This window comes from Trachurus trachurus (genome assembly GCF_905171665.1).
Source record: "Trachurus trachurus genome assembly, chromosome: 13".
In the NCBI taxonomy this organism is placed as follows: Eukaryota; Metazoa; Chordata; class Actinopteri; order Carangiformes; family Carangidae; genus Trachurus; species Trachurus trachurus.
The window spans coordinates 37389808-37502019 of record NC_139892.1 but is presented as its reverse complement, the minus strand read 5'-3'; the positions used below and the strand labels follow the sequence as shown (position 1 = coordinate 37502019).

General features: G+C 42.2%; 3 protein-coding genes across 4 annotated transcripts in view; all 3 read left to right on the top strand.

Annotated features, from left to right (window-relative positions):
* Positions 1–15586: 15586 nt before the first annotated feature.
* Positions 15587–19036, top strand: LOC310996392 (coiled-coil domain-containing protein 174-like; the record flags this gene model as incomplete). The annotated part of the gene is made up of 5 exons (XM_083985767.1): positions 15587–15595; positions 16010–16154; positions 17196–17348; positions 18474–18667; positions 19019–19036. 5 exons carry the CDS (start codon positions 15587–15589, stop codon positions 19034–19036), a joined length of 519 nt encoding a protein of 172 aa, XP_083841893.1.
* A 3082-nt stretch (positions 19037–22118) lies between these two features.
* Positions 22119–94858, top strand: timm50 (translocase of inner mitochondrial membrane 50 homolog). The gene is made up of 11 exons (XM_083985144.1): positions 22119–22422; positions 27327–27483; positions 30795–30826; positions 45287–45308; positions 62284–62342; positions 65612–65731; positions 72436–72540; positions 74542–74640; positions 91163–91319; positions 92623–92729; positions 94726–94858. Exons 1-11 carry the CDS (start codon positions 22153–22155, stop codon positions 94822–94824), a joined length of 1227 nt encoding a protein of 408 aa, XP_083841270.1. The 5' UTR covers positions 22119–22152; the 3' UTR covers positions 94825–94858.
* A 14227-nt stretch (positions 94859–109085) lies between these two features.
* The window catches only part of dlc (deltaC), a 15893-nt gene continuing 12766 nt past the window's right edge, over positions 109086–112212 (top strand). For both annotated transcript variants that reach the window (XM_083985366.1, XM_083985365.1), the window contains exons 1-4: positions 109086–109421; positions 109858–110100; positions 110533–110593; positions 111054–111308. In XM_083985366.1, coding sequence (XP_083841492.1) covers positions 109371–109421; positions 109858–110100; positions 110533–110593; positions 111054–111308 — 610 coding nt within the window. In that variant the 5' untranslated portion in view covers positions 109086–109370. The remainder of the gene's footprint in view (positions 109422–109857; positions 110101–110532; positions 110594–111053; positions 111309–112212) is intronic.

The following is a 112212-nucleotide window of genomic DNA, read 5'->3' as shown; positions in this document are numbered from 1 at the left end:
TAATTAATTACAGTGTAATTACCTATGTAACCGTATGTAACAACATGTACTTACATTGTAAAGACATAGTGTATTTTGGTGTACTTACAGGTCCTTGTTACACTTGTAATAAGAAATGCCAAAGTGGCCTCTCTCTTTGCACAAGCATTTCTTATTACAAGTGTAACAAGGACCTGTAAGTACACCAAAATACACAATGTATTTACAATGTAAGTACATGTTATTACATACGGTTACATAGGTAATTACACTGTAATTAATTAGGTAGATACACAGGAACAAGGACCCCTTAAAATAAAGTGTTACCTTTATTTTATATTGTGCAATGTGCATTTGTTCGCCTTTTTTACATAGCCTACAGCAGTGGTTCTCAACTGGTGGGTCGGGACCCAAAAGTGGGTCTAGACCCGTTCTGGATGGGTCGCGGACAGCTGGTCAAAAAAGTAAATAATATTTAATGCACATCTGATGTTGGACATGTCTTTTATTTTGAAAAATAACTTAATATTGAAAGGCACGAGACACGTGAACACATGCAGTTGTAATGCTCCTCCTCAGTTTCTTATTAATGTGGCCTGAATGCAGTGAATCTTGTTTTGTTTTGTGGGTCTTTATTTTGTGCAATTTGATATTTATCCACTTTTGTGAATATGCTCTGAATGCAGAGATGCATTAGAAGTCAAATATATCGTTTTGTTGGTCTCCATTTTGTGCAGTTTGATATTTTTTTATTCACTTCCGTACATGCAGTTGTCATGGTCCTCCTCAGTTTCATTCATGTGCTCTGAAATGAAACTTGCTCAATAAAGAGCTAAATGAGTTTCTAAAGGCTTTAAAAAAATCTTAGTTTGAATTCTATAAAAGTGGGTCGCGACTTAATGACCATGGGAAGATGTGGAGCCCAGAGTGAGACGAGTTGAGAACCCCTGGCCTACAGAGAGTCCAGGTTTTGAAAAGAGAGTAAACATATACTGTATATTGCTGCTGAATAAATCTTAAAAACTGACTTGTGATGTGTATTTTTTGGGGAAATATGGTTCCTGGAATAGTCTGTAGACAATCATAATCATTCAACTGTTTCACTGGTGTTAGAAATGCAGACTAAAAATCCAGAAAATCGGCAATATCGTAGAATCGCAATTTAAATCGAATCGGGAGAAAAGCGTATATCGTCCCAGCCCTTATGTACAGTATAAAGTCATTTTTGTCCAGTTAATAGACCAAACCAACTTGGCTGTGAGTCGGACACACACACGACATATATAATAACTCAGCTTGTAAAACAAACACTCTGAACATCTGACTGTATGACTCGATGCCAACACTGAGGTATGCAAAGTGGATGCTGGACTGGTTAGTAAGAGAATGAAATGAAAATATTCACGTCTTACATAATGATGAGCTCTGTACAAATAAATAAACCTGTGGTGCAGGTTTCATTTTTTAATTCTGCTGCAATGATTTATTAATGTAACAACTGTAGGAACAACAATGCCATCAAAATGAATTCTAATTCTATGTTTTTATGAATATTTATTGTTATCTTTCCCTCACACTGTTAAATAATGCACTTTATGCACCGTGCTGCAGCTGAGAAAATGAATTTCTATCTATCTATCTATCTATCTATCTATCTATCTATCTATCTATCTATCTATCTATCTATCTATCTATCTATCTATCTATCTATCTATCTATCTACAGTATCTATCTATCTATCTATCTATCTATCTATCTATCTATCTATTTATCTACAGTATCTATCTATCTATCTATCTACAGTATCTATCTATCTATCTATCTATCTATCTATCTATCTATCTATCTATCTATCTATCTATCTATCTATCTATCTATCTATCTATCTATCTATCTCTATTTATGATGTAATGATGATTGGCATTAAAGGACAAGTAGGATACTCTTGAGTCATTAATACCTTGAGACCCCCCAAGGAAGAAGTAGTTATGTCACAGCTGGACTAGAGACTAATTGATCACTTAGTGTCGGAGCTCATTCATTCATTTGTCTGTAGCAGCAAACTGATCCAGTCTGAACCAGACCCGGTCCACACGAACCACCACCCTCCTCCTCCTCCTCCCTGCTGCCTCTGTTTCCTCCTGCTCTGTGGCACCAGACCGGCGCTGTGTTTACATCAGGAGTGTGTTAGTGTGTTTGCATCTGCGAGAGAAAACAGTGAGTTAATTGACCCGTGCTGCTGCTGCTATAACGGCAGTGGCTAAAAAGGCTAAAGCTAATGCTCCCTGTCCATCATTCCCTGTTGACAGGTCTGACTGGATTAAATCTACTCTCCACTTTAGCAAATGGACAAGATGCTGAAACCCATCCAGCAGCCACTCCCATTCCCTCCCTCCATCCATCCATCTTCTCCCTCTTCTCTACCAGAGAGGAAAATATGTCATGTCACGACACGCAGCAGCTGATAAATTCAAGAAAAGTCTAGACCTGATCTTGATGTTGCACCGTATTCAGTTTTCAGCTGAATGATTAACACATTTGCATATGACTCCCCAATTTCTCCAGCCAGGGAAGCAGCTCCATAATAATAATAATGAATTTTATTTGTAATGCACTTTATATTGAGCAAACAATCTCAAATTGCTACATTAATAAAAATAAAATAAACTAGATTAATGACCATTTAACAAATCTGGAATCGGGCTGGCAACACAAGTTCATGTATGTTGGTAAAATACAATATTGGGGTTGGGAGGGTGGGGGTATATCATTTTATGAAATTAAAGTCTGGATTTTGAGAATAAAATCATAATATTTTGAGGGGAAAAAAGTCATAATTTAAGAATAAATTTGCAATTTGGGGTTATGTGTTGTTTTAGAGGGGAAACATAAGAAGTTTTTAAATTAGAGACATGGAGCCTCCATGTAGCCACCAAAATACAATAAAAATCTCATAAGCTGATTTCCACCTGCGCACACAATACACACACACACACACACACACACACTCAAGCATAAGAAAGGAGAAACGTGAGCTGTCGCTATATATTCTGAGCTGTGCTGTTTAATCCACACAAACAGCAGCTGTGTTGTGTTTTTTTATTTATTTTTTTATCCGAGACAGCCATTCACTGTCTGCAGCAGCAGCAGCTTCACGCTCGGCTAACCCTTCAGTTGCTATCAGTTGCATCAGAAAAAGATTCTTATTGGAAGAAAACAGCCAATCAGGATCAAATCTGACTGAAAAAAATGAATCTCAAACGCAGCCTTAAAATTGTATCATTTGTTTGTAGTTGGAACATTTAACCTGAACGTCTGATACTGTAGCTTTTTCCTCCTGCAGCAGCTGAAGTCTGTGTTGATCTCAAAATGAAAAACTGTGTGGATCCATCATAGTACTGTACACTGCAAAAACTCAAAATCTTTCCAAGAATATTTGTCTTATTTCTTGTCAAAATGTCTCATTTCTAGTCAAAACTAATCTCTTTCCACTTAAAATGAGACTCATCACCTAAAATGAACTTGTTTTTAGATCATTTTCACTTGTTTCAAACAAATTTTCACTTGAAATAAGTAGAAAAATCTGCCAGTGAAAGCAAGTTTTTTGTGCTTGTAATAAGAAAGAAATACTTGCTCCACTGTCAGATTTTTCTTATTTAAAGTGGAAAATTTGCTTGAAAAAATTAAAAAGTGTCTAAAAACAAGCTACTTTTTAAATGTGATGAGTCTTATTTTAAGTATAATTAGATTTATTTTGACTAGAAATGACATTTTGACTAGAAATAAGACAAATATTCTTGGTAAGATTTTGAATTTTTGCAGTGTAGGCTACAGCATCGTCATGATAACAAACGTGACCTCTTCCACTGAGCTGGAAACTTCCTGCTGATTAGATTTTTTTTCCAGTTTAATGTAATTATGTGTGTCTGTGTTGGTGATGTGCTTTATGTTTATGTAATGTGTGGTCCCAGCTGGACAACTCCTCCTGTCTCTACACAACACTGATCAGTGTGTGAACGAGGCTAAAAACAGGACTCAGCTGCGGCCGTGACAAAGGTTACGCAACGCCACCGTGAGTCAGCGTGGAAGAAACACTGTGGGTCTGCACTCTGCACACACACAGGGAGGATGTAAACTTGACATCCCACCAACGTCACATAACAACATTGTCCCGTTTTTTGTTTCCTGAGGGTCGTCGTGGTCCTTTTTTCTCAGCTGCATCAGCATCTATATACGTAGCTACTGCTGCTCTGCAAAGGAAAACCTGACCACCTCATCTTCATCTTTACTGAGATGGAACGTCACATTTTCAACAAACAGCCACAAACTCCCATGTGTCTGTGAACGTTGCGTTGTGTTGCTGTGTTTGGTTCGGGGAGGTGACGGCCAATGAAAACTAATTCATGACAGAAAAATAACGACAGACGGCCAGAAGCACCATGTTATAGATAGATAGATAGATAGATAGATAGATAGATAGATAGATAGATAGATAGATAGATAGATAGATAGATAGATAGATAGATAGATAGATAGATAGATAGATAGAGCTCCAGCAGAAATACATAGGCCTGTATAGTTATCAATGATTATATTTTATCATTTCATTCATGATCTTAGGTTATAGATTATTGTTATGTGAATATGAATTATGTAAATCACTCAATTGAAATGACCATAGTGTGTTTCAATAATAATATAATCTTACAAACAGGCCTGTGTTGATTCTGACCTTGTATTGAATCAGTACAGTAGCCTATCACAGTGAGTCCCAGTGGGAATACTGGTCAGGATGAACTTCAACCAGTAAATACTATAATAATATACTAAACCATGACAACAGATGTGCATCAACTACATTATGTCCATGTTGTGGTGGCGTGCTGGCTGGCTGCAGGCCCTTCTATAGGTTTAGTAGGCTATGATAGACGACTGTAGGGAGAAACGCATGTGATGGCAGCAGGTTGTGAGAGGCGGAGGAGGCGGCCATGGCAGCATCCTCCTCCTCCTCCTCCATCCAGCCTCCATTTTACAACAAACCACATCGGGAACACTAAATACAAAATACAAAATGAAAAGAAAGAAAAAGAAGAAGAGTATTCTGCAGAGATGTTTACCATCCAGGATCAGTAAAAGAAACGAGCGGATGGAAGCAGCGACGGGCTCCGTTTGCGCTTTGTGCCAATGTGCGTAGTAAAGAGGCAGCGACGGAAAAACGCCCCACTGACTAAACAATGAAAACACGCACACGAAAACACAGCAAACACGACGCGACTGGACCGTGGAGCTGCCTGACACTCATCCTGACCGTACATAGCTACACATACATACACACAAGCACAGTAGGTCGTGGAGGAGCTGAGGCTGGATGTCAGGATGGAGAGCCGGGTTATTAGACGGGTTTGGCTCGAGAAGAGAACAGCGCCCCTCCGACACCTCACACACACCGCCCGCAGCATCTCCATCCTCACACCGACACACACACACACACACACAGACACACGGAGGGAGATGAGTTAGTCAGTGATCAGCTGCCATCAGAGAGGTTTTTACCTGAAAACAAGCCGCTGGTGTTCGGTGATGATCCTCTCTGCTCCTGATCACTGCAACCTGCTCAACGGCACAAACAACACTGATGCTCAGTCCCCTCCCTCTCCCTCCCTCCCTCTCTCTCAGTTCATCACTGAAACGTCACAGGCGTCACGACAAAAATATGACATTGAAGCATAAATAGAGCAATGTAGGCTATTATTTTGTTGGGAGAAAATTAGACAACGAATGTTTCTGTCTAATCTCATGCTGGCCAAGTTTAAAGCAGAAGTAAGCAGAATGTTTGTGTTAATATAAGTCTTAAATAGTTGTATCTTCCGACAGCAATCACTTCTATAGAGTGTTTGGTCTGAAACACGGGTCTGTCAGTCACTCTGCTCTGCTCTGAGCCGAGGAGAAAACTTTCCTTGTATCCTACAACCTTTATCCAATGAGGAGAGAGAACGGCATAAAGGGGCGGTCCTCTCTGTGTGTGCAGCCAAGGGATGCGCCTGAATGTGGTGACGTAGGGACGAGGGCGGGGACTGCTAACTCCATCTGCTGACAGGAAGTTAGACAAAACCACCGGATCGCTTACTTCTGCTTTAATATCCAAAGATGTTAAAAAATAGACTCTCTTTTCTAGGCTACCTTTAAAAAGGAGATGGAAAACAGTACAGTATCTACCTCTTTTTATGATCTTAATTGATCTTATATACGTATATAGTTTTGCACCATTCTGATTTAATTTGTGTTTTGTGATAATAACCCATTTGCACTACTAGGTTTGTTTGTGTTATTTTTCCATTTCTAATGTTATCTCAATACTTATAATATTCGTGTAAATGATGTGCAACAAATGAAGTAGCCAGAGAGTCCTTCCAAAAATAAAGGGATGCCACTATATAAAGAGGGGAATAAAACAAATAGAAAGAATATTAGGCTTTATTGGGGTTAAGCCTTTGTATCACAATAAAAGGGATATTTCAACAATTTGGCAAATTCGCCTATTGCCATAATCCCTATAGTTTTAGGAGTATGTTCATTACCTTTAATTCTCTGTCCACGGGAGTGTTTTGGAGTTTGCGGCTCTGCTCCGCAGTTCTAAAAAGAGCTTGCACCATGATGGACCTACTATAAGGATTATGGCAATAGGCGAACTTGGAAAAATTTTGAAATATCCCTTTAAAATGTTATTAAATATTAAATATTGAATATAATATTGATCTCACACAGCACATGTAGCTCCACTGTCCTGTACTGGTTTGGGGTCAATAGGTCACATGACCTGGAAGCTATTGAGCTAAAATGCTTATTTAACTTATGAAATGTACTGATTTTTTTATTTATTTATTTATTTTTAAGGAGTGGAGTGTTAAAATTCAATAAAAAAGAGGTGCATCTTGTACAGCAAGTTTGGCACTATGTGGTCACACGACCTGGATGCTATTGAGAAAATAATGCTATTTTTCCCATAAAAGTATTGGTATAAAATAGAGGGAGCTATAAAATACCATACAAAGTGGTGTGTCTAAAACATTTTCAACATTGCTCAGGTGCCAGCCCTTTCTTGAACTGTCCCCACCTTCCAAAAATGTCACCACTTTTCAAATGGTCCAGAATCAATCCAGACTCTCCACTTTAGTTCTTTATCCAAAACCATCCACACTTCACATTTCAAAATATATAATCAATTTCCAGGATATTCTTGTGTTCAGTTTCCTAAAATGTCCTCCCTCTGGCTCACGTAGAGTAGATGGAGGGTCAAAGGGTGTTTCAAAAGGTTTATTCCAAATAAAGCAGCGTGGAAACAGTTAATCCAAAAGATATGACGAAAACCTGGTCTGAAAAATTAGGGCATAGATCAAAAAAGACAAAAGAGGAATCCACAACCAGCAGCTGTACAGCGGTCCAATATCAAGACCAGTCAGGTCAAGAGGCTAAACAGCAACAACACTCAGAAGAGACAAAACCAGGAAACAAGTTCAAAACAGCCTCAATGGCGACATCTGGTGGCCAACATCAGTCCCAATGGTGACAGTCTGAGAAGTCTGATTATGCTGTGTTTCTACTATACAGACAGACACCACTACTGCCTGCTCTAACACCTTATTTAACTCAGCTCAGTGTTTTATCTTACTGGCATTTTATTTTATTTTATTTTACCAGTAGACCCCAAGGTCCAGTCGCTACAATAATTGTATGTGAAAGTGCCCGTCCCAGGGTGTAAAGAACAAAGATCTGTGAGTGAAACAGTGTTGACAGACCACTCATTTCATTTCATTTTGATTTATTTCATTAATGGTATGTACATTCTCACATAGTTGCACATATACATAGTGTACACATTTTCACCAGGAATGAAAAGGAGCAGGGTGAAGAAAACTTATAGTACCTGCCCCTCTCTGTTGTTATAATTACATTGGCTTACTTCAACACCAATACTGTTTCAAAAATATTAAAGATGATGAAACATAGTAATGACAAGAAAACAAACAAAATAACGGTAGACACCACTCGTCTATCTATCTTTTTCTTTTTTCCCTTCTTTTTCTCTTTCTCCTTCTTCTTTTTTGTAGATACTTATCTTTTCTTTTTTAAACATTTTCTTAAACTGAGACATACTTGTACAACTTTTCAATTCCTTGCTTTGTGAATGCCATACTCCTCCTCAGCTATATGACTCACTTCAAATAACTGGGTCTGTTTCATCATCACTGACAAGACAATCACGGTTTTATTGTTGTGATTGTATTTCAAAGACTTCAAGGCTTCTCTGTGCAGTCAGTGTCCGACTGGACTGGGTCAGCAGTGGTTCAAGTACTTGATCAACTTGATTACAAAGCTCTTTACAGTAGCAACATGTAGGCTACTGAATGCACTGCATGATTTCTATTTCCCTGTACATATGACTCTGCAGTTTTCAGTAAATTTAATTAGTTTAACATTTTTGGCAAATTGGCCCATTGCCATAATAACCCCTATAGTCATAGCAGTAGGTTCGTTACCTTTAATTGTCGGTGCAAGCTATTTTTAGAACGGCGGAGCAGAGCCGTGAGCTGCTCAGAGCTACACTACGGAGGCTCATGGGATTTCTTGGTTTCCCTTTTCCCAGAACTTTACTTTACTTTATTTGTTTATTTAGTCGGGACAATGCATATTAATGGACAGTGAGTGCAAGAGTACCCACAGTAAATATACTGGATTTAGCATATGTGCTAGATTACATCCGTAGTCCCCAAAACATACAACAATTAACATAAAAAGTCCATAAAGACAGAGGACCAGTAGATAACAGAAGAAGTACATTTACATAGTTACAGGAGGGTTGGACATGATTCTTTGAATTGTAAAAAGATACATAATCTATACAGTTGCAATTGACATGATTCAATTAAATATTTTAAAAAAAAACGTTACCAGTTGTTTTAGAGGGAAATTCATGCAAAACCGTTGATGCACGTTCCCGTCAGGGGCAGTTTTTCATCAACAGTCTCTGTATTTCCCTCTAAAACAACTCTGTGTGGTAACGTTGTGTTATTATCTCATAGCGTGGTGAATGTGCAGGTCACAACTTGTCCACCAGAGCGTTGTGGAGTTGTTGGATTGTGTATTTGATGAGTTTGATGAGGGAAACCAAGAAATCCCATAATGAGCCTCCGTAGCGTAGCTCTGAGCAGCTCACGGCTCTGCTCCGCCGTTCTAAAAACAGCTTGCACTGACAAATAAAGCTAACAAACCTACTGCTATGACTATAGGGATTATGGCAATGGGCCAATTTGCCAAAATGTTGAACTATCCCTTTAAAACTCCTGCAGTTATAAACAAACACAATCTCTTGTTCACTTTTAACCCTTTCATGTAAACATCTAAAAACAGCTGGAAACACGGAGACATGGGAAGAGGACACCGGTTACCCTGGTTACCTGCCTGGTTACCCTGGTTATACTCAGGATGTAATCTATTACATGGAGCTGTACCTTTGCCTCTGTCCCACTCTCTGACGTGAGGAACTCCTGGTCTGGTGTCTCTCCTCTCCTGGATCTCCACCTCCACCTTCTTCACCGCGCTGACCTCCGGGGGGTCGTTGGGAGGAGGCGGCGGTCCGATGACGTCACCGTCCTCTTCCTCTCCTGGGGGAGAGAAACAAGTCACATGATCCATCACTCATCATCAACTCATTATTAAAGGAGATAGTTCACCCAAAATTGAAATTTCCCTCATTATCTCCTCCCCCTCATGTGGACTAACGCCAGGTTCACACCGGACGCGGAAGCGCCGCGAAGCGGAGCGGCCGCGGAAATCGCGCGCGAGCCGCGTCCCTCCAGTTCACACCAGACGCTGATTTCTCCGCGGCGGTCGCGAGCGCCTCTGCTCCTCAGCTGTTGTTCACTCACATTCAGAGCTGTGTTTTTTACATCATGGATAAGTAAATAACCTCATATAATTATAACACCATGTGCTGTGGGTCACACAACTCCCTGTACTTCACTTCCAAGATTAATTTCACGTCCTCCTTCACTTTACAACAACTCGTCTCTGCCTCTCTCTCTCTCTCTCTTTCCCTGTTTGTTTGTGTGTTTTGACCCCCCCCCCCCCCTCCCCTCCTCCTCCCTGCAGCCAGCCCACTCCGTGTCTCCCTATCCTGTGTGTGTGTGTTTTCATCTCTCTCGCTCTCTGTTGAGAGTCTGACAAATATAAATACGGTCGCATTTGTCAATCGCTGTATTTTATTTTGAAAAGTGTTTTATTTTGAAAATTGACCGGATTCTCTCGTTGTTTCATGTGTGACTTCCTGCCAAGATTGACGCGATTGCTCGCGGCTCGCGCACAAAATAGAACAGACGCCGAAACGATAAATGCACGGCGCGAGCAATCGCGGCGCTTCGCGGCGCGTCGCCTCTGGTCTGAACTACAGAACCTGTTAACTTGGGCACCGAAGGGAAGCGGTCTCCGTTCCGCGGCTATTCGCGGCGCTTCGGCGTCCGGTGTGAACCCGGCGTAAGGGCTGGGAGAAGTTTCAGAGTCCTCCGTGGCTTCTCTGAGTTACAGGGGGTCTCGGCGTAGCAGTGCATGTCCACATAACGGTTGCAAATGGATACCAACTGTCTTTGTAACAAAAAGACACACCAAAAAACATCCAGATACCTCCATGCTGCTCGTATGTAATGTCCCTCTTGTATTGAAGCCCCGAAATGCAAAATTGTCCTGAAAGAAATTTAATAAGCTTCTCAAAGCTCCTCTTCCCGGTTCGTCCAAATTTGACGAACCACGAAGAGGAGCTTCCGCTACAAAACAAGCTTGAAATATAGACTTACATAGACGTATTTAATTTTTTTCGGGACAATTTAGCATTTCGGGGCTTCAATACAAGACGGACATTATATACGAGCAGCATGGAGGTATTTGGATGTTTTTTGGTGTGCCTATGTTCCCACAGCCCTATGTTCCCTCTGGACTCTCTCTACCTATCTGGACTCTACCTATCTGGCCTGTCTAGCCTCTACCTGGTCTTTTTACTAAACTTAACCAACTCCCTTCTTCATTGCCTAAACCCAACCAATGGTGGGACCAAAGGGCTGTGGGAACATAGGGCCTAATTTTCAGTGACAACAAAAGTTAGAAATGTGGGAACATAAGGCTGTGGGAACATAGGGCTGTGGGAATATAGGAATGACCCCTCCTTTTGTCACGACGACAGTTGGTGTCCATTTGCAACTGACATGACATGACACTGACATGCACTGCTACGCCGAGACCCCCTGTAACTCAGAGAAGCCACGGAGGACTCTGAAACTTCTCCCAGCCCTTAGTCACCATGAGGGGGAGTAAGTAGATAATGAGTGAAATTTCAATTTTGGATTAACTATCCCTTTAAAACACACTTTACAAACTGACTTCTACATTTCTACAGAGTGAACCCTGACCTTCTTTCTCCTCGTCGCTCTTCTCTCCTTCGCCGTCGTCCGGCTTGCCGCGCCTGCAGCATGGCCTGACGCTTCTCCTTCAGCCGCTCGCGTTTGCTGCGCTGCTCCGTCGTCTGGACAACAACAACGGCGACAGACACACAACGAGAGAAACAAAGACTGAGCAAAACTGAAAGGCAGGAACCAACTAAACTCTTCAGACTGGAAACAGCTGCTGATTAAACAGCACAGAGTGTGTGGTTTTCTATGTGGAACTGGTTGTGAGAAAAGTGAAAATAGGCAACCCTTTAATTTACAGGCCGCTAATTATGTGATAATGTCAAGAAATAGCCCAGAAATAACGGTCAGTTTCATAATAAGTATTGTCCATTTTTATTCTATCTATTGTATCTGTTTAGTGAGTGTGTATTTATTTGTTTATTGGTTGTCTATTGTCTTAAGTGTTCCTGTTTGAGCTCTGGCAAATCCTTTTCCAATGTGGTCTCCTTCCACAAATGGCAAATAAATAAACTCAGCAGTGTCGTGACCTCAACCATGGTTGATGAGAGAAGAAATGTTGTTGTAGTCGTTATACCCATTTGTTTTGGATAGAACCAGAAAATATGTTTAAATGTTTGACAGGCATCAAGATTAAACTAAAAAAGAAGAAGATATAATTCTCACTTAGGATGAAAAAAAACTAACTAAAAAAAATATAGTGTTGGTACCCCTTTCAATGTATATATATGTACATATTTTTTGTTTGTCTGTTCATTGTATGTTTTTTGTTTGAATATTTGTATGTTTGTATATATAAATGTTTAATAAAAAAAAAAAAATGTTGTAGTGAAAATGGGCGGGACATTCAAAACAAGCGACAAATCGCGTAACTCGCGTTTGGTCGCGCGTCAAAACTCGAGCGAGAAAAAAGCGTTCCTCGTGTTTGGTGGGCAAACTGAATAAATACTTGTCTAGGAAGACGTTTCACCTCTCATCCAAGAGGCTCACCGGCCCATTTGTCACTTACATTTCACGCGTTGCGTGAATCTCGCTCCCCGCGAGTGAAATGGCCACTTTGAAGTAGTATCTACTGTATATTGAACAAAGTTACTGTACAGTCTTTGTCACTGTACAGAGCGTTAATATAATACATCCATGGTACAGAGTAGACACTCTGTACTCACTAGCCGCTTGTTTTCAGTCACGTGGTTATGATGACGCGAAAGGGGCGGGGCGATGTCAGATGGAGGGCAGGAAGTGGAGAGCGGTGCCTGAAAATAAAGCGAGTACTCCGAAGCTTTTGGTCGAGCCTGCACGTAGCAGGTATCACCAAAAATTAGAGAAATATATCGGATACGATCCATACAACCTTAAATCGGGAGAAAGGAAGCAGTGAAACACACCGCCTCGACCAGAGCGATTGATATAACAGAGTGGCGACACTCCCATATAACTCCCATAGAAATAGCCTACCGAGTAATTTTAAGTCATAAAGTGGTAATAATCTTTGCCATGTACAGTAACCATGTCGATTTAACAAAATAAAATGTATTATACTGATCGGTTCATTGTAAAACATTTATTCATTTACGTAAATGTGGTGATTTCAGTCCGTAGCCCAGAAGCAGCCCTGCTCACTTTTCATTCAAACAAACTAATGCCACTGCCACAGTTAAATTGCATCAATGAGACCAGCATTAAATCTCCTAAAAATAATTTAACCAGCCAGCGGTAAACCTCTAAAAGCGTGCGGATACGTTACTTGGCTCGTTTCCTCCTCCGGGAGGACGGACGGTCGGCCCCGCCGGCAGATCAGCTCAGTAGAGCGGCTGCTGCTGCTGTGACAGCCGCTGCCCCTGGTCCCCGGTCGGGGCTCACACAGACTCTGCACTTCTCCCAAAACAGACATCGGAGCAAATTCCCCAGCGTTATAAACTGACCACAGACTCTGGATTAAACGGTGACGTGTTAACAGCGCTAAAGCCACAATTAAAACAGTTTTTAGCAGCTTTACTGGCTGTAAACTGCATGCTAATTTCTGTTAGCCCGTCTATGGTGTTTTACATATACGTTAGCATTAAGCTAGCGGGCTTTATACAGTTAAGGTCAAAATTATTAGCCCCCATGCAACTTTTTAACATTTCCCTAAAATAATGCCCAATGTTAGCAATATTCATAAAATTTTATTTAGTAAATCATTCATCAATGATATGACCCCATTTTGGTACACTTTGGAATGTGAAATAAATATTCAAGATTTATTTATGAACAATTTGGTAAAAATTGAGATGGTCAAAATTATTAGCCCTCTATGGGATTTTTTGCTTGCTTTTTCTGCTAACTCGGTTTGAAACCACACCTGAGCAGTCAAAAAACACAAGATTTCCAAAACTTTGGAGCGCAAAATAATCAGAGATGTCAACAAGAAACCCTGGAGCTCTGCAAAGACGATTGTTGCTGAACTGGCTTCATCTGGACATGATGTTTCATGCAAGACTGTTGTGAGGGCTCTTCATCGTGGTGCATGCCCAAACAGCTCATGTGTAGTTTCATCAGACCAAAGCACAGACTTCCAAAACTCACCCTAATGTTTCAAATTGTCTCTGGCAAAGTTCAGTCCGACTTTGATGTGCTGCCGTGAGAGCAAAGGGGTTTTTCTTGGACGATGACCATTAAGTCCACCACGATGAAGATCCCTCACAACAGTCTTGCATGAAACATCATGTCCAGATGAAGCCAGTTCAGCAGTATTACTGTAGGCTAGTAGGCTACAGACACTAGCAGACATAGAGGACCCCATCACCCACAGTCAAGACTGACACGGCTTCAAATAACAATAATAGTAGGCTATTCATAATGAAAATGAGAACTTATGAAGTTATGATGACTTCAGTGTAGCCTAGTTGATGTTTAGCCACAAGGTGGCCGCGCAGTTATTACATGAAGAGTAGATCTGAGGGCTTTACTACGATGGAGGCTCACAACATATCGTGTGTATTATTGAAAGCGAGGGGTGTGTCTATACTAGGCTATAGGCTAGTGAGTACAGAGTGTCTACTCTGTACAGTGACAAAGACTACAGTAACTTTGTTCAATATACAGTAGATAGCCTACTACTTCAAAGTGGCCATTTCACTCGCGGGGAGCGAGATTCACGCAACGCGTGAAATGTAAGTGACAAATGGGCCGGTGAGCCTCTTGGATGAAGGTGAAACGTCTTCCTAGACAAGTATTTATTCAGTTTGGGGAAATCACAGTGTCTAGAAAGCATCAGTGGCTGCAGCTGACGGACAGCTAACGGTAGCTAAGCTAACGGCGGTAGCTAAGCTAACAGCAGGACGTCAGCTGTTAAAAAAATATATACCGTAGTGAAACTCTCGTTCGAATGCTGGTTTTCTACCCGGAAGTAGTTGTAAACAACAAGGCGATTCGTACTATTATGTCTGCTGTATGGGACCGCGTGTGTGTGATGATCGCGATTAGCGTGTTTAGCATTTATTAGCTCCAGCGCGACCTGAGCAGCAGCAGGAGGTGGAGGAGGAGGTGGAGGTGGAGGTGGAGGTGGACTGACTGACTGACTGTGGCAGGACACCTCTGCCTGTTTCACTTTATGTTGCTGGTAAATAATGTGGTTAAAAGGCCGTAACGCAAAGACGCGGTTAGGCGCGCGCGCCGGGCGACGCGGTAAACGCGACTTTTTTTTTTTTTTTTTGCGACAATACACGCAATTATTTTATGGCGACGGGACCTTCGCGTCTTCGTCTATTTCATCACAAGGGGCTTCCCACCAAACACGAGGAACGCTTTTTTCTAGCTCGAGCATTGACGCGCGACTAAACGCGAGATACGCGATTTGTCGCTTGTTTTGACTCGCCCGCCCATTTTCACTACAACATTTTTTTTTTTTAAATTAAACATTTATATATACAAACATACAAATACAAAAAACATACAATGAACAGACAAACAAAAAATATGTACATATATATACATTGAAAGGGGTACCAACACTATATATTTTTTTAGTTAGTTTTTTTTCATCATAAGTGAGTATTATATCTTTTATTTTTTAGTTTAATCTTGATGCCTGTCAAACATTTAAACATATTTTCTGGTTCTATCCAAAACAAATGGGTATAAAGACTACAACAACATTTCTTCTCTCATCAACCATGGTTGAGGTCACGACACTGCTGAGTTTATTTATTTGCCATTTGTGGAAGGAGACCACATTGGAAAAGGATTTGCCAGAGCTCAAACAGGAACACTTAAGACAATAGACAACCAATAAACAAATAAATACACACTCAATAAACAGATACAATAGATAGAATAAAAATGGACAATACTTATTATGAAACTGACCGTTATTTCTGGGCTATTTCTTGACATTATCACATAATTAGCGGCCTGTAAATTAAAGGGTTGCCTATTTTCACTTTTCTCACAACCAGTTCCACATAGAAAACCACACACTCTGTGCTGTTTAATCAGCAGCTGTTTCCAGTCTGAAGAGTTTAGTTGGTTCCTGCCTTTCAGTTTTGCTCAGTCTTTGTTTCTCTCGTTGTGTGTCTGTCGCCGTTGTTGTTGTCCAGACGACGGAGCAGCGCAGCAAACGCGAGCGGCTGAAGGAGAAGCGTCAGGCCATGCTGCAGGCGCGGCTGGCCAAGGTGAGGCAGAGGAAGATGAAGAACAAGCCGGACGACGGCGAAGGAGAGAAGAGCGACGAGGAGAAAGAAGGTCAGGGTTCACTCTGTAGAAATGTAGAAGTCAGTTTGTAAAGTGTGTTTTAAAGGGATAGTTAATCCAAAATTGAAATTTCACTCATTATCTACTTACTCCCCCTCATGGTGACTAAGGGCTGGGAGAAGTTTCAGAGTCCTCCGTGGCTTCTCTGAGTTTTACAGGGGGTCTCGGCGTAGCAGTGCATGTCAGTGTCATGTCATGTCAGTTGCAAATGGACACCAACTGTCTTCGTAACAAAAAGAGGGGGCATTCCTATGTTCCCACAGCCCTATGTTCCCACAGCCTTATGTTCCCACATTTCTAACTTTTGTTGTCACTGAAAATTAGGCCCTATGTTCCCACAGCCCTTTGGTCCCACCATTGGTTGGGTTTAGGCAATGAAGAAGGGAGTTGGTTAAGTTTAGTAAAAAGACCAGGTAGAGGCTAGACAGGCCAGATAGGTAGAGAGAGTCCAGTGGGAACATAGGGCTGTGGGAACATAGGCACACCAAAAAACATCCAAATACCTCCATGCTGCTCGTATGTCCGTCTTGTATTGAAGCCCCGAAATGCTAAATTGTCCCGAAAAAAATTAAATACGTCTATATTTCAAGCTTGTTGGTAGCGGAAGCTTCTCGAAGCTCCTCTTCCCGGTTCGTCCAAATTTGACGAACCAGGAAGAGGAGCTTCCGCTACAAAACAAGCTTGAAATATAGACTTATTTAATTGTTTTCAGGACAATTTTGCATTTCGGGGCTTCAATACAAGATGGACATTACATACGAGCAGCATGGAGGTATTTGGATGTTTTTTGGTGTGTCTTTTTGTTACGAAGACAGTTGGTATCCATTTGCAACCGTCATATGGACATGCACTGCTACGCCGAGACCCCCTGTAACTCAGAGAAGCCACGGAGGACTCTGAAACTTCTCCCAGCCCTTAGTCCACATGAGGGGGAGGAGATAATGAGTGCAATTTAAATTTTGGGTGAACTATCTCCTTTAATAATGAGTTGATGATGAGTGATGGATCATGTGACTTGTTTCTCTCCCCCAGGAGAGGAAGAGGACGGTGACGTCATCGGACCGCCACCTCCTCCCAACGACCCTCCGGAGGTCAGCGCGGTGAAGAAGGTGGAGGTGGAGATCCAGGAGAGGAGAGACACCAGACCAGGAGTTCCTCATGTCAGAGAGTGGGACAGAGGCAAAGGTACAGCTCCATGTAATAGATTACATCCTGAGTATAACCAGGGTAACCAGGCAGGTAACCAGGGTAACCAGGGTAACCGGTGTCCTCTTCCCATGTCTCCGTGTTTCCAGCTGTTTTTAGATGTTTACATGAAAGGGTTAAAAGTGAACAAGAGATTGTGTTTGTTTATAACTGCAGGAGTTTTAAAGGGGTAGTTCAACATTTTGGCAAATTGTCCCATTGCCATAATCCCTATAGTCACAGCAGTAGGTTCGTTACCTTTATTTGTCAGTGCAAGCTGTTTTTAGAACGGCGGAGCAGAGCCGTGAGCTGCTCAGAGCTACGCTACGGAGGCTCATTATGGGATTTCTTGGTTTCCCTCATCAAACTCATCAAATACACAATCCAACAACTCCACAACGCTCTGGTGGACAAGTTGTGAGCTGCACATTCACCACGCTATGAGATAATAACACAACGTTACCACACAGAGTTGTTTTAGAGGGAAATACAGAGACTGTTGATGAAAAACTGTCCCTGACGGGAACGTGCATCAGCGGTTTTGCATGAATTTACCTCTAAAACAACTGGTAACGTTTTTTTTTTATATTTAATTGAATCATGTCAATTGCAACTGTATAGATTATATATCTTTTTACAATTCAAAGAATCATGTCCAACCCTCCTGTAACTATGTAAATGTACTTCTTCTGTTATCTACTGGTCCTCTGTCTTTATGGACTTTTTATGTTAATTGTTGTATGTTTTGGGGACTACGGATGTAATCTAGCACATATGCTAAATCCAGTATATTTACTGTGGGTACTCTTGCACTCACTGTCCATTAATATGCATTGTCCCGACTAAATAAACAAATAAAGTAAAGTTCTGGGAAAAGGGAAACCAAGAAATCCCATGAGCCTCCGTAGCGTAGCTCTGAGCAGCTCACGGCTCTGCTCCGTCGTTCTAAAAACAGCTTGCACCGACAATTAAAGGTAACCAACCTACTGCTATGACTATAGGGATTATTATGGCAATGGGCCAGTTTGACAAAATGTTGAACTATCCCTTTAAATACCACAGTTAATTGTGTAAACCAGATGTTTTTCCTTCCTCTCAACATCTCTGTTTGTCTCTGTTCTTCAGAGTCCATGTTCAGCGAGTGGAAGAGTCGGCGTCGTGACGAGCGGGAGAAGGAGTTCGCTCCTCCCTCGGCGTATTTCAGCGCCGAGCGACGACAGAGACCGGCGGCGAAGGAGAACAAACCCAAGATGTCCTTCAGCTGGACGACGACCAAGTCCTCCTTCTCCTCCGTCCCAGAGCCTGAGGACAGAGAGGGGGCGACTGCTCCTCCTCCTCCTCCTCCTTCTCCTGCAGCTGCTGCTCCTCCTCAGGTGGAGGTTCAGTCATCAGAGCCTCCTCCTTCTGTGTCTGCTCCTCCTTTTAATCCTCCTCCTCCTCCTTCGTTCTATCCTCCTTATCCTCCTCCTCCTCAGTTTGCAGCTCCTCCTCACTAGAGCACTGGAAAAGAGAGTAACGACACCACCATAGACTCCCGTGGTAACTTTATTCTCCCCCTAGTGGCAGGATGTGGGTATTGCAAATCCGCCCAAGAAACCCATTCACTCCAATGTATGTGTGTTGCCAACTTGCTTGTAAATTGATGAAAACTGCTGTATTTTTGCTTTTAGGTGCCTTGGTCATATTAAGTTATGCTTATAATTTATTTATTTCAAAATTTAAATTGTAACATTAATGTGAACAACTGTTTTTTTTTTCTATTGGCCCGGCTATATTGAATTTGATGTATAGGCTCTATGCACAGCTCCACTACTTCCTATTTCTAATCAAACCCAAAACGTATTATGTTAAGTTTTTCCTCCAATTTTGATTAAAAAAATGATAATTAATAAAAACACATGGAGCTGTTTACAGTACGTACCGGTCACACAGCGGACAAACAAAGAAGGGGACGAGCGAACGCTTTACCGTTGCTAAGCAACCACCAGCTGTCAAAATAAATAACATAAAAAGCCTTGCATGGAAATAAAATAAAAGCCAGCAGCACAATAACTTGCTTGACCAAAACAAACAAACTAAAGAAAACACAGGCTTAAGTGGCGAACAGTTAGCTAACACAGTTGAATTTAGCGCACAAACTTACAGTATGACACTTAAGTGGACTTATTTCTGTTGTACTTTGTAGTTTGGCCTTGGTGTCTCACTCTCTCTGTGTTTCCGCAGATCCACCGGAGCTCCATCTCTCTGCACCAGCCGCCGCCTGCATCGCCCCCCTCCCACCCCTTCCCCTGCTGTTAGACCGGCCTCCCCTCCCTTCCCATGGACCAGTCTGCCACCCAGTCCTCCCATCGAGCTGACCGGCTCTCCCTGCCCCCCCCCCCTCCCCTCACTAGAGACTGCCTTCATCAACCCCTGCTAACATTTCCATATTCCGCACATTCTGTGACAAACTGTAAACTGTTTTCTTGTCTGTAACAACATCTATTGCACGTCTGTCCGTCCTGGGTGAGGGATCCCTCCTCTGTTGCTCACCCTGAGGTTTCTCCTGTTTTTCCCTGTTAAAAGGGTTTCCATGGAGTTTTTCCTCAGTCGATGTGAGGGTCTAAGGACAGAGGATGTTGTTACGATGCCATGTAAAGCCCTTTGAGACAAACTGTTTGTAAAAACGGGCTATACAAATAAAATTGCCTTGCCTTGCCTTGCCTTATCTTTATCATTTAAAACAGCAAGCATTCGTGGCACAACAATTAATGGCCACTATATGTTAATGTTTATCTGTAAAAGGGTCCACGATGATGCTATTAACGTGGGTGATCTATAAATGTCCTTAAATTATTGAAAATACCACACTTACTCATTCACCAGCACTGCAGAGATGCCAGCTCTTGGGCGCATTTGCCTGTCAGCCCGGGGCTAACTGGTCCCTGTGTGGGAACGCCTCTATTTTTGGTGGCCAACCATGGAAAAGGATCTGAGGGAATTTGTCCGAGGTGTCTACTGGTACCTGGGAGACCCTGGTAACACATTGCACTGGACTTTATTTCAGTTATAGGGTTAGCAACACTTAATCTGTATTTCAAATCCCTACTGTTTTCATAATATTTTTGAGACATTTTTGCCTTTAATTGACAGGAAAGTAGGGAGAGAGACTGGGGGAATGACACGCAGTAGGCTACAGAATTGATTCGGCGATCGCTAGATTGGGCATAGCTAACATTGGAAGTGCTCTTAACCACGCATCAATAGGAAAGCGCATGGAGCGGTCACTCCTCATGGACACACAGCTGGGTTGAGATGACTCTGGTTCTTCCTCATGAATCCTGAGAGAAACACTGGATGGACAAAACAGTGGTGATGGTTTGAAAGACTCAGAATAAGGCAAAAGTAGTTCAGTGTTGCCAAAACGTCTACAGGAGGAGGGAAAGGTGTGTGGGAATTAGGCTGTGGCTTCTATAAAAAACTAAGCAGGACATCACGTTGTCTTTTATAGGTTCTTTTTACAGACGAAACGACTACCAGCAGTAAGTACAGTACATCAGCGTTCTCTTCTCCTTTCTCTATAACACCTTTTCCTCTTCTGTGGGTCTGAGCTTTGACCTTAGTTGACTCGACACACAACACCAATGCCACCTTGTGGTCTGAAGGTGAAACGTCGCAAAAATATAAATGAATTAATCATGTGCAGCAGTAACTTTGCTTTAAAGGGATAGTTCAGCAAGGGGGGTTGTATGAGGTACAAATGGTCATTAAAGGTCCAGTGTTATCCGTGATATCTAGCATTCAGATTCGCAGTGTCACTCACTCGCTTGGTCTTAGTTCATTGTCCAATTATTGTGTTTGTCATGGTGTTTTGTTCTCCTGCCTGTCGTGAGCAATACAAACTCTAGTTTTAGTTTAGTTTCCTGACAGAAACAACCTGCAAAACCAGTCTTGATAGAGTTTCAGTTATTCCACCTTTCAGCACATAGCATCTTATCTGTGTTCATCATCGCTTTTAAATCCTCACTTTACAATAGTGTATCTTTAAAATAGGATGACAGGTCACTCCTCATGGACACACAGCCAGAATCACTAAAAGATCTAAAACCTACCATGTTCTAGATATAGAATATACCCCGCCCCCTCATTTGAATATTGCAGGTTGAAATAAAAAGAGCAGTGAAATAAATGTGACATTAGGAAATGAAAGTCCCCGGAAATAAATAAATGTGACGTAAGGAAATAAAATCAGGATATAAATGAATGAGCCGTTAATAAAAGTAAAAATAGTATATATTAATCTATGTATTTTTACTTATTTGTATTATATTTTATACATATTTATCTATTTATCATCCGATTTAATTATTTTGGGACTCATTTCATGGCTATATTTATTTATGCATTTATTATTTATCAATTTGATAAAAATGGCATTCCATAGTTTTACACTCCCAGAGAGTTCTGCATGTTACCCGTGTTTCTTGCATTAGCAATTAAAGTTGTTATGATTATGTCTGAGGGTGTTTTTGTTTCAAAAGTTATTTTTATAACAGCAGGTGATATAATATAACAAACTTGGGGCATTTTGCCATCAACCATCATGGCAGTTTCTGTTGCAATCGAAGGTCAGACTCAACTGCGGCCTCTGATTGGACCGTCCACTCTAGAGCCCGCCCCCTTCCCGCTTACACGTGGCCTTCCTCTGCTCTGATTGGACCGCCCACCTGCCACTCAAACCACCAGCAGCCAATCCGGCGCCTTTGTCCTTTAGACACACACACGCTCGCCGGCAGTTTAGTTTAGAGAGCTCCTAGTATCCAAGATGTCGGCGACGTCTGTGTTCCCCATGTGTGTGCGGGCCAGCCGGGGCCTCCTGCGGCTGAGGAGCGGGGCAGCGGCGGCTACTGCTGCGACCCCCTCCCCGGCCTCCTCCTCCTCCTCCTCCCCGGGCCTGGTGGACACCGTACGGACGCTGTCGCAGGGAGTCACAGACAAACCACCACCGGCAGCGACGGGGACGGGGACGGGTGGACTGGCGCAGGCTATCCTCCAGGAGAGGCTCCAGCAGCAGCAGCAGCAGCAGCAGAGTCAGGTAAGGTGCGCTGGATTTACTTATCGACACACGGAGAGAGCGAAGAGAGTAACGAGTAACGTAATGTATGCATGTAACACTCTGCAGAATCATTGGAAACTTACCTCACTTTTATCAATGGGACAATTTAAAGCCATAATAACTACATCTTATTTATTTATTTATTTATTTTTACCTCTAACTGCTCGTGCTTTTAACTATGTTTCAATTTACCCTAGTCACCTTAAATTCTGGTATTCTGTTATGTTTTTGTGTGTTTCATCTCGGCTATATTGTAAATGAGGTTAACTTACTCCTCAATATATCTCCGAGTTTAAATAAAGGTTATGAAATGAAATGGTTATGAAATGAAATGAAATGTAGGTAACAACGTTGCAACCCCGCCCACCCGAGCTGCCCGTGTGAATGAAATCGACTGACTCCACTCTCGTATCTGACATTTCCAACCTGTGGTTATTAAACTGAGAAGGCTGTGTGTGTTTTGTAACATCTAAACATCCAGCTGACAGACAGACACCGAGCCATATTATATGTGAGCTGTGTGTTAGTATTACTCGGTATAATATCAGCTCGAGGAGTGTTTAATTTCTGCCCCACTGCCCCGTTTGTCCCCGCACTAGTCCCCCTCAATGAATGAATGAACCTCAGAGTAAGTTAGCTAGCATAGCAGGCTAGCAGGCTAAGGTTAGCATGCTGCTTCTCCTGGGACTGACAGCTTTCAGTCTTTTTAGTTTGACACGGGATGAGACAGGGACAGCAGCAGCTTGACTAGCGCTTTCCTCCACCCTAGTCGCTTTAATAATTTCCCACAAAACACTTCATTAATCTCTGTGTCTTCGTCCTCTGGCCGGTTATTGTGACAGTTAGCAGCCAGTTAGCATCAGCTCATGACTACAGGCTGTAAGGTGAAGCTTCAGACCTTCATGTAGCAGCTTTTTACACACACACATGCACATGCGCGCTCGGCTGACTGACAGCGTGTGTGGTGGTTTATCTGCAGCAGCCGTGGTTAGATAAATGGTGTTACCATGATCCAAGGTTTGTTTGGTTTGAAGGTCAGGAGTACAGACGTCCCCTCCCCTCCCCTCCCCTCTCCCCCCGCGTGCAGCTCAACCTTCCCCTGATACCCAAATCTGCAGCAGAGCAGACTACTACTACACACACGTGACTGACATGTCGCTGCTGTGAATTCTTACTGAATCCTTTATTAGGTGCTGAATCATTTCCTCCACCTTGAAGACGAAGTGACATTATGACTGACTTCATACTGCACCAGAATAATGAAGGGATTGCATAGATGTGCATAAATGTACTCCTGCTCTGGCTCTCCAAGGTGACATGGGCTGGGATTGGGGTCCCTGTTTGATTTAACAGAAAGGGGAAATGCTTATAGGCTTTGGAATCGCTTCTCTTCTATGCCAGAGGATAGAATAGCCAAAAAAAAGTCTTTAACTGGGATAAAACACATAACTATCCTTGTTATCGTGACATGAAAGCTATCCTCAGCGAGGCTGATCAACAACATATTTTCACTAATGGTTTGCGTTGTAATGTTAATTTTGTGAAACATAAGTTATTTCTTGAGTATAAAGAAAAATGGGCGAATGATATCTGGTCTAAACCAAAGCTCAGAACCTATTGCCAGTTGAAAAATGTACAGTATATTGTTCAGAACCTGATGTGACTTTGCCATTGGATAGATCCAAGAGATCTTTATGTGCCCAGTTGAGGGCTGGATTCTCCCTCTGGCAGTAGAAGTAGGTCGGTTTAACTCAGTACCTGAGGATGAAAGACTATGCACATTATGTAATTTAAATGTAATTGAGGATTTACTATAGCTACTTTCATAAAAAGTGCCTGGTCAAAAAGAAAAAGTGAATTATTTATGTGAATGCCATGTGGTTTTTGTTTTTGTTTGGTTTTGTCTGTGCTCTGATGATTTTGTTTGGTGTCTAATTAAATATGATGATAATGTGTCTTGTAGGCTGGGCGCCTTAATTGGTGCACGACACGTAAATAAATATAAATTAATTCAAATTCATACACTTTTTTTTTTTTTTAAACCAGAGGGGCTAGTTAGTTTGCTTTGCATATTTCCAGCAAGTCAGGTGGGTGAACTATCTTTCTAGACCTTCATAGTTGGAATATTCAAATAATAGTAATAACAATAATACATTTTCTCTCCTTACTAACCCAGCCCTATAGTAGTAAAATAAAACTGAAAGACAGTCCATCACATGGCCAAGGTCCTCTCCTCATCCCAGGTCTTGTCTTGGCTATAGGCCTATGCCTCCACATTTGGTCAGATTCCAGATGTTATTTCTAACAGCTGTGTGCATTCAATGTGTGGTCAAGATGTGGAAGAAAGTCACTGCTTTATGTTTGTTAAAAAGAAAAAAAAACTAGGGTTAGGGTTATCACAGATATGAAGCAGTGGAGGTAGGATCGGATGTTCAGCCTTTTGAAAACTGAGACTGGAAGAATTCAATCGACTTTGAGAAGGTTGTTGTGATGTTGACATGTTGTTTCCTCATGGATGTCACATCAGCAGCACATTTTGTACAGCCTCGTTTCCCAAACAGCTTGGATGTTGTGTAAAACATGAATGCCATCTGAACAGGATGGTTTGTAAAAGAGTTAAACCCCAAATTGACTTGAAAATAGCACATATTGAAGTGAAAACTGTCGTGTTGTTCTAAAGAGTCGAAATGTGAAAGTCTCATAGGAGGTCAGGTCATGGATGTCAGATCATCTGGCTTGTTATCAGTCAGCATCCGTGATGACATGACATGGCATAAGTAGCCTGTACATTTGTGAAGGCACCAGGCTGATCAACAGGATTCGTAGCAACATACTGTACATGCACCATCACTTTATTAGGGAAACCTGTTCAACTTGTAGTGAATGTAAATCTAATAGGTCAGTCATATACCAGCAACCTACTATACTTAGGCATGTAGACATGGTCAAGGTGATCAGCTAAGGTTTAAAGGGGTAGTTCCTTTTTTGAAGAGGATATTCGCACATCCATGTGTTTTCTGTTGCAGGTGCAGAGTTCAGTGTGGTTTGCAGTTTGTAAAAAAGGAGAAACTCGCACACTGCTTCTTGCTCAGCATCACCATTTAATGATAAACTGACGTTTTGGTGGTATGACCTTCCTCAGAGTGTAGGGATAGGTCAACATTTTGGCAAATTCACCCATTGCCATAATCCCTGTCATAGGTGTAGATTAAAGGGATACTTCACCCAAAATCGATAATTCACCAATCATCTACTCACCGTCATGCCACATGCCAAGGAAGGGTTTGGAGAACTTTTGGAGTCATCAAAACTCTTTAGGAGTTCCAGGGGGGGTCTGGCTGGCAACAGGTTTCATATAATGGAGGTGGACAGAGTTCACTTTTGTATCGTCTAAAACACACACTATGAAATACCTCCATACTGCTCGTCTGTACTGACCCAAGTGTCCTGAAGCCGCCACATGAAAAAGTTGTTTGGAAAAAATGAATGTGATCTCAGTTTTTATCCTTGTTGTAGCAGTAGTTCCCAGTGGCTGTTGATGTTTGTGCGTATGCGTGAGATTTGCTGCGAGATGTTGGTTCGTCGTTGTTAAACTATTGGATGTATGATGCAAGCACGGAATTATCTCATAGCGTGGTGAATGTGCAGGTCACAGCATTTTGGAGTTCATGGATTGTGAATTTAGGGAAAACTGAAAGGACCATGTGCCGCATCTCTGCACATCTCTCTCTCAAAACAACATGCACCAACAAATAAAGGTTATTACTCCTGTGACTATAGGGATTATGGCAATGGGCAAATTTGCCAAAATGTTAAACTATCCCTTTAAACTGTGCATCAGAATTAAATGGAGGAAAGGCTGATTTAAGAAACTCTGAACGTGGCCTGGTTGTTGTTGGTGGTGGTGGTGGTTCAGAAACCGCTGAGTCACTTCTCAACCATCTCAAGGATTTAAGAGAGGATGGTCCGAAAAAAAAAAGAAGAGAATAAACATATCCAGTGAGCAGCAGCAGCTCTCTGGGGGAAAATGCTAAATGGATTTAGAGGGAAATGTTTGGACTGGTTTCAAGTGTAGGTGACGAATAGAATAGACGACCTCTGTTTCAGGGAAGGCCTCGCTCATTTCAGCATGACAGCGTCAAGCAGTCATAACATTGTATTGTGTTTCTATTAGGGATGCACAGGAATTCTTCTTTTCCACCGATAGCGATAACTTCCTGCTTCTCAGAACTGATGCCGATAACCGATAAGGTTTTTAATAGTTTATATCCACACCTGAGGTTAAGAAAGCTGAGATGTAGCTAGTGAGTAAAGACGAATTCAACATTATAGCTCTGCCTCTGACTTATCTATTTATTTATTTTTTATTGGTGAAGTTAAGTGATAGACAAGGTGACATAAGGGACAAATACATTACAACACATGGACTAAACATACAAACAGTCGACTTAGGTACAGACAACAACAGGAAACGTGTCACGATGATACGATGATACACTGTATGTAGGCTATGTAATATGTGTGTGTGTGGATGAGAGGCAGGTGGAGTGGTATTACCAGTATACATTTATAATATGGTATATGATACAATTAAAAAAAAAAAGTAAATCAAAAAAATGTAGATAATTATTTACATTTATGTAGAATAATTGCTTTGTGACTCGCCGAGTGACACAATAATACAACCAACATGACTACTGTCCACACTCACTGAGCAGAGTTCAGACAAAAGCCTGTGATCATCAACAGTCCTGCAGCAGCAGCAGCAGCAGCAGCAGCAGCAGCAGCAGCAGCAGCAGCAGCAGCAGCAGCAGCAGCAGCAGCAGCATCCTCCTCCTCTGTTTCCATGGACATTCATGATGGACGTGTTTGTGTTTGTCCAGGGCCAGCCTCCTCCTGAAGGAAAGGAGGGCGAGAGAGAGGGAGAGCAGACGGAGGACAAGAAGCAGAAGGAGAACACAGCCTACGCTAAGAAGATGGTGCTACGGTTGGCGGGGCTGATGGGACTGGGCGGGGCAGTCGGCATGGTTTACATATTCGGTGAGTGTGTGTTGTGTTTCATGTTCCTCACTGTCTTCTCTGGGTTCATTACAATAAAGAGGCTTCTGGTTCTGTTGGAGACACCTGTTGGAGGCTCCTTTAAGATTTATAAAATGTCAAATCTAAAATTTTATATGTAATTTATTTATTTTAACTGGTAAGGGTTGCAAAGAGGCGGAGAATTTCCAGTAAATTTCCAGAAACTTTCCATGGGAAGTTAAGCTGGGGAATTTTGGAAATATTCCAAATTGGAGACTTTCCATTGGAATTAGGGGAATTTATGGGAATTACAGTATAGGGAATTTATGAGAATTGGAAGTAATTTAAACAAACTATATCATATCCAAACATAAATGTTAGGCTAATATTTAGTTTTATCATAAGCAGACATCCATAATACAATTTAAAAAACATGAAATTTCAACAGATTTATTTGCTATTATTATTATTATTATTTGCGTGGAACTTTATCAAGTTTTAATTCTTGTATTCAGTTCTTTTACTGAACAACAAACACATGAATGTTGAGTAAAATATTACTCACCCACCCTCCCCCACCCAATCAAAAAGTAAAATTTCTGATTTATTCCCGTTTATTCCGTTTATTAGTTCAGCCGCTCAGCTGTGTTCGATCATCTAGGGAGGGATGTCACGATTATACATTTTCTTGGTACGATTATTGTCAGATTATCACGATTAATATGCATTAATTAATTTCACAACACTATGAATGTGTAAAATCAAATATAGTCAAAATATAACTACATTATTATAATATTTCAAGTATCTATTAATATGTGACCAATTATTAATCCCCAGGGGAAGTGTTTGAAATATTCAGGTCTATACCAAATGTTTACGTTTATTCTAATCATTTTTTGTTTTGTTTTGCTTTTTTTTTTTAATTAAAAATGACATGCTAACATTTAAATTCCTACCTATTCAATGTTACATTAGGTAAATGGACCAGTATCTGTGCATTTACCTTTATTTTGGCGCACATCTGCCAATATGGTTCCAACATATCTTTTTTGGGAAGTGACGGTATTTAGGAATCTTTACGATTAAATAATTGTGGCGTTTAATACCGCGATTTAATTGTGAAAACAAGTAATTGTGACATCCCTAATTGGTAGATAATTGATCATCAGAGTTTTTCTTTAAGTATGTTTTTAGGCTTTTTGCCTTTTAATGGATAGTATATTTGAGACAGACAGGAAATGGGGAGGCAGAGAGAGGGAATGACACGCAGCAAAGGGCCGCCCGCCCGAGCCGGGATGTGACACGGGGCCGGCTGCACATGGGGTTCCTGCTCTACCAACTGAGCTAAAAAAGTTTTTATTAGTTAGTTAGTTAGTTTTATTAGGTATCCGCGGGGTCTTGAAAAGTATTAAAAGGTGATAAATCAATTTTGGGAAAATGAAGACCCTTAAAAAGTGTTAAAAAGTCTTTTCATGACTTTATAAAGTCTTAAATTTTTAAGGTATTTTTTTCTGAATTAGCTGTCCAAGAGTTTGAGTCCTAAAAAACATTGTGAAAGTGTGTGAATTTATTCATTTTATTAAAAAACAAAGATGAACCGGTACATAAAAAAGAAAAGAAGATTGTTGTTTTGGTTTTTTGAGAGTGGAGCAATGTTTTTTTTTTTAATTTTTTTATTATAAACTTTGCCTTTTATTTATTATCCTAGCCTATTTTGAATACTGTTGTATCATAGTGGGCTATAGTCTTTATCACAAACTAGAACTGTTAAGTTAAAAGTGTCACTGATGTAAATGGTTACAGCTTGAAGTGGCGGTGAGGTGTTGAAAAATATTGAGAAGGTTTTGAAAAAGTCTTAAAAAGGTATTAGAATTAACTTTAAGATTCCTGTATAAACCCTGAATAAGTTATAGCCAAACTTTCCAAAAGCAAAAAAAAAAGGGTTTAAATGTTTTCTGTGATGGAGAGGAGAACTACTGGATGCAGTTGCAGCTGCTGTGTTGCTTTGAGCTTCCTGTTGAGACGGGTGGAGCTACCAGCTGTCAGTTAGAGGTGATAACAATAACAGTGACACACAGACAGACAGAAGCCTATAGGAGGTTACATCATCAGTGTGTCAGGTAGAAGATAAGATACACATGCAGGCTGTGAGCCGGTGCAGTCCCAGGCAGTCGGCTCAGCCTTCGGTCACCAGCAGGAGAAACACAGAGAGACATGTGAGACTTTGAAGTGAAGACACAAGACAGCGTTATGGACTTTTCCACTTAGTGAAGTGAAGAGGGTGAGTTGTTTTCCAGCTGCAGTCAGTCAGAGTGGTGCTTCATCAGTGTCCTCACAGAGACACCACTGCTTTTTATATTTAGGCTTTAACTGTGGGACAGGGCTGTGTTTGGATTTTCTATTTGCTCTTTCTTAACATGATTTCTGAGGTTATTGGAGGAACATGCTGCTGCAATATCACCAGAGAACGATGACGCATTTGTACAACATCCTAATGTTTTATAGTGTCTAACTACTTTGGAAGAGAAGATGTCGGGGAATATTCCTGCTGCATGTGTGGAGTAGTGTCTTGGGAATTTATGCTTGATAACTTTGGCTTTGATTTTGTCTCCGCTATGTGGAGTAATCTCCTAGATACCCTGCTCCGTGAAAATATGCATGTCACTCACTGTCTTTGTCTGATATTGCTGCAGATGGTTTTGTGAAATACTGTTTATTTTAGTTTGGCTTTAACCAGACCTGAGTGACTCACTCATATTCTGTAGAGTTTTCAGGGAAAACAAAGAAAACGAGTTGCTTTTTGTTAAGTATGTCTCTTTTATCCTTCTTTATCGGCCATATTTGATCAATAGAGGTGGTGCTTTTTTAGGAAAGATAAAAAAATGTGAGTTACATCAGCTGTTCACACACTCGGTTATCATTTCTTTAGGAAAATCAAGACTATACATCATCATCATTGTTTATTGTCAGACTCAAGATTCATAAAAAAGCATGCAACATTCAATACATAAACACAAATCACTCAATCAATTAATCTGTCAATTTATCAATATCAACAACATATCCTAGACATAAGAGATTTTAGGAATAATACAAATATTCAGAAAGAAAAACAGTGCTAAGCAAGACAATCAAACAATTCAGTCCTTCATTTCAGCAGTGGTTGAAACTGTGAGACTCTAAAAACCATCCTCTAAAACGACCAAGCTCAAACCTGTTTAAAACTGTGGATGTTGTCTTCATATCATGTTGTAACGACGGACAGTGGCGAGATTCTTTCTCCACACACGTTATTAACTGTCTTTTTCCTGTTTTTTTTTCCTTTTCAGGCACCAATTCAGTGGACGAGCAAGGAAACACGGTGAGTTTTATTGTCACACACACACGATCTCCCACAGGTGTCGCCCTGCACACGTTTCCAGCAGAGAGCCGTCAGCACCCGTTCTCCTGGCTGACTGTGGCTGGACGCTTGTATCAACACAGTGAAGGCCCATAGAGTCGTCCATTCACGCGGGAAATGGGACAATGACACGTGTTAAAGGGATAGTAGCATTTTTTTTAAAAAGTGGGGTTGTATGATCTACAAATAGCCCCTAAGTACTTTAATTGCAGTAGAAGACTCTCTGCACTCCTCCTGTTAGCAACGCCAGCCCATAATAGCCCTGCCCAGAGATTTACAACATACAGTGTTGTGAAAAGACCCAAAGAAACGGCCTATTTTCACGGCCTAAAAGAGGTTTTACCTGAAAAAAAAAACACAGTTCCATTGTTTGCTATAATATAATTTTTTCCAGCCCTTCAAAGTGCAGGAAAAACGCAGTTTTTATTTGGACCGAACCAACTCACGTATCCCTCCGCCCAGGGTTAGCGCCCGCCGATCAGCAGTTGGTTAGGTCCAAATAAAAACTGTGTTTTTCCTGCACTTTGAAGGGCTGGAAAAAATTATATTATAGCGAACAATGGAACTGTGTATTTTTTTTCAGGTAAAACCTCTTTTAGGCCGTGAAAATAGGCCGTTTCTTTGGGTCTGTTCACAACACTGTATGTTGTAAATCTCTGGGCAGGGCTATTATGGGCTGGCGTTGCTAACGGGAGGAGTGCAGAGAGTCTTCTACTGCAATTAAAGTACTTAGGGGCTATTTGGAGATCATACAACCCCACTTTTAAAAAAATGATACTATCCCTTTAACCAGAGCTGGGCGGATGCGGCGGGCCGGCGTCGGCACACTTTAGCACGCCGCCGTTAGCTTCTCCTTTCGACACGGTGGAGATCCTCTTCCTGTTCGGTCGGACGCTAACGGGCACACTTCACAGGTGTGTGTGAGGTGTGTGTGTCTGACGGAGGCGTGGACGTGGACGTGAACAGACGACTGTAGGAGCTGTGGGAGGCGTCGGTGTGGGAAAGGAAGAGAGCACACTTATATCACCTCCAGCATCCGCCTTTTGTTCACCCTCGTTATGTAACCTCAGGGCGGCACACTCGACAGGTCGGTGTCTGAGTGGTCTGAGGAACATCAAAGACCCTCTTCATAGCCTGTCTCCATGCACAAGTCGGACCGCTTGTGATCCGATCAGAACCAGCAGTCTGGATCAAATTAGAGTTCTCAATGGGCCTGGAATAATAATAATACATTTTATTTGTAAAGCACTTTTCATAAAGTAATCTCAAAGTGCTACAGAAACCAGAAACAAAATAAACCAAACCAAAACCCGACCTGGCCCGACCCGCGGGTGGTGATATTTTTGTCCCAAACCAGTTTGTTTAGGTTTGATAGATCCCGTCATGTACGATAATGAATTTCTTTCTCTGAATTATCATCTAATTCGGTGGAACTGCATCAACTGCATATGTTTTTTATCAGTCCTGAGAACCCCCCCCCATTTCCCTCCATCACTCCCCAGGGGTGGGGTTGGGGCAAAAAGTCTCAAATCAATTTGACAGAAGGCAAATATGTGATTTCAGTGCTGTATTTTTCAAATACATGTAACGAACAGTACTCTCTTCAAGGCAAATAACACAATTTCAGCAAATGTGCTGTTGCTTCCATATAGATGTAACTAAAGTGAATGTATTGGGGGGGTCATAATTTGAAAAGAACACAGGAAATGTTGAGTTTGTAGCAACGGCATAATTCATTACATTTAAAAAGAAAAGACCAACGGAAGTGAATCAAAACCATCAAAATGTGGCTTCTTATTAAAATATGACCAGTTTCCCATTAAAACATATGGGATTCAGAAAGTTTAGGCAATAATGATGGCTCTGGTTACTGTTTTAGTAGTAAAATGATAAACGTCGGTAAAGGTCACTTGATAAATTGATATTTTATCATTTTATAGGTAGAGTCTGGTGTCTGATGTTATCTGCTGCCCCTAACACCCGCTAGCTCGACGCTAACCTCCGCTAACGTCCGCTAGCAGTGGTGGTTAGCATCCGCCGCTAGCACCCGCTTCCCAGCTCACCACGACGGCCCTCCTGCTCGTTACAGCATAATTCACAAAACTGATCCGACCAAATGCATCCAAATCAGCCAGAATGATGAGAGAATGAAGACTGACCTCAGCTGAACAGTTGGCTTCACTGATGAGCTTGTGTCTCTGTGTGATGCTCCTGTTGCACAGATCTAGAGTCCAGGTTGTTGGAAGTCGGTGATACTGGTGGTGGTGAAACAGCACAAGGAGATAATATAATAATGAAATGGATGCGCTGCCTGGTGGGTGTTGATGGGGCAGCTGAGGGAGCAGTCAGACAGGATCTGCTGCTGGAGGTGTCGCTGTGGGAAGACGGGACACTTCAAAGGGCACACTTCTCTCACTTCTCTCACTTCTCTCACTTCTCTCACTTCTCTCACATCAGGAGCCTTCTGTCGGGACAGAAAGCCCAACGTGTGGCGACGGCTTCCTGCTAAGTGGCCTTTGTCCCTGGGACTTTGAAGCTGTCTGGGTGGAAATGATGACAGCTATTGTCTTTATTCAAGGCCCTCGCCTCTGATTGGAGCTTCAGCTGTTTCATTTTTAATATCAAAAAATCCAGCAGTCTGTCTTGCTGCCTTTTATGGGCACAAGGTTCAGGAGTGAAATGCAGGAAACTATCATTTAGTTTGTGACATTCATGAACCTTAAAGGGATAGTAGCATTTTTTTTTAAAGTGTGGTTGTATGATCTACAAATAGCCCCTAAGTACTTTAATTTGCAGTAGAAGACTCTCTGCACTCCTCCCGTTAGCAACGCCAGCCCATAATAGCCCTGCCCAGAGATTTACAACATACAGTGTTGTGAACAGACCCAAAGAAACGGCCTATTTTCACGGCCTAAAAGAGGTTTTACCTGAAAAAAAAAAACACAGTTCCATTGTTCACTATAATATAATTTTTTCCAGCCCTTCAAACTGCAGGAAAAACACAGTTTTTATTTGGACCTAACCAACTGCTGATCGGCGGGCGCTAACCCTGGGCGGAGGGATACGTGAGTTGGTTAGCTCCAAATAAAAACTGTGTTTTTCCTGCACTTTGAAGGGCTGGAAAAAATTATATTATAGTGAACAATGGAACTGTGTATTTTTTTTTCAGGTAAAACCTCTTTTAGGCCGTGAAAATAGGCCGTTTCTTTGGGTCTGTTCACAACACTGTATGTTGTAAATCTCTGGGCAGGGCTATTATGGGCTGGCGTTGCTAACGGGAGGAGTGTAGAGAGTCTTCTACTGCAATTAAAGTACTTAGGGGCTATTTGTAGATCTTACAACCCCACTTTAAAAAAAATGATACTATCCCTTTAATTCCTACAAACACTAGAATAACTTTCTATTTAGTCTGAAACTGAAAGTGATTATTTAGGTCGGTTGTTGTGTCTTTGTGCTCAGCTGACTTCCTCCCAGCAGGACGGGGCTGCTCCTCCTTCAGAGGACACACTTATCTCACCTGCACATCCTGTCAGAGCCCTCGGCTCCATCACGACACACACTCCTCGTGTGTGTGTCATATCGTCTCCAGCCTTCAGAGGACACACTTATCTCACCTCCTCACCCCAAAGTGCACTCTCATCCTCAGAGAACATTCACCGGCGTGTGCCAGAGCAGCCTGGGAAATGTAGTTCAGTGTGTGTGTGTGGTCCCAGGCTTCTGGCTTCTGCTTTGGTATTTAAGTTACTACAACGATGAAAAGTCTTATTTGGCCACTTCTGTAAAGCTGAGGTGTTAACAATGAACAATGTGGGAAACCGGTCGATGGAACTAATGGTTTTCATGATCAGCTAACGAGCTGCTAATCGTTTCCTCGTTTTAGGCAAAAACGGAGCTTCACCCAAAACATCTTTCTTGTTCGTTTTGAAAAACAATCTCCGTAAACACGGCCTCGTTTCCAGAAATATCTGCGTACACATGGATCCACTGAAAACGACTCTGAACGCTGTCGTACGTATGCCAGGCCTGTGTAGAGTGTGTGTGGTGCTGTAACACTGCCACACATACACACCCTGCTGTAATTAAACTCCAAACATTATGAAATGTTGACAGGGAGTCGTGTCAGTGCAGATATAACAATCCATGATGATTTAACGGGTGCGATTAAGCCGAACCGTCTGTACACTGTAACGTCCAGCGGTGTGGCTCAGGTTACAGGTTAGAGCAGTGGAGGGTATGGCATCATCGTTTCACAAAAGATCAGGGGCCGTATTCACAAAGAATCTTAGGGTTAAAAGTAGCTCCTAAGGGCTGAATTTAGGAGCAACTCCTAAAAAAAGTGGGCGTGTCAGTCTTAAATTTAGGACTCCTAGTTTTTTAAAATAAGAGTAATTCACAAAGTATTTTAGGCCTAAAAGTAGCTCCTAAGTCTGGGAGAGCTTAAAAGTCCTCGTGAGGACTCCTAACTCAGTAAGACCTATTCACAAAGAATCACAAATGGCTGCAGCCAGGCAAATGTATGGAGGACTGCAAATTGCTGCAGAGGGGGGTGCTGGAGCACCTGCCCCTTTGCCCTTTGATGCCCAACGTGCCTTTTTGTCGGTGTTTTTTTTTTTTTTTTGTTATCTACAACATTTTCGCTATAAAACGGGAGTAGTGACGGTGACGAACTGTCTAATATAGGCGTCGCCGACACTCGACAACCAATCACGTGTTGTTTGTGCACGAGAATTGACGTAATCCATAGCAACGGGGCGTCACTCTTAGTTTGCTCTTAGTGATTTATCCTTAGTAAGAGTAGGTCTCAGCGGCTTTGTGAATAGCTTTTAAGAAAAAACTCCTACGTAAAAACTTTTAGCACGAGTTAGGAGCACTCCTAGCGGTAAGATAAAAGGCTTTGTGAATACGGCCCCTGGTCTGGTTTAAAAAGATAAATGAAATAAAAATAAAAACAGCGTTTCCATCTGGATGGAACGCTGAAATGATAAAACACTTATGCAGATTCAATAAATCTGTATTCATGTGGACGGGCTCGCATGAGAAGAATTGTTCTTCATGGGAAAACTAAACAACTTAGTTAGTTTGCAGCTCAGATTCCTGTGTAAGAGAGAACCCAGGCATGAAGTTATGATGCTACACTAATGACAGCCGTATGAGGTTCGCTTTGTAAACACTGTGTACTATGGTCCGTGAACGCACCGTCCCTCAGTAAGTGCAGTGAACGTGTGACAGAGTGAATATGAACCTCGGGGCTGAATCGTGACCTAGTGACGGATCGTTTGGCTGTTTATCAGTTCAGGGAGTTGGAGAACGATGCACTAATGCAGTTAGGGCTCCTGCTAAGCACTGAACGATTCAGTGAACACATTTTTTGAACGAATCATTTTAATGAACTGATGGTAGTGATTCAGTACATCACAAGTGACTCGCGTTGCAGAACAGCGCTGCACGGAGCCTCCTGTGCATTATTGATTTCTGAATGAATGGATATGTTGCTTAATTTTGCCATATTCATTTTTTTGGTACAGTTGTAGGGGAAACACTGGTTTAGTTTTAGTTAGTTCAACAAGTGATTCTTAGGAATTGACTAGTTTTTATTCTAGTTTTTCAGGTTTTAGGAGAAAGCCTCGGTGAGACGTCTGAAGATCAACTTCTAGATTTGTGGGGTTTTTCCCTTTTAGTTGCATCCCATAATGTTCCCATTAGGGGTGGGCGATATGGCAAAAATATCATATCACGATTTTTTTTAAAGTAAAATCACGATTTTGATTTTATCACAATCTTAAACCAAAAAAAGAAAAACAGACAGTTTAGGCCAAAGAACCTTTCTGAACAGATTTTAATCTAAATTGTTGCAGTTTTGCCAATATGTGCAAACAACGTAAACATAGTAAAAGGTAACAACACTCTGATAAAGCCACTCTTGCAACATAAAAGGTAGCTTTCAGTAAACATGAAAGTAAAATATCAATGAAGACATTACTGTTTGTTTTATTCAACACAGTCATTTTAACAGGATTTAAGTATATCAAACCACTAAATAGCTGATTGAAAAGGGTCAAATAAAAATGTCAACTAAAGTAATTGTGGTTGAATGTGCCCTAGATGATCCTACGATCTCCGCACTTTGGCAGATCGTCTAAACGCTCTAATCCTTCACAATCTAAAATCGTCATATCGCCCACCCCTAGTTCCCATCAGTCCTCCTGACTCTTATCTACCTGTGGGTCGTACTCCCAAGTCGTCCCATATTGAGCTGTGGCGTTTTCTTCCTGCAGCTTTAGACATCTCTAAGAAAACTACTAAGCTGATGTTATCTGACATTCACTTTAGTTTTAAATTGTACATTGTAGTTTTTATTTAGTTCTCATATTTATTTTTTTCCCTGCTAGTCTTAGTTGTAGTGAACTGTAACAACGCTGGTCTGCAGAGCGACGGTCAGGTCGACTCACGGGAACGAGGGTCCGTCCTCTCCTCCGTGCTGTATTGTAAAGGCCGGTCCCTTCCCGCTGTCACACGTTATAAACTGCCTGGCTGTATCCTGTCTAGGCAGACTGAATCACTTCAAAGCTCAGGCACACTTCTCCCCCCTCCCCCCTCCCCCCTCCCTCCTCCTCCCACAGAGGACACGACGGGCCTGCAGCTGTCAGAGGTGAAGCTCTGGGAAGAGATTCTTCAAAGGACGCTCCTGCTCCTCTCATCATCAACTTTACATCTTATTATGCTCAGACTTCTGTCTGGTTGGATGTGAGGGGGAAACTGCAGGAAACCAGAAAAATCAGCCGCTTCTTAAAGGGATAGTTCACCCAAAATTCAAATTGCACTCATTATCTACTCACCCTCATGTCAAGCTCCTCTTCCTGGTTCGTCCAAATTTGACAAACCGGGAAGAGGAGCTTCCGCTACAAACAAGCTTGAAATATAGACTTATTACATTTTTTTCAGAACAATTTCGCATTTCGGGGCTTCAATACAAGACGGACATATACGAGCACTATGGAGGTATTTGGATGTTTTTTGGTGTGTCTTTTTGTTACGAAGAAAACAAAGTGGTATCCATTTGCAACCGTCATATGGACATGCACTGCTACGCCGAGACCCCCTGTAACTCAGAGAAGCCACGGAGGACTCTGAAACTTCTCCCAGCCCTTAGTCACCATGAGGGGGAGGAGATAATGAGTGCAATTTGAATTTTGGGTGAACTATCCCTTTAAAAAACACCTCCTCTTGTTTGAAATATTGCCGTGGCTTCATCCGAACAATTTCAGATATCTGTAATTCAGTTTTGACTAGGCAGAAAGAAAGTTAAAGATATCTCAAGCATCATTATGACAAGTCTGAATTATTGGCTCGGGCCCTAATTTGTCCTTAATCTGCAACGTCATTTGGCCTTGTCAAAACTCTAATTCAAGATATCTGTAATTACATTCTGACTAGGCGGAATGAAAGTTACAGATGTCTCTAATCAAAATTCAGTTCAAGATATCTATAACTTGATAATAGATACCTACAATTTAATATATTAAATTATTGATATTAAAAAACTTAATATAAGATATCTTAAAAGGGACATGTAGATCTTTAATTGAGGTGAATTAAAGATATCTTGAACTGGAATTATGACTAGTCAGAATCAAATTGTAGATATCTCAAACAGGAATTCCTACTAGTCGGAATTTAGTTAGAGATACCCGTAATTCACATAGCGGATATCTGCAACTGAATTGTAGATACCTGTAATGACAAATCCCATATGTTTGAAAAGTTGAAGAGCAGAGTTTGTGTTTTTATGATGTGAGACAAACATCTGCAGGTGCTTTTCACTTTGCACTTTGTGCTTCTAATGTTGCATTATTGAATAGGGCCCACACACAGATGTTCTCCAGCTGTGGTAATCAGCTCTGATATTATTAGACAGGAAAAGAACTGAGGTGGTCTGTATCTGTTGATCAACTGATAACTTGTCTCTGGACCTCACAGATCTCACAGGATGTTTGTAGCCTATTGTTGATGTTTGAAAGCCTGTTTAGTTGTTATCAACTTGTTTGCCATGTGAGAAAAAAGAAATAGTGATGCATTATTTTATTTTGGCATTAGTGAAATCAAATCCAATCAAATCGAAATCACTTATTTATCCGTCTGGGAGATGGGCCTGGGTTTAAAAAAAGAGATTTTCCGATTCATATCTATCTTGATTTGAAAGGTTGGATATGGATTCATAAAAGCCTTTGTTTGATCTACTGTTGTGCCATTTCCTGTTAGTCTCAGGCTAACGCTGGGATTCCACGCTGCTGTTTACATTTTGTCGTGTCCTCTTCCTGTTGAAATGCAGCACTTACTATCAACCATGACTGTACGGTTTTTAATGTAAACATTAATATTTTCAGTAATGCACCAAGTTGGAGAGTTTCATCTTTGTACAATTTGCAGCAGTAGTTCTGTGAACATCTGTCACAGCCCAGGAAAACTTGTGTGAAATTGCAGCGAATGGGAAATCTGTTGGAATGGGACATGGAGTGGTACCCAGCCTTAGTGGTAGATGCTGAGTGAACCACCTCAAGCTGTCGATGGGTCTATTGAAGCATTTGTAGAACGCCACAAGAACTGATGATGAACCTGAGTTTGGTGAAGTTCACAGAGGAAACACAGGCGTCGTTGACATTTAGAGAAAAGCTGATAAATTATTCTACCAAGATATTCACATGAGTCAACCTCTTCTATTCTATTGCTGATGTGAAGCATCAGTATGTCAGTGGTTCTCAAAGTGGGGTCTGGGGACCCCCAAGGGGTCCATGAGAGGGTTAAAGGGGGTCCCCAATGTTTTCTTGAAATTTTACCACTTTTTTCTAGAATTTTTAAAAACCTTTTTTCAAGACTTTTCTCTAGAAATTATATGAATTTTTCCAAAAATATGAAAAACTTTGTCCATAAATTTCTATAAAATCTTTCAAAAAAAAACTTCACAGCATTGGCCCTAATTTAAATGTACATTGACTAAGGGTGTATTCACACCTGCAGTGTTAGTGCGCACTAAATTTAGATCGCACTAAATTTGGTCCAGTTTGGGTCGGTGTGAAAGCACATCGCACTCTAATGCACCAGAACTAGTGCGGCCTGAGGAGGTGGTCTCGGTCTCTGGTGCACTTTGATGTGTGAAAGCAACCGCACTCTGGTGCGACCCAACTGCCAGGCCAACTCAACAAGTTTGAGCTAAAAGGGCTCCCGTGTTTAACGTTTAACCGGGAACTAACGGGACCGAGCTGGGTGAACGCAACCGGGAACCAGCCGGAAGTACCAAACAGAGTTATACATGCAAACAATATAGAAATAAATGAGCAGAGCTACTAACAACCGGCCCTACTGGAGTCTCCATCATGAACGTTTTATCCATCAGCGCTTCCAGATTTCAGCCGGTAGTCATGGAGACATGACGCTCTCCAAGTTTGGTCCCGAGTGACAAAAAGCAGGTGTGAACGCAACCGCACTAACTGAAAAAATGAAACGTTGTATCATTTTAACATTTGGTGCTGCACTAAACATGTGTAAAAACACCCTAAGAAAGTAATGTTATTTAAGTAATGTTACACAGTCTCATGTGTTCCTGATGTTTGTCAAATGGGGGTCCGTGGTCTTGTTTGTATCGGTGTAGGGGTCTCTGGTGTAAAAAGGTGTGAGAAGCAGTGAAGCACCACAGTGTGTGATGTTGACCTCAGTGTCACTCCCTGCTGTGTCCTGTAGGTGGCACCGCTGAGGCTGTTAGGAAGCAGAAACAGAGCAGCAGCTGAGACGGCTACAGGGGCGATTCCTCCAAAAGAGTGCCATTTCTGTCCCCAGCATATTAAATGTATAAAAACATGTATTAATATAATATAAATTGCATTTAATTAATAAACAAAGCACCATACACATGAATCACTGTAGAAATTAAAGATATATCATTTTTAATTACTATAAAAAGGCTTTCAAAACACTGAAACAGCCTTTGTTGCATGTCCCCAGAGCCAAACGCTATAGTTTACCACAATGCATAATCAATAAAATCCCTCTAAAATCTCTTTTTTTTTTGCATATTAGTGTGACTTCATATTATATCTACACTTATATAACATTTTCTTAATTAAAACGTAATTATATTTTGGTTAAAATTCACATTTTAGTCCCGTCCCCAGGTTTTCACTCAGTGCTGTTTTAAGATAAGATAAGATAAGATAAGATAAAACTTTATTCATCCCGAAGGAAATTATTCGGCCAGGCCGCTCCAGAGAAAATAGAAAATAAATAGGATACAAGGAGGAAAATATTTTACAGTGAAATTGAATGATATTGTAGCTATGTCAGGGTCGGTCACTCTTAAAACTCATTCCTGTTACCTAAATTATCTCTAGACAGTGTTTGTTGATATCAAAAGTAAAATATTCAGTTAAATCCTCAGAATGTGCTCTGTGTGCTCAGGCTATTAGTATAGATGCTATTTGGCTGATTTCACACAATTGCTGATTTTATGCTAAAAACTCATTGCTGTTACCCTCATTGCTGTTACTCATTCTTCAAAAATGCAATGATAAAAGCAGCAATAAATTACATAAAGTAGCCTGAGATTGACCAGTACTCATTTTGAATGAGTAAATGTGTTCATTAAAAAATTCTATAGCCTACTGAAATGGAATGAAAAATGAAGTTTAATTTTTAAGAGTTACAATGAGCAAATGGCACTCTTTTGGCGGAATGACCCATAGGCCCAGTGATTGGTTATTGATCCATCCTAGTTACCATGCAGCATCCCTCTGTCTCTGTGTGCTGTTGTCTAGATGTTGTGTAGTAGAACAGAGTCTTGTGCTGTGTGTTGATGTGTGGGAACCTGCTCCTGTCCTGCTCTCCCAGGCTGCAGTCCTGCCGTCATACCCAGGCGTCGATGGGCTTTAACGGCCTGTTTCACACCTCAGGCCTCACTAACCTCCCCCACACACACACACACACACACACACACACACACACACACACACACCCCACCAAACAACACACACACACACACACAGCAGCTGAGCACCTTCCCAGTTCACTGCTGCATGTTAGCATCTGGTCTCCCCCAGACCTTAGACAGGTTCATCCTCCATAATAGAAAAAAGGTGAATCCAAGACACAGAAGCTTTAAGCAGCTGATTTGATCTGTTCTATTATGAACTAGCATTTGGATTGAAACGTTTTTGGTTTTTTTTGCCTTGGATTAAGGCTTCAACTAACGATTATTTTCATTATCGATTAATCTGTCCATTATTTAAATGATTAATTGATTAATTGTTTGACATTTTTCACATTTTTTAACATTTTATTGACCAATCAGTGTTTCTCAAACCACAAGATGACATCCTCAAATGTCTTGTTTTGTCCACAAACCAAAGAGAGACTCCGTTTATTGTCATAAAGGAACAAAGAAACCAGAAATATTCACAGTTAAAAAGCTGAAATCAGAGAATTTTGACTTGTTTTTCTTAAAAAAAACCACTTAAACTGATTATTCAATTATGAAAATAGCTGACAATTAGCCTAGTTTAATAATCAATTATTGTTTAATTAATCGATTAATTGTTGCAGCTCTACCTTGGATACACCTTTTCTTCTATTCTTGTGATTTCCATCTTTTTATCCAAAAAGCATCTGGAACTGGTTGAACTGAGCTGCTTGTGGTGGGAAGGAACCATTTCCCTCAGTAATATTGTGAGGCGTTGACCTTTAATCTGTAAATTCAGATGATGTACATAATGTTGTGACTTGATGCTGTATAAAGAGAGTTGAGTTGAACACCTTCAGACACATGCAGACACGTGGTGCTCAGGATGTCCTGGTTGTAGCCTGGGACACAAGTTGGACTAACTAACCCTCTGAATAGTCGATCAGGTGAAGTAAAGAACGGTTGAACTTGAAGCAAAGGTCGACTTGTGACCTCTTTGATTTAGAATTAAAGTCACTTTATAAAGTGAGTGAATGTAGATGAATGGAAAGTTGGAAACCCTGCAGCAGTGCTACAACATCACATCATTGTGATGGTTGTTTGCATCAGAAGTGTTGAGACAACTTGACTAGGAATCGTCAGCATGGTGTTTGTTACAGAAGCAGCGTGAATGAAGCAACAGCTGTTAGTTTTGTGTGGAGAGATATCTGTCAATGTCCACTTGGTTCCTCTGGACGTGACTTTGTAAACTGACGTGTGTGTGTGTGTGTGTGTGTGTGTGTGTGTGTATGAGACTTTTATATAGAAGGTTTCAGACCTTGAGTTTATTATACGAGCAGTGCAGAGGTGAAAGGTCAGAGGTCAGATGAGCCAGTGTGGATGATTGTGGTGTAGGTCTGTCCATGGTGCTGTAGGAGTAGCAGTGTGTGGTCATGAGGATGAAGAGTAGAGTTGTTACGAGGCTGAAGATGAAGACTCGACACCGCCCGACCCGAGTCGAGTCTATGCCTGAACCTGGCCTAAAGGAAAGGACATGGGTCTAATGCAGTCCTGGGCATTTTACGGTCCGGCCTGCAGGCCATCTCAATTCCGGGCCGCGACGTGCACAAAGAAAAAAGAAAAAAGAGAAAAGAAAAGATGCGTTTATTGATGCCGTTAATCAGCTGTTGAAACAGTGACTCCCCGCGGAGCAGTAGCCTACACATCGCAGACAGAAACCTCCTCCAGGTAGAAGATCTCCTGCAGGACAGAGATGAACGGCTGCTCAGTCTCTTTCTCTGTCAGACACCGGAGGTCCGGCGGAGGAGAGAGAGGAGCCGCTCTGGTGCAGGTTTTCTCCACAGCGGAGTTTCTGATCACCTCGACCTGTCAGAGGGAGACCGGGGACCGAGCCGGTGTTTCACAACCCTCCGTCAGCCGAATCACGTCATAACTGCTGACGGTTACTAAGCGCCATCACGACATAACTTCCCAAACACTGAAATTTAACAAACTGTGATTAAAAGAGCATTTTATGAGATCGCTGGCGATCTCATTCTGACGTGATCGGTGCAACCGTATGACTGATTGTAGCCACGTGCGTCTGAAGCCTCCATCCACCAATGGTAACGCTTGTAATCAAATCAGTTATTTTTCAGTTTGAATCATTTGGTGCTGTTAGTTACAGTAAAACAGCAGCGAAGGAGTTGTGTGTTTCTTCATAAATAAAACATATTAGCCTAATATTTTCTTCATTAATTAAGTGATGTAGGTCTGTTAAAGTTTGGGTTGTTTACAGAAATAGAACAGTCTCACTGAATCAGAACTGAAAAGGATTTGAGTTGATAAGGTGTCTGTGAATATTATTCATTGATGCAGTCATTTACTTAATGCTCAGTAAGTTTTGATGATAGTAAAACAATCTGCCTTGAGTCCATATTTATATCATAATAGAAAACCTATGTTTCTTCAGTCATCTGTGCTGGATATAGGTTGAAAATGCAGTTATATCGATTGTGGTCTGTCAAATAGCCTATTGTAAAGCGATATGCCCACCAAATATATGTAGTTTAATATAATTCAGCAATAAATATCTAATGTTTCAATTCGATTTCGAATTATGTGGCCCTTCGCTCACTTTATCGGAGTCAGTGTGGCCCTCTGGAAAAAATAATGGCCCACCCCTGGTCTAATGAGTAGTGAGAGACTGAGTGTAGTTCAGACTGTGGCCACCAGGGGGCGTCCTCCTCCACTGCTGCTGTGAGCTGTGATCCACCCTGCACAGCTCCACCTCCATCTCCTCTCCTTCTCCTCCTTCCATCACATGTCCATCCCCTCTATCTCTCCCACTTTCTCCTCCTCCTCCCTCTTTTTCCCGCCTCTTGTTGTTACTCAGACTAAACTCTTTATTTATTTATAATTTTATAACTAACTTTATTTATAAATGTATAAATCATTTTATATAGTTATAACTTTTTTTCCTTTAACAAAGCATTTCATAAAATAACACATGAGATTCAACTTTTTAATGTAGAAAAGACCTTGATGGTTTCATTTTCTAGATCTTTTATTGAGTTGTTTTGCCTAATCTCTTTATTCTGGCTGAACAAATAGGTGTAAATGCTTTTTTATCAGTGCAACCAGTTCACTCTACTCTTAATCTGCACTTTTCCTCACAAAACAGTTTTTATTGGGTCTTAATTCAGGCTTTATGTTCTTCTGTTCTGTCCTCATTCTACCTATCTTATATTGTTTTGATTGTCTCTGTGTTGTTTTCCCTGATCTGTGGTCAGTCATGTCAGCCTCTGCTTGATATGAGGGTTACCTAGGAAACTGGTTTACTGTTGGGTTGCTCATGATATGACACTTTCACTGTCGGCACCATGCCCCGATTGATTGATGGATGGATGTATTGATTTATTGATTGATGTGTGACTGATGTGTATAAAGATTTTAACCATTTGTCTCCTTTTCTTCTCTGCTTCTCTCTGTGACAGATTCCAGATGAGTTCGACAGAGGTGAGTGTCGCCACACTTTCATCTCTCTGTGTGTGTGTGTGTGTGTGTGTGTTGTTGTTTTCACCCTGCATTGTTGTGTGTCAGGGTTTGTTTGAATGATTGATCACTTCACAGACCCTCAGTGGCACTGCCAACTGCTTTCACTGTTTGCGGATGTGTGTGTGTGTGTACACCAACCATCCATATGCCACTGTCTCAGCCACATCCCCACCCCCCCAAATATCACTGCCCACAACACACACACATTTTTCTTTTTCCATGACAAGAGATGAAAGCGACTTGAACAGTTTTGTGTAAATGTCCATACTGCTGAGTCATTAGAGCAGCCTGGAACAGAGGTACAATAGAAAAACATTAGTTGAAAAGAGGAGGAAGAAAAAAAGTCAGTAACAACAGAAACAGAGATCAAGAAATTCACTTTGTTCCCATTCAGGGGCTAAATCGATCTAAATCGTTGTTGCATTCTTCTTTTGGTTTAGTTTGTGTTCACACGGTAACAGTCCCAAGTGGTCCAAAGATGTAAACAAATGCCACGAGCGAACCAGCTGTTCTCTCATTGGTCAGAAATCGTACCTGGAAGGAGGAGGAGGTTATTCAGGAAAAAACAAAAAAAACATGGAATAGAGGTCTAAACGGGCCTGAAAATTAAAATCCTACCAGGTTTGAACCGTGGTTGAAGACCACAACCGACCCGATCCAAGTTATTTGTGTATATTGTCAGTCAGCCCGAACCCGACCCCAGTCATCCTAGGTATAGGCTGTATATTTTGGGCCCAAACCATCCGGTCGTTGAGAACCATTGCACATCAGCAGTGTGTTGCGTGTTGTGTCGGTTGCTGAGTGGATTGATGTCTTGGTGATCTCGGCTCGCTTGTTTCATCCCACATCCCAGCCCGTTGTTGGTTTTCAACATAAGCCCAAACAAACTCATCTTGACATCACAAATTTATGCCGACCCACATGATCACGTGACTCGCGGTCGTCAATCAAGATGCCCCAGCTCAGATATTTAGGGCCACGGGGCAATCGCACCGACCACTATTGTTATACTGTGGATTTTTTTCCTACTTATTTTTCATCTTCCAGACCAATTTTGATTGGCTGCTTGTCCTACAGCTTTGAGAAGACCCAGACAAATTATATATCAAAACGTGCGTCTTGATCAGTGATCAGTGTGCTATTAATTTTCTCAACAGAATACGAATTTTTCGCGACGTAAGTGAGGTCAAGTACGGTGAGGTCGTGGGTTTGATTCCCCTGTTGACAGAGATGGTATGTCCGGCAGTAGCTCCCCGTGGTCCTATCAAAATTTCCCAGAGGAAATGTTCTAGTTTTATATGCTGCATTTTATTTGAACTCGATTTATATTCGAGAAAGTGAAAGTATAGAATACAGTTATTTCAGATTGTGTGTGTGGTGTTTTTTTTTTTTTTTTTTTGAACAAATGTCTTTATTGATATTTCAAGCTTTACATACTTAAACACATTTACAGAATTGTTCTTGTTAAAAGCTTTAAATTCTTTTGTTCCATATCTTAGTAAAAAAGTAGAAAAAGCCAAAAATAGGAACAGCATGAACAGAGAACCTATCGGCAAGCTGATTCCATATTCTTATGACAGTGTCAGAGGTCTGAAAGTTAAAATAAATGGTTGAATAGATAATAAAAATATAGATTATTATGTAAAAGTCAAATTGAGTAGAATTTCCATGGTGATTGATACTCATGAAATGAAATAATAAAAACAGAAATACACCCTGTGTGTGGTGTTTTTAATCATGCTTTAAAAAAGAATAATACATTTTAAAAATATGTTTATCATTTTTTTTTTTTACAACTACTAGACATTTCAGGCGACCCCATTTGGATTGCAGGCGACCGCAAGTGGGGTCCCGACCCCAAGGTTGAAAAACACTGGTCTAAGTGAAATTAAAGGCAGGTCTGTCCCTGAACCACACACTCAAGTTGACACACTCAGTTTTTGAATATGTGTTGGAAATAGGGACGTCACGGTTATAGATTTTCTTGGTGCGATTATTGTCAGAGAAATAATCACGGTATTATGATTATCACGATTATTATGTATTAATTAATTTCACAACACTATTAATGTGGAAAATCAAATATAGTTCAAATATACATTACTAATTATGAAATATTTTAAATATCTATTAAAATATGACAAATTATTAATCCGCCAGGGGAAGTGTCATCGAAACCAAATGTTTAAGTTCATTTTAATCTTTTTTTTTAAATTACAAATGACACTTTAGCATTTAAATTCATACCAATTCAATGCTATGTTAGGTAAATGGACCAGTATCTGTGCATTTACCTTTACTTTAGCGTCACATCTGCCGACACGCTTCACACATTATCTTTTTTTGGAAAGTGACGGTATTTAGGAATCTTTGCGATCAGTTAATTGTGGCGTTTAACTCATTGAGTGCCGCGCTCCTTTCCAAAGTTTTAGTCAAGTGTACCGGCAATTTAGACCATTTTTGACTTTTTATGTAGAGCCACAGTGTATTCTATATTATTGCCACCAACACATACTGTGGCTCAATTGAAAGGTTTACCTTAATGCTTCAAGTGACCACAAACCGTTTGTTTCTACGTGCCTCTGTTCCTGAGAAAAGTCAAGCTAAACATGGCTGGGTTTCACCAAAATCCCTCCTTTTTTTCTAGAAAAGGAGATAGAGCGTCTTTTATGAAAGGTGCTCTGTTTGTGTCTGTCGCTCTTCTGACACTCGCATTTCTGGATCAAAGGGCTCGTATAAGATAAATATATACAACAGTTGTTGTTCTATTCACAAAACCACCATCGGGGGCGGGGGGGGCGCCACTAAACAACAATAACACAGACGCACCGTGCCGTGTCACAGCTTCTCCCCGCGGAGCGTGAGGGTCAGTCGGCCACCGCGGCTCGGGAAGACCGGTCCCGCCGGTGGTCGCGGTCCTTCTGTGGTTCGGGTCGGTGATGCCGGTCTGCTTTGGCCCAGAGACCATCAGATTTTACCGCGGGAGGACTTTGGGGAGGACACGGTGTTGCTCCAGATGAAGACCGGGCGGGCTGTCGGCTGAGAGCTTCCTGGTTCAGCTCCGAGCAGCTCGAGCAGCTGGAGCAGCAGCGCGGGTGAGAGCAGAGCAGCTGCGCTGCATCTGCATGCAGAACTCGTTTGCAGAAGCCGAGTTATGATAAAAACTTCCAGATCATGAGCTGTCATGTGACTTTGATCGTCATCTATTTCAGTTCTCCTCGTCGTAGAGTCCCCAAATTTACATATAATGTGTATTAAAGGGTCTATTTTCATAATTTTAAAAAAAAGCAAAAAACGTAAAATTACGTTTTCGGCACTCAACGCATGGGAACGAAAAACGAGAAATTACGTGGTTGGCACTCAATGAGTTAATACCGCGATTAATTGTGAAAACAAGTAATTGTGACATCCCTAGTTGGAAACCACATTCATACCAGTAAGTGAAGTTGGAGTATTGAACAGAGTGAGAGTGGCTCAGATGGTGTTAATCTTCTGACACAAGTTAACTCTGATGGATCTATACATTGATCCTCTGTGATTGGACCCCCCCCCCCCCCCCCGCTCTGAACGGATTCTGATGGCCTGCTGCTAATAATCACCTCAACAATAACTCTCTGTCCCCCAGGTCACACATATCCCGCCTCCTGTTTCCATCCCAAAATAGTCCCCAGGGTCCACTTTGTCCTCATCTGACTATAGAGCTGCACTTCTTCATCCCTCCCTCCCTGTCTGTAACTTTATGAGCACCGTGTCTGTCTGTCCATCCTCCTCTCTGTCTCCATCTGTCCGTCCATCATGACTCAGCAGCTCACAGAGCTAAGAGAGAAGGCAGGCAGGCCGGAGGATGGGAATGGGAACGCGTGGTTGGTTGGTTGTGTTGTGTTGTGTAGGCGGGTCCATGGATGGATGGATGGATGGGTGGGATTGATTGATGAACAGAAGGAGGCAGGACTGGTCCTCTGGGACAAGAAGATATTGACAGAAGGATTACTAGAATCAGCAGGCCATCAGAATTCATTTAGCTGGACCACCACACACAGACACCCTGTAAAATTACCACAAAGTTCCTGCAGTGGAATCGGCCCTTCTCACCCAATGTGTGTTGTGTTTAGTTTAGTTTAGTTTAGTTTTCTTAGTGAAGTTGCACAAAGTGAAACGAGTGACTTTGTGTTTGTCAGACTGCTAATAAGCGATGAGTACCGAATTCAGTTCTTTTATTGGTACCGACCAAATTCCCACAGTAATCCCGAGTATGCACACTGAGGTTTAACAACAAGGAACAACTCTTTATGTTTATATTTAATTTTTTTTATTAATTTTTTTATTAACAGAATCATTTTAATTACCATACACACAGAAAAAGTACAGAAAACGTGTACCGTCATTTACCAGTTCCCATGTATCAGTACCGTATCAGTTCATATGTGAAAAGTACAGTCAGTAGCCATCCCCACTGCTAATGTTCATGGTTTTCTACAAGTGGTAAATTCATTGTGTGTGTGTTCAAAACATCTGCCTATAGCAGTGCTTCTCAACCTTGGGGTCGGGACCCCATGTGGGGTCGCCTGAAATGTCTAGTAATTGATTAAAAAAGAAAAAAAAAAAGAAATACTGATAAAAATATTTTTTGAACAAATTATTATTCTTTTTGGAATTATGATTAAAAACACCACGCACAATCTTAAAGGGATAGTTCACCCAAAATTCAAATTTCACTCATTATCTACTCACCCTCATGTCGTCCAAGGGCTGGGAGAAGTCGACATGAGGGTGAGTAGATAATAGGGCTGTCACTTTTTATTCGACATTCGAATATTCGTTCGAATGTGGGGGGAAAAGTTCGTATTCGAGCAGTAATGACCTGCTCGATATGCAGGCTGCAGCAAAGATACTCTATTTACCGTCTTTGGCTGCAGTGCCCGGTGCCTGCATAGCGCCGCGGAACGTCCACCGGACGCGGAAGCGCCGCGAACAGCCGAGAAACGGAGCCAGTTTACTTTCTGTGCCCATATTAACCGCTGGTGTGGTGTCGCGGCGTGCACCTCCGCGGCCGGCTCGCGCCGTGCAGCGTCCGGTCTATTTTGTGTGAGAGCCGCGAGCAATCGCGTCAAGCTGGGCAGGAAGTCAAACATGAAACAACGAGAGTATCCGGTCAATTTTCAAAATAAAACACCGCGACTGTGTGTGCTGCGGCGGCGGCGGCGGGGGGGGGGGGGGATGGGGGGTTAATATTCGAATATATCCGAACGAATTACGGGTCATTCAATAATCGTTCAAACCTAATTTTTCTAAAAACTGACAGCCCTAGTAGATAATGAGTGAAATTTGAATTTTGGGTGAACTATCCCTTTAAACAACTGTATTCTGTACTTTTACTTTCTTGAATAGAAATCGTGTTCAAATAAAATGCAGCGTATAAAAATGAGCCGGTGCATCTTGACTGACGGGGTCGCCAGAAATTTGTGATGTCAAAATGGGGTCACGAGCCAAAAAAAGTTGGGAACCACTGGCCTATATACCCAGGGGGCAAAATCCCAGTTTTTGGAAAAACGGACACGGAGCGTTGTAAAAGGTTTGACACCAGAAATGATATCTAGGTAGTAGGTACTTCAAGGATTAAAACCTGGGTGGACAACCCGGTCAACTAGCTGCTGGAAAGCTACAGGGGCCAAAACCCCTTTCTGGGGTCATTTTGCTGGCGAAATGATGTAAATGCAAATATTTAGGTACTACAATGGCATATAAATAGTCATACAACTATAAAATTTGGCAGAGAGTATCTTGACACATAGGGGGAGGCATGAAAAAAAGATTCTGGGGTTTGTTGCAACTCGATTTTAAGATATTACCCTCAACATCCCAAAAAAGACCAAAAAAAGTACTGTTCGCCTGACAAATTCTCATGAAAATTATTATTTTTCAGCACTTTATGGAGAATATCTATGCTTAACATGTATAGAAAATGTCCTTAATTCATAAGCTTCCATTTGAGTCCAAGATAGCCTTTCTACTAGCTACTGGAAAACTACAGGCTGTCTCCAAACAATGCAACACCTATTGTGAAAAACTAACTGACATGATCAGAAACCATTCTATTTCTGGTCTCCCCAAAGTGAACAGATAGATAGAGAAGACCGTTGGCCACAGCAAGTGGGGCTTTTGAGATAGAAAGGCTATCTTGGACTCAAATGGAAGCTTATGAATTAAGGAAATTTTCTATATACATGTTAGGTCTGTGTGATAATATTAGAACAGTCAATGTGTTGTAATTTGCAGCTGAGCTGAGAGCAGAGGTGATTGATGGTGTTGAGTTATGAGCCAATGACTTATACATGGTTTAGATCAGAGCCTAATGAGGGACAATCATGACCTCAGGGACCAGGGCCAGCTCACCCCCCCCCCCCCCCCCCCCCGATGAGCTTAGGGACCGGGGTAAAAGTTCACGACCCCTCAGGGAGCAGGCTCCTTCATCCTCTCCTCTGTTTCTGTCTGACCCTCCTCATCCTCATCCTCATCCTCACCCCCCCCCCCCCCCCCCCACCCAAACAGCAGAAGGTGAGTGGAGGGATAGGGATGGATGGATGGTGCCTGGACAGGGGGATGAATGGAGGTATAAATGGGTCCGGTGGGACGTGTTTGGCTACAGACTCTGTTTGTGTGCCAAGTGGCGGCATGCGTGCGTGTCATGCAGCAGAAGAGCGTCAGGTACCATGGCAACCAGGATACGCGACACCTCATGCAAGCACACACACAATACACAACCTCCCCCTCCGATGTCATGACACCATAGTAGCACTCACAAGTAGGAGATAGCACAAGTCATCACAGTAAGAGTTTTATTTTATTTATTTTTTTTACAATTTTGTTTGTTAGTTTGATTTGATTTGAAATACAGAAACAGAACATACCATTAAAAATAAATTAAAGGGGTAGTTCAACATTTTGGCAAATTGGCCAAAATGTTTGTTATTGAGGCAAATAGAGACTGCTTGCCGAAAAACTGCCCAAAATTTGTCCACCAGAGCGTTTTGGAGTTGTTGGATTGTGTATTTGATGAGTTTGATGAGGGAAACCAAGAAATCCCACGAGCCTCCGCAACATAGCTCAGTCTGAGCAGCTTGCGGCTCTGCTCTGCCGTTCTAAAAACAGCTTGCACCGACAATTAAAGGTAACAGGGCCAATTTGCCAAAATGTTGAACTATCCCTTTAACATCTCTTTTCCAGGCTTCAGCAGTTTCTTCACTTAATTCAGCATTGTTTTAACAATTTATTCAGCTCATTCGGCTTCCAGCTTTCAGCATTCACCCGTCTTTCCTTCAGGAAATGAATTCTCTAGTTGTTACGTGTCCTTCACTGAAGCAAGAATGAATTATGGTATGTTGTTTTGATCTTCACTGTTGGAAGTCATCATCTCCATCAGTACTGTAGCTGATCAGGTCACTTATTGCTGCATCATTTGTTCCAGCCAACACGTTGAGCGTCCTACTCCGTCACAGTGATCAATATATGCTTTTGTGCCGATTCGATTCTCTAACGATTTTTGATTAAACAAGTATTGCGATTCGATTTTACTAAGTATTGCGATTTTATATTTCAATTATTGTGATTTTCTTTCCTTAAGAGCAAGAGCAGGTTGAACCAAACACTTGACAATACATCATAAGTCATAAAAAACAATACACACATCAGTTTGTCTGTTGTGTTCGTTTGTTCACATAGATATCTGTGAACAAACTAACACAACAGGCCGGTATGACTTTGTCGAGTGTAATGGCACAGAATACATGATTGTACAATAAAGATTGGTCGTCCACCCCCCCAAAATCGAAAAAAAATCGCCAGAAAAAAATCGATTTTTTATTTGGCCCAGCCCTAGTGATCAACAGTGTGTCATTTAAAATACCTGAGGAGGTGGTGGTTGTTTCCAAACTCCTCCCAGCAGCCTGCTCACCTCTGCTGCTCCCACACACACACACACACACACACACACACACACACACACACACACACAGAGAGATTAAAGAGGCCGGGTCACGCTGCCGTTTGTCACCCGGAGAGAAAACAAATGATTGACGGAGGAGGGAGGTGGTGGTGGTGGTGTTGTTGTGCAGCAGATGCGGGGCCTGACCGTGGCTTTTGTTTGGGACGGAGGCCCCCTCCATCCATCCATCCATCTCTCCACTTCTCCCTCTATTATAGCCCTCTCTTCATCCCTCCTTCCTCTGATTTCATCACCACTCTCCTTCATGTTTGGCTTTGCTCTCTACCTTTCCTTCCATCCCTCATTTTTCTTTTATTCCCCCTCAGCTCTCCTTTCGTTTGCCTCTCTTCCCTCTGTCCTTGCTTTTTTGCCTCTTTCTAATTTTTTCATCCTTTTTTCCCACTTCCTTGTCTTCTTTCGTCCATCCCCCTTTCCCACAGCATCCACTGTTACACTTGTTTTCCTTTATCCTGGGCCTCTTTAATCCCCCTCCCTTTCCTTCTCCCCCCCTCCCACTTCCTAACTGACTATTTCTGTTTATCTCTCCACTTTCTTTCTTCTCTTTGCTTTTCATCTTTTCTCATTCTTTCTCTCCCTCTCCTCCTAGTCGGTTTTCGTCATATTGTTTCCTTTTCCTCCCCCTGTTTATTTCCACTGATTCCCTCAGTTACAGCCTATTACTGCTTCAGAGAGAAGATTTCATAATAACAAGAAACAAGCCAGGAATCACAAATTGTTAATTTTCCTAATATCTAGAATTATTTCAAGACTCATGTATGAGTGGATTTGAAAAGTCGAACATCAAAGTTTTTCTCCTCAGACCTGATTAAAACAATCCAAACACAATATCACAGTTTCATGTTATCAGTCACAGCTGCAGATGCTGTAATCCTGCAGACATGTGTAAGCGTGTTGCTGACTGATTGTTCACATTCAATATCATTGCACACTTAGTTAACATTAATGCTGGACCCATCGGCATAAATGTTCATATTTGCAGATGACAATAGAAGTCAATAGAGTTAGTAGGCGTGTCCCCAACTATGGATTTTCATAGTCGAATCTGATTGGTCAGATTCTTCCTTTAGTGAACTAATCGTCAAATCATGTTGTTTCTTTTCCCTCATGGATTCATGATCTCATTTGCGTCTTCTTCGTCTCCGGAGAAGAAGAGCTGAAACACCCAAATAATCTAATTCAGTTGACATGAGATAACAATAACAGGACATTCTCCATCCATCCTTTTCCTGATCTCACTCATCAGGCTCATGACTGACGGTGTCTGCCTCCTCAGCATAGGTGGGCGTATGCGTCATTTCAGCAGGTTAATACAGACCACTTTCCTGTTGCCTTTTCTGTCAACAAGTAAAAAATGGAAATAAATAACTTGGAGTTCTCATCTTCAGTTTCCGACCGGACACGCCGGTCCAGGCCGAAAAATGGGCCCCAGCCTGTACCACTGACTTGGGTCGGGTCGGTTCACGGGCTTCCCTTTTTTTTCTCATTAAAGGGACAACGAGGAGTTTTGGAAAAGCAAATTGTTTTCACACTACATTTATGAGCCTCCGCACCGTGAAATTCTTCGACCGGCGCAAGACAGACTCATGTTTTCATTCATCAAGAATTAAAGTCAGAGGTTGGAAGACGATCACATACCGTCGTAGTTCCCACCATAAACGGAGATTCAGCGGCATTATGAGCATCCGCAAAACCGAAAGTAAAGAAACGCTGGTCGGCTCGACCAGCATTTCCACCACCACTAATAATAACAAAATAACCATAGAGACAAAACCATATATTTATCTAAAATGGACCATTAACAAGTGGTAACGTAGATTCATCCACATTAACGTGAGACTTTTTTATAACCAAATAGAAACTCCTCGTTGTCCCTTTAAACACATCTTCTTGCTGGTTGAAATGCACTCAATCGCAGCTTTTAAAATTTTTTATTTTCAGTACTTGTATAGACGGTTCAGCGGTCGAGTGTAACAGCACCATGGACAGCGCTGTAGTGGGCGTGTGTGACAATCGATAGGCAGAGGCAAACGCGTAGCCGGAACTACACCCCAGACACGGCTGCTCGGCAGAGTGATTTTAAAAGCACAAGTCGTTCCGAGTATTTGCTTCATTTGCCGTAATGTTACATAAATGTTATTATCTCATAGCGTGGTGAATGTGCAGGACACAACTTGTCCACCAGAGCGTTCTGGAGTCGTTGGATTGTGTATTTGATGAGTTTGATGAGGGAAACGTGGAAAGGTCGTGCCCCTTACATTGCATTTGCTGAGCAGCTCACGTCTCTGCCCCGCCGATCTCAAAACAGCTTGCACCGACAATTAAAGGTAATGAACCTACTCCTAAAACTATAGGGATTATGGCAATAGGCGAATTTGCCAAAATGTTGAAATATCGCTTTAAAAAAAACATGATATATTTTCCTGTTTTAGACCATGGGGCCACCATAGTCGTTAATTAATGGGACAAACTGCACTGTACAAACCCATTCACCACAGGATTATCTCTTACTGTGGTCGGTGTACGCCATGTAGAGGAATGGTGGTAGGTAGGGATGGGCGTTTCAAATCATTTTCTAACCGAGTATCCTAACCTTGTCGTAACCGAATACTGTAATAAAAAATTAAATGACGTCATATCTGATGGACAGAGCGCAGCCGGGGCATAAATGCTCTCTGTCTGTCAGACAGTCACATCACTGACACACAGCGTCGTCAGACTAAATATCAGGTGGATAATAAGAGTAGAGATGGAGTTTAAGATGCACATGTGGGGCAGATGTGCATCTTTATGCCGCGGCTGCCTCGGAGGAGAAAACTTTTTTTTTCTTTTTTTTTAAAATCATTAGCTGTGCTTATTTATTAGTCCACGCTACATTTCGGTGCCTACGCTCCTCTCTGCCTCGCATCGTCTCAGGAAATAACTGGGAAGGTTTCAGAATGTTTGTAAACTGAAAGCAGATTTTCTACCAGACTTGATGACACCTGTCGTCTCCGAGGAAACCACCACAGATTCTTGTAAAAGGTTTGAAAGTCCGAGGCTCGATCCAAAAACGCTTGTACACAGCAGAAAATCACGTTGCTGCTTGATCCGAAACTGTTTAACACGACAAAAAGCCGAACCACGGCATGATGATGTAGTTTGATCCGACACTAGACTGTTGCTCTAACGTGCCGTTTTTTTAATCCTAGGTTAACCGGGTAATAAATTCATAATAACCGGATAGCAGATTGCCTACTCGGGTACCCAGGTACTCGGGTAACCGTGCAGATCCCTAGTGGTAGGACACATAACCCGTGTGGACATGGACAGAGACCTGAACCTGCTGCTGCTCCTCCTGTGCAGATGTAGCATCAGTGTTTTCGTTAGCAGCTGTTTCCATCTAACCAGCTCTATAAAGCCCCTGCAGCAGCCTGCTGAGGGTCTAATAGTAGCTCAGTGAACTGATCCAGGATGAATTCGGTGGTGATTTGCCTCGGCATCGCACCGGCAGACCGGCACCAGGAGGAGAAGTTGTTTGGCCCGCGTCGTCGGCCCACCCAGGCTGATTCACAGCGACGAGCAGCCCCCCGATCTGACAGCTCCACGGAGCGAGGCCTCTCACACAAAGAGCCAACGTTGACTATGAAATGAAGACCGTTGGAGATGAAAGGAGAGGGACAAGAGCAGAGGAGAAAGAGAAGGAGGAGACAAACGGGCTGCTACACGTGACAAACAGGAATTTGACTTATTTTACATCCCATCCAAACAAGCACATGGTCTCTTCAGACCTCCGTAGTGGTCTGGACTGTGCTGTGAACATCTGAACCAAGCAGTTGAGACACTTCCACCAGGATACAGCTCGACTTTATGAAAAAAGAAAATAGATTCATCTTTTTCATGTCTTTTGTCATCGCTTATTTTATTTAAAGCAGAAGTAAGCGATCCGGTGGTTTTGTCTAACTTCCTGTCAGCCGATGGAGTTAGCAGTCCCCGCCCTCGTCCCTACGTCACCACATTCACGCGCATCCCTTGGCTGCACACACAGAGAGGACCGCCCCTTTATGCCGTTCTCTCTCCTCATTGGATAAAGGTTGTAGGATACAAGGAAAGTTTTCTCCTCGGCTCAGAGCAGAGCAGAGTGACTGACAGACCCGTGTTTCAGACCAAACACTCTATAGAAGTGATTGAACTATGTAAGACTTATATTAACACAAACATTCCTCTTACTTCTGCTTTAATTGTTTAGTCTTTGGAACCGTTTTTCTTTTATTTTTATATTTAGATGATATTTATGGTGCTTTATTATGGCTCCCCACCTGGTATCCACATACACATACTGTCCACATCCAGTATAAACACACCCACATGTGTAAAAGCACGCTCGTCACAGCTGGGGGCCGTGGCAGATGGCTTCTGCTTCCTGCTTCAGCACGCTGCTATGAACTCTGGGGGATGGAGTCCCCCGGGACCAGGGCGCTCTAGCTTCGGCGGCGGTGTGTGTGTGTTTAAGAGACGAAGATGCAGGGATAGAGTCGGGCACGCGCGCCTGTGTAGCTTTGCTATTGTGCTCCTGTTTGCGGTATAATGAGCCCACGGCCCCATGGGGGGAAAAAAAGTCTTTATTATGATTAGTCATCAGCGTGTTGACAGCTGGAGGCGTCATTAGCAGGACTCATCTCGCCGGCTTATCGGCGGCGTCATCAGCAGGTCGTTCCTCAGACTCATTGATTGAACCTGCCACTCCTCTGATCAGCACACTGATAACAACCAATCAGTACGGCTGCCTTCCACCAATGACTGTCTTTGGCAACCAGTAGTCGTCGTTTAGGGCCATTACTCGACTGATCGTCTCAGATAATGAAAATGGTATAAATTTATATACTTATTTTTTATTTAAAGGTTTATTTGAAATGGGACCTCACATATTCATGAACATACAAAAAAACAACAATTAATTGTAGTAAATATGTCGGATTTAGCTCGGAGCTAGTTTCCATCCGTAGTCCCATGACACTTAAATAAATAGAATTACAATCAGACATTTAAAAACGATAAACATTTAAGACGACAGGCAATAACCTCCGTAGGGGGTATAGCAGCAGTTATAATTACAGTGTTGCAGATTACTCAGCAGGTGACAATGCTAGGCGACGCATTGCCACCTGCAGAGAGAGAGAGAGAAGAAAAATAACACAAAAAAATAAAAAAGGAATAATAATGAATGAACAAAATAAAATAAAATAAAAATGGATAGATAACAGTGCAGGTGATAATGCTAGGTAACGCATTACCACCTGCGGGGAAAGACAACAAATGAATAAATAATGAACAAGAAACAATGATAATAATAAAAAAAAAATAAAAAAAATAAAAATAAATAAATAAATACGGTACTGTTGCAATAAAAAGTATGTGAACCCTTTGGAATTTCTTAGTTTTCTGCATTATGGGCCATTTAATGTGATCCCATGTCTAGTCATACCACACAAACAATGATAATACTGCATGTCTTTATTGAACATGTCCAGTAAACATTCACAGTGCAGGTGGAAAAGTAAGTCAGGGTTCTTACGGATCCTTAAAAAGTCTTAAAAGGCATTGAATTCATTAATCTAAAAACAAGGCCTTAATTGGCATTAAAATGTCTTAAATCAATTTTTCAAAGTCTTAAAAATGTTAACACATGGTAAGTGGGATTTTATGATTATAATTAGTCTCAAATCTCAAAATAATTGGTAACATTCCGACAGAGAAGTTAGTGGCGGCCGTCAATGCTAAGTTTCTCACCGCCACCAGCTCCAGAGTCAGTGTTTGGTTTTTTTCCCGGACTTTTTATGCATTTATTTTGAAAGGACAGCTGGAAAGAGACACACTCCAATGTTCGTGTAGCAGTCACTTTACCTTGGAAGTGGGTAAAATTGTCCCTAACCCTATGTAATTAATAATAATAATTTTCTGCATTTGTGTTTATTGTGAAGTCGGTCTTAAATTTCATTTCAAGTGGCTTTAAAAAAGTCTTAAAAATCTTAACTCATTGAGTGCCAGCCCTTTTATAAAATGGTCAGTGCCATGTGCCAGCGTTCTGGGGCATTTTGAGTGATATGTCAAGACCCAGAGAATATTTTGTACTATGACTCTGAAAACACCAAACAGCTCAAAGGAAAGAGGAGACTCTCTATTTAACTAGGGAAAAAACCATTTGTTTGTACCTTGTTCCATTCTTGATATATCTTAAGTTGAATAGAGCCTGGTTGCACCAAAAAGACCACTTTTTTTCTAGAAAGCTGAGAAAAATGCATTTTTGTGAAAGAGAGTCTCTCAAGAAAAATAGTGATTTATCCGTTTTAATTTTGGCTTCAAAAACATGTAAGACATCTGAAAGTTTCATTTCACATGTTTTTTCATTGACCCCCCCCCCCCCCCCCCCCAAAAAAAAAAAAAAAAAAAAAAAAAAAAAAAAAAAAAAAAACAACAACTAAAATACAACAAGTACGAGCGGTTTCTGCCCCCTCAGCCTCTCCTACGCCCCCCTCCCCTCCCCTCCCCTCTCCTCTCCTCCTTCTCCTCCTGCTGCATCCCCTCGTCTCTGAAGTCGGGAGGGAGATGTCGTGGCGTCTTCAGCCTCTGTGCTGGACGCGGCCGCGGCAGCGACGCACCGCACTGATCTCTCGGTTCGTCGTCACGTCGGTCACTGACTCCGCGATCCGCCTCCGCTTTCGCTTCGGCATTTTGGTGCTGATCATCTAGATGAGTTTACCTTTCCTGCCTCCTCTGATCACTTCATGCTGGAGCTATGCTAATAGCACCGTGGCTAAGCTTTCCTCCAGCTCCACGTTACACTTGTTCCAGGCTCTGCTCGTCGTTTTCTCTAGAAATAGAAACTTTTTCCGACTTTGTTATCTCCGTACCGATCGCGCTCGTCTTCTCCTTCTTCTTCACTTCTTGCTCTGATCTACAGTCTCATTCGTTCTACACATCCCAGAAGCCCCAAAATTACTCAGAGTGTGCGCGAGAGCGTCCCCATTTACCAGCCGCAGAAAACTGCATTTGACGTCTATGGACGTCAATGGCACTCAAGCGTTGGATTTTGATTGACGTCCATAGACGTCAATGGCACTCAATGAGTTAAATTTAACTTGGCTTAAGCTGTAGGAACCCTGTAAGTGAACCCTTGGATTTGGTTGAAGCTCCTGGCAGTAACAACCTCAACCAAACGTTTCCCGTAGCTGCAGATCACGACCACACAACACTCAGGATGAATCCTGGACCATTGGTCCTGACAGAACTGCCTCAGCTCAGCCATGTTATTATGGGATGTCTGGTGTGAACGGCTCTCTGGGGGTCATTCCATAGCGTCCCTATTGGATTCAGGTCTGGGCTCTGACTGGGCCGCTCCCAAAGGTGGATTTTCTTTTCTTTTTTTTAAGGTTCTCTTGATTATCCAGATTATAGATTTACTTCAATGTTTAGGGTCATTGTCCTGGGTGCTTCACCCAACTTCTACTGAGTTTCAGCTGGTTGACAGCCACCCATCCTGTAGGAAGCCAGGATAAACTCTGGAGGTCATTTTGCCCTCGAGGCAGCAAAGCCCCAAACCATGATGCTCCCTCCACCGTACTTCACCTTTGACACGATGTTTAGTTTGTTTAGTGTTGTGGAGTGGCAAACTTCAGGCCTGCAATGGAAATTCCAAAGGATTCACATATTTTTTCTTTCAACTGTATATATACATAATATGTATATTGGGGAGCAACAAGACAGTTTGAATTCCAGGGCTGAGATAGAATGTGAAGTAATATTGTAAACAGTTTTCTACATTACAGAGAAATACAAAGCAGTAATACTGAGCCTTTAGAATAGAGGCTATTATTTTTTTTACAAGCTCACGCACAAAGCCAGCCGCCTGGTAATGACACCGGCAAATTATTTCAGATTCTAATCCTGAATGTGTCAGAAAAATCATCAAGGAGACTGACTGACTGACTGTCAGAACATTCAGATTATATAGCTCTGATTTTATTCCAACACGGCCTTTAAAACTACATGTCTCAGATGATACTGACGAATGATAGGCGATCCCAGATTTTAGACTTCTTGCCCGACGCCCGATGTTATATTAATGGTTAAATGTCTAACAACCACAATATCACAGGGAGCTGCTGTGTAGAAAAAAAAAAAGAAAAGACAGTGAGTGAGTGTCACGACTCCCTGTATCTGGCCCTTCAAATTAAAACCTCTAGCTTTTCATACACAGTTAAATCATATAGATTTTGACTTAATTTTAACAAGACATGGCTCCAAAGTTGTTGTTTTTGTTTCTGCGACCAATCAACCCATGAAATGTAGGTCGACTAATACGTTCTTGGTCAACTATTTTGGCCCTACTAATCAGCCAATCAGAGCTCATCCTGCTTTGCTCTGTTCTATCTAGGTGAAAGACACTGAAGAGGACTGTGTAAAATCAAATGCAGTCAAAATATAATTACATTACTAATTATTTACACTAAATATTTTAATTATCTATATTATATAACCAATTATTAATCCTCCAGTGGAAGTGTTTAAAATATTCAATTCATTAATTGTCATCTATACCAAATGTTAAGTTTATTCTAATTGTTTTTTATTCACAAATGACATGCTAACATTTAAATTCCTACCAGTTGTATGTTATGTTAGGTAAATGGACCAGTATTTCTTGCATGTACCTTTTTACTTTGGTGCACATCTGCCTCAATGTTTCCAACATGATCATTTTTGGAAAGTTTCAGTATTTAGGAATCTTTTCGATTAATTAATTGTGGTGTTTAATACCATGATTAATTCTGAAAACAAGTAATCCTGACATCCCTAAGATCAACTAATCTTCTCTCGTATTTTCTTTCTTCTATGAAACGTGCTTTACATCGTATTAACAGTTTTCTCTTTCTGTGTTTCTTGTGTTCTTCCACTCAGACCCTCCGGTCGTCCAACAGTTGAAAAGAACCTTCAAATACTTCCAGGACTACAGACAGGTGAGTGCAAGTCGGTCACAGCTTTAATGTTTCTTTCCCTGGAAATTTGCAGACGTGTCGTTTAGGGGTGTCACGATTTCGATTTTTTATCGAAATCGATCGAAATTACGTCACGATCTCGAGCATCGAAGTCAAAGAGAGGATCGACGATCCTCCCCAAGCTACAACTGCCCGTTGTCCCCATTGCGCACCAAGCGTCTTATCAGTCACTGGTCCGAGTTTTCCTTTACTTTTTATTTCGAGACAACACTCACTCATTCTCTCTCTCCCTCGCTCTCTCTCTCTTTTTTTTTTACCGGCGGTGTCAGCTGATGTGCATGTCTGCAGCAACCCAAACAAATGCACATGTTGACTGGCTCTATTCCAGCCACATGATTGGTTCGGCGCAGCGGAACTCTCAAAATCATTGGCTATTTGCCAAAACATGGATGAATGAAAACTATCGACCACGTCTCATATTTCTATCGAAGAAAAGTTATTTCATAATTTATAGCGTTTTATCACCCAGCCCTGGTGGGCTACTGTCCCCCTCCTACCTGGGAAACAGGAGGGAGACGCAGCTCTAACTACACAACACCGACAAGCACTGAGAGCCGCATGTTGCAGAGACGTTATAAGATTAAAAAAAAAAAAAAACCCCGCAAATAATAAGCCGACAAAAAGGTGCAACTTGCCACTTTTTGTCGATGTATTATTTGCGGGGGCTTCCAGGGGATCTGGTGACGGTGGAGGATCCGGGACTGATTGACTGTGGACCACCACCAGTCTGATCAGGACCTGATCATCAGGTCCATGGCAGCACAGCAGCTGCAGCTGCAGCTCTGCCCCGCTGTCTGTCACATGACTCACGCGTATCAGCGCAATCTCGTTTACATTACATTAAGCCGACATCAGGAGATGACGCGGCGGTAAATAAATGAAAATAAAATTATGATAATGTACAGATATACATATATTTGTTTCAAAACCTTGGGGGCAATTTTGGCCCCTGGATCATGATTTTTGGGGGCATGTTACCTTTATATTGTAAAGAAATTATTTAAATGTGACCATTAGTGCCTAATGTGATACATTATGGAAATTGCATCACTTATATGTATCCCATCTTTTGAAATAAGATTTACTGTACAAAATTTGATGAATAAAACCAATGATCATAGACTAGACTAGTCTGAAAATAGCATAGGCGTCTGTGCTGTAAGAAAAAGAAAAAAAATCGAGAATCGAATCGTGACCCTAAAATCGAAAATCAAATCGAATCGAGGATTTGGAGAATCGTGACACCCCTAGTGTCGTTGCATATTGTGGGTTTTCCGGGGGCAGATCACAAAACAAATGAGGTGCTGACACTTAGTGTAAAATTAACTTGAATAATGAGGAAATAATTTTCCTCAACATTATTTCTCATACAGCAAATAGGATTTCCTGTTTCCTATTGCAGTAGTTCCCCATCTTTTCCATCTTGAACATCTCGGCGTCCCCTCGTCAGACCGTGTAACAACATGGACTTTTTATTTGAATATTCAGGACTGATCTGAGAGCAGGGGAAGCTCATTATTTTCTCTCTCTGACAGTGGAGTCATCACATGTAGATTGACCATCTGTCTGTTGACTCGTTCCTTTGAACTGGTTTTGTTGCTAACCAGCTGCCTGTGTTCACCCCCCCCCCCCCCCCCCCCCCCATTTTGGCTTCGGGTGTGATGTTTTATTACACAATCAGACTTAGATAGGAAACTAGTCTGCTCACCTGGTGGAGAGCAATGAGCATCCCATTCAGGCTAAATCATAACCAATAATTTTCTGTCTCTCTCTTACGTTCACTGTCAGAATAAAAGATAATAACGGAATGTTACGAGACGGAGTTGTTTTAGAGGGAAATGCAAAGCCGGTGTTGTGCCGAAAAGAGTCTCATTGGCCAAAAACGACTTCCCCGATGGGAACGGGCATGGGCGGGTTTGCAAGGGCGAGTAGAGTGGAGTTGGTACCTAGCAGTGAAAACACAGCATTACCGTAAAATTCGGCGTATAAGTCGCACTTTTTCCCCCTTTTTTTTCATCTAAAAAGTTGGGTGCGGGTTATACACCGGTGCGACCTATATACCAACGTAAACTTCAACCCCGTTCACACCGCGTTTTCAGCGATCAGATTGCAATCAGATGGAGCTTGACCACATGAAAGTACAGTGATCCGATCGGCCAGACCACCTCCGGAGGTCGTCATGGACGCGTTGTGACCGGTGTAAACAGTGATTGTTCTGTATCCGCATACGACTACGCTCGGCGGGTGTTTTTTTTTCTTTTTCTGATTAATTAACGAGACTCGTTTGGGTCCGCCATAGTCTCTCACAGAAAATAATCTTATTGTTATGTTTTTTTTTTTTTCACCGTCTCTCATCTCTGTCAGTCAGCCCCTCCTCCTGCTGGACTCGGTCTCTCTCTAACATGCAGGCACGCGCACACGCACACACACACGTGCGCTATATTGCACTAAATGTACAGAAGCCAATTACCCCGCAATCTCTTTTTTCTTTTTTAAATTTAAAATAACAAGCGCTACAATGCAGCACAGAAACTTCACGTTGGAGACTTGTGGAATAACTTGTATAGCGTTTTTTATTTAAAATAGGCATAGAAAACCTTGCTTTCTCAGTTTGAGTCCCCCAAAAATAAACTGCGACTTATATTCCGAATTTTACGGTATATCGTACCCTCAAAAAAGCGAATTCACAAAAACTAATGTAAGCTAAGCTTTTCTCTTCTTTCTTCTCTGGTAGCAGAATTAACACAGTGACGACCACATTTTTATTTTCGCTGCACTTGGCAGTAGAGAGGAAATGTTTTTATTTTATTTTTTATACATCTCAATTTGATATCCAATTCCTGCAAGCAACAGTAGCTGTGGATTTCCCTCAGTGAGACTGGGGAGTCAGGGTTTTCAGTTCTGAATATATAAACTGTATGATCAGTGGTTTCACTATCCGTAAGCATATCTTAATATGGTTTCATCCTACGTTCCTTAGTTTTTTTTTTCTCCGTGGTAATATGAACTGATATAGCATTTATCAAGTGACTTTTAGAAGAACTGTTGTGTTTAAGTATAAAATGTGTACGTGCTGGATTTTCCCCCTTGAAGCCAGAACTTCCAGTATTTTCTCAGACTTGTCACTTCCTCCTGCAGACTCTTGGACGGTGTTGTGAAATATGTTGATGGGTAATATTCATTGATTTCTACAGACCAAGTGTGACCCGCCGTGTGTGTGTGTGTTTCAGATGATCATCGAGCCTACGAGCCCGAAGCTGCTCCCCGACCCTCTCAAAGAGCCGTACTACCAGCCGCCTTACACTCTGGTGCTGGAGCTGACCGACGTGCTGCTGCACCCGGAGTGGTCGGTACGTCCTCACACACTCTCTCTGCTCCTGTAAGAGCCACGTCAGCAGAGCTGTCACATGTAAATCAGAGAGCGAGAGAGTGAAAGTCCAAAGCCCTGACTCCTCTCTCACCTCTCAGTCACTGCGTTTACATGCACTTCAGTACCCCGGTTTTAATCGGGTTTTTTAAGTACCCCGTATTTTGATCAAATTCGGGGTATGGTGTTTACATGAACTTAGAGAAACCCGGTTATTCAGTATCCCTGTATACATGATAAATACAGTATCCCGGTTTCTGATTACTGCGTCTTACGTGCGTATGTGTGTTTCATTCATGTTTATTATTTACAACAGGAAGCGCAACTACTAGGAAATATGTAGGTCAGAAAATTTACAAATAAAAAATGCTGCCATGTTATATAACTTAATAAAAGAAAGGTAAATTCAATGCAGACTGATCGGTTTATTGTAAAACATGCTTTTATTGATGTAAAAGTGGTGATTTCTGTACACACGTTAGGCGACAGAGCCTCCAGGCAGCGCTGCTCCTCCAATACACACATGAAGCTTCACTTTTCATTCAAACAAACTAAGGCAACTGCCACTATTGTTAGATTTCATCAATGAGACCAACATTTATCTCCTAAAAAGAATATAACTAGCCGGCAGTAAACATCTAAAAACCTACGGGTAAGTTAATCAGCGATCGTTTTCTCTCCCGAGGTGACGGAGTAGTCTGGCCGGCGAGCACGTCAGGAGACGGGGTTGCTGTCTCTGTGATGTCCCGGTCACAGCTCACACACGGGGAGCTTCACTCCTCCGAAAAAACGTTGTAGCAAACTTGTAAACAGCCGTCATGTGGATAAACCGGCCGCACATTGGGGATCTAAACTGTTACTTTCTCGCATGAAAAAAACTAACAAAAAAACTTAATAGTCTCCTCGTCGCTCCAGAATGCGCTCTTGTTGTCGCCGCCATTTTGTTACGTAACGTATCTATGGTAACGGTTACGTCAGCTGGCTGAGTGGCTTTCAGATATCGGGGTACTGTGTTTACATGCTCCAGTATCCTGGTTTCTTTCGGAGTTCTCCAGGCAGCAAAATCGGGATATGAGCTTATCCCGATTTCTGGAATCGGGAAATGGTGTTTACATGCGCAAACACAAAAACGGGGTACTTAATAAACCCGATTAAAACCAGGGTACTGAAGTGCATGTAAACGTAGTCGGTGTGAATCTCAGATTGCTGGTCACAGACTATTCACTCCATGTCAAGAACTGTTTTCTTTTTTTCTCATGCGTCTGGATCAGGGCTGTAAACTAGCGGTCGCCACTCGCCAAATGGGACTAAAATATTCCCCTGGTGTCTTAAAGGAGAATTCCGGTCATTTTCTAAGTAACGCTCTACAGCTCTAGGTCCCCGAGTGCGACCATAGGAAAAGACCCAAGAGAAATCTGTGCAGACTGGACCTAGCTCTCCTCCTGCTAGCTGCGCTACACTGCGGTTAAACAGCAAAGTAATTGGGGCAGTTCTTCTTACCATGACTTTGGCCTCTATATAATGCTCAAATTATCACTACACATGCTTTGCACCATCCACCAGTTCCTTACCACACAACACGGACTGTGCATAACTCTGTTAATATGAGAGAGCAGTGTTACATGAGCTCAAAACGACAAAAAAAAAAGACAAAAACACAAGGAAAACATGGATTTAGGAGGAAAAAATCACTTATATTCATACTGATGCTTTCTTTCCCCATCCAAAATTATGTCAGGCCTGTATTTCTCTTGCATTCAGTATGCTATAGACATGACAAATAGGCCTATATAAACACACTCACATATCGTACCTACTTGTCAATCGCAGTGTTTTATTTTGAAAATTGTTTTCAAATTAAAACACCACGTCCGGTGTGCGTCTGGTGGGAATGGGAGGGCCTACCGGTACTTGGTGTTACTTTGTTAAAGTTTTGCAATGTTAAAGTTTCCCGATTTGTAATGTTTTGATCAATCAATCAATCAATTTGTTTATTTCGGGCATGTCAATTTAAATCATCATCATCACACTTCATCTTAGTTCAAGTAATACAATACACATGGCCGAAAGGGAAAGCGGGAGAAGCAAAAGCTTATCTAGTCCCGCCCCCATTACCCACAGAATAAAATCTTTTTTATAATCAGATCATATCATAATCTTTTTCTTTTGTTTTTGCTTTTTTACATTTTGATATAACATTCTTTTACTTATGACATTTGACATAACATGTTACAGCAGTAGGTAGTGTGCAGATCATATCATAATATTTTCGTTTGTTTTTTCTTTTTTACATTTTGATATAGCATTCTTTTACTTATGACATTTTGACATAACATGTTACAGCAGTAGGTAGCACATAGAGCTGCAGTCTAGCTCTAGACAGTACATATAGATTACGTGTGTGTTTGCACATGTGTCCATATTTGCCAATCATGAGTGAACAACAGTCTCTTCCTGTAGCCTGACATGTCACAAAGTCACAGAATGGTCCAATCGACAGCGAGCAAAGTCCAGTGTACTTATTATTTGTTGGGATGGTGTGAGAGCCCTCTTTTTTTTTTTTTTTTTTGCCTTTTTCTTTTATTCATCCATCTCCTCTGCAGCCTTTGCCACGTTTAACTTGGCCATATCCTCTAAATTGATTATTCAATTAATAAGATTAAAATGTATTTTAGATAATACTTTGGCCTCTTTTCTAAGCGTGCATTGCTATATAATACTGAAAAGTGCTGAAACAGATGTAAATGTAACAAAAAGAGGTAAAAAATTTACTTGGCCGGTAGATTTTTTTTTTAGATCTACCGGCCCGCCTTTAGCAGGTGAGCCAAAAAGCTAGTTTACGGCCCTGCTCTGGATTCCTCCACCACACCTCATTCCCCTCCTCTACTCCTCCATGATCCTTCTGTCTTCATTCCTACTCTTCTATTTGAAACTTCTCGTGGTTGAATGCTCTGTCCATCAACTTTCATTATGAGATGATAAATGAAGCTTTGTGTATAAAATCTGAGGCAGCTGAGGTCTGAACAAGAAGAACTGGAAACAGACAGTTGTAAAGGTGGATGGGGGGGGGGCGGGGGGGCATGGTTTTATGGGACAGGTGGAGGATACGCTGTGCTCATTTGTTGTGTATCCTACCACCTGTCGACTCGTCCCACTCTCCCATTATCTCACACACACACACAGTGGACTTACCTGACAGGTGTGCAGCAGCCGTAACATGACACCTGCTGCCTGTTAGATCAGACTAAACACACACACACACACACACACACACACACACACACACACACACACACACAAAACTTTCTTATGTCCACCACAAAGAGCTTTCTTCCTTCTTTCCTTCCTGTGCGCACACTGCATCGCTTCAACTGTCGCAACTTTTTATAGCTGTAATTGTGGCTGCAGAGTCGCAGAGCAACTGAAAGGAAATATTATCTGAAAACACTAATCTGTTCGTTGTTGACACACACACACACACACACACACACACACGCTCTAAAAGCCCTCAGGTTATTGTGTGTGTGTGTGTGTGTGTGTGTGTGTGTGTGTGTGTGTGTGTGTGTGTTTAACTCGAGCAGCAGCAAACAGAGGAGGCCACGACCTCTGAGCGTCTGACCATGAAGAAACCACGGCTGTTCCTCTACTACAGTTACACACACACACACACACACACACACACATACACACACACACACACACACACACACACACACACACACACACACACACACACACACACACACACACACCTTTATAACTCATTGTTGGCTCTGCTTTTACAAACTCCTTCCAGGTCAGATTCCCATCGCTTTGTTGTAGTTTTTCTGAATCTTGATCTCAAACCTGGACTCACAGCTGCCTTGTAACACATGTGTTTTAAAGACTTGATTTTTTTTTTTAAGTATATTTTTTTTGGCGTTTTTGCCTTTATTCAATAGTACACAGTGAGATAGACAGGAAAGGGGGAGGCAGAGAGAGGGGGAATGACATGCAGGAAAGGACCGCCATTTAAAGACTTGATTGATGTAATAAATTAAAGGTCTCATATATGCAGGTAGATGTTCAGGGTTCAGTTCTCTTTTAACACTGTGGAAGCACTGTTCCCTCTAAGGTGTTTTACTGCTCCACCTCTTTGCCCAGAAGACAAAAAAAGTTACATACTCAAATATCCCCGACTAGTTTACTGTTTATTTCTCCCTAATGTGGCTTTGAATTGTGAAATGTAGTGACCTTAACCGTGGTCTGTAGTGCAACTACGATTTAAGTTTTTGCTTGAGGATTATTATTACTGTTCATATCAAGAATGCTTCTGTGCCAAGAGTTGATGACACCAACTTGATGTTAGTTATTTTTTCCATATTGTTCATATGGCAATAAATGCTAAATCTATTTTGCCAAAACAATATAGTATTTTGTTCTCATTAACTGTAACTGACCCAGATATGGAGCAGCCTAGGTAATGTTGTCAAAATAATCTGTTATTAATCATAATAGTAATAGCCAATTGTATTGATATTTGGAGTTGGAGAGAGGCCAGAGCACCAGCATGTGGACATACTGTGTAGCCTTAAGCTGTCGCTCACAGTCGCTCCAGCAGCTCATCAGGGGAGTTGAATTTCTGCTCAGGAGTTTTGAAAATTAGAGGGAACATTGTGTGGAAGTATTTCAGCACACAGCCTGGATTCAGAAGCTGAGCTTTAAAACCAGCTGTCTGGACTTCCTGTGACTTTGTGATGTCACAACAAATTTAAAGAGCGGCTCAGATCCTCTCTTCTGATTGGCTCGTTGTACCTGTTGAAGCTTGAGAGTGTTAAATTACACCGATATGGATGTGGTTCTTAAACCACAAACATGATTTCAACCTTTCAAACAAAACACAAAAGGAGAGGAAAATATGGAGCTTTAAATGGAAAACTAAGAGATGGCCAACAAAATGAAATCAAACACGGATTATAGTAAATGAAACAAACTCCAGAAATGTCAAACTGTTAAATCAGAGTTTGGTCTCTAAGTAGACTAGGGTTCATGTACAGACTGAGCACTGGGTGTTGCACCAAGACACATTGTAATGTTGGATTTATGTTGTGAATGGAGTTAGGAGGTAGTTTGTGTTTCTCTTTAAATGTGACCTTTGAGGGTAACATTTATGCTTTTTGTAAATGTGTGTTTTTGTATTTTGTTATTATTTGTGTGAAACTTGGACGTCATGGGACGCAAGACAAATTTCAGAGTGATCTGACAATAAAGTATTATCTTATCTTAAATAAAAGACGTTTCCACATTGGCACGCATTTGCTCCTGTTGAGACTGGACTCTCTTTGAGATCCAACACTGATGTTGGGCAATAATCTGTGTGTTTCAGTTAGTGCTCCGCTTCTTCCCACAAGTGTTGGATATGGGGGGGGGGTACGGGTCAGGATTCTGTACAAGTCAGTCTGGTTCTGCCACATCAAACTTTCAAACAGTTTCCTCATGGAGCTGACTTGTTGAAACAGGACAGAGACAAACAACCTGTTGACAGGGAGGTGGAGGAACGCTCCTGTATAAATTAGCTGTTGATGGATTAAAAAAAAAAAAAAAGAGGCGGAAGTTTTGCACTCACACTCAGCCTCACACCTGTTACACCGGACGCACTGACGTTTCACTCTTAAAGAGGAACTATACAGGATTTTAACCTGTAATCTCTTGTTAATGACAGAGAAGACTACACAAATATACACATAGTAATGCATTATATGATAAATAGCGTTAACCACCACTCCAGGGAACACACATGGCCAGGAGGAGGGTTAGCAAAACAATGGAAAAGCGACTGGACTTACATAGTTCCCCTTTAATATCAATGGGTGACTAATGATTTCACAACAATGTGACATTATCTTGTGAGACGTGTAGAGTCATTGAGGAGAGCACGAGATGACGCATGAGAATCAGAGTTGATTTGTTTAAAGCCCCATAGTGTGTAACTTATTTGGCTTTTTATTAGCAAAAATCAAATACTGCTTTCATAAATCCGTATTTCACTGAAGGTGAATCACAGCTGCATACAAATGAAAGCTTTCTGGTTCCTTAGAATGAGTTGTTACAAGTCGTTACAAATACATAAGAGCTAGTGCCTGTAGAATACGTTCAGATATGCAACCGCACCGCTAGATGGGGGGAATTCCTACACATTATACCTTTAAATTGTTCAATTTTGACAGCTCGTATTATAAATCACTTTTTTCTTTTCCCCATTTTATTTATTTTTTTATTATTATTTCCTCACATCCACTTTTACATCAATAAACCCAGTAGGACAATTCATTTTACAAGTGGTCTTAGTAGACAAACAATCTACTCTTGGGTAATTTGTGTGCACATATGTGGGATCAAATGTTTTTTATTGTGGTTAATACTAGGAAAAAGTAAACAGTTTTTACTTAACACTTGAAATACTTCTGTTTTTTTTGTTTTTAGTTTGTTTTCAGCTGACTTCTTAGACCGTTATGGAACAGAAAGAGAAGAAATCAGCAAGAATAACAATCAAAACAACAACAACAACCTCAATTCTCAGAACTCACAGTCAAAATGCTCCTCAGAGAGAAGAACTGCTGTCTCCTACTCATGTGTGTAATAGTTCCTCTGTGTGTGTGTCCATCTGCTGACTTGTTTCTGTGTGTGTGTGTGTGTGTGTGTTTCCAGTTGTCGACTGGTTGGCGGTTTAAGAAACGTCCGGGCATCGACTACTTGTTCCAGCAGCTGGCACCGCTCTACGAGATCGTCATCTTCACTGCCGAGACCGGAATGGTGAGACACACACACACACACACACACACCTACACACACACACACACACACACACACACACACACACACACACACACACACACACACACACGGATCATTTAGTTGTGTTTATGTGTAAACGTGCCCTCAGAGCTGTCTGATTAGATCTGTTGTATGGTTTTGTTGTTGTCTCAGCAGCCTGAGGAAACACACACACATTGTGTCTTTTTACCAGTCCTTCCAGATGTTTTTAGGATGGTTTCAGGCAAAAATCGGGGTTTCCCCCCAAAAATGCGATGAAATATGCAATTTTTAAAAAAATTACGGGAATTTACAAAAACCGTGGGAGCTGGAAAGAACTGGGATTTGATGAAAAAGGAAAAAAAAAAAGATTCCTCTAATATAACACCCTGTTCTCACTTTGGTGTCTTTTGGGCTTATGTGTTCACACACACACCCCCTTCCGGTTTCCTTTATCCTCGATAACATTCCTCGTTGTGTGGTTACGTCACTTTATAACGTTCCCAAGGCAACAGGGGGAAATGGTAAACATTTTTCAACTTTCTGTGAAGATACAGTATGTGTCTTTTTATGAAATTCTGATTATGAAAATGAAAATTTAAATATGAAAATGATGAAATCCCACACATTTTAGTGCGTTTTACATAGAAATCTGCAATTTATGCAGCGGAAGTGCAGCGTCTTTGAGAAAATGCGAAGCCACACATTAATATGCAGACTGTGGCTGATTATTATCACATGATGGTGTTTTTGTGGAGGGACTGTTGTAGTGATGTGATGGGTGTTTCCAGACAGATCTCTGCTCTGTTTGTGTGTGAAGTGTGTCGACTTGTTTACAGTCGACTGAAGACTGAAAACACACAAACACACACGCTGACTTTGAAGTGGTCCCCTCTGATTTTAAATAACAATTGGACTATTTATTTTAATGTTTGTTGTTTGCTGTTGTAATGAAACAGAAACAGGCGTCTCTCCACAGAATGTCAGGTTTTTTTTTAAAGGATAATTTCCGTTTTTTACAACCTGGACCTTATTTCTAGCATAGAATAAGATCATTTTACTCCCCAGACAACTTTGGTGTCATTTGGAGTTGTTTTGACGAAATTAGCCCCAGTGGAGCGGCGCGTATATCCGTATAATGCGAGAACATGGGGCAGCGCAATGCAGCCTCTAAATAACACATTATCCGCCGCAAAACTCGTTCATTTCACCAATATTTAGTTATGATACACTAGTGCTATTCCCCTCCGAGCCCGTGGTGGCATGTTATCAACATCCGGGGTCTGTAGGTTGACCTACTGACCTCTGACCTGGATGATGTCATCTCCGACCGCTGCCCGGCGCGGCTAACTTGCTACCGCTAATGCTACGGTTCGTTTCTGCGTGTTTCTGACTTGTCAGAACAAAATGAGCAGCTGGATGAAGTTCAGCTTCCACAGGCTTCCTCTCCTCAACCTGGACTCACTAAAGCTCCGGCTAGTTGAGATAAAAATGGACCCGAATGCCGAAGCAGAATGATTATTATCAGAATGAGCCGGGCGGCGCTCAGAGATGACATCATCCAGATCAGAGGTCAGTAGGTCAACCTACAGACCCCGGATGTTGATAACATGCCACCACGGGCTCGGAGGGGAATAGCACTAGTGTATCATAACAAAATATTGGTGAAATGAACGAGTTTTGCGGCGGATAATGTGTTATTTAGAGGCTGCATTCTGCTGCCCTGTAGACTCCATTATACGGATATACGCGCCGCTCCACTGGGGCTAATTTCGTCAAAACAACTCCAAATGACACCAAAGTTTCTGGGTGAGTAAAATGATCTTATTTTATGCTAGAAATAAGGTCCAGGTTGTAAAAAACGGAAATGATCCTTTAAGGCCTGACGTTTATGTAACGTTCACAGAGCTGTTGATCTGATTCAGATGTAAGTGTATTGAGTGTTTTAGCTGCTGGTGCTGATTATTCTCTTTTTCTTTGTGTGTGTGTGTGTGAATTCAGACAGCGTATCCTCTGATTGACAGCATCGACCCTCAGGGCTTCGTCATGTATCGCCTCTTCAGGGATGCAACGCGCTACATGGAGGGACATCATGTAAAGGTATGGTGGTTTTTTTTAAATATTTCATTATTTTATTTCCTATTAGAATAACTGAAGGTGATGTTCAAACAGCTGAAGCTGTGAGCAGGGTGTGAGCTGAGCATCTCTGGTTAAAGAAGCTCTAAGATCTGCTCACAGTGCATGTTGCTAGAAAAGGAAAGGATGCAATTAGCATTCACACCGGGGTCAAAGTAGCCCACAGACTGACTCCGACTGGGTCAACCCGCTCATTTACAGCCCGTGTTCTGCTCTGACCTACACTGTAACATACAGAGTGACTACAACTTCAAATAAGTATTTAAATTAAAATACTTGGGTGTGTTAATTAGTCAGAAACTTGATAATATATACGGAATAAACTACAAATTAATAAATGACAAGATACAGGAAGACATTAAAAAATGGTCCACACTAGGGTTAGACTTTAGTTCAAGGATCGAGGCAGTGAAAATGAACCTGTTGCCAAGGTTACTGTACCTCTTTTTATCTTTACCTGTCAGAATCCCAGACTCACAGTTTTTAATGTGGGACAAACAGTTACCAAGGTTTATCTGGGCTGGAGCAAGACCAAGGGTAAGATTTAAAACACTTCAAATTGACAAAGAACATGGCGGCCTAAAGGAATACTATTATGCTGCCCAGATGAGATATTTTGTCTATTGGTGCTCTCCCGAGTACCAAGCTAGGTGGAAAACAACACACAGACCACAAGGGAGGAAATCTAATCTTGGAGAATGCTTTTAAAAACTGGTATGAGATAGTTAAAAGTATAAACTAGAACAGTGCTTCCCAAAGTGTGGTACGCGTACCCCTAGGGGTACGTGAGCACATTGCAGGGGGTACGTAGAAACATTCATTAATTTATTACCAAGATAATAAATTCAGGGTTCCTACACATTCAAAATTTCAAAATCCCATACTTTTTCCAGACCCTAATTTCCAGATTTATCGGTAAAAAAATTCAAATAAATTGTGACATTTGATTAATTAGATGTGTATCATGTAAATAAATTGTGAAATTTATTTTATTTTATTTTATTTATTAAATTTAATTATTCTGAATTTGTATGCCATTATGTCACCAAATAATTTCCAGGAGATTGTAGCTAGGTATAATAGCGCATACAAGATAATTAACCCAAATAGCTTAAGATAAGACCCAGATAAGAATTAAGATGGATATATTTCCATACAATAGTTTCCATTTTCCATACTTTTCCAGACCTGTAAATGTATCAAATCAAATTCCATACTTTTCCATACTTTCCATACTTGCGTAGGAACCCTGTAAATTGATATTCCGAGTCACTTCATAAGCCCAATACTGAAATGGTCCGTGCGCCACAACTAGTTCCCCCCAGAAGACAACAACCTGCAGCACAGCTTTGTATAGTTGTCAAAAGTATCGATGCAAAACGGCGCATCTGGATACATGACTGATTTCTAAAAGTAACGATATTAACAGCGCGCCCCCACAGCGCCCGACGCGCGCACTCGACAGGCAGAGCAGAGGAGAGGAGAGGAGAGGAGAGCAGAGCTGGCAGCGTCCAGAGCGTTTGGACCTGAGTGAGTAGTTACACAGAACTAGACGCACGTAGGGTGAACTTAGCCGTAAAAACGACGATATTAACGGCAACACTCCTCTCTCGTCTCCTCTCTTTTTCTCCGCTGTCTGCCTGCACGTGTGTGTGTGTGTGTTGTGAGAGAGGAGGGAGGGGGGAGCCCCGCCCGCTGGAATTGCACAACTCTTAGTTAGCTTTTCATTTAATAAAAAAAAACATCTGTTATAAGTCCTTTTGATTATAATAAAAAATAAAATAATGGAGCAATAATAAGCTGAGAGGCACTGCTGCTGTATTGAATATGATGTCATATTCAGTATTTTCCTGGGTTAGGTTTTAGTATTGTGACAATCCTACAAAATCCTGTCAAAACTCTGTGAAGACACATTTTACCACAACAAACAACAGCCAGAAACAACTAAAATGCAGGAGAATAGTGCAAAATGTCTTTGTACAAATTGAAGAGAGAAATTGAAATGATTTTCGTTTCTTCATCAGTTGTGTTACGTTATGACCACTTTTGGAGAATCATCAACACGTATGAGGGAGGGGGTACGTATGGCAAAACGGCTCAGGGGGTACGCAAGACAAAAAAGTTTGGGAACCACTGAACTAGAAGAAGACAGTAAACTTTTAATTTGGCCTTCACAAACATCTCTGTTTAGTCCCGCTGTAACTGACATCACATTTGCAAGGTGGAGAGATAACGGGATTTTAGCGATGTGTACACAGCTAAGACATTTCTATGAGACAGTAATCAAAAGAGGAGTTTCTACAGAAGAAAACAAAGTGATTGAAGTATTCACTAATGCATATAAATGTACGCCTGTTAAGATTGTTTCTAAGTTGTATAGAGGTCTACAAAAACAAAATGGAAGGAACTCACTATATGTGAAATCTAAATGGGAACGAGAATTGAACATTAAACTGTCTGACACTGATTGGCATTCTGTGTGCAGAACTCAACAAACCTCCACCAGCTCTAAAAGATGGAGGGAGTTTGGATGGAAGAATTTAATTTGCTTTTTCATCACACCACACATCAAAAATAAACAAATAGGTGGACAGCAGCAGTGTTGGAGGAAATGTGGGCAGTTGAGTGCCGATCACACGCATGTTTGTTTTTTTGGTCATGTGTAAAACTGCAGGGGTTCTTCTGGGACAGAGTGGTTCAGATTCTGGAAAAGATTTGTTCTTCCAGGATACCCAGAGACCCCCGCACTCTGTATCTGGGTTTGTCTCCAGAAGATACAATTCAAAAGAAGGACCTGTATCTTTTCAAAATATTGATCTTGGCATGTACAGTAAGAAGGCCATAACAAGAAACTGGTTGAAAAGTGACCCTCCAAGTCCAGGGCAGTGGCTGGATGTTGTTGAGGAGATTTTACTTGAATAAATTCATCGGTTATCAGTCATGAAAAAAATGTAATGTGCATCCCTAATCTCAGGCTTTATTTCTTTTAATTCTTATGATTATGGCTTATATTTAATGAAAACACAGAATTAGAAAAGTGAAAAAGTAAAGTAATAAATAATTATTGTAATAAATAATTATTGCACTTTCTCCTTTATATATTGCATCTTGCCTCAGTATTGCCACAGTCTCTGGGTCTAATTTGCACCTTTTGCATGTGTGGACTCCACCATCAGCATCAATTTAGAGGTGCCGAAGGATTAGTATACAGTATGTATCTATTAAAAAAAAAGAAAGAAATGTATATAACAATTAAAATGATGGATATAAAACAACAAAACCCTTCAACATCATTTACAGTACACAGATAATATACAGGTAATACTCAGAAAATTAGAATATCGTGAAAACGTTCATTCATTTAAGTAATTCAACTTAAAAGGTGAAATGAATATATTATTTAGACTCATAACAGGCATTGCAAGATATTTCAAGCTTTTATTTGTTAGAATTTTGATTATTATGGCTTACAGCTTATGAAAACCCCAAAATCAGAATCTCAAAAAATTTGAATATCGTGAAAAAGTTCAATGTTGTAGCTCAAATTGTCAGCCAATTAATCCAAAACACCTGCAAAGGGTTCCTGAGCCTTTAAAAGCTCTCTGTCTGGTTCAGTACAGTTCGCAATCATGGGGAAGTGAATGAACTTTTTCACGATATTCTAATTTTCTGAGTATTACCTGTAGTCTACTTGCCAACAATGAGTACCCGGAAATGTTGAGTACCCCAAAGTTTTATGTTAGAAATATATAGTATGGGTCCCCAGTATTCAGAAACTGCCGGATGCTAACTTATATATATTGGGCAATTAGCGTAACTGACATAATTAGCATAAATTAGCATAATTGCCTATATGGGCAATATTTCAACAAAATTGACTTGGCTGATCTGGGCAATATTGGAGTGGTTTTAGGGGTTATTGATGATGCTGAATCCATTTCTGACATTTTCAAAATTCAAAATGGCTGTCTAAACCGGTAGTGACCAGATTGAAATCCATCAAAATCGGCCCACTGGCGGTTAAAATCTGGTCACCTCTGGTTTAGACAGCCATTTTGAATTTTGAAAATGTCAGAAATGGATTCAGCATCATCAATAACCCCTAAAACCACTCCAATATTGCCCAGATCAGCCAAGTCAATTTTGTTGAAATATTGCCCATATAGGCAAAATATGCTAATGTATGCTAATTGTGTCAATTGTGCTAATTGCCCAATATATATAAGTTAGCATCCGGCAGTTTCTGAATACTGGGGACCCATACTATATATTTCTAACATAAAACTTTGGGGTACTCAACATTTCCGGGTTCACAATGGGGCCCTATGGGCTGGGAAGTAGACTAATAACCAAATACTTAATATAAAAAAAAAAATTAAAAAACCTCTCATTTATTGAAATGCACCTGTGAGTATGAATGGGTGAACGTAACCAGTAGTGTAAAATGGTTAAGACTGGAAAAAGCCTGTCTAAATCCAGGAGCTCCAACCTCATCACTAGTTGCGTTTCCATCCACCTTTTTTTATTCGCATTTTCAAAAATTGCGAATAAATACTTAAATGGAAACGCCAGAAATTCGAAAAAAGGCAGTAAATGCGCATAAAAGTTTATACGCTTGGAGGGGGTGGATTTGTCAGCGTATCGATTAAATGAAATGCGAGTTTTTGTGATGGAAACAGATTATGTGAATTGAGCCAGAGTTTGTGGGTGAAGTGCTGCTGGAGGACGACTTCCCAAAAGTCCTTCACCCGCCGACGTTCAAAGAAATGGAGAACGACGCCCCGGTCTCCCAGCTCTCGTCTCTGCGGCACCGCAACACGAACACACTCTGTAACCCATAATCTTTTGTTTATGACGGTTAAGACGACACAATCACACGCCGTAACATCGTTACGTAACGTTATCCACCGCTACATTTATTGATTTTTCACCGGCTTCGTATGTAAACAGATGCACATGGGCGAGAGGAGCGGAACCAGAACAGCAGAAAAGCGAGCGGACTTGCACAGTTCCCTACTGTCTTTCTGTGTAAATATCTCATGTTACAACATGAAAACCTGCAGCTTATATTCAAGTGCGGCCTATATATGTATTTTCTTTTAAAATTTAGCTGGTGCGGCTTATACAGGTGCGTCTATAGTCCGGAAAGTACGTAAATTGTCCATGATGTTGAGTGTCAGCTGTTGGATACATTCACGCTCTCTTATGACGTAATCTCACGGCGCACTCCTCCTAATCGCAAAACAATAATGAATGGAAACGGTCATAAATTCGCATTTGCTTTTTGCGCATTTTCACAAAATCCGCTTTTAAATTCGATACGACTTGGATGGAAACCCAACTAGTGTCTGTTCTCTGTGCATGTGATGACGTGGCTCCCCTCAGTTGTGTGTGTGTGTGTGTGTGTGTGTGTGTGTGTGTGTGTGTGTGTGTGTGTGTGTGTGTGTGTGTGATCAGTCCAAACAGACAAACTGGACCTACAGTGGAAAAAGCAGGTCAACCCGTTTTTATTAGCGGGTTTCCTCCTCACATTAAAAAACGCCCGCTAATTTTGGTGGAGAAGGAGCAGAGCTGTGTTCCCCCCCTGTGTCTTCCCTCCATGACGGCCTTCTGCTGCTGCTGCTGCTGCCATTGATTTCTCCACCTCCCCACCACAATAGACCCCCCCTCCTCCTCCAAACACACTTTCCCCCCTCCCTCCCTCCCTCCCTCCCTCCCTCCCTCCCTCCCTCCTTCTTCCTCTCAGGCCTCATTAACCTTCTGCCTCCTTCCCTCTCTCTCCTCTTCCTCTTATCTCGCCTCCCTTTCACCCTCCTTCACCCCGGCCTTCCTTCCTTCCTCCTTTTCCCTCCCATTTCTTCAGCTTCTTCCTTCCTTCATGTCCCTCTTTCCCTCCCTCTTGCACCCTCCCCCCTCCTCCTCCTCCTCCTCCTCCTCCTCCTCCTCTTCCTTCTGTCTCCCTCCAACTGTCATCTCTGCTGCTGCGTGTCCCATTGAGGAGCAGTCTGGAGGAGGTTGTAAGGAGCTGGTTAACCTACTTCCCAGAGAGAAGAGAAGACACACTTAGTATCATCTCATCTCCATAACGCCAAGACAGAGCGCGATGATGCAACAGATGCTAAGAGAGAGTTACTAATGCTCCATATGCCGAGGGAGAGTTGCAAACCACACAGATGTCAAGAGAAAGTTAGTAAATCGTCCCATGAAATTAAAACGGTTGTTTACATGCGTCTGTGTGTGTGTGGATGTGCATTTTCAGCCACCCAGGCCTGAGTCCACACACACACACACACACACACACACACACAGTGTACGAAGCCTGTCGCACAGTTGTCAGTCAGTGTGATGAAATTGCTGCTTTTCTGCCCAAATAATGCGTCAGCAGCAGCAGCTGGGAAATGAGGAAGTGATGTATCCCAATGAATTGACGTTTCGATGCATGGTGAAGTTCAGACTTGTGAAAGCTGCGAGTCTGTGGCACCGCTGACTGAGGATGTGGATGTGTTAGTGACATCACAATGTGCAAAATATATTTTTGTTATATTGCCTTTTCATTTGGGATTTTTTTTTTTTTTTTTCACTTTTTTTTTGAGGAAAAAACTTTTAAAAAATGTGTCTTTGTAGCACTAAAACACTGTGTACAACACTGTGCCAACAATACACAACATTGTGACACTTTGTTTCCTGGGTTTTGGATATTGCATGTGGCCATATTGTGATTTTGATCATATTGTAATGAATCCTGCACCTCTATGATGGTTTATGAGCTGTCCTCGGTCCAGTGCACTCTGTTTAAACCAGGTTATTTAGTGATGTGATGTGACATGTCCAGTGATCAACAGTACAGCCTCAGTCGAGCTTAGTGTTGGTGCTATTCAACCTTTAAGGTGAGACACTACAGGTGAATAGGGTAAAAATTTCAACTAACAGATATCACCATGAAACTTCCTAAGTTTATCACTTACATTAAGACAAATATTTTTTGTCCAATTTTATGTTTAAAAATGTAAATTAGGCAATATCGAATTAAATATCTGCTAATTTTCATACCTTTCCAGAACTGAAATCTGAAAGCCCCTATCAAAATTCTTGTTTTATTTTGTTGACATATTAGAGTCAGAAGTTTTTACAGAGGGGATTTTGGATATCTCTTTTATCACTTTGTAAGTAAGAAATTACTGTCACCAGCACAAAAAAATCTAATTCCTCCATGTTTTTAGGAATAAAATGTTGTATAAATCAGGCTTTGAATGATATATCAACAATCCCCTCTGTAAAAACCTTCAGAATATAGACAGGAATAAAAGTGGAAGGTTTGGTGTCTCTAAGTGCTGCTGAAGTAGGAAAAACTAATTTTGAGAAAACGGCCTTTACCGTAAAATTCCATAGATTGTTAATGTAAATCGTACCTTTACGATTGGTTGCAGATACAGAGAAAATGACAATTTTTGGAGCCTACATCATTGTTCAGGAGAGAGAGAGCTTGCATGATAACTTTTGGTGAATTTAGGAGAAATCTACTGACAAAACAGACAAAATGAAGTAAAATAGCCCAATATCTCAAAATTGATAAGTTCATGAAAAAACAGTGTTTTTGCCTGTAGTGTCTTGCTTTTAAAAGCAGCTGTCACACTTTAGTGGCTCTGCATAAGAAGTCCATCTCTAATCATCTGAGAAGTGGTTATTGAAGTGTTTATTTAGAACATGAAGAGAGATGATGCTGTTGTATCCATCAGATCAAATGTAAATGCTCATGTTGAGTTGAAGAGCTTTAATTCCTCATGGGCTCCTCGTGGACCCAGCTCCTCCAGCTCCTCCAGCTCCTCCAGCTCCTCCAGCTCTTCTAAACCCGGACCGACACCAGCCTATTGTTCGCTGCCCTGCATCTGAGCGTCATGAAATGGATCAGACGTCTTATTGTTTGTTGGCTGTTGCCGGGATAAGAAACACAACAACAGTTGGATTAACCGTCTTCTCTCAGAAGTAGTTGTGTTTATGTGGACCTGCTGTCTGGGCTGGGTTTTACCGTCAGGAGGGTAAAGGAGCTTCTGCTTCTCTTCTCTCCTCTGTCTGATTCCACTGCAGACACACTGACCTCAGGAAGGCCTTGATTCATTCAAACAAACAAACCTTTATCTGCACAGTGAAGGCCACTAACTTCTCTTTTTCAAGGGTGTGAAACAAATGACACAACAAGAGACAATCAGCAATAACTGTAAACAAAGATTTTAAGTGGATAAGCAGTTTACAGTGAAATAAATAAAAAACATAAAATCCATCGATAAAAGCAGTAGAACATCGAAAATATAACATAGTCCATAAAAGCTTTAAGACCTCTGAGTTGACTAACAGACTTTAACCCTCTATGGTACCATGTTGCCCTCAGGCAACATACCACTTTTTGTCCTGTCACATCTCCACAATTCATCCCATTTAATGCTGTAATACTTTAAAAAAGAGAAGAGACCTTAGAGAACCAATAACAATGCTTTAATTTATCACATGACTTTCAAGAAGCCACTGAAACCGACTTTTTCAAAGGAAACAGGTTTGCCATTTTGCTCCACTAAAACGGTCTGAAAACATACAGTAACTTCCTGGCCCTTTTTCATCTGGAAAAATAAATATTTACACTAATAAATTATTAAAGTTTAATTTTTAATAGTTCCATGCAATTTATTTACTTATTAAATAATGGAAACTTGTTAAAATGCACCTGTTGCCCGAAAGCAACAACGTACCATTATAGAAAATTGCAATGTTGCCTTGAGGCGACAGTGGACCATTATGGAATCAATATTGCATTATGAGACTATGGTAGTGTGTGTTTAGGTGTAAATATAATGTTCAAAAACATATAATTCATCATAATTTTGTTTTTTATCCTTAATAAATTAGATTTTGGATGCAGTAAAGTAAACATCAGGCTATTATGATGATGATGAGGAAGATGAGAATGAGAATTGGGATGAGGATGAGGCCAGTGAAGGTGAAAGTCTACAGAGACTGGTGTTTCTAATACAGTATATGACGAACCGTAATGGTACAATGTTGCCTACAGGCAAAAAATCCCCAAAACTTCCAAAAATAAATAACTTTTAAAAATTTCTTTAGATTATGTTTATTTAGTCTATTTTGAGACATAAAAACACTCCAAACATTTTTCACCCACTGGCATCATAATGCGTACCATAGAGGGTCAGCCCAAAGCGGTTCATAGTGTCTCTATTCTAATAACTGAAGTAGGTTCTTCTAGACAAGACGTACTAAACCTTGACATGTTTGGATGATTTACTTCCTCCGTCTTCAGAAGCGCCACCTGATGTTATGAAGGTGTGACCTGACCACCCTGTCACATTTGACATTTGGTTTCCCGTTGAAACATGTCATGGTGCTGCTAAACCTCTTCGACCTAGAAGAACCTTCTTCAGTTATAAAAATAGAGACTTGAAGGGTTCAACTAATAATAGATTATGAATCTAATTTGTTGCATCAAATAGTGTGAAGTCGAGCTAAATTAAAAAATTAATATTATATATACTTTATGTGATACAACCCAGATCTAAAGACAGATTCAAGGACGGTTCACTGTCTGACATCTGTGGGTCACAAAAACAAAACGACTTCTTCCATTTTCATGTTTGTGAAATAAAACTAAAATGTATTTACCGTGTTCATTTTTAACTATTAACTAGATTAATATTGAAAACTAGCGCTTGTATAATTGTACAGCAACACATGTTGGGGCAATGGCCAAATCTGCAATAGTTGGTAGTCATTGTACACAGTATGAAGAAATTAGTGAAAAAAGTGCTACAACTGAAAACAGTGACGCTCACAATCACACAACCAATATCAATAAATACCATTTCCAATGAAAATAAAGATCAATGACTAATAAATAATGCAAGTTACAACAAAACAAAAGTTAAAAGTTATGCTTAACTAAATTCTTTGGGTGCTTAGAGAGTAACAGGTGTTGATAGACTATAGACTATGATGGAAACATTCATTTATTTCAGTAGTTCAAGTCAAACAGTGCATATAGACTCATTACACACAGACTGAAATATTCCATATCTTTATTTCTTTTAAAGCAGTACTAAAGAACTTTCAGTTTTGGTTGAGTTTGGCGGCGCCTGTGGACCAAAGCGGTAGTGTTTTGCCTGAAGGAAGACTCCATTTCCCATGAACACTAGCATGAAGCCCTGTAAATATCCTGCATTAAAATTAACAAAAGACATCAAAACTAAGTTTCTGTTTCCAGTGGATCATTTCAAAGTGAAAACACAAACATAATCCATTGCTAAAGTGCCGTTTTGCCTGCTCCCTCCTTGTTGTGACTCGCAAAAGTGAAAGTGAAGGAAGACTCCATTTCCCATGAACACTAGCGTGAGAGCAGGGTTCCTACCATGCTCCTCAAAGCTGCTTAGTGCCAGAGAAAGAGATACAGACCATAATGATACAGACCCCCTCAGGCCATGACAGAGGTGTCATTCAACTTGTTGTAAGTCGATGTATCATCACAAAAGTTATGAAAATATTTTATGAAGGTTGAAAAGTTCCTTAGTGCTGCTTTAATTCTAATGATCATGGTTTAATATTTAATGAAAAAAAAACAAATTTAGTATCTAAAAAAATTAGAATCTAGTGAAAAAGTTCCCTATTGTAACCTAATGGTGTCTCACTCTGATCAGCTGATGAACTCCAAACACCTGCAAATGTTTCCTGAGTCTTTAAAGGGATAGTTCAACATTTTGGCAAATGGGCCCATTGCCATAATCCCTATAGTCATAGCAGTAGGTTTGTTACCTTTAATTGTCGGTGCAAGCTATTTTTAGAACGGCGGAGCAGAGCCGTGAGCTGCTCAGAGCTACGCTACGGAGGCTAATGGAATTTCTTGGTTTCCTTCATCAAACTCATCAAATACACAATCCAACAACTCCACAACGCTCTGGTGGACAAGTTGTGACCTGCACATTCACCACGCTATGAGATAATAACACAACGTTACCACACAGAGTTGTTTTAGAGGGAAATACAGAGACTGCTTGCTGAAAAACTGTCCCTGAAGGCAACGTGCATCAGTGGTTTTGTATGAATTTCCCTCTAAAACAACTCTGTGTGGTAACGTTGTGTTATTATCTCATAGCGTGGTGAATGTGCAGCTCACAACTTGTCCACCAGAGCGTTGTGGAGTTGTTGGATTGTGTATTTGATGAGTTTGATGAGGGAAACCAAGAAATTCCATTAGCCGATGCCGATGCTCGTGTACATTTGCCTACATACAGTACTGGTCAGATGTGAGCAGCACAGGGAGGAGGGAGGCAGCTCTGTGCCAGCGTCTGCTCCCTCACAGCGGTGGACGTTCCTCACAGCAGTAGATGTCAGCTCCGCTCTCCTCTCCGCACACAGAGGCGGCAGCCGCAGATGGGCTCCTGTCAATAACATCGCACCGCAGCTTTGACGGCCGGCGGCGTTTCCACACAAAAGACGCACAGAGGAGAGCCGAGGTGTGGAGCTCCCGGTGGCGCGACCTTTCATTGACGTGACTGCGCGTGTGTGTGTGCGTTTCAGCCGTTTAATGATAAATAGTTTGAACACCATCCACATCATGACAGTATTCAGCATCACAGGCTTTGTTCTTTACTGCTGCACATGCGTCAGACACGGACTGAACACACACACACACACACACACACACACACAGACAGGAGGAGTCGGTGTACGGCAGCCTGGATGGCAGGGCCGGTTCTAGGCAGCATATATGATGGGGCAGTCAGAAATGTGAAGGGGGCATCATGTGAACACATCATGCTCCAGCACTTTCTTTTCTCTGTGCTTATAGTAACTTTATTGAATTGGGTTGTTGACTGTCAACCCAATTGACTGACTGTTGTTGTCCAACCCCAACCTGGAGAAGCGGATTGCACTTTGTCAGGCCTCTGCCTTCAGACCTGTCCAACTAGGGGCCGGGGGGCCAACCAGGGTCTTAGAGCCCAAATTTGTTACTGTCGTAATGCAAAGAGCCACATTATATGGGGGGTTGGGGGTGCATATACCTGAAGATGCATTGCAAACCCAGAGGGGGTGAAAAGGTGAGAAGCTAAACCCCTGAAAAACCCCCCAGAAATGTTTTTGTGATTTTAAAATGTGAGTGAAGCATTCTGGTGTACTCTGAGAAGGGGGGGGGGGGTCTACTATGGTCAAGATTTACAAAACTGAAACGTAGTCTTAAGAATACTAAAAAAAGAACAGAACATTTTAGAAAAGAACACTGTCCCTTTTTTGGCCGATTTTTGTGCTACTGCAGATAATTTTGTCAACTTGTAATATACACATTTTTTGATTATATTAAAATGTGCTTTCTAAACTTCTAAAATTTGGATTTGAGTGGGCAAGACATTTATTTGAGGGGGTGCTGCCCCCTCTTGCCCCTGCGTAGAGCCGGCCCTGCTGGATGGTCCAGTGTGTGGGAGTGGATGTGAGAGCTGCACCTCAGTGCTGGTGTATCCTGACTGCCGACTCACACTCCACACAGCTGCACGTCCGTGTTAAAACACTCTCTTCTGCTATGTTTAAAGGGATAGTTCAACATTTTGGCAAATTGGCCCATTGACCTACTCTCTATAGTTTTAGGAGTAGGTTCATTACCTCCTATTTGTCGGTGCAAGCTATTTCTAGAACGGCGGAGCAGAGCCGTGAGCTGCTCAGAGCTACGCTACGGAGGCTAATGGGATTTCTTGGTTTCCCTCATCAAACTCATCAAATACACAGAGTTGTTTTCGGGGGAAAATTCATGCAAAACCACTGATGTGCTTTCCCATTTGGGGCAGTTTTTCGGCAAACAGTCTCTGCATTTGCCTCGAAACAACTCCGTCTCGGGGCGGTGTTTAGCACAGTGTCGCCTCGCTGCAGGCGGTTCGAATCCCGCATCGAGCGGCCCTATCCTGCGTGTATCTCATCCTCCCAAACTGAACACATTCTCTGGTTTCTTCAGGATTCAGTCAGGATGCTCCTTGAACTTGTAGCATCAGGAAAAAGTACATATTGAATCAAAATATCAAGAATCGATCAATATGGAAAAATATAACGTGATAAAGTTTTTTGCCGTATCGCCCAGCCCTAGCACTGACTGTGTGTTTGAACGGTTAACACTGAGCTGGAAAAGGTCTTGACTCATCATAACGCCATGGCTCAGAATGATGGAGGAAACAAACACAAATGTGAACGCACATTTAAATCACATCAGAGAGGTGCATTTCAAATCATGTTTTACCAGTAGCTTTTACGACGCTGATTATCCACCTACCTGTAACCTACAGCAGTGGTTCTCAACTGGTGGGTCGGGACCCAAAAGTGGGTCACGGACCCGTTCTGGATGGGCCGCGGACAGCTGGTCAAAAAAGTAAATAATATTTTATGCACATCTGATGTTGGACATGTCTTTTATTTTGAAAAATAACTTATTTTGAAAGGCACGAGACTCGTGAACACATGCAGTTGTAATGCTCCTCCTCAGTTTCTTATTATTTGCTCCATTTGCTCTGAATGCAAAGATATCAGTTTCTTATTAATGTGGCCTGAATGCAGTGAATCTTGTTTTGTTTTGTGGGTCTTTATTTTGTGCAATTTGATATTTATTCACTTTTGTGAATATGCTCTGAATGCAGAGATGCATTAGAAGTCAAATATATCATTTTGTTGGTCTCCATTTTGTGCAGTTTGATATTTTTTTATTCACTTCCGTACATGCAGTTGTCATAGTAACTCCTCAGTTTCATTCATGTGCTCTGAAATGCACTTTGCTCAATAAAGAGCTAAATGAGTTTTTAATGGTTTAAAAAAAAAATCTTGGTTTGAATTCTATAAAAGTGGTTCGCGACTTAATGACCATTGGAAAATGTGGAGCCCAGAGTGAGACTAGTTGAGAACCCCTGACCTACAGGATTTGATTTACATTGTTGTCTTTTTGTCTTTTTTCTCCCATACATCAGCTCTAAAATGTGTCTGTAGTCTTTCCCCCCTACCTTTAGCTGCAGCTGCTGCTTCTGCAGCTCAGACTAATACCCCTTTCCCACTGGCCAAAAAACCCGTTTAAACCCGCTAACAATCGGCTTTTGGTGGCAGTGGGAAAGGCGCACCGAGCCGCGTCGACGCGGGTCAAACGACTCGGCAAGCGACGCGGGTTAAAATCGCCTTTAATCGGCTCGGCTCCGAACGGCTTGCAGTGGGAACGCCAGACCCGCGTCAACCCGCTAATTTACGTGATGACACTGAACGTTACGTGACGCCACGTCATCGCGCCGGTCGCGTCTCATATCATGTACCAAAACAAAGCTCTGCTCTCATCCGAGACTGGGATCAAAAGATCAGAGAACACTGACCAAAAACGATAGAAAAAAAGAAAAGAAAAGAAGCGACAGTCTGTTTAACTGACGTGTTGTGCCGCGGACGTCCGTCATCCGGCCGCAGCAGACTCTCTGTCCTCCGCGGTCCTGGTGCTCCGCGGTCAGTCAGCCAGAGAGTCTGCCTCGGCGGACGGACACTCCGCGGCGGGCGGCTGTGGCATGACTGTGTGTGTCTCTTGCACTGCGGATGAGAGCGGGGCGACTGGTTTATGCTCTGTCTGATCCCTCAGCGGGGGGTCAGACTCGGCTCATTTTGGTCAATGGGAAAGGGGCCAAATGCCGATTGCTAGCGGGTCGACCCGCGTTTAAAAAACCCGCGTCGACCCGCTAATTTTAGTGGGAAAACGGCTTAACTCTACAGTAGGCTACATGCTGACGACAGTAGGCGGAGTATCAGACGGCAGAGTGACCGGCTGCTGTCGCACTTTTTACTGCCATGTGATATCGAGGAAATATGACCATAGCCGATTATCGAAATCAATCCAAAATGTGTTGGTATCCCGAATCGAGATTGTTTTATCGCCCAACGCTAGTCACTGCGCTGTGAATCGATTAAGGATTATTCTTGAATGGTTCTAATCAGCTGATGACTCGGCTGGGCCCTACAGAACATTTAAAAAAAACAAAATCTAACTTAATTTAGGATCAAAGTGTGGTTCAGACTGCTATGATGACCCGTACAGTCTGAGCCACACAGGGCTGAATGTACTTCAATATCATTATAGGATGGATGTGTGTGTAGACGCTTCAGTGTGGGTTGCAGCGTTTCACAACACACACACATGCACTCTGAAGGAAGACAGATGCCTTTTATTCATTGGCTTGGAAGAGGATAGACAAATGTGTCCACTGGGGTTTACACACACACACACACACACACACACACACATACAGAGCGTGTGTGCATGCACGGCAGCAGTTTTTGGGGGGCTGGGCACCAGATGAGCTTGGTGATAGAGACAACAAGGAGCGTCCCCCTCCATCTGTCTCACACATACATACAAACATACACACACACAAACTCTAATAGTCACCAGCTGGGGCTAACAGAGAAAGTGTGTGTGTGTGTGTGTTTGTGGGTTTTAATCTGAGTGAATATTAAGGATAATTAAGATAATAAAGTTGCTTATTTGATGAGGTCTTAGGAAGGTCAACAGAGTCCCCCAGCCTCTGTGGAGCAGGGGGGGGGGGGGGGGGGGGGGGGGGGGGGGGGGGTGATTAATACAAACCTGAAGGGCCTTTATTTTTATTGAGTGTGATTTTCTATAGTTTATCTGTAGAAGAGTAAAAAGCGATTGCGTTAAAGCTAAACACGTCACTTTTTTAAAGTTTTAATATTTTTTCATGCAAGAAAGTCACAGTTTAGATCCCCAGTCAGTCAGTTTATTCAGATACCGCCTGTTAGGAGATTTCCTCCGACGTTTTTGGAGCTAATGTGGTAACAGCGAGCAGGAGGAGCGGAGCTTGTTCCCACAGGCAGTAGCCGCTCTGCTGCTGAGCTCATGGGCCGGTCAACCTCCGCCGTCATCCCGGGGGAGAAAACGAGCCGAGTAACTTATCCGCAGGTTTTTAGAGGTTTCCCTCTCACTGATGAAATCTAACAACTGTGGCAGTCACATTAGTTTGATTGAATGGAAAGTGGAGCTTCAGATGTGTATTGAGAAGAGCTGCACTGCGCTGTTTATTATCTTTTGTTTGTTTTATTTATTTAGGATAGTAGCTATATAAGTTCTTGTCATTCCAATTACAGTGGTAAAAAAAAAAATACCCATGAGAAATAAAAGTTTATTGCATTTGAAAGGGTCTATTTGCATTATTATGAAATATTATTATTACATTAGTGGTTAATTTGTTCTCAAAAAATGTTGACAATAATATCGTTTATCGGCAATAATGTGTGGGACAATATATCGTCCAGCAGAATTTGTTATCGTCCCAGGCCTAGTAAAAATAAATCATCCATCACCTTCTATGACCCTCTTTACTCCAAGTGTATGGATCAGTTCTATGGTGAACCGCCTGTCAGTTGTTTCATCTGGACCTGTGTGTGTGTGTGTGTGTGTGTGTGTTTTCAGGATGTATCGTGTCTGAACAGAGACACCAGTAAGGTGATAGTGGTGGACTGTAAACGCGAGGCCTTCAGCCTGCAGCCCTTCAACGGCATGGCTCTGAAGAAGTGGGACGGGAACTCCGAGGACCGGACGTTGTACGACCTCGCCAACTTCCTCAAAAGTAAGACACCGCCCGGCCGTCCCACCTGCCTTTTCTTTTCTTTTCTTTTTGTGTCCTTCCACATTGCAAAGTTCACTGAAAGAATCATCACGTGGCCTGAAGGAAGACTTAAGATAGAGTTACAGAAATCAAGTGGGGATCTTCCAAAGTCAATGTTTGTACAATAGAAAACTCCCCCGCTGAGCTGCTGGTGCCAGGACAGAACACTAGTTTGTTTGTTGCCAGGAATAAACCTGCATGTGACGGCCTGTATTCATTCCTCCAGATGTGTGAGGTGTGAGGTCGACCAGTAGGTGTGTTTCCATTACCGCTGGAAATATGTAAAACCTAAAATATCGCAAATAAAAACTAGTAATGGGAACGCCTACATTTCAAAAAACCTCTTAAATACCGCCAAAACATTTTGACGCTCTCATGAGGTGGTTTGTCAGACGTGTTAATATAAGAGTGAGACAGAGTTGTTTTCGAGGCAAATGCAGAGACTGCTTGCCGAAAAACTGCCCCCGACGGGAATTTACCTCCAAAACAACTCTGTTCCGTTGTTATCTCATAGCATGGTGGATGTGCAGGTCACAACTTGTCCACCAGAGCGTTGTGGAGTTGTTGGATTGTGTATTTGATGAGTTTGATGAGGGAAACCAAGAAATCCCATAATGAGCCTCCGTAGCGTAGCTCTGAGCAGCTCACGGCTCTGCTCCGCCGTTCTAAAAATAGCTTGCACCGACAATTAAAGGTAACAAACTACTCCTAAAACTATAGGGATTATGGGGCCAATATGCCAAAATGTTGAACTATCCCTTTAAAAGGCCCCACTGGTCCTGGCCGGCTGGTCCCATAGGAGGCTCTTCACAAATGTCCAAAAAAGGAGTTATTTGGATACATCTGCATCTTTCTTCACTTACTCCCGCCGTGTCTTTGAATACGTACCAGCAGAATTGACATAAAACATGATCGCAACTCACATTTATCCGGCATAGAACTGTTTCCATCAGCGTTTGTCGCATTAACTTTGTATCGATGAAGAGAAAATCCAAGCGTATTAACTTTTTATCGATATTCATGACATTTAATCAAATGTTACTATTTCCATAAGGTATTTTTAATTCAAAACTGCTTAATGTGAATAAAAACGTGCGGATGAAAACATGGTTATTTTCTTCTAATAATCATGTCCTTATCCAGTTATTAATAGTTGTTGATGCGTTCTTGGTTTTCATGTCTCAGTCCATCTGATACAAGAGGAAAAGATCTGCTCCTGTTTGACCTCCTCTCTCTCTCTCTCTCTCTCTCTCTCCTCCATCAGCCATTGCTCTGAGTGGTGTGGATGACGTCCGCTCAGTCTTAGAGAACTACGCCCTGGAGGACGACCCCATCGACGCCTTCAAACGCAGACAGGCTCAGCTGGCACAGGTAGGAGGACAAACCAAACCAAACCACATCCATGTCCTTCACTGTCAGTCAGTACGTTTACATGACACTGAAAAAACCAAATTATTGCCTTAATCCGACTATAACTGGACAACTGAAGTGCATGTAAACACCTTAGTCCGACTGAAATCGGAGTTGAGAACTCCGACTAAGACACCCAGATAATGCGATTGGAATTCGATTTTCTCCGTCATGTATACACCTTAGTCGGAGTATAACTGGACAATGCATGTGCGCATGCTCCACAACAGTAGAGACGGCACAAAGTGGAGCAGAGAAGCCGAACCCGAACCCGGCAACGTAAAGAAAAAAACCCAACGTCAGCGCCCCAGACAGGCGCATCTGGTCGGGAACTGCAGTTGAGAATTTATTATTAAAGCAGAAGTAAGCGATCCGGTCGTTTTGGCTAATGCTGCGTTCCAGGCAGGCTTTTGAAACCGTAAATTACAGCTTCAAGTCACAACTTACGACTTTGTAGCGTTCCAGGCAACCCACTCGTGTTTCTCCGACCTGTTTTACCTGTGAAAGTCACTATAACGGCCACTCGTAACTTCTGACCCGTGAACTCGTACCAGATCGAACTGGTACGACTTCACAGGTCGGAAAAACACGAGTTACGAGTTTCCTTGAACGCACCATAACTTCTTGTCAGCCGATGGAGTTAGCAGCCCCCGCCCTCGTCATGGATCTATTGGTCCTCGTCCCTACGTCACCACATTCACGCGCATCCCTTGGCTGCACACACAGAGAGGACTGCCCCTTTATGCCGTTCTCTCTCCTCATTGGATAAAGGTTGTAGGATACAAGACAAGTTTTCTCCTCAGCTCAGAGCAGAGCAGAGTGACTGACAGACCCGTGTTTCAGTCCAAACACTCTATGTAAGTGATTGCTGTCGGAAGATATAACTATTTAAGACTTATATTAACACAAAAATATCGCTTACTTCTGCTTTAAGCTTACTAAGTTGTTTTTATTCAGTTTTTTACGAGGTGATAGAAAAGTCAACAGGACAGGGGGGCGTATTAACCCGCTGAAACGACGGGTGACGCCGCATGAGGGGGCGATGGACCCCGTCAATTATTCAATTTTCAAGATTCAAGATAACTTTATTGTCATTGTACTTGTGTGTACAACGAAATTCAAAGTGCACAGTCAGATACGGACTCGTTAAAAAAAGACAGGAGAATAAAATAAATAAATACTAAAACAATATACATCACTCACACAACATCATTCACTCACTGATCCACACACATTCTGAAGCATCACGCACTCTCAACACTTCTCAGTTGCATGTATATTGAGACAAGGACAGAAGTCCGACTTGACGCCAAAATCGAATTTTGAGCATAGCTGGATTAAAGCAGAAGTAAGCGATCCGGTCGTTTTGGCTAATGCTGCGTTCCAGGCAGGCTTTTGAAAACTGTAAATTACAGCTTCAAGTCACAACTTACGACTTTGTAGCGTTCCAGGCAACCCACTCGTGTTTCTCCGACCTGTTTTACCTGTGAAAGTCACTATAACGGCCACTCGTAACTTCTGACCCGTGAACTCGTACCAGATCGAACTGGTACCACTTCACAGGTCGGAAAAACACGAGTTACGGGTTGCCTTGAACGCACCATAACAGTCCTCGTCCCTACGTCACCACATTCACGCGCATCCCTTGGCTGCACACACAGCCCTGCATGCCGTTCTCTCGCCTCATTGGATAAAAACTGTAGGATACGATAAAAGTTTTCTCCTGGGCTCAGAGCAGAGCAGAGTGACTGACAGACCCGTGTTTCAGACCAAACACTCTATAGAAGTGATTGCTGTCGGAAGATATAACTATTTAAGACTTATATTAACACAAATATATCACTTACTTCTGCTTTAAGCTCTGCATGTAAACGTACTGACTGATCTGAATCTGATTGAAGAAGAAAAAACAAAACCAAAGGTAACTGATGTGAATCTGCTTCCTGTTTCCCGTCAGGAGGAGGAGCAGCGTCTGGCCGAAATCTCCCAGCAGAAGAAACAGGGACTCTCCCTCGGCACCATCGCCTCGCGGTTCTGGCGCTCCAAACAGCAGTGAGCCCCCGCCCACACCCCCCCACACCACCCCCCTCTCATCCTTCCACCGGCCGCAGGCAGCCCCCCGGCTCTCTGCCCGGCGAAGGCGAAGGTGAAGGTGAGGGGAGAGGCCAGAGGAGGGAGGAGGGAGCGCGAACCAATCACGTCTCAGTGGGCCGGTTGCAGCATCGGACATCGGAAAGGGGGAGGGCACTTCCTGTTTCGGTGCGGGCCGGGGCGTCGGTTCTCCCCCCCCCCTCCATCTGGGTGTCCAACTGTCCACTGATGAACACGAGGCCGCTTCAAACTCTTTGTCGGCGGCTGGAAGCAGATCTGACACCAGCAGCGCCGCTCCGGTCGGACCCCCCCCCCGTCGCTCACAGGAATCTGATTTGAGATCAGCGGTACTCTGTCCCTGTACCACACCTTCAGAATGTGTATTTTATTTTATTTTAGTTTCTTTTCTATTCCTCTTCGTGTGTGTGTCGGACTGTGCTGACGTTGCTGCTGCTGCAGGCCGTTGTTAGAACCATGAATTATGTTTCTAAGAAAGAGAATTACAAATAAAACAATACATAGATAGTACTACGCTCAAGACGTTTATTCAATATGTCAGACCGTCGTCGGCGTGGTGATGAAGACTGCTGAACGGCAGCTGAGCCTTCACCTCTTTGTTTCTCTGGATCTTTCACATTCACATTCAGTTAAAGGTTTTTTTTTCTCTAAATTATTCCAATCGTCCCAAAACTCCTCAGGTGACAAACACAAAGCAGTTGTGTGTTGTTGCTTCACCTCCTGACACTCCTGCTTCCCACTCAACAAGTCAGTCTTTATTTAAATGTAAAGTTTCAAGGACCAACTGCTCCACTGATGCAGGCTCATCAGCCCAAACACACTTTCATAACATCCCAGAAATCCCAAATTCAACTGTGAACTCACACACTTTAATTTATCTGACTCTTCCAGCTCCAAATCCTCCTGTTCTCCCCTTGCAGAGTGTTAATTCTCTCTGATATAAAAGCAACACCTACCTACCTACACACTATTTACAGGTCCACATCATCAACTGTGTTGGTTGTGTTGTTACCGTTTAGTTTTTTGTTTTGTTCTTCCTCCTGGAACTTGTTCTTCCTGATCCGTTTCTCTCCACCACCGTGAAGAGAAAGAGAGAAGTGAGGGGGAGAAGTCGATGTTTCCAGGCTCAGCTGCCGTTCCGCGTCTCGCACTTGTTGAAGACTCATGTTGATGTGAATTCATCGTGGTCGTCCCCAATAAAGGAAACAAATGGTGTTGACATGATATTTTCTCATTTTGTGTTTTTGAGCGCACAGCTTCTCTTCCGACCAAAGTTTTCCCCTCACTGTTGTTGTTCATGTTCGGCACTGGAGACCAGTTTTCTTTCCTCAGCAGGATAATTATTTAGCATTTTCATCTCCAGTCTTTCCTATAATACAAATCATTTTGATGTTTTTATTGCCATTGACTTTTTCTGAACTGAATTTCCCCTTTCAGGACAGGCCTCAAAACAACCACATATTAAAACACCGGTTTCCTCTAATCACCTTCAGCAAATCACAACTTAAAGGGATAGTATCATTTTTTTTTAAAGTGGGGTTATATGATCTACAAATAGCCCCTAAGTACTTTAATTGCAGTAGAAGACTCTCTGCACTCCTCCCGTTAGCAACGCCAGCCCATAATAGCCCTGCCCAGAGATTTACAACATACAGTGTTGTGAACAGACCCAAAGAAACGGCCTATTTTCACGGCCTAAAAGAGGTTTTACCTAAAAAAAAAACACAGTTCCATTGTTTGCTATAATATACATATGCAATTAAAGTACTTAGGGGCTATTTGTAGATCATACCACCCCACTTTTAAAAAAATGCTACTATCTCTTTAAAGGGATACTTCACCCAAAATCAACAATTCACCAATCATCTACTCTCCGTCATGCCAAAAGAAGGGTTCAGAGAACTTTCAGAGTCACCAAAACGCTTTAGGAGTTCCAGGGGGGGTCCGGCTGGCAAGGGATTTTCATATAATGGCGGTGGATATAGAGTTCACTTTTGAATGGTCCAAAACACACACTATGAAACATCCAAATATGTTTGTTTGTTGATGTTTGTGCACATGTGCAAGATGTTCGTTCGTAGTTGTAAACCATTAGATGTATGATGTAAACACGGAAGAACATCTCACGCATCTCACACAGCCACTGGGAGCTACTACTGCTACAACAAGGATAAAAACAGAGATCAAATTAATCTTTTCCAAACAACTTTTTCATGTGGCGGCTTCAGGACACTTGGGTCAGTACGGACGAGCAGTATGGAGGTATCTGGATGTTTCATAGTGTGTGTTTTGGACGATTCCAAAGTGAACTCTATCTGCCGTCATTATATGAAAATCTATTGCCAGCCGGACCACCTCTGGAACTCCTAAAGCGTTTTGATGACTCCAAAAGTTCTCCAAACCCTTCCTTGGCATGATAATGAATAGAAAATTGGTAAATTATCCATTTTGGGTGCAGTATCCCTTTAAATTACTGAATCATCAGTTTACTCTAATTCCGTAATCAAAGGTTTTTTTTTAAATTTCAGCTTCTGTTTTACTTCAAATCATATTACAGTGTAAATGACTTCTTTTAATGATGAGGGTTAAGCAGTACTCCCGTCTTGCTCTGTCTCTCCTGTGAAAACAACGTACAGAAAAACAAAGCTGAAACCAAACCTCAGGAATCTCTCACAGCCTCAGATTTAAAGCGGAAACCCTGCGGTGCCGTGAACCTATAAACCTGTTTTTCCTTCTCTTCCTCTCTGCTGGAATCCTGCTTCACAACCAACCGCTCATCTTTAAGCCCCGTCCCTGTCCGAGGTGTTGTGGACAATTAGCACCCCAGAAAACACGGAGGATCCCGTCGAATATGGCTTCACGAGGCTGGCATGGAAACCAGTCCGTGTCCAGAGGGTAATACCACATGAAAGGCAGAGCAGCGGGAGGGTTTCCTCACCTCCCTCCAGCAGCAGCTCTGGAGCTCTGCCGGACCACACAGCTCTGCCAGGGAGAAAAGGATTCCCAGACGTTTGGATGAAACAAGCACTGATGGCAAATACAAAGATTAAACAAGAAAGACGTCAATTCTAAACCTCTTGTGTATAAGGTTTATGTTTTTAGTTTGTTTGTTTGCTTGTTTTTCGATCCATGTTGTAGCTATATATATATATGTATAAATTGTTGGCTTAATTCAGATCATTTCAGATTTTTTACTCTCTTGATTTCCTACTTTATTATTTTTTGCTTTTTGACTATCCTGTTGCTGTTATTCATTTAAATTGATAATAAGTCAGAATTTTACAGAGATATCATCTAAGTTGTTCATTTAAATTCACTTTTGCATACTTGGGATGTCACCTACAGTGTGTGTATGGATAGTATTCATTCATACCCCTTATGTTGCAGCTTTACGTTAAAGGGATAGTTCAACATTTTGGCAAATTGGCCCATTGCCATAATCGCTATAGTCATTACCTTTATTTGTCGGTGTAAGCTATTTTTAGAATGGCAGCGTGCAGCCACGAGCTGCTCAGAGCTACGCTACGGAGGCTAGCATCAGCGGTTTTGCATGAATTTCCCTCTAAAACGACGACATCTCGTAACGTTGTGTTATTATCTCATAGCGTGGTGAATGTGCAGTTCACAGCTTGTCCACCAGAGCGTTTTGGAGTTGTTGGATTGTGTATTTGATGAGTTTAATGAGGGAAACCAAGAAATCCCAGTAGCCCTGAGCAGCTCGCCATTCTAAAAATAGCTTACACCGACAAATAAAGGTAACAAACCTACTGCTATGACTATAGGGATGGGCCAATTTGCCGAAATGTTGAACTATCCCTTTAAAATCTATAGATTCTACAGATCACAGGATCTCTGGTTCTCAGCCAGAGTGATGTTTGGGTTCTTGGTCACCTCTCTGACGGCTGCAGCTCTAACAAGAGTCCTGGTTGACCCCAAGGCTTATCTTCTAGCCTTGTTCCAGATCTTTGCTTTGCTACAGTTCAGTCTCTGAGCTCTTGGGGCGGTTCCTTTGACCTCACGGATCTTATTTTGCTCAGATATGCAAATGAGCTGTAAGGTTTTATTTAGACAGATCATGTGTGTCTTTCCAAATCATGTCCAAACTATTTCATTCAACACAGCTGGACTCAAATGAAGGTGTAGAACCATCTCAAAGTCAAAGATGAGTAAAAGAAACTGACGGCACCTGAACGACCTACATGAGTGTCACAGCAAAGAGTCTGAAAACTTTTCAGTTTTTTGTTCAGGTGATATTTCAGTTTTTCTTTTTTTTTTAAAGCAGAAGTAAGCGATCCGGTCATTTTGGCTAACTTCCTGTCAGCGGATGGAGTTAGCAGTCCCCGCCCTCGTCCCTACGTCACCACATTCACGCGCATCCCTTGGCTGCACACACAGAGAGGACCGCCCCTTTATGCCGTTCTCTCTCCTCATTGGATAAAACTTGTAGGATACGATAAATGTTTTCTCCTCGGCTCAGAGCAGCGCAGAGTGACTGACAGACCCGTGTTTCAGACCAAACACTCTATAGAAGTGATTGCTGTCGGAAGATACAACTATTTAAGACTTATATTAACACAAACATTTTGCTTACTTCTGCTTTAATTTGTAAAGATTTAGTTTTGTCCTGTCATGGTGGGCTGCTTGATGGGGGTCTGAATACTTTCTGTATGCACTATAAGTCTTTTTCTTTTCTTTTAAATTCAAGTTATTTATTTATTTATTTTTACTTGAGCTGAAGGGCCTGCTCGTCTCATAATGTCTCATAGGACGTTGGGCCCCCGCCCCAGGAACCTCCAGAGGGATAAGTACTAGTACTATGCCTAATAAATGAATGAACTTGGAAATTAGAATTTGGAAAAACAGGATTTTGAAATTGAAGCCTATAATTTGACCTTCTTTTTTTTTTTTTTTGGACCTGGTAACGTGGATTTTGCCAAATTAGACAATTCTGACACACATTTGTGCCAGAATTTCACATTTGTTCCGAGTCGCCCACATTTCTCTTACCTGAAGATACTTTTCCACGACTTTGATCTTCTTTTTTTTACATTTTGGGACAGGAAAGATCTTCCCCAGAGTTAACACACTGTGCAGATGAAAGTGTCACCTGCTCCTGTATGAGACATGATGACGTGTGAGTGGAATGACCTCATTAGGATGCTGTTGATAAAACCAGAGAACGCCTCAGCCATCAGAACAAAAGAAAAACAAATCCAACCACAAAACCACCACAAACTTCAAATATAGTGAAAACACACTCACCAGGTCTGCCAAATCTATTACACACAATAAAACTCTGTTACAAGCTCATAAACTCTATTTTGGAGTCGGAGCAAAGAGGAGGCTGCTCTCTTTAAACATATTCAGGCATCAGGCAGCATTCCTAGTGGAATCAGTCATATCAGGGCTGCGGTCTAAAGCAAACGGATTAGAGGCTTCTCGGGAGGATGAAGTGATCATCACTCAGATTCACTGCTGCTCTTATTTATCCACAGTGTGTGAGACCCGGCAGCAGCTGGAGGGAAGGTTTCCAGCCGGGGCTCAGCTTTAAATGGAGGAGTTTAGAGGGTTTAAGAGGTTTTAATGGAGGCAGATCTTAGGAATGGAGAAGAACTGCCGGGTGGTGTGGGGGGGGTCACAGATTCAAGTCAGGAAACCACAAGGTAAACCTCATTTAGACCTAAAGGGATTGTTCAACATTTTGGCAAATTGGCCCATTACCGGTCGATCTACGTTCCCACCCTCACCTATGGTCATGAACTCTGGGTCATGACCGAAAGAACGGGATCCCGGATACAAGCGGCCGAAATGAGTTTCCTCCGCAGGGTGGCGGGGCGCTCCCTTAGAGATAGGGTGAGGAGCTCTGTCACCCGGGAGGAGCTCGGAGTAGAGCCGCTGCTCCTCCACATCGAGAGGAGTCAGCTGAGGTGGCTCGGGCACCTGTATAGGATGCCCCCTGGACGCCTCCCTCGTGAGGTGTTCCGGGCATGTCCCACCGTGAGGAGGCCCCGGGGAAGACCCAGGACACGCTGGAGTGACTACGTCACTCGGCTGGCCTGGGAACGCCTTGGGGTCCCCCCGGAAGAGCTGGAGGAAGTGTCCGGGGAGAGGGAAGTCTGGGGATCCCTGCTCCGACTGCCCCCGCGACCCGACTCCGGATCAAGCGGATGAAAATGGATGGATGGATGGATGGCCCATTGCCATAATCCCTATAGTCATAGCAGTAGGTTTGTTACCTTTAACTGTCGGTGCAAGCTATTTTTAGAACGGCGGAGCAGAGCCGTGAGCTGCTCAGAGCTACGCTTCGGAGGCTAATGGAATTTCTTGATTTCCCTCATCAAACTCATCAAATACACAATCCAACAACTCCACAACGCTCTGGTGGTGGAAGTTGTGACCTGCACATTCACCACGCTATGAGATAATAACACAACGTTACCACACAGAGTTGTTTTAGAGGGAAATTCATGCAAAACCACTGATGCACGTTGCCTTCAGGGACAGTTTTTCATCAAGCAGTCTCTGTATTTCCCTCTACAACAACTCTGTCTGGTAACGTTGTGTTATTATCTCATAGCGTGGTGAATGTGCAGGTCACAACTTGTCCACCAGAGCGTTGTGGAGTTGTTGGATTGTGTATTTGATGAGTTTGATGATGGAAACCAAGAAATCCCATGAGCCTCCGTAGCGTAGCTCTGAACAGCTCACGGCTCTGCTCCGCCGTTCTAAAAATAGCTTGCACCAACAATTAAAGGTAACAAACCTACTGCTATGACTATAGGGATTATGGCAATGGGACTATTTGCCAAAATGTGGAACTATCCCTTTAAGGTTTCATTTGTTCATGATCATGGTCCAGAGTCTGGTAGCTGTTTGCACAATCAGACTTAATTCTAACTATGTTCCCAGTGTGTGTGTGTGTGTGTGTGTGTGTGTGTGTGTGTGTGTGTGTGTGTGTGTGTGAGAGAGAGAGAGAGAGAGATTAATATGCGTGGTTTTTATTTACGACACTTCCGACCTCTCTGATGAGCCTAATGAAGTGTGTGACTGTGACCACGCGCACATACAGTAGATGGTAATGTGACTATCGTGTGTGCGCGCGCCTGTCCTGAGCCTTTAAGTCATGTTAATGACACGGTGTGACAACAGCGCGTGAAAAGAGACAACAATCGGCGGGACGAGGGGGCGGGGCCCACACCTACCTGCTACCCCCCCCCCCCCCCCCCCCCCCCCCCCCACACACACACACACACACACACACACACACTTTCAACGGACAGAGACCACGTGCCAAAAATCCCTTCGCTGTCTTTCTCCGTGTGTAAACATGTGAATTATTATTACCATAATTTCTTATTCTGTTTTATCTTATTTTGTTCTGTTCTCATTCTGCTTTTATTCTACTAACAATATTTTATTCATCTATGTATTTTTTGTTTATTATCTCTTACTTAGCCTATCTAATTTAATAATTATATTATTAAATTATAATAATAAGGGAATAATTTCCCCACAGACATCAAAAAAGTAATTCTGAATCTGAAAAGGAAGAGGAAGAGGAGGAGGGAATATTCTGATCTAAACGTTCAAAGATGGCGGAGCTCAATAGGTTTGGTAGCCGGTCAAAATTTGATAGACTATGTTTCTTGAAATGTCTGAGTAGGAGGATAAAATACAGACTCAAAGGTTGTGTACATGTATCTATCTATTGCATGGTTGTGGGTGAAGCTCCACAGCAGCGGTGGAGGTGTGAACCTGGGAACGCTGCAGCAGACGGTGGTTTTATGGCTCCACCACCATTTGCCTCCAGCTCTCTGCTGTTCAGCAGCAGCAGGCTACAGCCGTGCTGACATACTGCAGGGCTCAAAAACTAGCACCTTCAGGATGATGCTGTGAACGGCCTATCCCCCCCCACCCCCAACCACAGACACACACACACACACACACACACACACACACACACACACACACACACACACACACACACACACCTAGGGGTGGCCTACACACTGATATTCCTCTTGTTCTCACAGGAGAGAATTTCAATCTCTGCGTTCATTCCATTCAAAACCCTGAACACACTAAACCAGGGGTTCTCAACTAGTCTCACTCTGGGCTCCACATTTTCCCATGGTCATTAAGTCGCAACCCACTTTTATAGAATTCAAACCAAGAATTTTTTTTTAAAGCCTTTAAAAACTCATCTTGCTCTTTATTGAGCAAGTTTCATTTCAGAGCACATGAATAATACACTAATAATAATACATTTTATTTATAATGCACTTTACATTTAAGCAATCTCAAAGCGCTACAGTTCAAGCCTAATTTAAAAAGGTACACAAGTTATGATGAATGAAACTGAGGAGTTACCATGACAACTGCATGTACGGAAGTGAATAAAATAATATCAAACTGCACAAAATGGAGACCAACAAAACCATATATTTGACTTCTAATGCATCTCTGCATTCAGAGCATATTCACAAAAGTGAATAAATATCAAAACAAAACAAGATTCACTGCATTCAGGCCACATTAATAAGAAACTGATATCTTTGCATTCAGAGCAAATGGAGCAAATAATAAGAAAGTGAGGAGGAGCATTACAACTGCATGTGTTCACGTGTCTCCTGTGCCTTTCAAAATAAGTTATTTTTCAAAATAAAAGACATGTCCAACATCAGATGTGCATTAAATATTATTTACTTTTTTGACCAGCTGTCTGCGACCCATCCAGAACGGGTCCGCGACCCACTTTTGGGTCCCGACCCACCAGTTGAGAACCACTGAATGAAAAGCAGCCTGTTCCACGACTCCTCACTTCAGTAGCCCAGTGTTTTCAAGCTGTCAGTTTTAAATCGATCTGAGTAGACTTTAGCCTTTCAGTTTCTTCATACTGCAATTCAAGTAATTTCCAACCATTTCATTGGCTACGCTTCATATATTGTTTCATCTCTTCAAGATTGCTTCAGCAGTTTCTCAACTTAATTCAGCATTGTTTTAACAAGTTATTCAGCTCATTCAGCTTCCAGCTTTCAGCATTCAACCGTATTTCCTTCAGGAAATGAATTCTCTAGTTTTAAAATGAAAACATCAGCTGCTGAATCTTAGTCCATTAACAGGTCTTGAAAACAAAATAAGTCACTTATAAAGAAATGAGTTAAGATACATAAAGCTATAGGCTAAATGATCTGTCTGTGAATGGGACAGCCAATCATCATCCACGTCCTGTCTCTTCAGGTGAGAGTGGGTGGGACTTTATGACTGGGAGGTGGGCTACAGTAGGCTATGATAGGAAAGTATGTTTGTTATGGGATGTGGCTTTCTTGTATTAATCCCAGCTGTTTGTATCGCAGCGGTCTGCGCATGTGCGGACTGTGCAGGTGTGAGTCTTGACGCCTCGCGCGCGCATTTATGAGCTGGATCCCTCGCTCACACCTCAGCAGACTTTCCCACGGTCTCTGTCTCTCTCTCTCTCTCCCTCAGATACCCCCCACCCCCTCCTCCTCCGGGCACGCGACACAAGCCGTGTCTTCTCTCACCTCAACAAACGCTCGTGCCGCCTCTTCTCGGGCCATTTGGGCACGTGTGGGAGAACAAACGGTGCAGTGAAGATAGATAGATAGATAGATAGATAGATAGATAGATAGATAGATAGATAGATAGATAGATAGATAGATAGATAGATAGATAGATAGATAGATAGTCAATTTCTCAGCTACATCAGTCTCGCACAGTGCATAAAGTGCATTATACAACAATTATGACTTTATTCTTATAATATTATGACTTCTTTCTCGTAAAATGATCACCTTTTCTTTTGTAAAACTATGACTTGATTCTCAAAGTCTGTGAAAACGGTCTCAGTGTTGCCCTAATACTCCGTTGTACCCTTTAAATTAGCTTTTTATTTATTTTTTTTTTTTTAATGAAGTTGGAACAATGATCACAAGAGCGGGTCTGTGGTAATTTAAAGGTGGGAGGAATTTGAAAACATTTCTTCTGGGGGAAAAAAAAAAAAGGTTACAGTGTGACACACTTTAGATAACATACACACAGAAATCAATCAAAAAAAATCAAATCAAAATAAACTTTAATGTCCCCGGAGGGAAAATTGTCTTGGACAATCAATGCTGTACATCCTGCATACAAATTTTAAAACCATACACCATATCACATACTCACACACACAACCAACAGAGATCACTTACAGACAGTACGACTAAGTTCATAGTTCATACAAAGTAATAAATAGTTATTGTAATAAATAATTATTGCACTTTCTCCTATATATATTGCGAAAGAAAGACATTTCAGTCGTAGATAATAAGACATTTTGTAAAAATGACTGACATGATTGATTGATTGATTGATCTTGTTTGTACAGAAAACCTTTTTGGTGTGAAATATTTTAAATGCTGATGAGTCTACATACATAACGGGCACACGCTGGGACATTGACATGCGCGTGACAGAGCGATGTGACAGAGCTACCTCGTGGAGATGAGTTCGCACCTGCCCAACCAGAGGGGCGCGTGGCGTGGCGTGCCTGAGAGATCTGAGAGAGAGATAGAGGGGTGTGTGGCTGTGTGTGTTTGTGTGTGTGTTTCCGGGCGTGGGGTGTGTGTGTGTGTGTGTGGGGGGGGGTGTTAGAAAGAAAGCAGATCGATCAGCAGATGGCGCCGATCGAATATGTGCATATTGTGGTCTGATGGCCCATGATGCTCCTCGCCGCTGTGTGCACGCGTCTCCCGGCTCTCCAGGGAGCGGACGCTGCTCGTGCTGAGTGAGCAGGTAGCCTATTATTATGGGATACACTGTGATGTGTGTGTGTGTGTGTTTGGAGGAGGAGGAGGAGGAGGAGGGGTGGGGGGGGCTGTAGACAGTCTGCTAACTTTTGATTTACTCGACTATATTTCCATTATTTTCTACTTCTCCTTCTCTGCGTCCAATCTCTCCTCTGCGGCTGTAGCGATCCTATCATTCATTAATGTGAGGCTTTCATTACACACACACACACCGTGTTTGTCTCCAGACGTGTGTGTGTGTGTGTGTGTGTGTGTGTGTTGTGGCAGACGAAGCGTGCCTCGTGCCGTGGGTGTGGTTTGGATGAGGGTCAGGGCCAGCAGAGGCACGCGCTGCTCTAATTACAATAACAATAGAGGGCGATGTGGGCCGCGAGGGCAAACAGAAAGAAAGAAAGAAAGAAAGAAAGAAAGAAAGAAAGAAAGAAAGAAAGAACAGCCTGTGGGCAGTCTGCACCACCAGCCCTCCCATACACCTGTCTCACCTGTCCACTCGTCTCACCTGTGTGTGTATGTCCACAGCTGTGAGACCACTGCAAAAACTCAAAATCTTTCCAAGAATATTTGTCTTATTTCTTGTCAAAATGTCTCATTTCTAGTCAAAACTAATCTCTTTCCACTTAAAACAAGACTCATCACCTAAACATGTACTTGTTTTTAGATCATTTTCACTTGTTTCAAACTAATTTTCACTTAGAATAAGTAGAAAAATCTGCCAGTGAAAGCAGGTTTTTTGTGCTTGTAATAAGAAAGAAGAAACACTTTGCTCCACTATCAGATTTTTCTACTTATTTCAAGTGAAAATAGACTTGAAATAAGTAAAAAGTGTCTAAAAACAAGCTACTTTTTTATGTATATATGTATGTATATGTATAAATATACATATTTTAGTTATAATGAGATTAGTTTTGACTAGAAATAAGACAAATATTCTTGGTGAGATTTTGAGTTTCTGCAGTGTGAGCGGTACAGCCACAGATCCAGATGTGACTTCATACACATCCAGCAGCTGATGGAGGTGTCTTCACCTGGACAAGCTCTGTCTCCATGCCAACCACATCATGGACCTGTCTTCACACCCTCAGCCCCCCCCCCCCCTCATCCAGACCGACAGACCGGGAGTCAAAGCCTCCTTCAAAGTTTCATGTCAGTAAAGGTGCACCGATATCAAACAGCAGAGCTCTCATTATGTCCTTTCATGGTAATGACACCAGAGCAGTTACACCACTACACACCCTGGAGTGGTGGTCATTATCATACAGCTGGGACCCCACAACACAACACACACACACACTAGAATTTATCTGACTTCTCCAGCTCCAAATCCTCCTGCCCGTCCCTCCTTGAAGAATTAAAGAGTGTTAATTCTCTCATCCGAGTGCCCTCCACCTTCCCCAGGGACGGCAAGCGGCACTTGGAAGAAATGAGACGGGATTGAGTGGATGTATGTTGTGTTTCGACCTCCCTTCGCTGGATTCAGTGCCCCTATAACATTATGAATACATATATAAACTGCCTGAGCTAAAAAAAACACTAATATTTTGTTGGAACGCCTTTAGCTTTGATTCTCAGTGGTTCAGTGGTTCAGGTCTGGACTCTGTGGTCACATTGGACCACGTTTCTTCCTTGAAGATGATGGTTCCCCACTATCCCTCCAGTTTCAAGGTTCAAAGTGTCTATATTGTTTTAATGTGTTGGACAGTTCTTAACCCAGTGTTAGTAGTCTCAAAAATCTCCTTAGATGTTTTATTTGCTTGATGTCAATAATCTGACCCTTCTGAAACAGACCACAGACCACAGGATGTGTCTTCTGACACTGCAAAAACCCAAAATCGTACCAAGAATATTTGTCTTATTTCTAGTCAAAACAAATCTCATTATACCTAAAATATGTATATTTATACACATACATACAGAGTTATACACAAAAAAGTACCTTGTTTGTAGGCACTTTTTACTTATTTCAAGTCTATTTTCATTTGAAATTAGTAAAACAATCTGATAGTGGAGCAAGTTTTTCTTTCTTATTAGCACAAAAAACTTGCTTTCACTGGCAGATTTTTCTACTTATTCTAAGTGAAAATTAGTTTGAAACAAGTGAAAATGATCTAAAAACAAGTTAATTTTTAGGTGATGTGTCTTATTTAAAGTGGAAAGAGATTAGTTTTGACTAGAAATGAGACATTTTGACAAGACAAATATTCTTGGAAAGATTTTGAGTTTTTGCAGTGGACATGGTTGTTTAAGAAATGAGACATCAATTAGAGTTGAATAAGTTGTTGACAGCTGAAACATAATCATTCATACAGTAATTATCCAACGGGAGGCTCTTACTTATTAGCCTAGTGACTGTTTTGGGGGGTGGGCAGCTTCTGCAATGGCCAAAGTTATACATAATAAACTGTATGTATAACTTTGGCCATTACAGAAGCTGTTAATGTGTTGGTCTGCAGTCTTGTGCTCATTCTGTTGTGTAGTTAATTGGGGGTGGTATGTCCCGCAGTACAGTGAAGGAGTGTGTGTGTGTGTGTGTGTACACGCTCTGGGCTCGGTCACCGTGGGGAGGGAGGGAGGGTGGGGGGTAAAAGGAGCGTTTGGCCGCTCAGCCCGTTGCTGCTGTCGCCCGACAGTTTGTTCTATTGCCCCCGCTGTAATTGCCCCCTCTGTGGTGAAAGCGAATCAAAGCGGGGGGCCCATTACCTCCACCCCTACATACCCCCCCCCCCTCCCCCTACTTCCAATATGCATGATCCCACAGAAGACTCCTTGGCCCCTCCACACTGTAAGAAATGTCCCCTCGCATTGGTTTCTCACTGACGTTTTACATTTCAGAATAAAATAAAAGCAGCAGCTCTGGAACAGCAACAGGACCTGGTGAGATCAGATCAGTAATAATAATCTAGTCTCTTTTCTTTTCTGCTGAACTGTTTATGCTCGTGCACGTCCGGGAAACAAACAGAAAGCAGCGCTGCCCGGAAAGTTGAGAAATCAACATAGTGTTACTGTATACAGTATAGAGAGTAGCTGGCAGACTGACAGCTGCAGAATGGGAACTCCGCTGCCTCCAGTCTGAGCTCAGCGCGGTGATTTCTGCCCGCGGGCTGGGTGGTTTGACAAGAAGTGACAGATAGATCCTTTTCATTCTCTTTCCTCCTCCTGGACAAATGTGATCTGATCTGAGGAACAGTTTCGGTTTGAATGAAAGTACAACGCAGCGCGTGGCGTGGCGTGGCGTGCAGCGGAGTGGGGCTTGTCCTTCAGGTGAATATTTTTTGCAGCGCCCTCCTCCCCTCCTCTCTCCCCCGCCCCCCCCTCCACCCCCACGCACACTCCTCCTCCTCCTCCTCCTCCTCCTCCGCTCGTATAAAGCTCATGTTTAACCGCGGCTGCTGCAGTCCAGAGTTCAGTGGCCGAGCGGAACTTATCATACTTTCGTTATTTTGTTTTGCTCCATCCAGACCGCTGACACACACCAACTGCTACTTGACTTAAAACCTTTTTTTTTTTTTTTTAATTCCTTCCCGGGGTATCTTTATTTATTTATTTTTCATTTCTTCATTTGAACTTTTTTTTTTTTTTTTTTTTTTTTTTCCCCCTGCACCGGTTTGGATTTTACGCACTTATTAACCTACTTTGGAAACTCCGGCGCTCTTTTTTTTTTGCCATAGACGCTCCGTGCCGACACGCCATGGCGCGTTTGTTACTGTCGTGTCTGCTGCTGTTGGTGTCAGCACAGAGGGTGAGTAGCACACATGGGGAGTCCGGGTTCTGGTTTGGGTATTTTTTTTAGAGGTGGTTTGCTTGGTTTCTGGGGACGCGAGCAGCTTTGGAGACGTGCGCTTTTACGCACGGGGTCTCCGACTCTCTCGTGTGCTGAATGAAATTCCCCGGGACGTGAAGTGCTTAGAGTTTGATTTTATGTCTTAATAGACTTAATGAGAGAAGCCCCAGTTATGATCTAAGTGTGCACTAATGGAACCAGTCCATCTCTGCCTGCATGCTGTAACGTTTTACGCAGTGAATGTGCTGCCTGCTTGTTTGTTGTGATGCATTTCCCCGCATTATTTTACTCCTATGGCATGAGAGGCTATTTTATTTCCATGCGCAGTATTTGAACCCCTCCATCTAAACGCCCCCCCTCTCCTACCCCCCCTCCCCTGCCCTCCCCTCCACAGGCGCTCTCCAGTGGGGCCTTCGAGCTGAAGATCGACTCCTTCAAAAGCTCCGCAGGCTTCTGTCGCTACGAGTCCGGGGACTGCCAGCTCTTCTTCCGCGTGTGCCTCAAACACTCGCAGGACGTCATCAGCCCGGAGCCGCCGTGCACATACGGGACCGCGCTCACCAAGATCCTCGGCGCGGACTCCAACTCCATTTCCGAGAGCGCGTCCGTCACGGTGCCCATTACTTTCAAGTGGCCGGTAAGTGACAGAAATCACACGAGCTTCTTTCCTCTTTTCTATACAAAAGAAAGTAAAAAAAAAGAGAAAAGAAATGGTGCATGTTATTAGCACCTCCGCTGTTCCTGTAGGCTAATCTCCGTGTTTCACATGCCTCTGGTGAAGCTGACAGCTCCGTGACAGCTTCTATACACTTGACTTCACATTCACATTACTCACTACAAGGCTCTTCAGCTGGTTGCAGTCAGACTGTGCACAGCGCTCCCCGCTTGTCGTGCATCCGGTCAGGCTTTTACACACCAAACTACTTAGAATGACCAAATAAAACTGCATTGCGATCTACAGAGCCATGTGCTGACCCCCACCTCCACCTCTCTACACCACCACCACTACTCCACTACTCAAAATGCATTAGATGTGATCACTAATGGACAACCTTTACTTTGATTCCAGGGAACTTTCTCTCTGATCATTGAAGCCTGGAACGCGGAGTCCTCGGGTCTGGAGTCCACAGGTAAACTGGCGCTGCTGCAGTGTCGTTGTGTCACCGCCAGTCGGCGACAGCGGTGCTGTTTCCCGCTGAAAACACACACACACACAGACACCCAAACACACACACACACATGCAGGGACACACAGAGTCCATGTCTGGTTTAAGAAAACTCAGTTACAATAGAATAGACAGTTATGGAGAGCAGCTCTACCTGCTGCTGTATGTTTTATACTGCAGTAAGCTGTGATTATTTAAAATGCCTTTTCTCACCCTCCTGAATAAAGTTACTCAAAACAGACTCTGCTCAGCCACAATAACATATAGTTGATGCAGCAAAATATCTAAAACCCATAAAGTAAAACCATGCCACATTTAAACTCTTACTGACCACAACAGCCAGGCAAACAGAAGAACATACAGCTCCAGATTCAGTCCAGTTATCAGACTCTCACCTCTCCCTCTCCCTCTGCTGTTCCTCCAGAGAACCAGAACAACCTCATCAGCCGCCTGGCCACCCGCCGCCGGCTGACTGGGGAATGGTCCCAGGATGTGCACCGGATGGGCAACCAGAGCGAGCTGCGCTACTCCTACCACGTGGTCTGCCACGAGCACTACTACGACGAGGCCTGCTCCACCTTCTGCAAACCCCGCAACGACAGCCTGGGCCACTACAGCTGCGACGACAAGGGCAGCCGCCACTGCCTGGACGGCTGGAGCGGAGAGTACTGCACCGCCCGTGAGTGTCAACACCGACTTTAACCATGATGATGATGCTCCCTGTGACCTCTACGGTGGCTTCACAGTGAGCTCAGCCACTGACTAGGGATCTGTTGTACTGTTTGAGTATGACAAATCAAATCTCATATATTGTATTAACTCTAAAAAAGAAAAGCATCAATTACTGTAAATGGGAAAAAAAAGCATTATTTCAATATTATTCTAAGGGTTTCATTCATGTATTTCTCAGCTAAAAGTAAACCCACTGTGACTGTTGTGATGCTCGTCTGCGTATCCCCAGTTGGGACTTTGTGGATGTTTTATTCCCTGATCCTTGTAGGTGATTAGTGATTGTGTATTATAGTATAAAGCTTTGCAGAGGTGAACCGTGTGCCTCCCATTGTTTTCCAATGAAGCTGTTCAATTTTAAAGAAGTTCCATGCTGCCAGTTCAGACCCACTTAAACAAAGCTGCACAACTAGCTGTAAATCAGGAGTTAACACTGTTGCTGTACAGTTGTGTGGCCCCTCCTCCTCCTCCTCCTCCTCTCCTCCGGCTCTCTTCTCCCTCCAATTTTATCCCAACGTTTCTTCAGACGGGGAGGGAGGGGTGTGTGTGTGTTTGGAGGAGGAGGAGGAGGAGGAGAGGGGGGGGGGGGGGGGGGGTAAAGAATTGAGCCCTTGGCGCTTAATTTTTTTTGTCCAGCGGCCTTGAAATTGTTAAGTCAAGCAGTTGTCAACGCTATCGTCGGCCCTGGTGACTGTGGAGGACAACAAAAAAGATCTTAAAGCTTCTGTCGTTTCCAGTGTGTGTGTGTGTGTGTGTGTGTGTGTGTGTGTGTTGGCTCCGAGGTCTGCTCCTTTTGTTTTGAGCCCAACAATGGGCCCCCGGTCGGCCCCCGGTCGGCCCCAGGCCCACCCGCT

What these genes read in the sequence shown, in the direction of transcription:
- timm50 (XM_083985144.1), top strand. Translation starts at nt 22,153, where the DNA reads ATGTCGGCGACGTCTGTGTTCCCCATGTGTGTGCGGGCCAGCCGGGGC. An exon ending in AGCAGCAGCAGCAGAGTCAG is followed by an intron (nt 22,423 to 27,326) that starts GTAAGGTGCGCT and finishes GTGTTTGTCCAG; the next exon opens with GGCCAGCCTCCTCCTGAAGG. An exon ending in ACTTCCAGGACTACAGACAG is followed by an intron (nt 62,343 to 65,611) that starts GTGAGTGCAAGT and finishes TGTGTGTTTCAG; the next exon opens with ATGATCATCGAGCCTACGAG.